Source organism: Notolepis coatsorum (assembly GCF_963971535.1).
Source record: "Notolepis coatsorum genome assembly, chromosome: 17".
Lineage (NCBI taxonomy): Eukaryota > Metazoa > Chordata > Actinopteri > Aulopiformes > Paralepididae > Notolepis > Notolepis coatsorum.
In genome coordinates this window covers 64,739,917-64,855,833 of record NC_140181.1, presented here as the reverse complement: position 1 = coordinate 64,855,833, position 115,917 = coordinate 64,739,917, and the positions used below count along the sequence as shown (strand labels likewise).

The 115,917-nt window shown below is 43.9% G+C and overlaps 5 protein-coding genes across 5 annotated transcripts; 3 read left to right on the top strand and 2 right to left on the bottom strand.

The window, feature by feature from the left end:
* Window positions 1-30,830: 30,830 nt before the first annotated feature.
* On the top strand, window positions 30,831-38,688 carry LOC311243894 (glutathione S-transferase Mu 4-like). Its single transcript, XM_084333273.1, has 8 exons — window positions 30,831-31,167; window positions 31,979-32,054; window positions 32,158-32,222; window positions 32,313-32,394; window positions 35,154-35,251; window positions 35,344-35,439; window positions 36,051-36,161; window positions 38,116-38,688. Exons 1-8 carry the CDS (start codon window positions 31,132-31,134, stop codon window positions 38,209-38,211), a joined length of 660 nt encoding a protein of 219 aa, XP_084189399.1. The 5' UTR covers window positions 30,831-31,131; the 3' UTR covers window positions 38,212-38,688.
* Window positions 38,689-40,271: 1,583 nt separating this feature from the next.
* Window positions 40,272-52,918, bottom strand: eps8l3b (EPS8 signaling adaptor L3b; the record flags this gene model as incomplete). The annotated part of the gene is made up of 14 exons (XM_084333472.1): window positions 40,272-40,316; window positions 40,426-40,558; window positions 40,656-40,741; window positions 41,338-41,415; window positions 41,521-41,617; window positions 42,616-42,807; window positions 43,453-43,598; window positions 43,845-43,919; window positions 49,544-49,693; window positions 51,776-51,934; window positions 52,298-52,362; window positions 52,464-52,579; window positions 52,681-52,710; window positions 52,851-52,918. The coding sequence occupies 14 exons, from the start codon at window positions 52,916-52,918 to the stop codon at window positions 40,272-40,274; spliced, it is 1,440 nt and encodes a 479-aa protein (XP_084189598.1).
* A 1,901-nt stretch (window positions 52,919-54,819) lies between these two features.
* On the bottom strand, window positions 54,820-74,100 carry atp5pb (ATP synthase peripheral stalk-membrane subunit b). Its single transcript, XM_084332602.1, has 7 exons — window positions 73,978-74,100; window positions 73,326-73,362; window positions 68,971-69,116; window positions 61,261-61,424; window positions 59,343-59,468; window positions 56,898-57,077; window positions 54,820-55,086 (listed from the first exon to the last, which is right to left on the bottom strand). Exons 1-7 carry the CDS (start codon window positions 74,003-74,005, stop codon window positions 55,000-55,002), a joined length of 768 nt encoding a protein of 255 aa, XP_084188728.1. The 5' UTR covers window positions 74,006-74,100; the 3' UTR covers window positions 54,820-54,999.
* An 11,053-nt stretch (window positions 74,101-85,153) lies between these two features.
* Window positions 85,154-97,403, top strand: traf3ip3 (TRAF3 interacting protein 3; the record flags this gene model as incomplete). The annotated part of the gene is made up of 13 exons (XM_084333291.1): window positions 85,154-85,579; window positions 86,057-86,210; window positions 86,296-86,416; window positions 86,528-86,555; window positions 86,705-86,734; window positions 87,013-87,108; window positions 87,876-87,947; window positions 90,378-90,521; window positions 91,415-91,552; window positions 91,649-91,784; window positions 93,867-94,000; window positions 96,374-96,490; window positions 96,688-97,403. 13 exons carry the CDS (start codon window positions 85,154-85,156, stop codon window positions 96,886-96,888), a joined length of 1,797 nt encoding a protein of 598 aa, XP_084189417.1. The 3' UTR covers window positions 96,889-97,403.
* Window positions 97,404-99,002: 1,599 nt separating this feature from the next.
* Window positions 99,003-107,268, top strand: dnase1l1l (deoxyribonuclease I-like 1-like). The gene is made up of 9 exons (XM_084332621.1): window positions 99,003-99,128; window positions 99,314-99,476; window positions 102,710-102,798; window positions 103,450-103,536; window positions 103,619-103,740; window positions 103,947-104,059; window positions 104,173-104,330; window positions 106,950-107,046; window positions 107,148-107,268. Exons 2-9 carry the CDS (start codon window positions 99,333-99,335, stop codon window positions 107,226-107,228), a joined length of 891 nt encoding a protein of 296 aa, XP_084188747.1. The 5' UTR covers window positions 99,003-99,128; window positions 99,314-99,332; the 3' UTR covers window positions 107,229-107,268.
* Window positions 107,269-115,917: the final 8,649 nt, after the last annotated feature.

Below are 115,917 nucleotides of genomic sequence, written 5' to 3'. Positions count from 1 at the left end.
CGTAAAGCTGGATCATTAACCTGTTCTGCAACCAAATCAGCCTTCGACATGGACTGGAGTTGCTCAGGCAGAATCAAACCCACATGAACCGATTCAACACCTGTCGCCTGGGTAACACCCGGTGTGTCACCCGCCGCTGTCATGGCACGCGTAACCGCACAGGCTGGATACACAATGACATCAGATGAAGTGTCTAACAAAGTTGGACTAGGTGACTTTTGGGTGACTACATTAGGGAGAGGCCCATCGGCCCACACTCGTACCCCGGCCAGATTGTTACCCAAAATGATGTCCACTCCATCAACAGGCAACTCAGCACGCACACCTATCTGCACATCACCATTCCCCAAACCTGAAACAAGAGAAATGTTATGCACAGGAACAGGGAACACAGACATCCCCATCCCTCGAATCAAGATAACATCCCCTGTGTCAGAATCAATTGAAAAAGGCAACACCGACTCACGCACAAACGAATCGATTGAGCCAGTGTCCCGCAGTATCTTGACCGGCACCCTAACGTCACTGCCCTGTAAAGACACAAAACCATCAGAAAGAAACGCACCATACTCTTCCAGGCACGTCTGTCCTATGGTCTTAGCAGACGGTACCGATGGTGACACCATCCTTTGGGTGAGGGAATTGGCCAGCAGAGCAGGTTTTACTTGCGCTTTAAACCCACCCCTCGAGCCAAGAAGTGGGCACTCATCCTTCCAATGTCCAGAACGTTTACAGTAGTTACATGTTTTGACAGACGCCGGTGGCTGTCTATACCGTGTGTCAGACGCAGGTGGCTGTCTATACCGTGTGTCAGATGCAGGTGGCTGTCTATACCGTGTGTCACAATCACCCCTCCTCTCCGATCCAAACTTTGGACAAGGAGAAAAAGTCTCCCTGCTATGAGCCTTTTCTATAGCTAAACCACCGAAGTTACCCTTGTGAATCAACACATACTCATCTGCCAATGCTGCAGCCTCCCCCGGCATCACCGCACCCTGCTGTGTAATGTAAGTTGCCACATTTACAGGAACAGAGTTTTTAAACTGTTCTAACACCAGCAGATCAGAGAGTTGGTCAAAGGTATCGACACCAGACGCTACACACCAACGGGTAAACTGGGTACTTAAATCCCGTGAAAATTCAAGATGAGACTGTTTGTCCCTCTTCTTCCACGTACGGAACCGCTGTCTGTACGCCTCAGGTACAAGTTCGTACACCTTAAGCACTGCTGATTTCACCCGCACATAAACCTTACAGTCCGTGGGACTCAATGCAGAGTACGCTTCCTGGGCTCTACCAGTGAGAACACACTGTAACATCATACAACTATCCTCACCACTCCAGTGCCTTGCATCTGCCAAACGTTCAAACAATGAAAAAAAAACATCTGGGTCCTTTTCATTAAACTGAGGAAGCAAACGCAGTTCACGTAAAACGTCAAATTTACCCCCCTGAGATGGATCCCCAGTACCATCAGTAACATCAGAACCGAGCCACTTTCCTTCCCCGACCAAATCTAGCTTTCTATTCTGCACCTGAGCTTGCACCTCTACTTTGGCAAGCTCAGTCTTTTGCTTAAGTTCCTCCAAAGCCAACTCCTGTCTGTGCTTACCAAGCTGCACATTTGTATTGACCTCTGCCTGCAGTAGCAGAAGTTCCTTCTGCTGCTCAAAACTGAGAAGCGGTACCCCAGCTGGCTTGAGAACACCTTTCTCCACCAACTCTGCCTTTAAAGTGGCCTTGACTGCCACCTTTGACAGTCTAACAGGTATCTCAATATCATAATTCTCAGCAATCGCTAACAACTGCTCCTTAGTACACTGATCAATCAGTTCTACTGATGGTGACTGCGCAAATTCCTCCACAACAGAGGCCATAATGTACTGTACCAGTGGCTACAAACAAACCAAACCTATGTCGGGACCATGAAGCGTGAACACCAATAATAAGACAGTCTGATCCAATGAACCTCCCCACCCTGACTAACTACAGGTCCTAACTATCTAACTATCTACCTCAAAACCTCAATCTTCGTGCCACTACTTGTAGGGGGTACTGATGCACTAGAACTCTCTGGGCAGAAAAAGTACCTGTTATACAGCCACTCCTCTGAGCCAGAGACGTGCTCCCGAGAGGACAAAAGCGCCTATGCCAGTGCCTGTCTCTGCCTACGTTTTTGCGGCCGCCTAAAAAAGAAAATACCAAGACAAGTCCCCCTATTGGAAACCTGCCCTCTTCGCCTACCCGGGGATTTTTGGTTCCCAAAACACACAGACTGTATTATTAAGGCATCAAACCCCAAAGCCACAACACAAGCAATAACAAATAAACAAACTGTAACCAAAACAAAACAATAAAACAAAATAACAAATCTCTACTACAAGAAATCTGCACAAACAAACTGCTACTCTCTCCCAAATCCCACACAACAAACACCCCCAAGAACAAATCACGTGCTAACTCCCCAACACTGGCATACAAATAATTAGGCTACAAACAAACACTAGCCAACAGGCTACAAATACTAGCTGCAAACCTACAGGTCACAGACACTAGCCAAATTAAGCAGCCTAATTACCTTTCAAAATAGCCCTCCTGTACTCAAGACAGAGCCCAAACAAATTGTCCCCATAGGAACCTAAACACAAATGCCAGCCAAATTACACAATACCAAATGCTAACCAAACTACAAATACCAAATGCTAGCATGAATCCAACCAAAAATGCAACCACACTAGGCCAAATACAAACAAATGCACCAACTCCTACAAAAAGGCCCTACAAACGGACTGAGCCCCCAATTTGTCACAAACAGGTAATTTATGACAAATAGGGAGTCCACACGTGATAACAATTTAACAAAGAATGATTTATTTAAACCTATCTAACCACACAAAAACACAAGCACATGAACACTGGAATGTTTTGTATTAGAATCAGTGGTGAGTGCAGTGTGTGGATGAGTGAGTAGATATGCTGTGGTGTGTGTTTGGTGTAAGTATCAGTGTTACAATATGTTAAAGGATGCAGCTTGGGTGTTGGTACAACCTGTGCCTGGGAGTGGAGAAAGCAGACCGAGAGGGAATTAGACAGAGACACATATATTGAGGTGCAGGCAGCTCTGCTCTGCACAGGTGAGTCTCATACAGTTAACGAGCCACCCACTCTACCATGCTTCCTGGTGAGTCAGACTCTCCATTTCAAGTTCAAGTTCAAGTTCAAGTTCTTTAATAGTTGTCATACAGAAGTACAGAATACTTTCATACAAAATGCTTCTTACTGTTACGCTCCAGAGACTGTGCTAGACAAGATAGTATCAAATAACATAATAACATAATATAGCATGAATTTAGAAGAAGAAAATGAGGTCACAGTGTTCGGTATAGACATATGTACAATGTTCTGAGTTACCATATAATATACAATACACAATACTATGCAGTGTACTAATGTACAGTACTATCTAGTGCAAAGCAGAAATGGGATGAGGTACAATTTTAGGTACAATTTACAATTTACAGTAAGGTGTACGAGTTGTAGTGCAATCCTTCATCCATAAATATAAAGTGTGGGGAGTGGGTGCTACAGTGTGTTTGTTTAAAGTGGGTGTGTGCTATAAGTGTGTGGAGTGGGTGCTACAGTGTGTTTGTTTAAAGTGAGTGTGTGCGTGTGGATGTGTGTGCTATGTGCGTTTGGTGGTTGTTGTTGTGTAGTGTTCATTCATTGTTCGTTTAGCAGCCTGATGGCCTGGGGATAGAAGCTTCTTCTGAGTCTTTCTGTGCTCGCCTTGAGACTCCTGTATCGCTTGCCTGAACGCAGCAGTTCAAAGAGGCAGTTGTTCGGGTGACTGGAGTCTTTAATGATTCTCTTAGCCTTGCCCTTGCAACGCTTGTAGTAAATGTTCTGGAGGGTGGGGAGCCCCCCTCCAATTGTGCGTTCGGCTGAACGTGTCACTCTTTGTAGTCTGCTTTAGTCTTGTGCAGTGCTATTCCCAAACCAGGAGGTGATGTTGCCGGTCAAGATGCTCTCTATTGTACATGAGTAGAAGTTCTTAATAATTCATTTAATTTATATAGCGCTTCTCAATAACCCGAAGTCGCTGACAGTAGTCGGGAGCAGGGGTACAAACAAAGAGGCGAAAGCAAAGAAACAAAACAAAACAACAAAGAAACAAAAACAAAGGAACATGAGACCATGGGGGGAACGGGGGAGACAGCCTGATGGCACAAAAAAAAGACTAGAGACATATCGATCAGGTTGGAGGGGAGGGGGGGGGTTTAGGGGTGGGGGGGGTTGAAGGCAAGGGAGAACAGGTGGGTTTTGAGGCGAGCTTTGAAGGTGGAGAGTGTAGGGGAGTCTCTGATGGACTGGGGGAGGGAGTTCCAGAGTCGGGGTGCAGTGCGAGAGAAGGCCCGATCTCCGAAGTTTTTAAGCTTGGATGTCGGGACAGTGAGGGAGGCAGTGGAGGAGGACCGGAGGGAACGGGTTGGGCGGTAGGGGAGAAGGAGATCAGTCAGGTAGGGGGGGGCCAGGCTGTGGAGGGCTTTGAAGGTGAGGAGTAGTGTTTTAAAGTTAATGCGGTGTTTGATCGGGAGCCAGTGGAGGGAGTGGAGGACAGGAGTGATGTGTTCGCGGGACCGGGTGTTAGCGAGGAGGCGGGCGGCTGAATTTTGGACCATTTGCAGTTTATGGAGGGAGCGGGAGGTGATACCAGTGAGGAGGGAGTTGCAGTAGTCCAGGCGGGAGGAGATGAAGGCGTGAATGAGGGATTCAGCAGCGGGGGGGGAGAGGCAGTGACGGATTTTTGCGATGTTGCGGAGGTGAAAGTAGGATGTTTTGACGATGGAGCGGACGTGGGGGTCAAATGAGAGGGTGGGGTCAAGGAGGACACCAAGGTTGCGGACTAGGGGGGAGGGGGTGATGGTGGAGTCGTTGATGGTGAGTGTGATGGGTCCGGATCTGGTGAGGGTGGTTTTGGTGCCAATGATGAGGAGTTCAGTCTTGTCACTGTTCAGTTTGAGGATCTTAAGGATCTTCTGGCTGACTTGGAACTTCCTTAGGCGCCTGAGGAAGTAGAGGCGTTGTCGTGCCTTCTTCACAACACTGTTAATGTGTGTGGTCCATGTCAAGTCCTCGGATATGTAGGCTCCGAGGTACTTAAAGCTGTTGACTCTCTCAACCGGTGCCCCGTCGATGCTGAGGGGGCTGTAGTCCTTGACCCCCGACCTCCTGAAGTCCACAATCATCTCCTTTGTTTTGCTGACGTTCAGGGAGAGGCTGTTTTCCTGGCACCATCCCGCCAGGACCTTGACCTCTTCCAGGTAGGCCCTCTCGTCGTTGGCAGAGATCAGGCCCACCACCACTGTGTCGTCAGCAAATTTGACGATTGTATTGCTGCTCCGCTGAGCCACACAGTCGTGTGTGTACAGGGAGTAGAGGAGGGGACTCAGAACACAGCCCTGGGGGGCCCCTATGTTGAGGGTGATGGATGAGGAGGTGCAGTTGCCTGCTCTCACCACCTGGGGTCTGCCAGTCAGGAAGTCCAAGACCCACTGGCAGAGGTCATAGCCCAAGCCCAGGTCCCTGAGCTTGGCTATGAGTATGGAGGGGACTATGGTATTGAATGCCGAGCTGTAGTCGATGAATAGCATTCTCACATAGTTCCCCTGCCTCTTGTCCAGGTGTGATGCTGCTGTGTGCAGCACATGGGATATGGCGTCCTCCGTGGACCTGTTGGGGCGGTATGCAAATTGCAGGGGGTCCATGTTGATGGGGAGGGAGGAGCAGATGTAGCCCTTTACTAGCTTCTCGAAGCACTTCATGGCTATGGAGGTGAGAGCTACAGGGCGGTAGTCGTTGAGGCAAGCAGGCTTGGATTTTTTGGGTACAGGGATAATAGTGGACTTCTTCAGGCAGGTGGGGATGACAGCCTGTTCTAAGGACAGGTTAAATATGTCAGTGAATACTGGGGCCAGTTGGTCGGCACAGACTTTTAGGACGCGGCCGGGGATGCCGTCTGGACCTGCTGCCTTCCTGATATTCACTTTTTTAAAGGTCCGCCTCACCTCATGCTCTGTTACCCTGAACACTGCGCCTCCATCAGCAGCCGACCCCCCCCCCCCCCCATTGCCGAGGCTTGTGAGCTGGTGTTGTTATTACCAGCATCAAACCTCGCATAGAAGGTATTGAGGTCATTTGCTAAGGAGATGTCACTGTTCAGTTTGAGGGAGGCGCCTTTGTAGTCTGTCATCGTTTTGAGCCCCTGCCACATAGCTCTAGAGTCAGCTTGTTCAAACTGGAGTTAAATTTTATCCCTGTAGCGTCGTTTGGCCTCTGACACTGTCCTCCTTACGTTGTATCGTGCCACCTTGTGGTCATTCATGTTGCCTGCCTCTAGGCCGTCGTTGTATGCTTTGGTGCGCTCTCTCAGAGCTTCACGGACGGATTTGTCTACCCAGGGTTTTTGATTTGGGTAAACTTTCATTTTGGTAGTGGGGATTGTTTCTTTCACCCTAGTACAAACATAGTCCAGCACTGTCTCCGTGTAGGCATTAATGTTATCTGTGTCGCGGAACACAATCCAGTCTGTGTGGTGAAACACTGACCGGATCGTCTCCTCTGACGTCACATCCCATTTCTGCACCTCTCGCGAGACTACGGGAGTACTTTTAATTCTCTGTCTGTACTTTGGTGAAAGAAAAATGGATGCGTGATCTGACTTACCAAAGCCACTATCAGAATGAGCCTTGTAGCCACCTTTAAATTGCGTGTAACAGTGATCTAGGATGTTACCGCCTCTGGTGTTGCAAGTCACATGCTGATAGAAGTCAGGCAATACCTTTCTCAGATTGGCGCTATTGAAATCTCCCAGAACTAAAATGGCGGCGTTAACATTCGCCACTTGGATTCTATTTACCTCGTCGTGTAGTCTGGAGAGCGCAACCTTGTTGCTGGCTTGCGGTGGAATATACACTCCGACCAGGACGATCGCCGTTAACTCCCTCGGGAGGAAGAAAGGACGACACTTGATGGTTATATATTCCAGTTCTGGGGAGCAGTGGTTGGATAATTCCTTCACGTTAGTTGGGTCGCTCCAATTTTTGTTAAACATGAAGGCAATACCTCCTCCACGTTGTTTACCGGACTCTGCTGATGACCGATCCTTGCGATGGATAAAGAAGTGATCAGCCGGTTGAATTGCGTGGTCTGGGACGTCCGGCGTCAACCACGTCTCGGTGAAGCAGAGGACGTTGCAGTCCCTAACGTCTCTTTGATATTGAATCCTTGCTCGGATGTCATCCAGTTTATTGTCAATTGATTGTACATTGGCTAGCAATATACTGGGCAGTGGTGTACGGTGGCGTCTGGATCTCAGCCTGTTACGGATCCCAGCCCCTTCCCATTTAGCAGGTAGAGTGGGGGTCGTCACACTGTTCACCTGTCCAGCCTGCACATCTGCCTACCATCACTTCACCAGTCTGCGTGCATTCGCTGCCAGATCATAGACTTAGTTCATAATCATTTGTTTGAGAGGCGACTGTGTGTGAAGTCAGGAAATGCTCAGTCTGAATTTACCTGAATTTACACTGTGAGTGGTTCTAGCATTGAGACAGTTACTGAGTATGAATATCTTGGCATCTGGCTTTATGATAAATTTACATTTAAATACCATTAGAAAACCTTGCCAGCAAGCTGTGATAGAAGAGATCAGCTTCCCTTTGATTTGTAGGGAAAGGATCATTGAAGCAAATTTATCAATTGTATGGTAATGTATATAGACACTCTGCTGCTTCCACTCTTTTCTTTTTAAATGTTTCATTTACAAAGCCCTTGTTGGTAAACTATACCATCTTATATCACAATGTTGTTGGATTGTGAAGGAATCCTTGTTTCTCAATGTGTATATAATGGAAATATCTGCATTATAATGTAAATATCTGGTGAATGACAGCATCTACTCATAGCCATCTCAGAGGAGGAGGACAACAGAGATAGAGTGTGTGTTAGCAGCAGACTAATAGCAGAGCCCATGGCTCCGAGGTCGTCGGCAGCTTGTTAACATAAACACTGATAAGCACTGGTGGAGGCAGGTTTGGTCAGAGCTACGGAGAGAGTTTGACATCGATAGAAACTGACGTTTAGTGTGTCAAAGACTAGACTGCTGTTGCCATGGTAGCGTGTCCCTTAGTAACGAGAAGAGGGGGCGGGGCCCTGTTGCTAGGGAAAACACGTTATGAGCCATGAGTTTTCCGGGGTAAGTTAGATTGAGACACGACGCACAGGCGAGCAGACGCGTTGACCAGAGACTTTGAGATCCCTCCTCACCCTTGCTGGGTGGGGGAGGGGAATATGCCACATCATCGCTAGCTTCGGCTAACAGGGGAGGTTTTGGCCGACGACGAGGCCCAGAACCATTGGACTAATAGCATAAGAGATGGTGGAGAAGAATGAATCAAGACTGTTCAAGGACATTACAGAGTTGGTTACATCTGGTACGAGGCTTTGTTTATAGAATAAACAACGTTTTTCCAAGAAAGGTACCACGAATTCTTCTGATTACGGATTGCATTAACGGGGATGACACAGTTGTACAGCCAGTATGAGAAGGTCGACTTCGGAGTAAGAGATAAACACAATGCAGAAACTTCACGAACACAGGTGACGAGGTGATACTGGCTGATTATGACCGATATCTATCAATTGGAAGTTAGGACCCTATCAAACTCTCAAATGACTGGCTTTGTTCTTAAGGTTCCTTGAGTGTGTTCTGAGCTTGGAAAATCTGCCTTTTTCCATTAATGCTGGACACCCTTCAACACACTTTAAAGATCAAAGTTCCAACCTATACACAGTTCAATCTGTAAAGGCCCTCCCATAGTCGAGCAGAATGTACACAGAGCAACTCCGCGGAGGTCCGCGCGGACTCAAAGGGAGTCAAAGCAGACCCACAGCAGAGTGCAAAGTGCGAAGCTCCTATTTTCTGACGCGCGGACGTCCGCTGAGATCAAAAGCTCAAAGAGTCCGCGCGGACCTCCGCGGAGTCTGCTCTGTGTACAGTCTGCTCGACTATGGGAGGGCCTTAACTGTTGAAATCAGAGGTTCTGTGTAGGATTGTTAGTAACTGTCTAACTGTATATATAACTGTTTCCACTAGTAACTGTCTAACTGCATATATAACTGTTTCCACTAGAGGGCGCTCTAGGCGGAGCCACTCAGGAACACCACCAGGTATGAATAGAGATGTCTCCTCCCATTCTTTCTCTTTCCCCCAGCCTCTCAGTGAGAGGAGACCTGTAGAACTGCTGCTCTGCCATGTGAATAAATAAACCACGCCAATTAAGGCTCAAGATAGAAACCATGCCTCTTGACCACATTATTGTCGCCCTATAGTCTCTCTGAGAGAGAGAAATAGAGAGAGAGAGAGAGAGAGAGAGAGAGAGAGAGAGAGAGAGAGAGAGAGAGAGAGAGAGAGAGAGAGAGAGAGAGAGAGAGAGAGAGAGATAATGAGGATTGTTAATTAGGACAAAATTACACTATTGAGTACTTGTTTGAAGTTTCACAATTAAGTGAATTACTGAGAAGATTTGGGGAAATGTGTCCTGACACATTGATGCTAGGCTTAAAAGGGATGCCCCCCAGAGAGAGAGAGAGAGAGAGAGAGAGAGAGAGAGAGAGAGAGAGAGAGAGAGAGAGAGAGAGAGAGAGAGAGAGAGAGAGAGAAAGAGAGAGAAAGAGAGAGAGAAAGAAAGAGGGACAGAAGGCAAACAGAGGCTACATTGTCCGCCGTCTTCATAATAACCCCATTACCAAGCACGCTCTAGTCAGATCTTGACAGTACTCAAATTTAACAAGATAAAAAGCTCTGGTTACATGTTGACTAGAGAGCGAATGCAACGAAAATCTATAGATTCGATTTTCGTTGTTAGCTCACTAGTCGACATGTAGCCTAATCAGATATTTTTATCTTGTTAAATTTGAGTGCTGTCAAGATCTGACCTATCATAAATTTGAGTGCTGTCTAGGTTTACTGTGTTATAGAGGCCTAATAATATATTATTTAGCCACATTTATAATTTTCATACTTGGAAACTGCAGCTTCAGGATGACAAGGGTTTTTGGGTGCAATGTGCCACGTAATGGAAGCAACAGACGCAGGGTATGTGTCACGTAATGGAAGCAACAGATGTGGGTTATGTCTCGAATGAACAGTTAATGAAAACTATAGTTCCCAACAGTCACGAAATACACTCCAAATACAACTCCAAAACTTTCCTGTAAACATGTTGTGACCAGGGGCGGATTTAGGATTGTAGGAGATCCGGGGCTTAGCCCAGATGGGCCCCCCTTTTTATTTTTTTTGTATTTTTTTGTATTTTTTTGGCAGGCAAGGGGTGGTTTGGATGCGGTCCGGCACGACCCCCTCCACGACAGATTTTTTTTTAATTTAATGAACCTGTACGTGCAATTTCCTGCAATATAGAGCCTTCAATCTTGACCAATAAAGCTGCTCTTTTCACTATAAAACTCAGTTAACCATAACGTAGTTATGGTTAGATTTATATATTGGGGGGAGATATATCATATTTTTCATATAATCAAAAAGTGGTGGAGCAAGATCATACCTTTGTTCCCCCAAGTTCAATAGTGGGAGAGCAGAGATGCTCCAAATGCTCTTATGGCCAGGCGTCTATGATTCACTGATACAAAGTAAAATAGTGCAGTGCAATAAAATAGTTAGTAAAATAGAATAAAATAATGCAATAGTGCATTGCAATAAAATAGTTATCATCGTATTTTTTCGGGAGGCCGGTAAGGAGTGCATTACAGTAGTCGAGTTGGCTTGAGATAAAGGCATGGATCAGGTTTTCAGCGTCCTTTTGATTTATAAATGGCCGTACTTTAGCTATGTTTCTAAGGTGGAAGAATTAAGTTTTTGTCAACTTGTTGATTGTGATTTAAAGCTTAGGTCTGAGTCTACCATAACACCAAGACTTAACTCACTCAAATACAGTTAGCAGCTGGATAGACCACAGATGGAAATTAGCTTCTGCTAAATCTGGTGCAAACATATTTTCATGTAACAATGATGAATTGAAAAAAAAAAAAAAAAAAAAAAATTTAAATAGATTCGGGGCTTTTCAGAATACATCCGTGGCTTGAGCCCAGGTAGCCACCCCCTAGCTCCGCCCCTGGTTGTGACCTGTGTATTTACCACGTGGAGAAAAGAAAATATTAGACATTTTTGTTTTCTAAGCAGATATACTCTGACATTTTTTTTGCCAAACCACTGCTAACTGGGCGCAGTGATTTCATCACCTCAAAAGCTCTGTTGCTTTTTGAAAAACGGGGCTTTTGAGGTGATGAAATCACTGCGCCCAGGCAGCAGTGGTTCGGCAAAATATTGTTAGATAGCTAATAGCTAAGCTAGGCTAACGGTGCGGCTGTTCCCTAAGCCTAATGCATGCACAGAGAAGAAAAGGGTATGCATCTGCTCGTTTAACTCCAGAAAGATGGCATTGATTGATTGATTGATTGATTGATTGATTGATTGATTGATTGATTGATTGATTGATTGATTGATTGATTGATTGATTGATTACTACCCACTTTCAAAAACACTCTCAAAGAACACCTACGGGAGACTGCAATTCGAAACTGGCCCATGTAAATGTCCTAACCCAACCCCCTCCAATGTACAATAAATGACCAAGTATGGTTGTCAATATTCCAATGTACAGTTTTGCTTGTACAGTTGTACAGTGTTCCCCCCCCACCCCTCCTGCCCCCCCCACCACCACCTCCAATGTACAGCCCCCACCCACCCCATACCCAACCTCCCCAATGTACAGTTTTTACGTCAAATGTATATACTCTTTTCTGGACTCTTTTTGTATCACAAACAGTACTGTATTTGCAAATCTGGTATGTCATAAATGTATAGATGTAGCAGTACTGTCTATCTGTATGTCATGTATGTCATATATGTCCTGATGAATAAAAAATGGGGGACCCTGATGTAAACAAGACGAAAGTCTTTCTCTGGTCTGCATCCCCTTAACAATTGTGTGTATTGAGCTGTACTGTATTGTACCCATTCTGCAATCTGTTAATAAAGTTTTCAATCAATCAATCAATCAATCAATCAATTGATTGATTTATTGATTGATTGAACACTTTATTAACAGATTGCAGAATGGGTACAATACAGTATGGCTCAATAATAATAATAATAATAATAATAATAATAATAATAATAATAATAATAATAATAATAATAATAATAATAATAATAATAATAATAATGCAGGACCTGTTCAGAGGTCTTTAATTGGCATGCAATTATCCTCAATGTTTAGCGGTTAGCACACGGTTAGCACACACACACACCGGAACATACACGCATGCATTGTCTAAGGGAATGCAGACCAGAGAAAGCCTTTCTTCTTGTTTACACCAGGGTCCCCCATTTTCAATTATATGACATTAATGACATATGCAACATACAGATATTATCATGACATTTCTGACATACTGTACATGACATACAGGTATACAGTACTGTTACATTTGTGACACACAAGATATGCAAATATACAGTACTGTTAAACAGAGATCCTAACAGAAAATATATACATACGAGGGGGAGGAAACTGTACATTAGGAGGGGGGGATTGGACATTTACGGGGGACATACAGATATATATCATGACATTTATGACAATACATGACATACAGGTATCCAGTACTGTTACATTTGTGACATACAAGATATGCAATTATACAGTACTTTAATACAGCGATCGTAACAGATAATATATACATACGAGGGGGAGGAAACTGTACAGTGGGAGGGGGGGGGGGGTTGGACATTTACGGGGGCCAGTTTCGAATTGCAGCCTCCCATATGTGCTCTTTGAGAGCGGTTTTGAAGGTGGGTAGGGATTCACATTTTTTACGGCTGTGGGTAGGGCGTTCCACATTGATGTGGCATAATTGCGGAACGTGTTTAGGCCCTTGTTTGTGCCGAATCTGGGTTGAACATGATTTGCAATTAAGCTAATTTCCCAAAAAGTTGGCGTGTTCCTTTAAGGTTAGGGATAGGTTCAACTGCGGTCAGGTGGCGTAGCGGAGATTGCGTTTGTCACCAACACCGGAGACGCTGGAGCTCACAGCTCCGGCGTTGTCACCAGCTTGGCTGGCCGTTCACACTAATACAATTGGCTGTATTAGAGGGTGGGACAGCTGGTGGGGTGGGTCCGGGTCGTTGTAAACAGCGACTCCTACAGTTCGGTCGGGGCTCCTGCTCAGCGCGGATAGGATCTAAGGGGGGTAGTGTGATCCTTCCACACGTTACACCCTCTCAGTGAGAGTCCGCGCTGCCAGGTGAAAAGAAGCGGTTGATTGGCTAGACGTGTGTCGGAGGAAGCACGTGATAGCCTCCACTCTCCCAGACCGACTGTGGGGGGTAAGTGCGCAGCGACCAGGAAGGGGATTGGGAATTGGCATAACAACTAACATTGGGATGGGAGAAAATCTGAGGAAAAAGGAGGGGGGAAAAGATCAATAATTTTAGGGATAGGTTCAACTTATAGTTGAGTTTAGTCCCTTGTTTGAGCCGAATTTGGGTTTAACATGATTTGTGGAGCTCCCTCTGGTGTTGTGATCGTGGTATTCACTGACCTTTGGGAAGTATTTTGACATGTACATGGGTACCTTGGTCGTGTAGTGTATCTTGTAGACCAGGCCCATTGCAAGTTGCTGTACTCTGTCGTCTACTCTAAGCCATCCTAGGTTGGCAAAGTGGGCAGGGGTGAGGTGGGTTCTAGGAGTAAGGTCAAGCAGTAGTCTGACCAGTTTGTTTTGAGATGTTTGTAATTTTGTTTTTAGCGCCTTTGAGGTGCTTTGGTACCATGAGGTGCAAGCATAGTCGTAGTACCCTTGAATGAGTGCTCTTGCCAGAGTCTTCAGGGTATTCTTGTTTACCAGTGAGGAGATCCGGTACAAGAATCGTGTTCGTTGGTTGACTTTTTTTATTACATTGGATGCCATTTTGTCACAGGAAAGATTTGCCTCTAGGATGGAACCCAGGTAGGTAATATCTTCTTTCCTTGTGACAATATTGTCACCCACTGTAACTGAGAAGCCGTCAGTTTGTTATTTGAACCGAAGAGAATTGTGAGGTTTGGTTCGTTCCCCGCCACACGCTCTCCTGAGGTACGGTGCTGATTGGTGCATTCCCCGCCACACGCTTTTTGAGCGATTGCCACTTTCATCACGCAGCTGTCATAGTTTGTGATTAGCGCCCCAGAGGGCTTTATATACCTGGACCTTCCTTCTATCGTTGTCGGGTCGTTCTGGAATACAACTGCATTTGCCTGCTTTTTCCCCGTTACTGTTCCTGGTCTACTTTCTCTCCAGGACCTTTCTGTGGAGAACCGCTACAACGTTACATGCCAATTCCCCACCGCTATCACCAGGAGGATTCTGCAGAGCCGCAGATGACTCTGCCGAAGGCAGTCTCCCTGTTTGTTTGATAATTGTACTTTACCCTTTTTTTTGGACTCTGTAAATAAATAAACTCTGAACTACCCGTCTGTGCCGTTGCGTTTGAGGTCGGTTACAAACCATAACATTACGACCCGACCATGACGACCTCAGCCGACACAGACAGGGTCAGAACAGCATTGGCGGTCCAGATTGAATTAACCAACGACCACAGCCTACAGCTAGGTGCGGCTGCGGCTGCTGTACAGGAGCTCCGAGACCAGGTCCTGCCTATTCAGGAGTCCCTTGGCTCTCTGGCTAGCCTGCAGACAGCCCAGGGTAATCAGCAGACTAATATTCTCCACCAATTACAAGCGCTGAGTGAAGCCGTTAACACCTTGCTTGTAACCCCACCTACTACAGGAGCCTCGGCCGGAGCATCACCCGCAGCCGTGGCAGGCCCCGCGCCTCCCGATCCCGCACCTCGGGAGCCCCGTCTCTCCGAACCACGGTTGTTCAATGGTAACTTCGAGGATTGTGCCACATTCATCATGCAATGTGAGTTTTTCGTCATCAACCCAGCCGATTCACTTCAAGGGGAGCCCGAGTGGCTTACATGACTAACCTGCTCTCAGGCCGGGCAGCACAGTGGGTTACTGCCTCCTGGGCAATGGGGGCTGATTTCTGTTTTTCCTACCCAGACTTCGTGGCTGAGCTCCGCAGGGTTTTCCACCACCCAGCCCGTGGCCAGGACCCTGGAGCTCGGTTGGGCACCTTCCGGCAGGGCAGTGGCGGGGTCACCGACTACGTGCTGGAGTTCAGACTGGCGGCAACGGAGAGCGGTTGGAACGATCAAGCGCTTCGTCTCACCTTCATGAGGGGGCTCAACGACGCTGTCAGGGACCAGCTCGCGACCCGTGAGGAACCTGAGTCCCTCGAGGACCTATTCAGCCTCGCTATCCGCATCGACGGACGCCTCCGGGAGAGAAGGCGTGAGCGAGCACGACTGGGACCCCCAGACGTACCCCCCGAGTACCACGACCTCGAGGAGGTTTTCAGTGAGTCCCGGGCTCAGGCCCTTCCACCTCACCGGCCTTATGACTGTGCCATCGATCTCCGCTCAGGGGCTTCCCTTCCCGGCAGCCGCCTCTACAGTGCTGACCGTCCTGCCCCCTCCGTGACTGGTGGGGTTTTTCCCTCCCGAGCTGTGACCGAGGAGGAACCCATGCAGCTGGGACGCACCCGCCTTAGCCCGGCTGAACGGGAGTCCAGGCTCAGGTCCGGCCTTTGCCTCTACTGCGGCCGGGATGGACACCGTGTCTCCAATTGCCCTACCCGGCCAAGAAGACCAGGCTCGCCGGGACCCCGGGAGATCCTGGTGAGCCGTTTTTCCTGTTCCCCCACCCGTGCACCACCTAACCGTCTGACGGACGTCACCCTAGCCTGGGCGGACCAGCGGGCGACGGTGGGTGCACTCATTGACTCTGGTGCTGATGGGAGTTTCCTGGACGTTGAGTTTGCCACCCGGGCCAACATTCCACTTGAGGACCTCGAGAGGCCCTTGGAGGTCTTCGCGCTGGATCATCGCCGCCTGGCTGACATCACTCAACGCACCTGTCCAGTCCTTCTCACCATTGCTGGTAACCACGTTGAGAGACTCCAGTTTTTCATCACCAGCTCTCCTCTTGTCCCTGTGGTCCTGGGCAGGCCTTGGCTCGCGCTGCATGAGCCCCACATCGCCTGGTCCTCCGGCACCATCAGGGGGTGGAGCCCCTCCTGTCATGCCCAGTGTCTTCAGGCGGCGTCCAGTCCTTTGCCCCGGGGTTCCCCTTGTGTCCCTGTCTCTAGCCCCCTCTCCGGGCCTCTGTCTCCGTCTCCGGCCTCCCTCGCCAGTTCCCTGTCCCTTTCTCCGGCCCCCCTCACCGGGTCCCTGTCCCCGTCTCCAGCCTCCCTCACCGGTCCTCTGTCCCCGTCTCCGGTCCCCCTCTCCGGGCCTCTGTCTCTGTCCCCCTCTCCAGTGCCCCTGATTGCCGGCTTCCTTCGGTCCCATCCGGGCAGGCCGGGGCCGAGTGGGTCGCCGGGTGGCTCCCGTGGAGGGGGGGGTACTGTGAGGTTTGGTTCGTTCCCCGCCACACGCTCTCCTGAGGTACGGTGCTGATTGGTGCATTCCCCGCCACGCGCTTTTTGAGCGATTGCCACTTTCATCACGCAGCTGTCATAGTTTGTGATTAGCGCCCCAGAGGGCTTTATATACCTGGACCTTCCTTCTATCGTTGTCGGGTCGTTCTGGAATACAACTGCATTTGCCTGCTTTTTCCCCGTTGCTGTTCCTGGTCTACTTTCTCTCCAGGACCTTTCTGTGGAGAACCGCTGTTGAGAACCTTGTTCCCCGTTTGGAGCTGCGCCTCGTTTTTACCCGCTTTACGCGTTGCGCTTGGGTGAGTGGAACCAAACCCCTCTGGATTATTCTGATTGTGTGTTTTAGAAGAGACACTGAAGATTTCGTTACCCCTCTGGATTATTACTGACTCAGCTAAATTGTGTGTTGTGGGGAACACTGAAGACTGTCACTGTCAATTGGTTCTGGACACAGCTAAGGGAGGAGGGAACCACACTGCCTCTGTGTTTCGTTGGACTGTTTCTGATACCTCTCTCTCTCTCCGTTTTCCACCTTGAGTAAAAGCTGGGAGTATCTGCAGAGCCGCTACAACGTTACATGCCAATTCCCCACCGCTATCACCAGGAGGATTCTGCAGAGCCGCAGATGACTCTGCCGAAGGCAGTCTCCCTGTTTGTTTGATAATTGTACTTTACCCTTTTTTTGGACTCTGTAAATAAATACGCCCTAGTATTTGGCTAACTCTGAACTACCTGTCTGTGCCGTTGCGTTTGAGGTCGGTTACAAACCATAACAAGAATGGACTCTGTTTTGCCCATGTGTAATGATAGTTTGTTATCAGCGAGCCATATGCAGATTTTGCCTAGTTCTGAGCTGAGGGTTTTTTCAACCTGTAACTTGTTCTTGTCAGAGACCAGCAGGGCTGAGTTGTCCGCAAACAGGAACAAGTTGCAGTCACAAGCTGACGACATGTCATTTGCATAAATTAGGAACAGTAGCGGACCTAATATGCTTCCTTGTGGAACACCACAGCTCACTGTGAGGGGGGGGGGGATAGGGTACCGTTTACCTCCACCATCTGCTCTCTCCCCTCCAGGTAGGATTGCATCCAGCTCACTGATAGACTATCAAAACCAATTGTTTTTAGCTTGTCAATCAGAATGGTGTGATTGACAGTGTTGAAGGCCTTTTGTAGGTCCAGCATGACCATGCCGCAGTATTTGCCCGCGTCCACCTCTTGTTTGATGTGGTCGTTTAAATAGAGAAGGCATGTGTCAGTGGAGTGGGATGTTCTGAAGCCAGATTGGAATTCGTAGATTAGATTTTTTTCCGCAAGGTATTTTTCGACCTGTTCGTATACAATTTTTTCCATGACTTTCGAGATGGAGGTAAGGATAGAAACAGGGCGGTAGTTGCCAGGGTCTAATTTACTGCCTTTTTGTGCAGGGGTGTTACTCTCGCAATTTTGAAGTCCTTGGGGACGTGTCCCTGTTTTATGGAGAGGTTTATTATTTTGTATTTTATTTTTTTTTATTTTTTTAAACAAACACATAAACAAACATGACAACACACGATAAGATATACAAGCATTAGTTGACAGTGCACATCCAATGAAATCACCATTTAGTTAATTGTCTTATACAGGATATACCCTTAATACCTGTTATCTAAAAACCTACACACATATGCTCTAGCTCGTACCCCCCCCCCCCTCCCGGACCCCCCATTGGATAATCCATCCATTATCCCTCGCTCCTAACCAGACACTACCATTATATGCTAGCTTTTATTTTCTCCACCACTTCTAACCACAATGTCATTTTGGATTCATTGAGACCCAAAATTCTTGCTGTAGATATTTCTTGATAGATCACATCGAGATATGTAATAATCCAGACCTTTCGGCAAATTTTTTCCGGTTGGAACCATCTGATGCTATCAGCTTTTTAGCCACTGTGATACCCGATAAAACCAATCTCTTTAGCTGTGGATGTACTGCACACTCAAAAACATCATTCAGCAGTAATACAGAGGGGTGTACAGGTATATTCCAAGTTAAGAGATTTGATAATTGCTGGGTCACCTCTTTCCAGAATATCTTAACTGGTGGGCAGTCCCAGTACATGTGCATAAATGTCCCCTCGTCCCCATTTGTACATAAGGAGCATTTGGAGTCTTGTATAAGACCCATTTTTTTCAGTCTTATAGGAGTCAAGTATGTCCTGTGAATATAGTTAAGATTGATTTGTTGATGGTCCGGGTTCCTTGATGTGAGTCGAACATTTGCCCAGGCTTCTTGCCAATCAAAATCACTTTCCAGGTCTGGTATATCCCTCCTCCAGACGGAGTCTAGATGGAGGGTTTCATACAAGGACGTTAGTAATTGATGATAAAAATCTGAAACAAAACCTCTCGATGTGTGAGGTTTCGCCTGTTCCCTGGACCTTTAATTCCCTGTCTCCTCACCTCACCAGCCCCCACCTTTGGACTTTCCCTGTCTACTCTCCTCAACAGCCCCCACCCTTGCGATGTTTTACTCTCCTCTGCTCTTCACCAGCCCCCACCCTTGGACTACCTTTCACAGCTGTCATAAGTTATGATTAGCGCCCCAGAGGGCTTTAAATACCGGGATCTCCCCTCCAGTCCTGGTCGGGTCGTTCTGTATGCTTGTTCGGTGTTCTGGACTCTGTATCTTTATCTGTGTTCAGTGTTAGACGACGTGCCAGCCATCACCACCTGTCGCCGTTTGCCTGGAGTGGGACACCGTCTGCGCTCTCTAATCCTCTACGGGAGGTTTTCCAGTGTTCCCACTCCAGACGTCAAGCCGGCGCGCATCGCTTCCTATTCCACGGGAGGATGCGTCTCTTTGCCCCGGTCCCCTGGGACCCCGGTGTTCCGTGCTGCCCGTCTGCAGCATCCGAGGGAGGATCTCCGTGCCAGGCCTGGAGTGGTGTTCCCACTCCAGACGTCAAGCCGGCGCGCTCCCACTCCAGACCAGACGTCAAGCCGGCGCGCTCCCACTCCAGATGTCAAGCCGGCGCGCATCGCTTCCTATTCCACGGGAGGATGCGTCTCTTCGCCCCGGTCCTCTGGGACCCCGGTGTTCTGCGCTGCCCGTCTGCAGCTTCCGAGGAGGATCTCCGTGCCAGGCCTCCGCCGTCGGAACCCTGCCATCCCTGTAAGCAGCTCTGGCCCTCGCCCTGTCCAAGGCCTTAACCCTGTTCTCTGTCCCGGTCTCCAGCCCGCCTCTCCGGGCCTCTGTCCCTGTCCCCCTCTCCAGTGCCCCCTGGTCCTGGTCCTTGACTTTTTGCCCTGGCCCTGTCCCTTAGCCTTAGCCCCTTAGCCTGCTCGCCTCTTAAAGGCACAGTGCCGCATTTTCCCTATATTCTTTGACTCCAGTGTTTTTGTGTTCTCCCTTAAAGGGACAGTGCCGCCTTTTGTTATGTAATGAATAAATGCCCTGTTTTGGCTTACTCTCATACCTGTCTTGTGTTGTGCGATTGGGGTCGGTTACAAACCATAACAGTACGACCCGACCCGTCGACGACCCCAGCCAGCACAGACAGTGTATGTGAGTTTGCCCTTTTTAGTTCCCCTGTTAGCTTCCCTGTTTAGTTTCCCTTGTTAGTTCCCCTGTTGACTCCCCTGTTAGCTTCCCTGTTAGCCTCGTTAGCTCCCCTGTTAGCTACCCTGTTCTCCCCACTGCTAGGACTGCCCCTTCAGCTAGCAAGGTCAGTCTCCCCACTGCTAGGACTGCCCCTTCAGCTAGCAAGGTCAGTTTCCCCACAGCTAGGACTGTCCTTCCAGCTAGCTTGTTCTCTCATGCTGGTCCAGCCCTGTCTGCTAGCCTAGCTCCGGCAGCTAGCGCAGCCTCTATGTTAATGTAGCAGTACAGCTAGCATAGGCCCTGTAGCTAGCAGTGCCCTGGCAGCTACCCTGTCCCTCTGCTAGCCCCACTTTAGGTGTAGCTTCCCCTGCTAGCATGGCCCAATTTTTTTTGTTTGTTGCTTTGTCATGTCCCCTGCCCCACTGTCTGATTTTTTGGGTCGCCCGGTGGCTCCCGTGGAGGGGGGGGTACTGTGAGGTTTCGCCTGTTCCCTGGACCTTTAATTCCCTGTCTCCTCACCTCACCAGCCCCCACCTTTGGACTTTCCCTGTCTACTCTCCTCAACAGCCCCCACCCTTGCGATGTTTTACTCTCCTCTGCTCTTCACCAGCCCCCACCCTTGGACTACCTTTCACAGCTGTCATAAGTTATGATTAGCGCCCCAGAGGGCTTTAAATACCGGGACCTCCCCTCCAGTCCTGGTCGGGTCGTTCTGTATGCTGGTTCGGTGTTCTGGACTCTGTATCTTTATCTGTGTTCAGTGTTCATGGAGTCCTGGACGTTACCATCACCTGCCGCGTCTCCGGCGTGAGACGACGTGCCAGCCATCACCACCTGTCGCCGTTTGCCTGGAGTGGGACACCGTCTGCGCTCTCTAATCCTCTACGGGAGGTTTTCCAGTGTTCCCACTCCAGACGTCAAGCCGGCGTGCATCGCTTCCTATTCCACGGGAGGATGCGTCTCTTTGCCCCGGTCCCCTGGGACCCCGGTGTTCCGCGCTGCCCGTCTGCAGCATCCGAGGGGGGATCTCCGTGCCAGGCCTGGAGTGGTGTTCCCACTCCAGACGTCAAGCCGGCGTGCTCCCACTCCAGACCAGATGTCAAGCCGGCGCGCTCCCACTCCAGACGTCAAGCCGGCGCGCATCGCTTCCTATTCCACGGGAGGATGCGTCTCTTCGCCCCGGTCCTCTGGGACCCCGGTGTTCTGCGCTGCCCGTCTGCAGCTTCCGAGGAGGATCTCCGTGCCAGGCCTCCGCCGTCGGAACCCTGCCATCCCTGTAAGCAGCTCTGGCCCTCGCCCTGTCCAAGGCCTTAACCCTGTTCTCTGTCCCTGTCTCCAGCCCGCCTCTCCGGGCCTCTGTCCCTGTCCCCCTCTCCAGTGCCCCCTGGTCCTGGTCCTTGACTTTTTGCCCTGGCCCTGTCCCTTAGCCTTAGCCCCTTAGCCTGCTCGCCTCTTAAAGGCACAGTGCCGCATTTTCCCTATATTCTTTGACTCCAGTGTTTTTGTGTTCTCCCTTAAAGGGACAGTGCCACCTTTTGTTATGTAATGAATAAATGCCCTGTTTTGGCTTACTCTCATACCCGTCTTGTGTTGTGCGATTGGGGTCGGTTACAAACCATAACACGATGTCTCTCTTTCATAGAAGAATTTGTGGTATCTGTGGTGTTCAATTGGTATCTCTAATGGAACACCTTGAGACTTCAAACATAACAATAACTGTATGTAAAAAAGATGTGTGGACTTGGTGAGATAAAAAAAAATGCGTATTTCTTCATAACTACAAAAACCCTGTTTGTTAAAAACATCCCCTAATGATTGTATGCCTTGCTTTTCCCATATAGGGAATCTTATAGGTCGTTTTCCAATCAAGAGTGCATTGTTATTGAATAAGGGAGTATGATTATGCCATTTATGTGGGTTAGGATATTTATTTTGTGTTTCACGCCATATCCGGATCGCATGAGTAATTATGGGGCCAAATTTCCGTTCGCAATGCTTAATTGATAGTTTAGTGTATGCTATGTCCTTCAGTCTATGTGGGGCTACTATATTTTCTTCTAATTTTCTCCAGGATACTTATGCTTGGGGTTCAAACCATGTTGTCAATGGTCTTAAAGTGTACGCCTTAAAATAGTGGAAAAAATCTGGAAATGCCATACCACCGTCTGCTTTATTTCTCTGTGCGGTGAATCTTTTTATACGTGGTGGTTTGTTATTCCAAATAAATTTGTATGTGGAGGAGTGTAATTTTTTCCAGTAACCCTCTGGAGGGGGTAACGGTAGCATTGAGCTGAAGAAGTTGATTCTAGGTAGTACGTCCATCTTAACTATTGATATCCGTGCCTGTACTGAGTTTTTAAGTTTTGCCCACCTATCAAGGTCGTCTTTGATTTTGTTTTGGATTTTTGTGTAATTGTGCTTCACCGTTTGTCTTATGGTGGGGAATATTTCCACTCCCAAACATCTAAAGTGTTTTACCATAGGTATCTCTTTTGGGAGGGTTATATCTTTTTTTGCAGGGGCGTTAAGTGGAAGGAAAGCCGACTTCGGCCAATTTATCTTAAATCTCGATAAATCTCCGAAGTTCTCAATCAACTTGAGCAGATGAGGCAATGTGGTGTTGGGGTTTTGCATCAACAGTATTACGTCGTCCGCATATAAACTAATTTTATGTTGTGTGCCCTTGATTACGATTGGTTCTATGGATTGGGATTGTCTTATATATTGTGCTAAAGGCGGGCGGCTACGTGGCGTAGTGGGCAAGGCACTCGCCACGAAATGCTGGAGACGCTGGGCTCGTCAGTTCGAGCCCAGCGCTCCACATTTGCTTTCAGTTTAGCTGGTCGTCCGTACTAATACACATTGGCCGTATTAGGGGGTGGGAAACTGATGGGTGGGGATCGGGCGTTGTGGACAGCGACTCCTACAGGTCGGTTGGTGCGCCTGCGCAGTAGAATCAGGAAGTGTCGGGGGCAGCGTGAGCCTCCCACGCGTTACTCCTCGCCACTGAGAGATCGAGCTGCGCAGGTGAAAAGATGCGACTGCTGTTACCTCAAGTACCGGAGGGGACTTGTGCTATGTATGACTTAGTCCACATTGCAGCCGGCTTGTGGGAGGCAAGAAACAGCGTCCGTGACAGGGGAGGGTTGAATTGGATGATAATACGAAATTGGGATGGGAGAAAATATCGAAAATGGGAGAAAAAGTTAATAAAAAAAAAATATTGTGCTAAAGGCTCTAATGATAGATCGAATAGTCCGGGACTAAGAGGGCAACCCTGTCTAGCTGAGCGTGATACCGGAAAGATTCCGGAGGTGATTATACCTGTTGTAATCATGGCCGATGGGTCTTTGTATACTACTTTAATCATATCAATGAAACCTTTACCTAACCCCATCCTCTCTAATACTGCCCATAGATACGACCATTCCAGCCTGTCAAAAGCTTTCATTGCATCCAGGGACAGCATCGCCTTAGGTATGGTGTCGTCCTTGTCGGCATCTAGTACGTGCAGTAATCGTCTTATGTTATCAGTGATCAAGCGGCCTCTTATGAAGCCAGTTTGGTCCGGATGAACTAAAGACGTCATATGCTTTTGTAATCTGATGGCTAATACCTTAGAGTACAGTTTGATATCGGTTCCGAGGAGGCTTAAGGGTCTGTAACTACCGCACTCGGTGGGGTCTTTGTCTTTTGTTTATTATGTGTGTGATGACTGGGGTGATGGCGGCTGCTGAGTCTCTGAGGAATTTGGAGGGGATGTTGTCATGGCCAGTGGCCTTGTTAGGTTGGAGGGCACTCAGTTTTTTGAGTACCTCATCTGTTGTTACCATTTCCAGTTTGAAGTCGTCTTTGTGGACCCCTAGGTTCTTGTAGTATGCTATGTGTTCTACCAGTGGCGGTGGTGTGACCTACTTTTGGGTGGGCGTAGGGGGAGGGGGGGGGTGAAGGGGGGCATGTCACTGGCAGCGGACAGCTACCATTAAGTAGGTACAGTTACAGTACAACTATCACCATTGCCAGCAACACGCACATCCCGAGATCTCTCTCTCTCTCTCTCTCTCTCTCTCTCTCTCTCTCTCTCTCTCTCTCTCTCTCTCTCTCTCTCTCTCTCTCTCTCTCTCTCTCTCTCTCTCTCTCTCTCATCCAATAATAACCACATATGTATATCTTGTCATTTTAAACAAGTTACCATTCATTGTCCGGTTGATTATGCCCCCCCGCTGCGAAATTAGAGAGAGAGAGAGAGAGAGAGAGAGAGAGAGAGAGAGAGAGAGAGAGAGAGAGAGAGAGAGAGAGAGAGAGAGAGAGAGAGATCGCGACTCACTTTAGTTGAAACGCACCACTGTCCAGCAGGCAGAGGGGCTTGATCTTTAAAAAAGTGAATATCAGGAAGGCAGCAGGACCGGACGGCATCCCCGGCCGCGTCCTAAAAGTCTGTGCCGACCAACTGGCCCCGGTATTCACTGACATCTTCAACCTGTCCTTGGAACAGGCTGTCATCCCCACCTGTCTGAAGAAGTCCACCATCATCCCTGTACCCAAAAAATCTACGCCCGCTTGCCTCAACGACTACCGCCCTGTAGCCCTCACCTCCATAGCCATGAAGTGCTTTGAGAAGCTAGTGAAGGGCTACATCTGTTCCTCCCTCCCCATCAACCTGGACCCCCTGCAATTTGCATATCGCCCCAACAGGTCCACGGAGGACGCCATAGCCCATGTGCTGCACACAGCAGCATCACACCTGGACAAGAGGCAGGGGAACTATGTGAGAATGCTGTTCATCGACTACAGCTCAGCATTCAATACCATAGTCCCCTCCAAACTCATAGCCAAGCTCAGGGACCTGGGCTTGAAATATGACCTCTGCCAGTGGGTCTTGGACTTCCTGACGGGCAGACCCCAGGTGGTAAGAGCAGGCAACTGCACCTCCTCATCCATCACGCTCAACATAGGGGCCCCCCAGGGCTGTGTTCTGAGCCCCCTCCTCTACTCCCTGTACACACATGACTGCGTAGCACAGCGGAACAACAACACAATCATCAAATTTGCTGATGACACAGTAGTGGTGGGCCTGATCTCTGCCAACAACGAGAGGGCCTACCTGGAAGAGGTAGAGAATCTGTCACAGTGGTGTCAGGAGAACTGCCTCTCCCTGAACGTCAGCAAAACAAAAGAGATGATTGTGGACTTCAGGAGGTCGGGGGTCAAGGACTACAGCCCCCTCAGCATCGACGGGGCACTGGTTGAGAGAGTGAACAGTTTCAAGTACCTCGGAGCCCACATATCCGAGGATTTGACATGGACCACACACATTGACAGTGTTGTGAAGAAGGCACGACAACGCCTCTACTTCCTCAGGCGCCTAAGGAAGTTCCAAGTCAGTCAGAAGATCCTTAGGAACTTCTACTCATGTACAATAGAGAGCATCCTGACTGGCAACATCACCTCCTGGTTTGGGAATAGCACTGCACAAGACCGTAGCAGACTACAAAGAGTGACACGTTCAGCCGAACGCACAATTGGAGGGGGGCTTCCCACCCTCCAGAACATTTACAACAAGCGGTGCAGGGGGAAGGCTAAGAGAATTATTAAGGACTCGAGCCACCCGAACAACTGCCTCTTTGAACTGCTGCGGTCAGGCAAGCGATACCGGAGTCTTAAGGCGAGCACAGAAAGACTCAGAAGAAGCTTCTATCCCCAGGCCATCAGGCTGCTAAACGAACAATAAACACTATGCAACAACCATCAAATGCACACAGCACACACACCCACACGCACACACTCACTTAAACAAACAACACACTGCAGCACCCACTCTCCACACTTTAGATCACACAAACACACTTTATATTTATTGATAAAGGATTTGCACTACAACTCGTACACCTACTGTAAATTGTACCTAAATTGCACCTCATCCCATTTCTGCCTTGCACTATATAGTATTGTATATTAGTACACTGCATAGTATTGTATATTATATGGTAACTCAGTTACGTCTATTCTGCATCGAACATTGTACATATGTCTATACTGAACACTGTGACCTCATTTTTTTACTTCTAATTTACATGCTATACTATGTTATTTTATTTCATACTTATCTTGTCTTGCACAGTCTCTGGAGCGTAACAGTAAGAAGCATTTTGTATAAAAGTATTCTGTACTTCTGTATGACAACTATTAAAGAAACTTGATAAAGTGTATAAATGTCCATGTCCACTGCATCCAGCCATATAGCTTCTTGTTAGCCAAGTTAGCCACCACAAGTACAACCAGCTAGAAGCTACAGGCAGAAGGGCTTGATAAAGTGTACAGTCCACAACCAGGCGTGTTGTTGTTGTTGACAGAACAAGCCATAATCCACTTATTTTAAATCCACTCAAAAAGAAACTCCAGTAACGTTTACAGACAACCAGGCTTATTGTTGTTGTTGCCATAATCCACTTCTTTTAAATCCACTCAAAAAGAAACCGTCGTTAGCTGCATCCAGCTACCAAAAGCAGATCGCAGTCACGTAAGGGCTACAAAATATCCAGACAGGAAGGACCCAACTGCTTGATTAGATCACTCGAAAACGCGCCCGCCTTCCATCATATTACATCATATTTCAACGCACAGTGCGTTACGCACTGATAGGCGAAATATATTTGCTTGACCTATTTAATTGGCTGCGATGTACAGCGATGAAACCAGTGCACGCCCACTGTGTGCGCTATGCGTCTCGCCCGGCCTGAGAGTAGTTACTCTCTTTCAGACAGTGACTTCCTGTGAATGAAAACAATTATTTATATTTGTATTAACGTTATATTGTGCATTGGAAACACAAACATACTTAAAATGAGTAAATATTATTCATATTCATTATTTAAACATGTTTATTTTATTTCTAGGGCTCTAAAATAAAAAATAAAAATAAAACATTTTCTTCTTCTCCTGCTCTTTTACCAGGGAGGGCGGCGCCCCAGCGGCCTGTACGTTAATGCCAAGCAAGCAGTGCAAAAATGCTTCCGCATTCGTCACCGCACGCTAGTGCGGTAAAGCGCCCTTCTTTTCAGACAAATGCTACCGTGCGTGCACCGGCGGCGGCGTGCTCGCTCAGGTGCGTGCGTGCGCCGGCGTGCTCGCGCGAGGTGCCCGCGCATGCGCATGAGATCCCGCCTTGAGCGGAGCTCAATATATATAAGTCACCGCCCCTTATTCAGTATCTACCAATAGCTCAATTGGCAAGGACACATGGCTGTGGATCCTATGGCTTGTTTGCTGGCGAGTTCGAATCCCATCGAAAATATTTTTTAACGTGATTTTTTTTTAACGTGTATTATTTCGCCGGTTAAGGTTATTTCGCCGGTTAAGGTTAGGCATGGTTAAGGTTAAGGTTAAGGTTAGGCATTGTTTCGGAGTTGGTTAAGGTTAGAACGGTTAAGTTTAGGCGCTGTTAAGGAGCTGGTTAAGGTTAGAGTTTGTCAAAGAGAATGGCAATATAATTTCTATGGTTAAGGTTAGGCATGGTTTCGGAGTTGGTTAAGGTTAGAACGGTTAAGTTTAGGCGTTGTTAAGGAGCTGGTTAAGGTTAGAGTTTGTCAAAGAGAATGGCAATAGACAGCCTATTTCCGCGCGACCTGGGCGCTGGGCGGCGGAAAATGAAAGGCGCAGTACTGCATGCCACTACGGTAAATTTTTGCACTGCTTGCTTGGCATAAAGCTACACGCGCCCCAGCGCCCCTAGTGGAGAAACCGCCAATACTGCCCTGAGTGGGAGGGTAGTTTGTTTCAATAGTATCTAGCTGCAGAACCACAGCACCAGCAGGCTGGGGTCCCGCAGGCTGAGGTCCCACTGGTTTACCAGTGTTGTGGCTACTAAAGAGGTCCTGCATTATTATTATTATTATTATTATTATTATTATTATTATTATTATTATTATTATTATTATTATTATTATTATTATTATTATGTTTGTGAAGAAACTGTTTAAGTAATTGGCTACATCCAGCTTGTCTGTGATGAGCGTGTTGTCCGTCTTTATGTTTATGTTTGAGAATCTGGTTTTAAGTTTTTTACTGCAGCCTAGTTGGTTATTGAGTAATTTCCAACGTTCACATGGTTTGTTTTTGTTTTCCTCGGTTTTGTCATTGATGACATTTTTTTTTGCTGTTTTGATCATGGAGTTTAGGTCATTTCTGTAGTCTGTTTCGTTCCAGTTTGAGTTCAGTCACGTGGGCTTGGAGTTCACTGCTCGTGCTTTTGGTAAGCTTTGACTGACTTTTACGAAACTCAGAGGATTTTTTGTCTCTGGTTTTCATAGCGGTCAGTATTTCAGTGTGCATCCACGGCTCAGCGCGATTTTTTACCCTGGTGGTTCTTAGGGGGGCCATGTTGTTTAGTATTGTTGAAAATTTCATGACTTGCTGCGTGTGATGTAGGGCATGATCTAGTTTGGCCAGGTTGACGACACCTTCATAGTGAGTCATAAACCACTGACACTCCTTTGAAACCCTATAGTGTCCAAAGTTCCAAACTCCGCCAGCTCTCTCCCATGAGCTCAAAATACCGGAAGTGTTACGGTGGTCTACGTCGACTACGGCATAGATAAATTATATCTATGGTCTTCTACGGTACGGTACGGTCAGGTTGGCAAAACCCCAAGTTCGCCATCACACTAACAGTATACTTTACTGTGTATTGTCATGATATATCTTCTGTATGTTGCGTATGTCATTAATGTCATTATGAATTGAAAATGGGGGACCCTGATGTAAACAAGACGAACGTCTTTCTTTGGTCTGCATCCCCACTGTATTGTACCCATTCTGCAATCTGCTAATAAAGTTTTCAATCAATCAATCACACCACGCCCACCTCCACCTTGTTCATTCATTGGCGGTTGAAAACTCGTCTCGTCGTTGGCGGAGAGTACACGGAAGACAGACGTGGACGAGAGCAGCAGCGCGGCTTTTTGACACTGGAGAGAGGGAGTAGCAGGCCATGCCGCGGGTTCGTGGGGGGCGGCTGTTGTTTGGAGAGGAGGACAGAAGTGCGGATTGTTCATGTGGGAGGGTGGATATTGAGAGGTGCGCCGAGTGGCGGCGTCTGCGTCCGTCGGAACAGTGCCGCGAAGACTTGCGTGGGAGTGGTAGTAGTCGGTGGTGGGAGGCGGAGGATGTGGCTGTGAGGGATCAGGCACAGCAGAAACCTATTGATTGGTGGCCCGGCCTGTGAGAGGCTATCCAGGGTATTGGGAGGATCGTGATGGAAGTAAATGGTGTGAGGAGGGCGAGGAAGATAGCGGTAGGGATGAGAATGGCCATGACGACGGGAAGGGGACGGGTGGGGCCGGTATGGAGTGTAGTGGGGAAGAGAGTGGGGGAGAAGGGTGGACGAAGGTGGAGAAGAAGAGTAGGGTAAGTGAGGGGAAGGGGAGTAAGAGGAAGAAAGAGAGGGGAGATAGCTTGAGTGGGTCAGAGGATGAGGGTGGAGGAAAGGGTTTTGGAGGGTTGAATGTAGTGGTGCGTTTTGAGGGGGGAAATGGAGTTGGGGATATAGAGCCGGACCAGCTGTCGAAGCTCATTAAAGCACAGTTAGGTGAGGTAAGGTACGGGAAGGTGTTGAGGGATGGGAACTTGTTTATAGCGTGTGTAAGTGTAGTGCAGGTAGAGAGGGCAAGGGAAATGAAGAGCATTGGGAAAGTGGAGGTCAGTGAAGTAGGGATAGTAGGGGAGAAAAGGGATAGTGGGTGCAAGGGGGTGGTTGGGGGAATTCCAATTAAGGTTAGTATGGATCGGCTGTTAGGGGATTTGAGGAGTGACGAACGCAATGGGAAAGTTAAGAGTGTAGAGAGGATGAAGAGAGGGGCAGAGAAGGAGGAGACAGGGACCATAGTTATTCAGTTTGAGGGTGAGGTTAGTCCGAGGGTGGTGTTTTTAGGGTATTTGGCATATAGGGTTAGGGAGTTTGTGCCAAATCCGTTGAGGTGTTATAGGTGCCAGGAATTTGGTCATGTAGCTAAGTGGTGTAGGAAGGGACAGAGATGTGGTAGGTGTAGTGGGGAGCATAAGTATGGGGAGTGTGAGCTGGGAGTGGAGCCAAAGTGTTGTAGTTGTGGTGGGAAGCATAGTGTAGCGTATTGGGGTTGTGAGGCGATGAAGCGAGAGGTAGTGGTCCAGCAGGTGCGAAGGGAAGGTAGAATTTCATATGCGGAGGCAGCTAGGAAGGTAGGACAGGGACAGCAAGACAAGGGACAGGGGATTAGGGTAGGGCAGTTGGCAGTAGGGATGGTGCAGGGGGGTCAGGGAAAGCAAGGTAGGGGGCAGGGTTTTGGGATAGGGCGTCGGGTGGTAGAGGAAGTTCAGGCGAAGAAAGAGAGGGTGTTTAGGGAGAAGTTAGGTATGGTGGCCTTTGTGGCAGGAGTAGTGAACACGACAGCGGCGGTTAGTAGTAGGACAGAGAGGACTAGGTTGATAGTTTTAGCAGCAGTGGGACACTTGGGTATGGAGGGGTTGACAGTGGAGGATGTTTTGACGGAGTTGAACAGGGTGGCTGGTCAGGTAGCGTTAGGGAAGGGGGGTGTGAGTGAGCGAGTAGGACAGAGTCAGGCCACGGGGGGCGAAGCATGTGTCACGGAGGGGGAGTCAGTCAGGAGGAAGCAGTGTTAGCTGCACGTCATTGGACAATGTGGGGGAGGAAGGATAAGGATTCCAGTAGATGGCGGTAGAGTAGAAGGAGAAGAGAACTTGTGAGCAGATAAATCTGTTAGGCAGCAATACGCCGGAAGGTGTCCAGTCTGCCGGAAAGTACACGAAGAAGAAGAAGAAGAAAACTCGTCTCGTCTCATAATTCTTCATTCAGAATTTCATTCAGAGTTGGTTGTTGCAGTTGTACAAAGTGTTCCCTCTCTTTGGGTCTCAAAAGTGATAGAAGATGACAATGAAACTGGCTTACTGGGATATTCGTGGGGTAAGGACACATAATACAATTCATTATTATGCTTGTGTGCCTGCAGTAGCCGTTGACTTAAGATGTCGCCCAATTTTACCAGAGGGAAATACAAATCTTTGTCTGTCTCATCAGAAAGCGTGTTGATGCTTTGTGATGGAAAGTGTTATTTCTTTAATACATAGCCTACTTTGTACTCGTTTGAAATGAACGCGTCTCGTACTTGTAAAGGGTTACGCAAACCCGTATGCAACTGCAAATCACCGGCTTTGCGTGCACATGTTCATTCATTGATCATTGTTCTGTTCAGACATCTCATGTGGGCATACGGCTAATCATAGGCGGCGGGTGAGCCGAACATTAGGGAGGGAGGCTATATAGTACACTTAATTTTGCACTATATAAATGAGTGGGGCTCACGCATAGCCTAGGTGTGTGTATTGACAAAAAAGAAAAATGCCTGTCTACTCCGGGAAGCTACAAAAATAGGCTTCGCCCCGTAAACCCCGTTAAACTCAACCTTACAATGGATGCATACAGTAGGTATTTTAGTTTATAGTGGTATACGTACATCTATAGAATAATAACATGTGAATACGGTGGGGTGTTTAATAAAATGTTTCCTTTGACCTTTTGTTGGGAATATAGCCTATTTTCTACTAATCGAGTGCATGCTTAATATGATCTGTAGCAAACGATGGCATACAATCTGCCATTACGACAGGCTGAAATGGTAAATGGTGCATTTATATAGCGCCTTTATCCAATGCGCTGAGATAAATGCAATTGAGAGATGCAACCATGGTAATATGTCCTCTTTTAACTCCTGCAGCTTGCCCAGCCCATCCGCCTGCTGCTGGAGTACACTGGCAGTAAATACGAGGACAAGTTCTATGTTTGTGGTGAAGGTATTTCATCTTATTCACTGGTCACATGAACTTCAAGAACAATACAACTGTGCCCCAACAGAAGCCTCCTCTATTCTAACTAGAATATTCTATTCTCACACAGCTCCCAATTATGACAAAGGCTGTTGGTTTGACGAGAAGCCCAAACTTGGGATGGACTTCCCCAACGTAAGAAGGTCTACTATATATTTATTTATTACACTGAGGAGTGGGCCTGCTATCACAATACTAATGGTGCCTCCTTGTGTTTGTCCCCAGCTGCCCTACCTAGAGGATGGAAACAGGAAGATCGCTCAGAGTAACGCCATCCTTAGATACATTGCTCGCAAACACAACCTCTGTAAGTATGTGTGGATAGTGGATACTAAAGCTTCATGTCTATTCTTCCATTGTTAGGTGGATATTGACCCTCAATACAAAATAAAATATTTATAAATTGCAACATTTTTACTTGCAATGAGTCCACCAGTAAGAGAATAAATGTTTTCCAAAAACACCTCCATTTGACCGTTACTGGAGGAGAGTGCATGCCGCCTCCACAGCAGAAGCAGCTTTCCTGGACGTCACAGCAATCCTTGCAAAGAATTTCTGTTGGATTACTGCCCACAGTTGGACAATAAAACTATAATTTCTCCCTTCTGGGGGTTTGGCTTCAGTCTGCCTGGAGGGAGGGGGAGAGCTGAGGTGGGGCATAAGAGTTAGTATGGTACATTTACATTTAGTCATTTAGCTGACTCTTTTGTCCAAAGCGACTTATAAGTTCTGTACAACAGGTCAGTAGGAAGGATACAACTCTTTTCAGCTGAGTAACAATGTTCGTCAAACAGTGTTGAAACTTATTAGCATATAAGACATATTAGCATAGAAGCACCCTGAACTTCCCAAAGGGGATCAATAAAGGAATATCTTACAGTAGGTAGTAATATAGGCAAGGAAGATTATTTAGTGGCAAAGTGCATGATGGTAAAAAATATATATATATATTATTTTTTTGGTTGACTGTTGACGACTGCTGACAGGTCCAGGAAAATCGGGACAGAGGAGAGGCCTATGAGGGCTGTCTCTGTGGAGTGACCAGTCTTAAAGCCTGACTGATTAGGTCTAGGAGGTCATTCTGTAATCGATAATCAGTGAGTTGGTTGGATACAGCACATTCAAGCAGAGAAGAGAGACGGGGCGATAGTTATCTATGACGGTGGAGTTCAGGGTTGTTTTTTTATGAGTGGTGTGACCAGCTTGTTTTAGAGAAGTGGGAACCACCCCGGAGTTGAGAAAGGAGTTGATTGTTGCAGTTAGGAATGGGAGGATGTCTGGCGCAATGGTCTGGAGGAGTGGGGAGCGTATCGGGTCCAGCTGATGGCATGTAGTGGGACAGTTCGGCATTACCAGTGTCAACACTTCAGCATCTGTAATGGGAGAGAAAGATAACATAAAATATTAGGTTCTTTGGAATGGGTGGGGGTTGGGAGAAGCAGCTGCTACTTCCTCTCGGCCGCTGTCTTTCTTCTCTCACTGCATCTGACAGCCATGGACTGGCGTTTGAATGGTGAGCAGGCTTCTTGGCGAGAGGACGGAGCTTGTTGAAGGACGTTGAGAGGGCTGAAAGGAGGGTGGAGGTTGCCCTATCTGGGGGGAGAGCAGAGAAAGTTTCATTCAAAGGTAGAGCGGATATGATGTCTGAGGAGAGGGTGGAGGGGGATAGGGAGTGTAGTTTGCGTCTGAATGAGACGGTTTGAGTTGAAGTGGATGGTTTGGGGTTTAGCATAAGAGTTGGTGAGAAGGATATAAAGATGGTAGTAGCTCCAGTCTGCCTGGAGGGAGAGAGCCGAGGAGAGGGGTAAGAATTAGTAGGGTTGTAGCTCTAGGCTATGGCTCCTCTTCTCTGGGTTCTCCTTAGGCTTGAGCTCCAGGCCTCTTTCTGCTGTCTTTTAGACAGGCAACCAATTCAACAGTGTCCACATCCTCCAATACATTTACATGTAGGGCAAAATAGCCCTCTTCAGTTATCCAAACAATCATCTTCAACCTTCAATAATCTTCAGTCTTCAAATAATACATTTACTCATGAGGGATTGTGGTGAAGTCCAGGAGAGCTGCTTCAGCTGTGGAGATGGCATGCGCTCTCCTCCAGTAACGGTCAACTGCATGCAGCTCACATGTTGCTGCTTCCCCAGTCTGTGAGCGGGTCATTGGGGGACATACTTGCCCTCCCCAGTGGCCTGTGTTGTGGCAAGGCTGATGGGCACTACGCAAAAAATTGTCATTTTTGAGAGCCATAAACTGCAGTGTTTTTCCACTATAGTCCTCTCCCCTGGTTCAAAATGCCTTCAATTGAACACATTTACATTTAGTCATTTAGCTGACGCTTTTATCCAACGCGACTTACAAATTGTGAAAAACAAGTCTGCAGGAGGGGTACATCTCTGGCAGCTAAGGGTCCGTGGCATTGTTCGTCAAATAGTGTTGACCTTGAGTGAGTGCATAGTAGTATAGACATATTATCATGCTGGGTACAGTAGTAGTAAGGTACATAATGGTAAAAGACAGGTTTGTTTTAAAATTTGAAGAGGTATGCTTTTAGTCTACAGTGGAAAATTGGCCGGGTTTCAGCTGTCCTGACTGGTCAGTGTGGTGGGAAGTACGTTCCACCATTGTGGACATGTGCCTTGGGGAATACTGAATACTATTCTTCCTACAGTAGTCTAACCTGTTGTTTTCCCCCAGAAGAGGCGTATTGCCGGTGTGATGAATAATATTATGAGCACATATTATGAGCTTTTGAACCAGGGATTGGAGCCAAACGGAATGTACTTCTGCAGTCTGTTCTTCCATTGTTTAGGTGGACATTTCATGCAACTAAGCAGTGAAAATACATAATTATAATATCAAAATAGTATAATTTCCAAGTAGATTTTAAATCAATTTAAGAGTCTCATCATGATATACAGGTAAGTATTGTTGCCAGTGGTTAGGGCACATGACAAGATTATTTCATTATGTTTCTAATACCAGGAATATACAAAGTTGTACATGGGTTTTAAGAATATTATCACAGTCTACTTTGCCATGAATATCTTCCCTCAATTCATCTGATGACAGGTGGTGAGACTGAGGATGACAAGGTGCGGGTGGATATCACAGAGAATCAGGCGATGGATTTCCGTAACGGCTTTGTGATGTTGTGTTACACCGACTTTGTAAGTGAAGGTCTCTCCACACGTTTTCAGCATTGATTCATATTATTTCTCAAAGCGTAAAAAAAAAAATCCATATTTGTTTTTGGTCTCAGGACAAGATGAAGCCAGGCTACATGGAGAGGCTCCCTGGCACACTGAAGCTGTTCTCTGATTTCTTAGGAGACAGGAAGTGGTTTGCTGGTGACAAGGTACTACACAAGAATACTTGTGTTCTAAATCCAGTCTGAACATTTTTTATTTTTTTTATCCACTTTTTCTCCCATTTTCTATATTTTCTCCCATCCCAATTTCGTAACATCCAATTCAACCCTCCCCTGTCACGAACGCTGTTTCTTGCCTCCCACAAGCCGACTGCAATGTGGACTAAGTCATACATAGCACAAGTCCCCTCCGGTACTTGAGGTAACAGCAGTCGCATCTTTTCACCTGCGCAGCTCGATCTCTCAGTGGCGAGGAGTAACGCGTGGGAGGCTCACGCTGCCCCCGACACTTCCTGATTCTACTGCGCAGGCGCACCAACCGACCTGTAGGAGTCGCTGTCCACAACGCCCGATCCCCACCCATCAGTTTCCCACCCCCTAATACGGCCAATGTGTATTAGTACGGACGACCAGCTAAACTGAAAGCAAATGTGGAGCGCTGGGCTCGAACAGGCAAGCCCAGCGTCTCCAGATATCGTGCCGAGCGCCTTGCCCACTACGCCACGTAGCCGCCCCAGTCTGAACATTTCTTGTCAGTCATTTGAAATGTAATTTGAAAATATCTTTTGATTTCAACGTTATCCTTCTCCTTCTCTCAGATCACCTTTGTGGACTTCATAATGTACGAGCTGCTGGACCAACACAGAATGTTTGAGTCTAAATGCCTGGACGACTACAAAAACCTGAAAGATCTTTTGAGTCGTTTTGAGGTCAGACTCTTCACTTGTCTACTGGAATCGATCCACACAGAACAGCAGGGGAGGAGAGCAGGAAGTAGGGCAGCCAACCTTTTCTGTGTGCCACTCCCAGACGCCTGTACGTTAATGCCAAGCAAGCAGTGCAAAAATGCTTCCGCATTCGTCACCGCACGCTAGTGCGGTAAAGCGCCCTTCTTTTCAGACAAATGCTACCGTGCGTGCACCGGCGGCGGCGTGCTCGCTCAGGTGCGTGCGTGCGCCGGCGTGCTCGCGCGAGGTGCCCGCGCATGCGCATGAGATCCCGCCTTGAGCGGAGCTCAATATATACAAGTCACCGCCCCATATTCAGTATCTACCAATAGCTCAATTGGCAAGGACACATGGCTGTGGATCCTATGGCTTGTTTGCTGGCGAGTTCGAATCCCATCGAAAATATTTTTTAACGTGATTTTTTTTTAACGTGTATTATTTCGCCGGTTAAGGTTATTTCGCCGGTTAAGGTTAGGCATGGTTAAGGTTAAGGTTAAGGTTAGGCATTGTTTCGGAGTTGGTTAAGGTTAGAACGGTTAAGTTTAGGCGCTGTTAAGGAGCTGGTTAAGGTTAGAGTTTGTCAAAGAGAATGGCAATATAATTTCTATGGTTAAGGTTAGGCATGGTTTCGGAGTTGGTTAAGGTTAGAACAGTTAAGTTTAGGCGTTGTTAAGGAGCTGGTTAAGGTTAGAGTTTGTCAAAGAGAATGGCAATAGACAGCCTATTTCCGCGCGACCTGGGCGCTGGGCGGCGGAAAATGAAAGGCGCATTACTGCATGCCACTACGATAAATTTTTGCACTGCTTGCTTGGCATAAAGCTACACGCCTCCCAGACGGCCAGCAAACTGTTTAGACTGTTGGTACATCTAAACATTGATTTTGTGTTTCCATTGGCCAGTCTGCTCATTTACGAATGCGGACACAAGCATGTGGGCTGTCACCACTACCACAAAATGCTAATAAGTAATTTTTAAGTTATAATGGCCACCAAACAACATTGCTGATTTATTTTGCACATAATCTCATACACAACCAAAAACCATTTTGCACACATTCATTTAGTTTTACAGCTATTGAGAGGAAATTAACTTTAATATGGCCACCACTGATGTCATTGGGGACATGGAATCATTGTGTTGTTAATTACAGCACCATGAAATGATGTAGATGAAAAAATAGCAATACCTTGTCTTATAGGGACTGTTACCTTATAATTTCATGGCGCTGTAATTAACATAACACAAGGATTCAATGTCCCTAATGACATCATTGGTGGCCATATTCAAACTAATTTACTCCACGTCAAACTAAATACAATGTCACTGACCCTTAGCTGCCCAAGATGTACCCCTCCTGGTGACATGTTGTTCACAATCTGTAAATTGCTTTGGATAAAAGCGTCTGCTAAATGATTAAATTGTATTTAGAGTTTTTCGACGTGTGTGAGATTATGTGCAAAATAAATCTGTATTGTTTTTTGGTGAAGTCTCACTTGAAGAAAGACATGAAGCATTATTTCCTATCCTAAATAACTAATCCCTAATAGTTTGCCTGTATTCAACAGTGACAGCCAAGTACACTTTTAGTTTCAGCTTAAATGCAACAATGATCTAAAATCCCCCTTACTTTGACAAATCCTTTGCTGAATATCTAAGTGGCGTACAAATGTGCCCTGGCTGCAATGTGTATGTATTGTTGAATGGATGTGAAACTGTGAGACTTGCAGCTCTTTGTGAAACTTGCAGATTTGTGAAAACTATAGGTTTCTTGTATACCAACATTGCTTGGTGAGCGTGCAGCCAGGGGGCAAAATTACTTATAGTTTGTCCAATGTGCACCATGGCTTTCTTTCCCCTGGTTGCGTGCACATCGACCATTGCAGAGAAGACTCATCAATTAAGTGTTTGTAACGGTTATGTGCTTTTGTGAAAACAGGACCTGGAGAAGATCGCTGCCTACATGAAATCTAACCGATTCATGAAGACACCTGTCAATAACAAGATGGCCAAGTGGGGAAACAAGAAAGAGTGAAGAACAATGGATACCGTGCACAGTAGAGGACTAAAGAATAGAAAAACATAACCAACCTGCATTCCTGTTATTTTGTTTCACGAGTGGATTTACATTGAACAAGTAATTTGTTAGTTCTTTGGAGCACATACGTTTGTACTGTTGTGTCTACAGTAGTTGGGTTTATGTTTACTAGTTATGTTTTAGTTAGCGTTTTAGTTAGTGTATCTTGTACCCTTCAATTACAAGGTACAATAACTCAAACGATGAAGTGACAAATAAATATTTTGGATTTAATGTTAAATAGTAAATGATTGTAAAGAAATCCAAATAGCTTGAATTTGAATTGACGCAACCAGTCAAGTCTTTTCCGTGTGACTGAAAGCACTTAATTTCCTTTTTAGGATATTTTGATACATGTTAAGTTGAATGAAAGTATGTTGTTGTATTTACCCCCTATTTCTTCTTTTCTTTATTAAATAAAGAGACCAAACCCTTCTTTAAAAATGCAACGTTTAAGATTTCCTCATTAACCCTTTCACTACCACACTACAAAGGATTAACTCTTTCACTATCGCACTACAAAAGGTTAACCCTTTCACTACAGACGGTGGTGGTAGTGAAAGGGTTAACCTTCTATAGTGTGGTAGTGAAAAGGTTAAGATATCTCCATGAAATGATTATGGCAAGAGTAAGACTCATCAAACAATAGCCCCAATTATCAGCTTTTTAAAATGTTTTATTGCCCTTCGGAATTATTTCTCAATTCCCTGTGAAATCTTTACTGGTAGACTTATAAGTCTCATTCTGCTGCATTTGTACTGTTATAATTCACTTGATATAGATGATAGATATGTTGTCATTTCATTTTATACATATCTGCTGAAGACTACTGCATAGAAAATAATATGGAAAGGCAGAGTTTATTAAAATAATTCTTTCATATTTCATATACACAAGTTGTATAAAGCACAAAACGAACACTAAATGATTACAACCAAGTACCTTTGATGCATTTAAATATTTGCATGACAAATTATTTACATTGATTAAAAGGGCAGTTCACCCAAAATTCTAAAAACATTTCCCCCCTTACCCAGAGTGCTATCTATCCATTCGGATCGTTTTGGTGTCATTCACTAGTTTTGGAGACCGAACTACATGCACTCCCATAATCATTTATGGGGATATACTTTGCTAGAAATGTTTTCGAACATGAAACTGCTCACAACAAGGTCTGTGAATTATCTTGAGTAACTGGGTCATGATTTCTGGAAAGAGACATTGCTTTTGAGTTTTTCAAATGGTGCTTTGAGCGACACCGAATGGCCGAGTGCCATTCAGCCCCATTGTATTAGAGTGACGACAGATATCTCCAAAAGTCCAAAACTAAGCGAATCACACCAAAACAATGTTTTTGATGGTTAGATAGCACTCCGGGTAAGGTGGAATTTTGGGCGAACTGCCCCTTTAACCTACTATCACTGTATCTCTTAGTAAATCCTATTCTTAGTATTCCATCCCAAACATATTGGTCATAAACAACAGGTGATTGTAATAAAATAGCATATCATTAAATGAAAACCATGGCCAATATGTGAAATTGTGCCATATTGTATGGCAAAACACACCATGAGAACACTCTGAATAGCACACGTACATTCACAGAAAGTGCTTTGAGTTGAACACCAAATTAATTGAGATTGTGTGCTGACAGTTATATTCATGCTGAAGTGGCAGTTAGTATTCATGTTTGAAGTGCCAAGTCATCTAACGTGAGCTGACAAACAGGGTGAATGAGTTAGCAAGTTAGTAATTCTGGGAATTACAGAAGCTACTTCATCTGTATCACCTTGTGTTACAAGGTGATAGGAAAGATGAACAGGATTGTTTAGTCGTTCCGGGCCAGTGCTTATGATTTCCACAAATTGCCAAGGACTTGAAACCCATATTTGCCCTACTGTGCTCTCTTCAGGCTGGTTAGCCCGTTCACATTCCAGTGTCTGATGCGGGAAAAGGACTCAAAAGGTTCCCTCTTGCTGAACAGGATTGTTGGCACATGGTGCTGTAATGGGTCATCATTAGTAACGGCCATTGTATGGGCCGTATGCTGGTTCACTGGCGAGCTGGGGAAGAACGGAAGAGAAATACTGACGTTACAATCAGGGTCACTGGCAGTTCAGGTCAGGGAGTAAACATCTCTAAGGTTGCATAAGAGAGGGATGGGTTACTCACGGCGATGGCTGACTTGATGGCCTGAAGCTGAAAGAAGAGCTTCCCTCCTTCCTCTGGACACACTGTTCTCATCTCATCCTTTGTCATCCCCAGTAGCAGCTGTCCGTTCAACACCCCCAGGCTTCGAACCGTTCTGTACAAAGTCAAGGCAGGAGATATGGATTCAGCTCCGTTATGCGCTATATTCAACTGGCCACTGGAAAGTTCTGCCCCTGTGTTATTTAACTTACATTTTTGAGAAACCTTTGTACTCCAGCCAGGCTTTCACACCTGTAGGTGTGGACATCGCGTCCAGGGGTGGCGGGCTCCGCGCTCGCTGCAGTAGGGTTGGGACATGGGAAAAAAAGATAAATCAATCGTGTACAATTCATAGAGGTTCAGATGGGTGACAGCCCACAGACATAAGCAATTATGCTGTGGGAGCATTTTCCTGGCATGGTTTGGGTCCATTTGTCTGTTTAGAGGGAAGGGTCACCACAAATCAATACAAAGTTATTCTGTTTGATCGCCTTCATCCTACGATGAAACATTTATATCCTGATGGGAGTGGTCTCTTCCAGGATGGCAGTGAACCCATCCAAAAGACACAAGGGGTCACCGAATGGTTTGATGGGTGTGAAAATGATGTCAATCATTTGCTGTGGCCTTTGCGGTCACCAGATCTCAACCCAAATTGAACACCTATGAGAGATTTTGGACTAACATGTTAAAACAGTGCTCTCTGGCTCTCTGGTGTTCCATCCCTCCAGGAGAGTTCCAGAGACTTGTGGAATCTGTAAGGCGAATTGAGGCTGTTCTGGCGGCTTGTGGTACCTTACTTAAGACACTTTATGTTTTCTTTTAATTCGATTTGTCACCCGTCACCTGTAGTTCACGACATACCCTGACTCAGCGATCTGTGTCTTAGCTCACCAGAACGTTCTGAGGAACATGGCCTTCCTCCTGGCGCACGTTTCGAACCTTCCACCACTGGCTGGTCTTGTCTACCACCTGTAGAATCAAACAAACACAATGTAGACCAAGGTACACATGCAGTTCTAGATGGATGAACAGATGAATATCAATATCCTTCTTCCTGCTTATGTCTCCTCTCACCTGAACCACATCTCCTTTCAGGACACTCAGCTCCTGGTTGTTCCTCGCCATGAAGTCGTAAATGACTCGCATGTTGTACAGCAGCGGCTCACTGGGCCTGTGACCGACACACAAACACAATGTCATACCAGTGCAAATGGCGTTAGTGTTGGGGAGTAGTTAAATACCTACAGTGTACAGTACTGTAGTTCAATAATTTGTCTTACTGCATTTTGCAGTATTTTAGTGGGAGTTTCGAGGTTTTTCTGTTTTATTTTTATTTTATTTGGTTATAGTTGAGGTAGTTAATTACAACAAATCTGATTCCATTTAAAAAATGTCTTCTCCATCACGGACTGCGAGCATACAAACACGTACACACATACGCACACACCAAACATTCACCATTCCCTTCTGTTATTGTACGTCAAACCCCACCGTCAGTAGCACAACCAAGGGTGCACACCTGGGAGCGCTACATTCATTCATCTTATCATGCATACATTTATATACATTTATAGCATTGATATTAGCAAACAAATAATAAATAAGCTTGGTTCAAACACTGGAACAGGACCATTAAGTATGTTCATGTTGTCAAGTTGAAACCGTAGAGTAGTTTTGCTCTAATTCAACTTCTTTCATTGTGAAGTAGTTTTTTTTTTATTAGGAATATAGTCCCAAACAATCACTTCATGTATACTACAAGCAAGCTGCATACCTTGTTGGTGGTGGAGGGCCATGTGGACTCCTCATCATGGGCTGTAAAAAGGCATACAAGGCTGTCAAAATAAATCCATGATTACTTTATGCAAATAATCAAAACCTATTATTTCCCAGCACTGACATAGCATTCCAGTCCTGGAGACACTGAGTCAATGAATTCAAGCACAGTATGATATTTATAAATGTATGATATTGTTCATGCAGCCTCAGGAACAATTGTGTCTATACTATCTGTATTATTTTGGTTTATTTGTGAGTTTTGTTTATCATATAAACAGCTCGAATCTTCCTGGTGGAATTCCTCAGTCATAACCTTATATAACATTTTAAATTACAGTGAGGTCATTTCATCGCCAGGCAGTGTGGTCATACGTTACCTCTTCAGGTTGCCGTTGCATTTCTCTGGGTTGGTAGTTCTGGCTATCACTCATGTGTCCATTCTGAGGGCCGGGTGCGAAGCGCTGGCTATTGCTCCTGCTCATTGGTCCATTCTGAGAGGGAGGTGGGGCAGGCAGGGGTGGTAGCTGCCAACCATCATAAAAGTCTGGGATGTAGGGCGGGATCATATCACCATCTGGCCATCTGGACCTGACAGATCAATAAACTACTGTGAATTTTGACCTTTAGTAAGTAATTTATTATTATTATTATTATTATTATTATTATTATTATTATTATTATTATTATTATTATTATTATTATTATTATTATTATTATTATTATTATTATTATTATTATTATTATTATTATTATTATTATTCCTTCATTGTATTTCTCTAACAAACTGTTGCCCTCCTCAACACCTATTGCAGGCCTGGTCATCCTTGTTGTGGGCATCATTTAATTGCCCTTCTGAGGTTTCTTCCCTTGTTTCTTTTTTTACTATTAAAGTTTTTGTGGAAGTTCTTCATTGAGGGTTTAGGTCAGGGGGTAATGTTGCATTGTGGGCTTGTGAAGCACATTGAGACATGTAATGATGATTTGGGGCTATACAGATGAACTTCACTTGACCTCAATTCAAATCACTATGCCCTATTTGACCTCTAAAAGCAACCAACGCAGTGAAAATAATCAAAACACTGCATGCATATATCAAGTCAGGGTGAACCTGAGCAAGAGCAGATGCATTAAAAAGTTAAGACTAGAGCACACAGACAGGGGGAAAGGTAACCTGCGTAGTAAACCGAATGATCCTTTCAGAGTAAAGATTGGTGTTGGCCGGCCTACCGGGGAACGCTCCAGCTGTCGCCTAGAGACATCCACACCTGGCCCTCCTCCGGGCCCACCACCTGACCGAGCAGCGCAAGGGCCGACTCCGTCAGCAGAGGGGCGATCACGGACGGGGGCAGGTCTGGGGGATACAGAGGGACCATCTGATGGAGGACGGAGGAATAAAAGAGGAACGTTCGTCATCACCACAGCACAAAGGGGAAATGGAATGACACGCTGGCGAAAAATACCAGCACACTTGATGCAGCAGTGTGCGACCACGAAGTGGAAGAGAACAGAGTTGTGAATCTGAAATCTAGTTTCAGTTACTTGAAAGGATATCAGCAGCAGCCTGGAAAGGAAACTATAGCTTTGATGTTACTGGCGGTATTGCGGAGTGTTGCACTTACTCTGTCGAGAGTCGAGAAAAGGATGTGGACAAAGTCAGCAGCACTGGGATTCATCAGCACCCCGTCCAGTGTCCCCTGTCAACAGCAAAGAAACGATGACCTCAGAGCTTTTCCCGTCACACTCCCTCGAGTTATGGTGCAACAACTATCCCCACAATTCACCCAAACACCAAGATAAGCATGGGTTGGCAAAGAAAAGGAAAAAGCATTACAATGACTTATTGTCTATTTTGTCTAAAATGACTTTTATGTCTATTTTTATTACCTGTTTATTATGTCTATTTTATTATTTAGTATTATTGCACAATCAAAGCGGGCATGGCCACCCGCATTTCACTGTATGCCCTGGTTATGTATGTGACAAATAAACCTCTTGAATCTTGAATCTATTGTCAATACGGCATACCGAATATTTCATATTTATGGTGTTAGATTGGGGGTACATACCAAAAGATTGAATCCATACTTGAATTTCTGTAGACATGAGAAATATTCCTCCCAAGGGGGCATACCGACTGCTGCGTTGGAGACTAGATCAAAAGGTCAAACGGTTATTATGGGGACGAATACACAGATAAACACATAAATCGTCTTTTCCATAAGGACACTCAAGTCCCTGGAACGATAAATCACCATTTTTCTTTGGGCTTTTCCTCTGAAACATCTTCTTGCTCTTGTCTTTTGGTGCAGGCGCGTTCGTGTTCGCAGCAGTGGATATTTGGCCTATGAAGATGTCCAGGTCATTTAGAACATGGTTAAAGATCTCCTGTGAAAGGAAATATAAGTATGGCATTACAGTATGCAAATAAAATTATATTACTTGAACCATGTTGGATGTATGAAGTCTATAGAGAATCCTACCCTTCCTTTTACAGTCCTCTAATTACTAAGTATTTATCTGGTAAATATAGTAAATAATAGTATATTATTGGGTAATTACCACTGGCAAATAAGTAAATGCAGAGAAACTACAACTGAAATAAGAAATAAGAATAAGAAAAACCACCACTATTACCCATCAACTCAACTAAGTACAGTGTATTTGTGATCGGTTTAGGTTGGCAATAACTCAAATATAATTGTGTACTTCCTAGGAAAGTACTAGACAACCAATTCTTAGAAACACCTCATCTATTACCCATCATACAATACACCCATACAATTGTAGTTATCTAAGGTGTATGTTGTTAACAGCCAAAGTTTAATTGTGTACTATCTAGAAATTAAGATGGTACTTTCCAATAAATTATCAGGAACTTGTAGCTGGTACAAGTAAGTTAGTACGTGTAGATTCTAAGTTAGTATTTTGTGTTAGGAAGAAACTACAGTGATGGATTCCCTCATTGTGGGCAGGAGTTCTTCACCACACTAGTTCACGCTCACTCTGCTTCTGGACTTTGAGAATGAAGTTATGCAAAAACGATGGTTGTATTACTATGTAAATAGTATTTCTTTATTACCATTGTTGGTATTGAAAGTGAGACCTCTGTGTTGCTCACCGTTGTGTTTTTGAAATTTTAATGAATTCATGTTGATTGCATGGACAATGGAATATTCTGTTACTAAGGATATGATAATAATATGGTAAGAACATGGTAATACCATGGCAACAAACACGGCTTCCTTTTACAGTACAGACAGCTTACTTACCCAGTAAATTGTCATGTTCTACTTAGTAATGTTGTGGAACAGATAAATGGTACAAGATCCTGATAATTTATTGGAAAGTACTATCTTAATTTCTAGATGGTACACAATTAAACATGGCCTGTTACCAACATAACCTTTGGATAACTACAATTGTAACTTGAATTGATGGGTAATAGAGGAGATGTTTAGAAAAATCGGTTGCCTACTTTCCAAGGAAGTACACAATTATATCTGAGTTATTGCCAACCTAAACCGGTCACAACTACACAGTACTTAGTTTGAGTTGATGGGTAATAGTAGAGGTTTTTCTTAGTATTTCAGCTGTAGTTTCTCTGTATTTACCAGTGGTAATTACACAATACTATAATATAATTAACCATATATTTACCAGGTAAATACAGTGTTGAATGTGGTGCCATTGGCCAGACGTGTCATCTAGTATAATGTCCAGTATAATATCGGAAGCAGCTTCAATGGCAATGAATTGGGGAAAATGGTATATAGATTACACTGAGAGCACCCAGGGGAAGGTTCTGAGTATAGGGAGGTGTAGTGGTTACGTCATTGTTGTTTCCGGCCGGTCCACCTCGCTTGAAATTGCAATGTATTTCCAATGGACACATTTCTAAATCGTCTAGTTTAAAACAAATAAAGCATAAACATTGGCATGGTGTACCTTTCTGTGTGTATTCATCCACAATCTATAGCTCAACATGAAACAATTCGCAATTCATCGTAAAATAATTTACGTATAATTTTATTTCAACCAAAAGTGCTTAAACAATAATGTTAGTGATAGAAGGGAACTCATTTTGTGCAAAAATGGAAAGCTTGCCAATGTTCATGAGGCAGAATTATTACAATAGCTGATAATACATTTTCCCAATGATAAATCCCTATACGGGTGGACCGCACGGGAAACTAAAGTGACGTCAGACTACACCTCCCTATATGGATACATTTTCAGTTTCAAAACTGAAAACTCAAAATAAAACTCATTTTGGGTATAAAAACTAAAACTTTCTGTGGACCAACAAAATCAGTCTCCCATTCAATGTCAATGAGGTTTGACTCTTACTTCTCTGGTTTCTGACTTTGGGAGAGAGTTCACACATATCGATTGAACTTCCCTCGGCCCAGGAAATAACATATCGGAATTCTTGGTGTTCCCCTTTAACACATTCAGAGCCACGCCCCTTTGACCATAATAGGGCTACCATGCCAATAAGGAAGTCAATGGGAGGTCGGGGACATTTGCGAAGGCTTAAACTATAGCTATGGGTCTAAAACACCCCTCGCTTATCAATGACTTGCTTGCAGTCAACATGTATGAAACGGATAGTTTTTTCATTGGTACATTTCTTTTTTATACCGTTTTGAATACGAGTATAGTTTTGGAGAGTTCTAGTAATTCCAGAGCAATTCCGCAATAATAGCTCTTTAGTGGAATACACAAAAAACACGTTGTAATTTTTCTGCTGATTTATTAATCGTTTTCAAATAAACGCTAGATTATCGATAGTATATGTGTACTTATGCACGCTAGAGATGCGGGCTGAAAAATCGATTATCCATGCCGTGCTTAGCGCTAACGTTACGCACACACACACACACACGTTGTGATCGCTGTGAAAAAAACATCTGATTAACCCAAAACTGGTCAAATAGAGTCCTTACCTCACATCAGATGTTCTGCAAAAAGATTAATCCAATTCCTGATCGCCATTCCAAATATTGATCGTGTTTATTGATCCAACGTTATAGTCCAAAAACACATAATCGAAAGCTGCTCCCAGCCTCCCCAGTGAATGTGGTAACAGATACTGCTTGCCAGAGAAGGGAAAACCCCAGACCGGACTTTTTTTCTGATGCACATGCCCACCCAATCCAATCCAATGATGTGCAATACCATCCGGGAGACGATAGGCGGCGGTATTTGCCCTTTTCGAGCTCAGACCCATTCCCAATAATAACGTCAGGCTGGATGGATGAAAAATGAATGGATATTACTAATAAAAGAAATAACGATTAAAAAACAAGTTCTCGTTTTTTCTCTGGCCTTGGCACTCAACGCATGGCGAGTTAAAACTACTAATCTCGTCGTTGGCACTCAATGTGTTAATACGAGCCAACATATGGACATTTTGTAACGGTGCAGGGGCTGGTACTGACCGCGTTCCTCTGTGCCTCTGTGTATTGAGGTTGTGGAGGCTCCTCTTGCCTATTCTGTGATCCGTACATGTCATTATTACCGTTCATGCCCCAATCTTTGGGAGTATAGACTGGTGGGGGAAACATGGTCTCTAATGCACACAAAAATTAAGTAGCATAAAGTGTAAAGAAAGTAAAGTCTATATGCTTTCATTTCAGTTAAACCTAACAGACATGAATGAACTATGTTCTGAAGAGAGTTGTTGCTGATAAGAGTGAGACAGATGCAGCTGGTGAAATATACAAGCTAAGTAAACAGCTGAGGTCATAAATAGATATACATTAATCAAACACTGCTAGTGTGAGATTAGTACTAGTATTCGATTGACTGCTACAATAGACCAGAGTACCTTGAGCGATCATGATTAAGATGATAAACTAGACTGTTGATTCTTTACAGGCTTCCATTGAAATATATATATTTAAAAAATATATATATAATAATAATAATAATAATAATAATAATAATAATAATAATAATAATAATAATAATAATAATAATAATAATAATAATAATAATAATAATAATAATAATAATAATAATAATAATAATAATAATAATAATAATAATAATAATAATAATAATAATAATAATAATAATAATAATAATAATAATAATAATAATAATAATAATAATAATAATAATAATAATATAAAAAATTATCGACACACCTCCGTCACCGGCACCTGATTCTCTGCCATTCCACTTCGCGTTCTGGACTGCCTTGTCCAAATCACCCTTGATCTGATCTGCCTAGAGAAATGGGAATGCCTTTTAATTAAAATTCCATGTAACACAAGTGGTAATAGGTCCATGACAGGCATGTAACACAAGAGGTCCTACTGTATGTTCATGACAGCCATGTAACACCAGTACAAGAGGTCATATGTACATGACATGCATGTAACACCAGTACAAGAGGTCATATGTACATGACAGGCATGTAACACCAGTACAAGAGGTCATATATTCATTGACAGGCATGTAACACCAGTACAAGAGGTCATATATTCATGACAGCCATGTAACACCAGTAAAAGAGGTCATATGTACATGACAGCCATATAACACCAGTACAAGAGGTTATATATTCATGACAGACCAGTACTAGAGGTCATATATTCATGATGACAGCCATGTAACACAAGAGGTCATACTGTATGTTCATGACAGCCATGTAACACAAGAGGTCATACTGTATGTTCATGACAGCCATGTAACACAAGAGGTCATACTGTATGTTCATGACAGCCATGTAACACAAGAGGTCATACTGTATGTTCATGACAGCCATGTAACACAAGAGGTCATACTGTATGTTCATGACAGCCATGTAACACAAGAGGTCATACTGTATGTTCATGACAGCCATGTAACACAAGAGGTCATACTGTATGTTCATGACAGCCATGTAACACAAGAGGTCATACTGTATGTTCATGACAGCCATGTAACACAAGAGGTCATAATGTATGTTCATGACAGCCATGTAACACAAGAGGTCATACTGTATGTTCATGACAGCCATATAACACCAGTACAAGAGGTCATATATTCATGACAGGCATGTAACACCAGTAAAAGAGGTCATATGTTCATGACATATGGGCCTTGAGCCCCTGCCCCTTTGCCTTGCCAGAAAGGGCCCTTCTTAGAAAGCGTTTATTGATGTAATTATTTTGCATTTAGATTTTGGTTGACTATAATCTATCTCCACTTAAAATGGGACTGGATATCCATTAAAAAAGAGGAACCCTGTTTGAAAAAAAAGCACCCTCTTATTGGGCAAGCCCATTTGTAGCTTGACCCTTGTCCACCAAAATGAAAGGTGACTCACCCCGACATCCTCACACTGGAACATGAACACCTGGGGGAGGCGCCTGCTGTGCTCCTGCACAGTGACCGCTAGCATGGAGTTGTAAGCACAGCTGTCCAACACAGCCTGGGTCTCCAGGATGCTACTGAGAGGCAGCGCCTCCAGCTCTGCCTGTTCATGAAGAAAGAACAGGAATAGATTTGTTGGAAAAGTAGAAAAGGTGGCATTCTACTGGTCTTTAAATAAATAAATAAAAACATTCTGGCTACAAACATTGCTGCTGTCAACCGGAAGTCTTGATCAAAGCATGAACAAGGTTATAGAAAATAATGAGTATTCATTGATTATGCTGAAGCCTTCAGATGAAGACCCATATCTGACTTTAATTTTTTAACCATTATTATCTAAAGACTGGATAATGAGTGTTGTGCACATTGGTTATTGAAGACAGTAGAGGTTGTTTCAATAGTGTAGAACAGACAACTGAGGCACATTGGCTGTTGTCAAAATAAATGTCAAAATACTTTCTGCTTTCAGCACTGACTGAGGGAGATGGAGGAGATACCTAACTGATGGGCTCCCATTGTTGTGTGTGTGTGTGTGTGTGTGTGTGTGTGTGTGTGTGTGTGTGTGTGTGTGTGTGTGTGTGTGTGTGTGTGTGTGTGTGTGTGTGTGTGTGTGTGTGTGTGTGTGTGTGTGTGTGTGTGTGTGTGTGTGTGTGTGTGTGTCTGTGTCTGTGTGTGTGTGTCTGTGTCTGTGTGTGTGTGTCTGTGTGTGTGGTCTGTGGGTAGATATGTTGCTATCATTCTGATGTTCTACTATCAAAACTATCAAAATTTACATTTAGTCATTTGCTGACGCTTTTATCCAAAGCTCCTTACAAGTTCTGTACAACAGGTCAGCAGGAAGGGTACAATTCTTTCAGCTAAGTAACAATGTTCATCAAACAACTTGGGTGCTACAATCTTGAGTGTATAGTAGTAAAGACATATTAGTATAGTAGGTAGTAATATAGGCAATGAAGATAATTTAGTAGCAAAGTGCATGATAGTAAAAGACAGTACAAAGGTTAGTTTTCTTGTTTTTTTTTTCATTTCAGATGTTGATTGAAGACGTGTATTTTTAGTCGACGCCCACCCTCTCCCTCAACCCTCACACTCGCCAAATCTTCCCTCTACCACCTCCACAATATTGCATATTCAGCCCTCCCTCTCACGTCCTGCAGCTGAAACACTCATCCAAGACTTCATTTCCTCCCGTCTTGCATTTACATTTACGTTTAAATTTCTCATTTAGCTGAAGCTTTTATCCAAACAAGTTCTGTACTACAAGTCAGCAGGAAGGGTACAACTCCGGCAGCTGAGGGTCAGTAACATTGTTCGTCAAACAGTGTTGAACTTGGGTGCTACAGTCTTGAGTGCATAGTAGTAAATCATTCCTCTATGGTCGGCAGCTCCATCAACAGGCCCCAAACGATCCACAATGCATCCACCTTAACCCACACCAGCTCCTGGCACCACATCACCCCAGTCCTCAACGACTTCCACTGGCTCTCTGTCTCCCACTGCATCAATCAAATCCTGGTTCTCACCTACAAAGCCCTTCGCGAGCTGCCCCCCCTCTTCATCTCTCTGACCTCCTCCCCCCCTACCAGCCTTCACTGTCCCTCAGATCCACCCCCAAGTCCAACCTCTGCAGTTCTGGGAACAGAGCAAAGGGATTAAAGCAAGAGGGGGCACTTTCTATGGATACAGTACAGCCAAAGAGTTCCCACGGCTACCAGATCATTAGAGGAAAATTCAGAAAACTCCACCGTTTTCTACACAGAAGACAACACTGCTTCTTCCTCGTTTGAAGTTCATGCATTACTCAGAGCTTCTAGGTGGCAGTGTACACATAAGAACAGTCAATTTCCCCTACACACATCCTCTGACTCAAATGGTGTGTTCAATGATGAGTTCACACTATGCATCTCTATGGTAACATAGGCATAGCCCTCTCCCGGGCACACACTATACATCTCTATGGGACATAGCCCTCTCACGGGCACACTCTATACATCAACAGGGCAGCCCCCTGTTGAACAGGGCTCTGGGACTGCGCCAAAACATTAGGGACTCAAGAGTCCGCCTCCAGACCTGACTCAAACACCACTGCCTAACACCACGTCTGTGTTACGTCTGTATGTTGTTTGTCTCACTACCCCCGCGCCTATTGTGAATTATAAGTAGTCCACAGAGAATCCCTCCAAACCTTGGTCTCGATGTCGTTGAAAAGCAGGTATCCTCCGTGCGTCTCCAGGATCATGTCCTGAGGCCAGAGGCGGCCTTTGGCGTCCAGCCACTTGAGCTTCACCACTCCATCCTGCAGGCTGCTCACCTCCTGACCGTCCAGCTCGCAGGTGAACAGGTGCTGGAGGGGCAGTGATGGTAAACCAATCAGGAGCGCTCTGCGTCGTTTGGTGCTACAGTCATCTACGTAAACTTCAGTTTAGAGCTTTTATTTTAAGTTTTACGGTATGTTCCGATAGCCTGGCATATACAGTATGTCATATTGTTATTGAAGCTTCACGGTATGTTCGGTTAGCCTGGCATATATATCATATTGTTATTGAAGCTTTACGGTATGTTCCGTTAGCCTGGCATATATATCATGGTTATTGAAGCTTTACGATATGTTCTGTTAGCCTGGCATATATATCATATTGTTATTTGAAGCTTTATGGTATGATCTGTTAGCCTGGCATATATCATATTGTTATTGTATGATCCTTACCTCCACTCTGTAGTGAAAGTTGTCAGACTGTTTGTTCAGTGTTTCTGAGTACTCCTTTCTCTGCACTTAAAAAAACGCAGAACAATCTGTGATTATAAAAAAATATTGTAAAATATGAATTTATAGTATCTGGAGTTTTGTCTTAAGTGTTTACACCTGAACATACTGTATATGGATTTGCTAGTGGGCCTGGATGTGCCGTTTCTCTGGACCGGTGAGCTCCTGCGGTCATCTTGGTGAAAGGCCCTTCTCTGTGGGTTGAGGTCCTCTGGCGAGATACCCCTATACACACAGCGCAAGGCACCATATATGTGACAAATAAAACAAAACATGAACCTTAGCAACCTGGATAAACTATGCCCTCATTATGAGCCACTACACACCTGCAGGCACATTCCATGTCAATAAACCATCTGTGATGAGATGAGTTCAAGGTAACACAAGAGTTCAACACATATCAGAGGTATGACGAGCACACAGACATTATCATGGCAGGGAATGCGTTGTGTGAAATGTTGCAAGAGTTTTCAGTTAGCGCCCACTACCACCACACCCATTATTACCCCCGGCAGTGACAGAGAATCTCTGAATCACACACTTCTGCTCTTTTCCAAATTCCATAATTCCTATTATTCAATTCCTGAAACACCTGAACTGATTCATAGAACTAGTAGACATTTAAAAATAATATATATAAAAATAAATAAAGGGAAGTGTGATTGAGGGATCTGGATCCAGGGGACCAGAGCAGGTAAATACCGATACTCTACCTTGGAGAATAGGAAAAGGGTCCCGTGTTTCCATACATTTTAACTGTGATGTCAGTAATCTGAGAAAAGTAATATGATTGTTAGTTTTGGTATAAGGATGGAAAGTTTAGCATCATAAGATTCACTTAGAAACCACTCCATACAACACTCCTAACAAGGCTTGATTTCATGAGCAGACATATATTTCAACACACCATCACCCAAAATAGAGTAGTTTCTCCCGGCCTTGGGATAAATTAATCTCAAAATGACTTGGCCAATGATTTGAGCAGCAATTTAGAACTGCAAATATAGAATCTGATAAATGTATATATAAGAATAGAACACAAGAGAAAGTCTTCCAAAGAATTCACAGTATTCGATGAGACATCTTGGTCCCAAACAGATGTGATTGTAATTAAATAGCAGGTGATTATCACTAAATATCAACCGGGCCAGTGAGATGTGGCCTTGTGCCATATTGTTTGGCTAAACACATGAGAATACTATGAATAATATAGTTTCTAAATGTCTTGTTTAAGAATAATGCTTCATATGCATTTGGGAAATCAGGCTGTTGACATGAAACATCAGGATAGAATAGATAACATTAATCTAGAATTATTTTCAGAACCATAGCTTCTTCTTGTCCAGTATCACTGCTAATGAGCCATAGTACACATTTCAATTTACATTGAAAGTTTTATCAGACGGATACGTATGAAGGTTAAGATTACATAAGGACATTTCCTCATCAATTACACTGGATTATTCCTATAGCACAACTCTTGTAATTTTTTTGAATCACCATCACATACATTCCTCATTACCTCTCAAACGTTCCCTCTGCAATGTTTTCACTGTTCCGTTGGTTCAAACAAGCATTCCATCAATTCAATGCTGCTCCGGTCAACAGTTCATCGTCCATCCATTTATTACAGCTTGAAAGAAGCAAATATCCCCAGACTTCCTGCTTGGAATCACAGGGATCAAAGTACACAAACTCTACTGGTGTGACAGCGCTGTAGGGTTGGCCCCAGCCGCAGTTTCTTAAAGGGGAACTATCTTATAAATGGCCTTTTTCAGTGTTTAGCATTGTTTCCTAGCTATGTGGACTTATATTAATATGATCTATGTCTCTAATTCTCATATTGGCGCATTCTTCCAATTCTCCTCTCACAATATTCACCCTCACTGAACTGAGTCATCTGAAAATGTGATGATTTGTGATGTCAGAAAGACACCGCTGCATGATAATGTTCAGGCGCCGGCGCCGCGGCGCAGTGGTTTAGGAGCCCAGGCTCAAAACAGCTCGAGATCTTGAGGTAGAATAATGCTGTTTGAGTACTTGATTAGAAATACAAAACAATGAATTAAAAAAAATATATAATTACAGAGGTGTTCTATAAACTCACAGGGATTGTGTAAAAGTGCCCAAATAGTGAAAGAAATAGTAAAATAGTTCCCCTTTAATATGTAATTTAATTATGACTGAAGGCAACAAATCTCTGGGTTAAGTAATTATGAGTCCGAAGGTTAAAGAATGCCTGGCAATACCGCCTCCCAGGAGATCAAAGGTCTTAGGATCATAAGCACATCAAAGTGCTCTTATATAATTATTACGCTTTGGTTCATCTCATACATAATTACAAGTAGGTTGTTGTGAACTCTGCATACACAACACCTCACTATACTAATCCATAGAGGCCAAATGAAGTAAATGAGAACTACCCATCAGCACCTTATGGTTAAAAACAACACAACACTGAAGGGTTAAAGCATAGTCAAACCATTTATTTTACCATCAGCTCACGTGTATATACACACACACTCACAATATTCACAGAGACAGTCTGTAAGAGGAAATAGTTTATTTTGTAAATAAAAATGGATGTCTCGTCAAGAGGACAGCGAGTTGGGGTCTAGGGTCGTCTTCTCTGAAGACTGGACAGTCTAGGCTGTAGCCGTAGCCGTAGCCGTAGCCTTGGCCCTGGCCAGAACCTTCAGGTCTGTGATGCACTTGGCGATGCTCTCCTTCTCCTGGAAGACAAACACAGGAAGAGACCATGAGGTCAGGGGCATGTCACCATGGAAGCCAAGGTGAGGAGGACTGCAATTATGATACAGATACTGTATGACAAAGTAATCTACAACAACCACAAAATAATCATGCTATGGCAATGTCAATTAAAGCTACACAATATAGCTCAAGCTGACAAATAAGTCGAATGCAAGGTAAATAGCGGCACTAATTCAAAGGGAACTTCTACGTTACAATCCAATAACTCCCTCTAGTGGACAATTGAATGTTTGACAATGAATACACCATAATGCGAATGCACATTTGAATTGATATAATAACGCAACATTTAAAATGTATAAATTGACAAACAATGTCAATAGAATAGTTTTTCAATGGACAGCAAATCATTCACAGAGTTACATTGCCGTTGTCCACACAGGTAAGAGAAGCATCAGCTCAGCTGCTGGCTTGTGACCAGGGAGGATCATTTACACAAAGCTGGTCAATTCTGTCTGCGGCTGGTAAGTTGGTCTAGTACTCCCATCAACCACCTTAAGAATTTCTTTGCCATTCTAAAAAAAATCTGTTTGGCAGGTAACAGTGCATGTGGGCTAGAGAATTTAGGTGTGTATTCCCTGCTCTGCTTATGGTGATCTCATAACACACTCTTTTTGGAACTGTACACAGCCAGTTATTAACATGTTATATAGTATAATATCTACATCAGGGTTTCCGTTAGAAAAAATTGTTGCCGGCCTCAGTGTCCGGTAGATTTCAATCTACCGGTCAAATGACAGAAATTCCGGTCAGAGTTTATTGAGCTTAAAAACAATTGATAGGCAAAAGGACAACAAAACAAAAGAATGACATCATCAAGGCATGTAGATTTATAATATTTTTACTTAAAACTAGGCTACTTTTGCGTATAAAATCATTATATTCCAAATAAAATAAGTCCCGAGACTCGTGCTGCTGCCGACTTTAAATCAAATAGGTGTCTGTGGGCAGTCGCCCGACATTAATAACAGTCCGTTATAATCACATTTTTATGAGCTAACGAATTCCGTTATATTCGACATTTGTATTAATTATATCAAGCGAAGAACTGAGAAATTTGGCAGAGAGAGACGGCAACATTATCGTGGGTTTGCGTGACGACTCTCTCCACCTCGCAACGACTTATTTGCAAAGAGTATGGCGCTGCAGAGCAGCTGATTCAGCTGTTATTGGCTCTTTTCTGGGGACCGCACAGCAGCGCCCCCCCACCCAACATTGAATTGAAAATGGCTGAATTGGAGTACTGCTGGAATACTGCATTGTGCTGCTGCTGCAGCAGCAGCAGCAGCTTCACAAAAGTTTGCACACCCAGCACTAAGCTCTCGCTGACAACGTTGTCGTCATTATTAGAAGCAACGAGGAAACAAATGTAATGATCGTTTCGTTCATCGCATAGGCTATTTAATGTTAGCCTATTTTAATACAATTCAAATAATCAAATTGTGCTTAGACTCAGGGAATTATTTTCACCGGACATTAAGACCGGAGAGATTAAATATGTCGGACTTCAACAGATTTTGCCGGTCAAATACCGGTAATTACCGGCTAACGGAAAAACGCTGATCTACATCCTGTTATCTGCACTGCACACTTTTTTTATAACTGTATATAGTCATCTTTATTTTATTCTTTGTTAATTTTATTGTATTTATATTATTGGAAGCTGCTATGGTCGAGGGAGGAACCACAACTAATTTAATTTCACTCCCTTTGCTGTAAGGTACTGAAATACGTGACAATAAAAACAAATCTGAATAAGGCCACGGCCGACCTGCTGGGGGGTGATGCTGGAGACGACGCTGTTCTCCACCCAGTTGACCATGTGGTCCTGCTCCATCTGACGGTGCAGATGCTGCAGGGCGATCTGGTAGTCCATGCGCTTCTTCACCTCGTTGGTCACCGTGTGCAGCCTCTCTCTGTGGTTGGTCTCCAACAGCATGGCCACGTTGTTCTGGGAGGCGGCGAAATGAGACGTTTATGCAACCACACATCATTATGTACAGACCTGCTTTAACAGGCACTTCTGTGACAATCTGCAATTTGACCATTTAACTCCTTCAGAGCCACGCCCCTTTGACCATATTAGGGCTAGCATGCCAATAAGGAAGTCAATGGGAGGACTGGGGAAATTTGCAAACGCTTAAACTATATCTTATATCTTAAAACACCCCTCGCTTATCAATGACTTGCTTGCAGTCAACATGTACGAAACGGATTGTTTTTTCATGGTACATTTCCGTTTTGAAAACGAGTATAGTTTGAGATGTCTAGTAATTCCAGAGAAATTCCACGATAATCGCCCTTTACTGGAATACACGTTGTAATTTTTCGGCTGATTTATGAATAGTTTTCAAATAAACTAAGGCCGGGCCGTATCGCGCGATAAAACAATTGCTGCCGTTAATCTATTCTCAAAATTGGGTCTGGGAGCCAATACAATAGTGTGATGTATTGTCCTTAAATACTTGCCGTAGTTCCCAGCGTGACATTGTGGTACCCGGAAGTGATTGCACAAGTATGAACCCGAGCTGTAGTCGGAATAATAAAGTGTCAAACCAAAGTAGTGGTCCGGTAATCATTGTTATACAGGTGAGGTTAAGAAGTCCTCAGGATATAACACAATTTGGCGACGAGGACGTCTGAATCTGCGCAATGCAAGAAAGAAGAAGTCCGTCGGGACATTCGTTTACCATATTAATGTTAGCTTAGCGAGTTAGCTCACGTTGCCCGGCACTTGGGAAACATCTACAAGAGGAAATCCACTTGACACACTAAAGGAAGGATCGACTGACTGTCGTGAGTGTTTACAACAGAAATGGCTTGGGTTATTGAAAATATTGGACCGTTTGATGACAATGTGGAGCAATGGAACCGTTACACTGAGCGTTTTGATTACTTCATTATAGCTAATGGAATTGAAGAGGACAAAAATGGGGGACCATGATGTAAACAAGACGAAAGTCTCTCTAGTCTGCATCCCCTTAACAATTGTATTGAGCTGTACTGTACCCATTCTGCAATCAGTTAATAAAGTTGTCAATCAATCAAAGTAGTTCCCACATTTCTGACTGTAATGGGGCCCGGGACATTTAATTTGTTGAGAAACCTGCTACAGCCAGCAAAGCCAGGTACAAAAACGTACCAGGAAATAGTAGATATACTGACCCACCATTTTTCACCAAAACCTTTGGTTATTATTGCATAGAGGTTTAGGTTCCACAGATGCAGCCAGGAGGAAGGAGAGTCTGTTACAATGTTTGTTGCAGCTTTAAGAAAATTTGCTGAACATTGTGAATTTAGAGATTCACTAAAAGACACATTGAGAGACAGGCTTGTGTGTGGATTAAGAAATGAAGGTGCACAGAAGAAACTACTGACAGTGATTTGACACTGGAGAGAGCTGTCAATATCAGTGTACCAATGGAAACGGCATCAAAGGAAGCCCAGCAGTTCTGCAAAAAGATTAATCCAATTCCTGATCGCCATTCCAAATATTGATAGCGTTTTATTGATCCAACGTTATAGCACCAAAACACATAATCCACGCTGCTCAGAGTATCCTCCTCAGTCCATCTGTTTTATAACGATACTGCATGCCCGAGAAGGGTAACCCCGGGAGCGGAATTTATTTCAGATGCACAGTCCCACCCAATCCAATGATATGCAATACCATCCGGGAGACGATAGGCGGCGGTATTTGCGCTTTTCGAGCTCAGACCGATTCCCAATGATAACGTCAGGCTGGATGGATGAAAAATGTATGGATATTGCTAATAAAAGAAATAACGATTAAAACCCAAGTTCTCTCAGGTCTTGGCACTCAATGCATGGCGAGTTAAACCAGACTAATCTTGTGGTTGGCACTGAATGGGTTAAAGCTAAATGTGCATTTCTTTCTATTAAGGAATCAAGTTCTGGAGTGTGTACAAAGCAAATGAGACCATCGGCGCACACGCCTTCGCTGCTAGCTTCACATGGTCTGGTGAGACATGCTTAGTCAGCCTTCTCACGATACCAGAAGTATAAGCCTTGAACAAGACGCGATAGTTTCTTACCGTACAGAACGCAGAGGTATTCTTTGCAACAATGGAAAACAAATATGCAGCCACCTTGACCACCCAATACAATACATGGGAAATTGAAAACGCAGCCAGTAACGCTTGTGGCCAGCAGGTGCCAGAAATGTCGCTTTTTAAACAGTGACGAGTTTGTTTACCCTCTTGGCGTCGAAGAGCATCTCTCTTCCCTCTACTCTCCACTGCTCCTTGGTCTCACGCTCAATGGCCTGAACCAGGTGGGTGATGGCCAGGCCCTTCACCTCCTCGGCCTTGGCCACTTTGTCCTGCAAAGACACAGGATCAGATAAGGGCTATAGAGTGGAACAGTTAGTCAAACACAGGGTTCGCTTGAGTATGGTTTTTTTAACGGTGTGGAAGAAATACCATTGCCAACTACAATACAGTCATAATATACAGTAATATTTCACCCCAAAAAAGGTTCCAACAAACGTTTGCCTTAAGGCGAGACACTGCAGGTGAATAGTCAAATATACTTTTTTTGTTGATTGAGATTGTTATATTTTGCTTCCTAAACATGTCTTCTATGAAACTAGTGACAATAAAACGTCAATAACACACATTTAGTTGTTTATTTTACATCATTTTGCCTTATTGCATCCATAAATGTGCACATATTTAATGGGGAAGTGCCTCATTTGCATATATAAACATAAATTTCAGAAAACTTGCAATATATTTTTTTCTTAGTTTATATGTACATAACAAATTGGGAAAGTTTCATAGTGATAGTGATATCTATTCAAATATTTTTTGCCTATTAGGGGGTACTACACTGTTTGTAGCGTGTGTGTAGTTCTGTTCAGTTCAATAACATCATTATTATTATTCAGTTATCAGGCATGTGTTTAGGTTGTCTATTACTAATTGTTTGATTAGGTATTGTGTTTGTAAATATCCGTTTGAAAAAAAAAGTATGGCATTTTACAATACAGAACTTTGAAGGCGTTTTCCCAAAAATGAGTTTTAAGAGTTTTTCCTCATACTCTGAGCCAGAAATCTCCACTTCAGTAGCACTCACATACACCAAACCTTCCAGTTCTATTCATATCTATGTTCTGAAGGTATTTACAGAAGGGTTTGTTGATATCGCATTCATACCCTGATTTATATCACATTTTATTCCTAAAAACATGGCGAAATATGGAATTTTACCATAGTATTTTCTGATTTATCGAGTGATAAAAAGATATATCCAAAATCCCCTCTGTAATAACCTTTGGCTCTAATATGTCAACAAAATGAAACTATAATTTTGAAAATGGCTTTATCCAATGTTCAGATTTCTGTCCTGGAATTATATGCAAATTAGTGCATATTTAAGTAGATCATGCCTCATTTGCATATTTAAACATACAATTTCAGAAAACTTGTAATACAAAAAAGTCTTGTCTTAATATAAGTAATCAACTGGGGAAGTTTCATTGTGATATCTATTAGTTAATTTCTTTACCCTATTCACCTGCAGTGTCTCCCCTTAATACTGTTGCTGAGAGCAAAATACAAAAGAAACACCTATCCACTGTCCGCTGTAAATAGAGCTGGACAATTCTACTTTGTGTCATTTCATAAAGATGGGGAATTACAGAGGTTGCGATGAGAAGGGATATCATTTTGTGGCATAATTCTCATAATTTCTAATAATTTGCCAAATTTAACTTGTGGTCCTTATGGATGTCTTGTAGACTTATAAAACCAATGATTGCTCATTATGAATGCCACCTCAGTGGTTCGTAAGTAATTTGATGATGGAGTAGCCTACTTCTTGAAATACCCACCCAAAAAAACACTATCCCAAGACCCAAAGAACACTATCTGTAGTGGAAACAGCAGTTTATATCCAAGGCCAAACTGTAGTAGCCAAAACTAAAAACAGTTTCCAAGTTAATACTTCTTAATATCCTCAAGGTGATCAAGGTCGGCAGTGGTTAGTTTGAGACGGCCGAGACTCAAAGAATCAGTAAAAGTCAAAGCCCTCCATCCAGCCAATCAATAGAAATAAGCTAAATTTAATGTAAATCCAATGGATAAATTAATACACAAAGAAGTCAATAGCACCTCATTCAGTTTGTCGGCGAAAGCGGCGACATCAGGGCCAAACTTCTTGACACCGTAGATGATGACCGCACCCATGCAACCTGCAATTAAGGTCTCGTGGTTGACGATGTAGATCTCCTTGGAGAGCAGGTAAGTGAGGAGGCCAAAGCCAAGCATGTAGGGACCTAGGAACATAAAAATTTATTAAAATAAGATTCAAACATCTCTGAAACAGCTACAAGAGAGATGCTCACAGGATCAGTACAACAGGCAAATACACATAGGTGGGTACAGGGAACAAAATAAGTACCCGCCAATGGCGGGCAGATTTAAGGTTTGGCGAGTAACAATGAGAGGTCTGCCTGCCACCTGGCGTGTAACAAAATAGTTCATATCGATACTCTTATTTTGAAAAACCGTGGCGGGTCTCATTTCCGCCCCAAGCGCAGCTCCAGTCATAATATCTATGGCTCCGGCAGCTAGCAACGTTCGGCTCATATCGATACTCTTATTTTGAAAAACCCTGTGGCAACTCGACAAGTCATATCCGCCCAGTCAGTGGCGCAGGGTGGTCAAGCAGAGGAGCAGGGCTACACAGCAGTGCGCCTATTTTGCGACCCGAAATAAGTCTATGGTGGTTTTTTTTCTCACAACGGGTCAAATGCATCTAACATGCTTTGCATAGTCGCCATTGCTTTATGCCCACATCGCCCGAAATTAACGTTACGTTAGCGTAAGCTAATCCTGATGCGGCAGAGCCATAGAGAACAGCAGACAGTGTGGACTGGGGAAAGGGAAATGGGGGGGGCATCTCCCTTTCTCTGTGTGTGTGCGTGCGTGCGTTTGGAAAGACGATGAAGTCACTAGTCAGGACAGGAGTATATTATAGTAAACTGAGGATGGACAGATAATGTTGATATTCAAATATAAAAAAGTTTCAAGAGTGGAAGTTTGAAGACGGACTACAATATGATGCGGGGGTGGTGAGTTGAAACAGTGTGCGTGTCCCGACCCCACTTCTATGTTTCAATAAATTATTTGCATTTAAAACTATTAACGCCGACTCATTCCTTCAGTCCACTCAAAATTATGCTAATATTCCTTATGTTGTTTATGATATTAATTGAAAATAGCATAAGAGTGTATTATATAGTAATAATAACACATGGCGATATACTAAAAAGCTATTTATAATTTTTGGCTGGTAAAAAAAAATCTGCCTGGCTGGTAGTTTTTTAAATCTACCAGCCAAATGGCTGGTAAGTCAAAAAGTTAATGTTGTTCCCTGGGTGGGTACAATGTACTTAATATGCCCTTATAGTGAGACATGGGATGTGATGTACCACAACATAAGAGGACCAGCAAAAAAAGTACAGTACATAGACAATGGTGAATAATGTGTAGCACCAGAGCTGTGAGATAGAGCACTCGTCTGGTAATCCGGAGGTTCCCGCTTCTCCCGAGCAGCATGTCGAGGTGTCCTTGAGCAAGACACTAAACTCCTAATTGCTCCCGATGAGCAGGTTGGCTCCTTGCATGGTTGCCTCTGCCATCGGTGTGAGAATGGATAAAAGCGCTATATAAATGCAGCCATTTAACGTTATATAGAACAAGATGCACCATAAGGAGATTGTAGGAGATGGTATGGGTTGTGCATTAAATTTATATTCGTGTTCTTCATTCTACAATTTCATCCCTGACCAAGTACAAAACGCACAAGGTATTCGACTCAAGAATTGAGCAAGTTTGCAAGGTGCACCCAATGTTCCAAAACTGACAGGCGCACACAGAGCACAAGACTGAAGCATAGTCTTCTCAGAGTATAGCAGGGTTTCCGTTAGAAAATATTGGTGCCGGTCTCCGTGTCCTGCATGATTTCAATCTCCCGGACAAATGTGAGAAATTCCGGTCAGTTTATTGAGCTTAAAGGGGAACTATTTTACTATTTCTTTCACTATTTGGGCACTTTTACACAATTCCTGTGAGTTTATGGAACACCTCTGTAATTTTTTATTTTTTTTAATTCATTGTTTTGTATTTCTAATCAAGTCCTCAAAAAAAGCATTTTTCTACCTCAAGATCCTAAGCCGTTTTGAGCCTGGGCTCCAACCACAATGGTAAGTTACTGCCCCGCCTGAACATTATCATGCAGCGGTGTCTTTCTGACATCACAAATCATCACATTTTCAGATGACTCAGTTCAGTGAGGGTGAATATTGTGAGAGGAGAATTGGAAGAATGCGCCAAAATATGATAATTAGAGACATAGATCATATTAATATAAGTCCACATAGCTAGGAAACAATGCTAAACACTGAAAAAGGCCATTTATAAGATAGTTCCCCTTTAAAAACAATTGATAGGCAGGCTATATAAAGAATGACATCCTCAAGGCATGTAGATTTATAATATTTTAACTTAAAACTAGGCTACTTTTGGGCAGCTACGTGGCATAGTGGGCAAGGCGCTCGCCACGAAATGCTGGAGACGCTGGGCTCCTCCCACGCGTTACTCCTCGCCACTGAGAGATCGAGCTGCGCAGGTGAAAAGATGCGACTGCCGTTACCTCAAGTACCGGAGGGGACTTGTGCTATGTATGACTTAGTCCACATTGCAGCCGGCTTGTGGGAGGCAAGAAACAGCGTCCGTGACAGGGGAGGGTTGAATTGGATGATACGAAATTGGGATGGGAGAAAATATAGAAAAAATGGGAGAAAAAGTGGATAAAAAAGAAAACTAGGCTACTTTTGCGTATAGTCATTATATTCCAAATAAAATAAGTCCCTCGAGACTGCGTGCTGCTGCGGACTTGAAATCAAATAGGTGTCTGTGGGCAGTCGGCCCGACATTAACAGCAGTCTGTTATAGGGCGGCTACGTGGCGTAGTGGGCAAGGCGCTCGCCACGAATGCGGAGACGCTGGGATCGCCTGTTCGATCCCAGCGCTCCACATTGCTTTCAGTTTAGCTAGTCGTCCGTACTAATACACATTGGCCGTATTAGGGGGTGGGAAACTGATGGGTGGGGATCGGGCGTTGTGGACAGCGACTCCTACAGGTCGGTTGGTGCGCCTGCGCAGTAGAATCAGGAAGTGTCGGGGGCAGCGTGAGCCTCCCACGCGTTACTCCTCGCCACTGAGAGATCGAGCTGCGCAGGTGAAAAGATGAGACTGCTGTTACCTCAAGTACCGGAGGGGACTTGTGCTATGTATGACTTAGTCCACATTGCAGCCGGCTTGTGGGAGGCAAGAAACAGCGTTCGTGACAGGGGAGGGTTGAATTGGATGATACGAAATTGGGATGGGAGAAAAAGTGGATCAAAAAAAAAAACAGCAGTCTGTTATAATCACATTATGAGCTAACGAATTCCGTTATATTGGACATTTGTATTCATTATATCAAGCGAAGAACTGAGAAATTTGGCAGAGAGAGACGGCAACATTATCGTGGGGTTCACTGAAATCTATCTCCGCCTCCCAACGAAGCGATAAACTAATCCCAATAGTATGCAACTGCAGAGCCGCAGAGCCAGTGGCGCTCTCAGGTCCGGTCGCTTATTGCTTAATAACAGCGGAGCAGTGCTGCCGTTGCTTCCGCGTTTTCCCTGATTGGCTGCGACACGCCCCGCGGCAGGCGCGGCAACCGCAGAGCGGAGCGGCAGAGCTTGCGGCATTATGTAACCGCCCTAATCCGCCATGATTTTCATTCGGCGCTCAGCTCACCTGGCAACGCAGCGGTCCTGCGGTCCGTTGTTGACAAGTTCGAATCCCATCACATTTTTTTTTTTTAACGTGATTTTTTTTTTAACGTGTATTCTTTCGCCGGTTAAGGTTAGGCATGGTTAAGGTTAGGCATTGTTTCGGAGTTGGTTAAGGTTAGAACGGTTAAGTTTAGGCGCTGTTAAGGAGCTGGTTAAGGTTAGAGTTTGTCTTAGAGAATGGCAATATTCTTTCTATGGTTAAGGTTAAGGTTAAGGTTAGGCATGGTTAAGGTTAAGGTTAGGCATTGTTTCGGAGTTGGTTAAGGTTAGAACGGTTAAGTTTAGGCGCTGTTAAGGAGCTTAGAGAATGGCAATAGACAGCCTATTTCCGCACTGCCGCTCTCCCGCGTTGCCGCGGTCACATGGTCAAATTGTCACATTCTTGCACTGCTCCGCTGTTAAAAAGTAACACGCGGTCCGGTCTGGGGACCGCTCAGCAGCGCCACCCAACCAATGGCTGAATTGGAGTATTGCACTGTGCGGGCACAACTGTGAGCTCTGTGGCTCCGCTAATCCAGCATCAAGCTCCCGCCCCGCCATTCTCATCAGCAAACCACAGGTCGCGCTGCAAACTTGCTGTGCGCGTGATATGATATAGGAACACACATCGTTGTCATTATTAGACCTGCTTGGTGAAGCAACAATGAAACAAATGTAACTATTTTAATACAATTCAAATTGTGCTTAGAGGGAATTATTTTCACAGGACATTATGACCGGAGATATTTAAATATGTCGGACTTCAACAGATTTCCCCGGGGGGGGAAAAAATGGTAATTACCCTGGAGTATAGTTGTTCTCATTTTGGCGGATTGCTCCAATTCAGTTGAGACAATATCCCCCCCAAGTGAACTAAGCTATTCTGATTTGACTCGCTATCCTATGGAGCTGATCTGCAGTAACGCCACCTCTATGGTTGTAGCGCAAACATTCGCTCAACAACAGAGCGAGTGGAAATACTGACACTTCCTCAAGCGGGTGACGACAGAGACAGCAGAGAACGAGCGAGAGGGAGAGAGATATAGAGAGGGGGACACGGCGCAGATGGAAAACACGCATTTACACACAACCTCCCGACCGCGCGCAGGGCTGGAGCTTCACCACTCGCATATCACTGTCAAAATATCTTTGACTCCCACGCCCGTATTCCGATCGGTGCAATAATATTCACAGGGGTATATATTGTAATTTGAAACAAGTTACCAATGCATTGTCCCGTGGGATTATGCCCCGTGGCGAAATTAATTCGTATCCCTCAATATCTCTCCGTCTGCCTCTGTCTGACTGTGGGTGACTGTCACTCAAAGCGCTTATGGGCGGAGCCCAGCCCAAAACAGCTTGAAATCTTGAAGTGGAAAAATGCTGCTTTAGAGTACTTGATTAGAAATACAAAACAATGCATTTTCAATGAATTCAAACAATTTTTTTACCCTCCAGAGGGTTACTGGAAAAGATTACACTCCTCCACATACAAATTTATTTGGAATAACAAACCACCACGTATAAAAAGATCCACCGCACAGAGAAATAAAGCAGATGGTGGCATCATGGCATTTCCAGATTTTTCCTATATTTTAAGGCGTACACATTAAGTCCATTGACAACATGGTTTGACTCCCAAGCATTAGCATCCTGGAGAAAAATAGAAGAAAACATAGTAGCCCCACATAGACTGAAGGACATAGCATACACTAAACTACCAATCAAGCACTGTGAACGAAAATGTGGCCCCATAATTACTCATGCGATCCGGATATGGCGTGAATCACAAAAAAAAAATCCTAACCCACAAAAATGGCACAATCATACTCCCTTATTCAATAACAATGCACTCTTAATTGGAAAACGACCTATAAGATTCCCTATATGGGAAGAGCAAGGCATACACTCATTAGGGGATGATTTTAACAAACAGGGTTTTTGTAGTGATAAAGAAATACGCAAAAAATGTAATCTCACCAAGTCCACATGGCTTTTTCACAAACAGTTAGAGCTATGTTTGAAGTCTCACGGTGTTCCATTAGACAGACCAATTGAACACCACAGATAGCACAAATTCTTCTACGCAAGAGAGACATCGAGAGGTTTTGTTTCAGAATTTTATCATCAATTACTAACGTCCTCGTATGAAACCCTCCAACTAGACGATGTCTGGAGGAGGGATATACCAGACCTGGAAAGTGACTTTGATTGGCAAGGAGCCTGGGCAAATGTCCGACTTACATCAAGGAACCCGGATCATCAACAAATCAATCTTAACTATATTCACAGGACATACTTGACTCCTATAAGACTGTGCCGAATGGGGCTTAAACAAGATTCCAAATGCACCCAATGTACAAATGGGGACGAAGGGACATTTATGCACATGTATTGGGACTGCTCACCAGTTAAGGCATTCTGGAAAGATGTGACCCAACAAATATCAAAACTCGTATCTTGGAATATACCTGTACACCCCTCGGTATTACTATTGAATGATGTTTTTGAGTTTGCAGTGAATCCACAGCTAAAGAGATTGGTTTTATCGGGTATCACAGTAGCCAAAAAGCTGATCGCATCACGCTGGTTTCAACCGGAATAAATGTGCCGTAAAGTTTGGTTTCTTACATATCTCGATGTAATTTACCATGAAATATCTACAGCAAGAATTCTGGGTCTCAATGAATCCAAAATGTCAATGTGGTTAGAAGTGGTGGAGAGAATAAAAGCTAGCTTATAATGGTAGTGTCTGGTTAGGTGCGAGGGATAGTGGAGGTACTTCTCAAGGTGGGGTCCGGGAGGGGGGGGGTTCGAGCTGAGCATATGTGTGTAGGTTTTTTAGATAACAGGTATTAGGGGTATATCTTATATAAGACAACTAACTAAAATGTGATCTCATTGGATGTGCCCTGACAATTAATGCTTGTATATCTTATCGTGTGTTGTCATGTTTGTTTATATGTTTGTTTAAAAAATACAAAAAAAAAAAAAAAAAAAAAAAAAATGCATTTTCTCTTTACAGATGTGTTCCATAGACTCACAGGAATTGTGTAAAGTTGCCCAAATAGTGAAAGAATAGCAAGACATGTCCCCTTTAAATATCAAGTCAAGATGATATGCTTCATGCATCGATATGCATTGCTACGCTGTCTGACTGAGGATGAGATATGAAACGCTGTTTGCTCATCATCCAAAAACATTTAAACAGTTCACGAGTAGGGATGCTCGATATTGGCTTTTTTACCGATACCGATATAATCCAACTCTTAATTTCCGATACCGATAACAACCGATATCAACCGATACCGATATATGCAGGCCCCCCCCCATATCTCTTGTTGTGGAATTAACACAACATTATGCATACTTTTGACAATAAATAAAATCAGAATTTGTTCTTACTTGCTTGCCTGGGTAAATAAAGGTTATAGAAATGTAGAAAAAAAAAATTACAAAATTTGAAAACAGATACCGATATTTTCCGATATCACATTTTAATGCCAATATCGGCCGATAATATCCCTACACATTTGGATTGATTGTAAACAAATTTAAAAAATATTAAGAAAAGTGTGTACAGGACACAGTTAGTCGCGTATTTCACTCTGTACGGAATACAGATGAACGGTATTTCAGTTCACCTTAATCTTTACGCACAAAATGAATCGTTTGTTACCCTCATTTGCAACAATGTCGAGTTACATGCCAGTTAAATAAATATTTTAAATTATGATCTTCTGTACACAGGTGGGGGAGGTAGGCTACTTTTCCCTTCCTGCATCATGCCCTCGCTCTACCTAGGTGCCACCACTCACATAAACCAAGAGCCGTATTTCCATATGTGTGAACACATCTGCCACAGAGAATGGCATGGCGTGCTGTGTGCTACACGTGCAAAAGGGCAACTCCAGGCAACGCCCACACCCGATTCTCTGGAGATTGTCCCGAATTTGTGTGAGAAAGAGGCTTCAGTTTGGATGAGTCTACTAACCTGTGACTCCAGTCTTTGGGTACAGGAGCTGGAAGAGCTCATCTGGGAAGATGCCATGGCGGACCTTGCCTCCTTTGTCTGGCAGAGGAGGTAGGGGGGCCAGACTCTGGGAGGATGTGTGGAGAGAACGGGGTGCTTGGACCAGGCTGTGGAGAACAGAAACATAGTAGTTTATGGGGGGGCCAAGCGATCGGCCCACGCGGACCAGCCATGCTTTCCGAACAGGCACTGCACTAGTGTTATTAACCTGTGCTTAACCTGCGATGACATGTAAAAATGGCCACTGTGAAAAGGGCCTAATAATATTACTGTACAAGTAAGGACGCACCAATACTGGACACCAATAGGAGAAATCTGGCATGATTGTCATGAGATTTTCTGTGGCAGTATTTCACACAACATGAATTCTAGGGGTGGGACGATACATCGATCCAGATCGATATATTATCAATAATCAAATAGGATCGATGCAACGTAAAAAGATCTATTCATATTGCGATACTCTTAGTGAAAATCCAGCGAGTCGTATGCGCCCAGTATGAAACGCTGTGTAGCTCTGTACAGCAGAACAGGGCTACAGAGCGCCTATTTTGTGACCCGATATAAGTCTGTGCAGTTTTTTCCCTGCAACGGGTCAAATGCATCTAACATGCTTTGCATCGTTGCCATTCCTTTATGCCCACGTCGCGTGGGCAGACCTAAATTACCGTTACATTAGCTGCTTAAGCTAACTAAGCTAAGCAGCTAACCGTGAGAGAACAGGAGAGGGGACTGGGGAAGGAGGAGGGAGGGCATTCTACCTTTCTGTGTGGGGACTGGGGGAGGGGCATTCTGTGTGTGCGTTTGAAAAGACCTGGGCCCCGTTCCCCGTACCTGGCTAACTGAGTTAGCCGGATAATTTTCAGCATAGCTTGACTTAAGCCAGACCTTTCCATTCCCCGACGCTCGATTGTCTAAATCACTATGACAACAGATCAAAAAGTTTGAACCTGGTCGAGGGCAGGGTTAAGTTCAGTTAGCTGGATGAACTATGGCCACGCCCCCGCAAAGAAATCCCAGCTCCCTTCCTGAAATATTTCTCACAGTCTAGATCCCATTATGCCATTTTTTTTTTTTTTTTTATTATTATCTTTCTTCCCCTCCTTTTTCCCGATTTTTCTCCCATCCCACCCTTTCTAGTTGTTGCGTACTTTCCCCTACTGTTGGTCCGGGAGACCGGAGACTGTCACATGCTTTCCTCCGACGCATGTGCAGCCTGGGGCAGGCCAACCTGGCCGCGCAGGTTCTCACCGGGGAGAGTGTAGCGTGTGGGAGGCCACACTATCTCTCCTCAGTTCCAACCCTCGCTGAGCAGGCGCCCCGACCGAACTGTAGGGGTCGCTGTCCACAACGCCCAGGACCCACCCTTCAGCTTTCCCACCCCCTGATACAGCCAATTGTATCAGTGTGAGAGGCCAGCCAAGCTGATAGCAACACCGGGAGCTGGATTCGAACAGGCGAATCCTAGTGTCTCCCGGTGTTGGTGACGAACGTAATCTCCGTGCGCCACCTGCCCCCGCCCTACCCCCCCCCCCCCCCCTTATGCCATTCAGAATTATGTTTTTGTGCTTAGTTTGAAATGTAAAATAATAGGTCTGCAGACTGCAGTAACGCTGATAATAAATCATATTCAGCCTATGAATTTACTTTGTCCTATATAATGCACGTCATATTTATACGGATACGGCGCTCGCGAGTCGCAACAGTTATTTTAATAACGGACTAAATGGATCATTGCAAATGTGAATCCCGCTGGGATATTTTTAATGAATGAAACCTATCGGGTGTTTGGCTCTGATTAGTTTAATATTCTTCGCTATGTATTTGCTTAACGGAGCACCCGGATGCGTTTCATTCAAGCTGAAGCGTCTATGCGCGGATTGTGGATATGAATTATGAGGAATCTGAATCTGTGGAGTATTTAATTGTATCACTGTGACAGTGTCACACGTTAGTGATATTGTAACTGGGATTAAAATATATGAGGAGATGCGCTGTTTGATGGATTTGATGACGTGACGTGACTTGATAAATTGAATGAGCCTTTTGACGTTTTTGATGAATGAATTCGAGAAAATGCATTTATCTTTTCAAGCACTGTTATCTGATGATGAACATGAGGTGTCACTGGTATAAACCAAATGGTAATCAATTCAATGCATGTATGGATTAGGTCCGAAACAGATTAAAACCCGATTAATAGTGTAACTGCAAGCCTCCCTCCAAGCCTCTCTTTGGAAACCATGCATTTATATAGTACATAATACCTAAGCACATACAGATATCCTCATGATATAATTCGTATCAATTAGATATACTATTTGGGCTTGTTTTTATCATTATTCTGAAAGAGCTGAACTAATTATTTTCACTAGCAAGATCTCATTTGATTATTCATTCCATAAGCCTATACTGCCAGCAGGTTCGTTTAAAGAAATATAATCCGATTGATTGGGGTAATGAGGGATTTAAAATTAGCCTATAGATTATGCATTTAACTTGTTGGCGAGGCTATATTGAGCCGTACTGCATTGTACCCATTCTGCAATCTGTTAATAAAGTTTTAAATCAATCAATGCCGTTAGAAAATCAGGATTTCTGCTATCGACACTTGCTGTCTTTTCAGCTGAGGCGGGCGCGCGCAATGGGACTCTTGATCGACTTAGTTGAACCAGGTACGGGGAATAGGGCCCAGATGAAGTCAGGAGTATTATTATATTGATATTATTTACTGAGGATGGACAGATAATGTTGATATTTAAACATGATCATGCAACATAAAACAATTGTAGGAACAGTTTGGGAGAGGAAGGGGTTTTAGGTTGCGTGTTGTGAGTTCCAAAACATTTTACTTAGTTTAAAGCTCAATATATAAAAATGTGGCACTTTAAAGTGAACAGGAGGTCTATTTGTATTAAAAAAAATAGTTTAAATGTCTAACGCTCAAAAATAAGTCAATTAATATTTCCGTAGCCTTTTTTTTGTTGATCTAAATGTGACTGATTGTGTTAAATGGGCACATAATATCGTCTTGTATCGATCGCAGGCACCTCGAATCGTATCGTATCGTGGCAGACTTTGTGATATCGGCAAATAGCGTATCGGTGTCCAAAGAATCGATATCGTGATGAAACTGGTGATTCCCACCCCTAATGAATTCCAACCATCTTTTAATCTAAAAAATCAGCTTTTAAAACAATCAACTGGTAAAAGTCTGTACATATGGTAGTTTGTCCCAAACATTTTACATCCTGTGACGTTACTTCCCACACCGGTATCAATGTAGAAGCCAAAACCGACATATTAGAAGTTGTATAATTTATGGTGTTGTATTTATGTTTGAACACTAGGGGGCACACCACCTCCATTATAAGAGACCTTGCTAATCAGTGCGATTTATGCACCTGCAAAATTTATTTACGCTTTAAAACCTGCTTTCATTGTTGGAACTACTTATCTAACAAACAACTGTTCTGTTAACCTTCATCATTATTCATCTTTCCTTTTGACAATAAAACCCTGCAAATTACATCAGCTGCAGCTTGGACAGTCAACTATTTCAACATCCACAACTTTGTTAGCGAAGTAGGAAATATCTAAGTGGGTGCATTGTGACGCTTGTCAATACATTTGCGGAGTGACAACTAAGTGGCCACTACAATATTTAAAGGAGTCTTCAGTAAAACTAAAGATTTTATCAGATTCAAATGTATTGTCATACAGCACAGTACAAAGAAAACAAGTTGCCATCTAACCAGAGAGCAAATGTAACAGTAAAGTGCAATAGCAATATACAGGTGATTAAACTGGAGTATATAAAAATGAGTACTCATTTATATGTGAATGTGATTATTTGAAATAATTGTGTCAAATAAGCCTGTAATCGAGTGGTTGCGTCTACACAGTCCTCATCCCACATGGTGGCAATTGATGACCTTGTAGAATTAACCACTAATCTTCTATATGCTTATTGTACGAGATTATGTCTGGTGGTTGAGTCTACACAGTCCTCAATTCCTCATTTCAAATAATCAAAATCTTAGTTAGTGAATCTTTAGGTACACGAGAAGCACCACACCATGTAGACTAAGCGGATTATCTACAATAATGTGTCACTAGGTGTGGTTTGAAAAAAACATACTAAAAAAAAAGGGACACATGTAATTTTACATAACATGTAGGGCTAAATATAAGAACCATTCATTTGAACCTAGATATGCTTCATTTGTGTTGTGGTATACATTATCAACAAATAGCTAAAAGAAAATGGGTAAGCAGCACTGCAGCTTTTATTAAGAAACACATATGGCACATACCAGGCTCCAAGAGAACCGCTGCCTTTCACGGAATGGGCTGAAAGGAGAAAACAGGCCATGGATGAAGACAATTCTTTCAATGACAAGTCAACAGAAGCCCAGGTCAAAGGCGACCATTTAGCTAACTAACGGCTAACTAACATTAGCCATTGGCGCTTTCTATACATTATTTTAAAGAAGCCTGCTGACCATTTGGAATGCTTCAAATGATCAAATATAATTACAACGTTGGTGAAAATAGGCGTAGTTTCTGATTGTACAACATGTCCAGTGCAATAAGTTATAACGGTAAGTTAGCTGTCAGAGAGGTGACACCTGCATTGCATGACTAACATTACGCAGCTAGAAGTGGCAGTTTGCTCAGTTTGCCAACACAGCTGGATGACTAGCAATATAGTAAGTTAGACACATAGCACACAGTATTTGCCGATACTATTCTCTAATCATGTGTGCAACAATCTACAGCCTTCAGGCTGACAGTAACGTTACCCACTAGCTAGCTAGCGTTAGTTAGCACGTCACTCATTCAGTGTGGCCTTCACTTTACCCTTCACATACTCATTCATTTAAAATTCATGTTACTCATTGGTAATTCCGTTATGCCGAAACACACTTGCTTCATTATAATCTCAGAACGTAGACAATTACATACCCGAAACGATAACAAGCCTGGACAGCATGTTTGAAAAATGAAGTGGCAAGTTGTTGCAACGCTGGGCACCCTTGTGTCGGCCTTCCGTGCCCTTCTGCGTGGAGATGGCGGAGAGACCGGAAGTCCGTGTCAAACAACGCGAGATGGGAGTGTTTTATTTCGGTTGATGCTAGATCGGATGCGTGATTACCAAACCAAGCCGCATTTCTCGGAGACGCTCTCTGATTGGCCGACGCCTGTTTCTACACTGGTTAAGCTTAGGCACTCTTCGAAGTTGGTTAAGGTTAGAGTTTGTCTTAGATGGTGATAGAACGCCAGGTAGTTTGCAGGCTGTTTGACGTGGAAATGGGCAAAGACACAGCTCATCACGGATTGGGCAAACGCGTCAGTGGCCAATCAGAGAGCGTCAGTCAGTGCCAATCAGAGAGCGTCTCCGAGAAATGCGGCTTGGTAATCGCGCATTGGGTCATTGGCTGTTTATTTTGTGGTCGTCAGTTTTTGGAAAAGCCAAATCGTCATGATTCTAAACCTAGCCATATCTGTATGAAAGCCCTGTTAATAAGACTACTTTGTTCTGTAATAGCCCTTTAATATGTTGTTGTTGACAGGAAAGGGTAATTGATTTATGCCAGTGTAATCGTTCAGCGTGATGTGCCCAGCTAGTGTTTGCACTCTAGTTTTCTGATAACGTTACTGGCCCTTTAAGAGTTTCTCCTTTCGAATGTCTGCGCAAGCTGTTCAAGTTCAAGTTTCTTTAATAGTTGTCATACAGAAGTACAGAATACTTTTATACAAAATGCTTCTTACTGTTACGCTCCAGAGACTGTGCAAGACAAGATAAGTATGAAATAAAATAACATAGTAAAATTAGAAGTAAAAAAATTAGGTCACAGTGTTCAGTTTAGACATATGTACAATGTTCGATGCAGAATAGACGTAGTTACCATACAATATACAATACTGTGCAGTGTACTAATATACAATACTATATAGTGCAAGGCAGGAATGGGACGAGGTGCAATTTAGGTACAATTCACAGTAGGTGTACGAGTTGTAGTGCAAATCCTTTATCAATAAATATAAAGTGTAAAGTGTGTTTGTGTGATCTAAAGTGTGGAGAGTGGGTGCTGCAGTGTGTTGTTTGTTTGAGTGAGTGTGTGCGTGTGGGTGTGTGTGCTGTGTGCATTTGATGGTTGTTGCATAGTGTTTATTGTTCGTTTAGCAGCCTGATGGCCTGGGGATAGAAGCTTCTTCTGAGTCTTTCTGTGCTCGCCTTAAGACTCCGGTATCGCTTGCCTGACCGCAGCAGTTCAAAGAGGCAGTTGTTCGGGTGGCTCGAGTCCTTAATAATTCTCTTAGCCTTCCCCTTGCACCGCTTGTTGTAAATGTTCTGGAGGGTGGGAAGCCCCCCTCCAATTGTGCGTTCGGCTGAACGTGTCACTCTTTGTAGTCTGCTACGGTCTTGTGCAGTGCTATTCCCAAACCAGGAGGTGATGTTGCCGGTCAGGATGCTCTCTATTGTACTTCTCTGTGCTGCTGCGGCTGCGGCAGTATTAAGATCTGTCCCTTTGAGGAACGTGTGCGTAAATGACACACAACCACACACACCTTTCTGTTCCCAAATACAACCAATAACTGCAGCACGCCTCTGTGTGATTCTTTAATCGGAGTTACAACGCCATAGTGTCCGCCAGCTCTATCAAACGCAACCTGTGGAGGCCCTAGCCCTCCGTTTCATGGTCCTTCGAGCCGGATAGAGCTCCTTCAAGATGCTATGGCAGACCAGGACACCACAGAGACCACCGCTCACCCGCAGAGAGAGCGCCACCTACCAAGCCACCTACGTGACTCCGAAGTGGGATATGAACCTCAACTCAGTGCTCGGATCAGTCAGTGCTCGGATCAGTCAGTACTCGGATCAGTCAGTACTTGGATCAGTCAGTACTCGGATCAGTCAGTACTCGGATCAGTCAGTACTCGGATCAGTCAGTACTCAGATCAGTCAATTCCTAGACCCACCATAAGGTCAGGTGTCGGCTCCCATCGTTCATACCCGGCGAGTGAGGCAAGGGACCCGTCTGAAGGTAGTAGGTTCTCACATCTGTCACTTCCTAGACCCACCATAAGGTCAGGTGTTGGCTCCCATCGTTCATCTGGGAGTGTACACCGACCACATGCTCTCTCACCAGTCCAGGAAGCTATCCTTCAGGAGCACATCCGCCACCTGGAGCTTGAGGAGCTACAGCGCCAGGTGCAGGAAGACCGCAACGCCGACCTGGAGTGCCAACGCTTACAACGCCTACAGCAGGAAGCACAAGATGGACGAGACCTGGAGTGCCAACGCTTACAACGCCTACAGCAGGAAGCACAAGATGCACGAGAAGCTATAGCTACACGCCTCGACAGGCAGAGGCGGCTTAAGAAGAAGGAGCAGGAACTTCAAGTAGCCAAACTGGTCACCTCACTTCTTCAAGAGTCAAAGATGAGGGCTCTTGTGCGTGCAGCAGCATCTGAGCCGACCTATTCACCACCTGGACAACAGCACCACGTAGTGGCACCTGTGCCTCTAGCCCTTCCTACCGTACCACAGTACATGCATCCCCTGCCGGCTAATCCAGCCGCCATCACTCCAGTGATACACCATCCAGCACAGGCGACGCCCCGCTCTGCTGCTCCCCCTGTGTCATGGTACCCAGCTCCCAGCTCCCATGCCTGGTTCAATTGAGCAACCTACAATCCCACACGGGGCTCCTGTAGCTACACACAGTACCCAGAGTCCTACCTATGGTGCGACCATCCCTAGTACTCAGCCTAGTACTCAACTCAGTACTCAACCCAGTACTCAACCCAGTACTCAACTCAGTACCCAACCTAGTACTCAACTCAGTACCCAACCTAGTACTCAACTCAGTACCCAACCTAGTACTCAACTCAGTACCCAACCTAGTACTCAACTCAGTACCCAACCTAGTACTCAACTCAGTACCCAACCCAGTACTCAACTCAGTACCCAACCTAGTACTCAACTCAGTACCCAACCTAGTACTCAACTCAGTACCCAACCTAGTACTCAACTCAGTACCCAACCTAGTACTCAACTCAGTACTCAACCCAGTACTCAACCCAGTACTCAACTCAGTACCCAACCTAGTACTCAACTCAGTACCCAACCTAGTACTCAACTCAGTACCCAACCTAGTACTCAACTCAGTACCCAACCCAGTACTCAACTCAGTACCCAACCTAGTACTCAACTCAGTACCCAACCTAGTACTCAACTCAGTACCCAACCTAGTACTCAACTCAGTACCCAACCTAGTACTCAACTCAGTACCCAACCTAGTACTCAACCCAGTACTCAACTCAGTACTCAACTCAGTACCCAACCTAGTACTCAACTCAGTACCCAACCTAGTACTCAACCCAGTACTCAACTCAGTACTCAACCCAGTACTCAACCCAGTACTCAACTCAGTACCCAACCTAGTACTCAACTCAGTACCCAACCTAGTACTCAACTCAGTACCCAACCTAGTACTCAACTCAGTACCCAACCTAGTACTCAACCCAGTACTCAACTCAGTACTCAACTCAGTACCCAACCTAGTACTCAACTCAGTACCCAACCTAGTACTCAACCCAGTACTCAACTCAGTACTCAACCCAGTACTCAACCCAGTACTCAACTCAGTACCCAACCTAGTACTCAACTCAGTACCCAACCTAGTACTCAACTCAGTACCCAACCTAGTACTCAACTCAGTACCCAACCTAGTACTCAACTCAGTACCCAACCTAGTACTCAACCTAGTACTCAACCTAGTACTCAACTCAGTACCCAACCCAGTACTCAACTCAGTACCCAACCTAGTACTCAACTCAGTACCCAACCTAGTACTCAACTCAGTACCCAACCTAGTACTCAACTCAGTACCCAACCTAGTACTCAACTCAGTACCCAACCTAGTACTCAACTCAGTACCCAACCTAGTACTCAACCTAGTACTCAACCTAGTACTCAACTCAGTAGCCAACCCAGTACTCAACTCAGTACCCAACCTAGTACTCAACTCAGTACCCAACCTAGTACTCAACTCAGTACCCAACCTAGTACTCAACTCAGTACCCAACCTAGTACTCAACCCAGTACTCAACCTAGTACTCAACTCAGTACCCAACCCAGTACTCAACTCAGTACCCAACCTAGTACTCAACTCAGTACCCAACCTAGTACTCAACTCAGTACCCAACCTAGTACTCAACTCAGTACCCAACCTAGTACTCAACTCAGTACTCAACCCAGTACTCAACCCAGTACTCAACTCAGTACCCAACCTAGTACTCAACTCAGTACCCAACCTAGTACTCAACGCAGTACCCAACCCAGTACTCAACTCAGTACCCAACCTAGTACTCAACTCAGTACCCAACCTAGTACTCAACTCAGTACCCAACCTAGTACTCAACTCAGTACCCAACCTAGTACTCAACTCAGTACTCAACCCAGTACTCAACCCAGTACTCAACTCAGTACCCAACCTAGTACTCAACTCAGTACCCAACCTAGTACTCAACTCAGTACCCAACCTAGTACTCAACTCAGTACCCAACCCAGTACTCAACTCAGTACCCAACCCAGTACTCAACTCAGTACCCAACCTAGTACTCAACTCAGTACCCAACCTAGTACTCAACTCAGTACCCAACCTAGTACTCAACTCAGTACCCAACCTAGTACTCAACCCAGTACTCAACTCAGTACTCAACTCAGTACCCAACCTAGTACTCAACTCAGTACCCAACCTAGTACTCAACCCAGTACTCAACTCAGTACTCAACCCAGTACTCAACCCAGTACTCAACTCAGTACCCAACCTAGTACTCAACTCAGTACCCAACCTAGTACTCAACTCAGTACCCAACCTAGTACTCAACTCAGTACCCAACCTAGTACTCAACTCAGTACCCAACCTAGTACTCAACCCAGTACTCAACTCAGTACTCAACTCAGTACCCAACCTAGTACTCAACTCAGTACCCAACCTAGTACTCAACCCAGTACTCAACTCAGTACTCAACCCAGTACTCAACCCAGTACTCAACTCAGTACCCAACCTAGTACTCAACTCAGTACCCAACCTAGTACTCAACTCAGTACCCAACCTAGTACTCAACCTAGTACTCAACCTAGTACTCAGCCTAGTACTCAACCTAGTACTCAACCTAGTACCCAACCTAGTACTCAACCTAGTATTCAACCTAGTACCCAACCTAGTACTCAACCTAGTACTCAGCCTAGTACTCAACCTAGTACTCAACCTAGTACTCAACCTAGTACTCAGCCTAGTACTCAACCTAGCACCCAGCCTAGTACTCAACCTAGTACTCAGCCTAGTACTCAACCTAGTACTCAACCTAGTACCCAACCTAGTACTCAACCTAGTACTCAGCCTAGTACTCAACCTAGTACTCAACCTAGTACTCAACCTAGTACTCAGCCTAGTACTCAACCTAGCACCCAGCCTAGTACTCAGCCTAGTACTCAACCTAGTACTCAACCTAGTACTCAACCCAGTACTCAACCCAGTACTCAACCTAGTTCTCAACCCAGTACCCAACCTAGTACTCAACCCAGTACTCGACTAACTCAACCTAGGACCTCTCCCTGTCCTCCGCTCCCTGCCGTTGAAGACCTCTCTTCATGGAAAGATCTCGTCCAAGCAACAGTCAGGTCCCTTCACGGTGCGGCTGATGCCCAGACCACTGATCAGCCTTATGAAGCAGCCGACTTCCTCAACGCTGAGAAGGTCCTCCTTAAACGAACCCAGCTGGACTCATTCCCAGAGGAGATCAAGGCCCTCAAGTCTGACCGACCTCTTCCCCCAGACAGTCGTTTGGGCTCTCTATCTCCAGAGTATGACAAGGCTACCTGTCTCCTCAGAGTAGGCGGTAGGCCGCACAGGGCCGAGAACTTGGAGATGGATGACATTCACCCAATCGTCTTGGATCCACATCACCCCCTGACAAAGCTGATCATCCAAGATTATGATCAAACTCTTCTCCACCCCGGGCCTGAGAGGGTATTCGTAGATCTTCAATCCCGATTCTGGGTTCTACATGGAAGAGAAGCAATCCGCAAGCATCAGCACACCTGCCGAGAACGTCATCTGCGGCGAGCAAAGCCCGACATGCCTAAAATGGCCGACCTTCCGCCCTGTCGCCTGCGTCTCTACAAGCCCCCATTCTATTCCACCAGAGTAGACTGTTTTGGGCCAAGATAGGGCCCCGGAGAGGCAGAAGTGGAGGAAGGACGGCAAGAAACAGTCGCTCGGCCAGGTGGCCCTCATCGTTGACCCGCGGCTTCCTCGGGCACTCTGGCCCGTTGGGAAGGTCACTCAGACGTACCCTGGAACTGACGGGCGCATCCGCACCGCAGCTGTCCAGGTGAAGGACAGAACATACCTGCGCCCTGTGCCCCGGCCGGTGCAGCTCCCGAGTCTCCCGGATACAGAGGACCCCTGAGACTTTCCTGTTTAGTTCAAAAGGTCTAAGGTCGCTTTCACACAGGGGCTGTTTGGTCCGGACTTTCGGACCAGAATTCGATAGTCCGGTTTTTCGGGTCTGTGTGAATGCGCGTCGAACTCGGTTCGCGGACCAAACAGTCGAACTCTGGTCCGCCTGAAAACGTAGGTCTCGGTTCGGCTTCATCGAACCAAACGCGAACCAAATATAGGAAGTGATTATTATTACCACTGCTCGCAGCACTCACTGCAAAACAAGCACACTGCATCTAATCTCTCCATCTATCTATCTATATATCTGTGCATCTTGGGAAGAAGGAAGAAAAAACGCGGCTTATTATTATTACAGAGGCGCGCGGCTTATTATATTATTAATAAAACAGCTACTTGTGGGCACTCATAAAAACACCGTGGTCTACAAGTTGTTTAGCGAGAGGATGGTGGTAATGTGCTTCAATAGAACAATGGATCAATGCCATGCCAAAACTCGGCTCCGCTGATCTGGAGGACTCGCAGTCCACACAGACACACACACACGCGCGCGCGCGCACAAACGGGATCGCAGCCACACACACATTTCCACTGTCCAATAGACAAGCGCCCTTTTCGACCGCGTGACATTGTTCAGAAGGTCTCGGTCCGCCTGACAGATATCTGTGTGAAAGCAGGCGAACCAAATGAAGAATGCAACAATGTTGCAACTTCACCCCCAGAACCGCACCGAGTCCACCAAAACTATATGTGAAAGCGACCTAAGTAGACTTTTGGGTGCGGCTGTATGAAAGCCCTGTTAATAAGACTACTTTGTTCTGTAATAGCCCTTTAATATGTTGTTGTTGACAGGAAAGGGTAATTGATTTATGCCAGTGTAATCGTTCAGCGTGATGTGCCCAGCTAGTGTTTGCACTCTAGTTTTCTGATAACGTTACTGGCCCTTTAAGAGTTTCTCCTTTCGAACGTCTGCGCAAGCTGTTCTCTGTGCTGCTGTTTGATGGTGCGGCTGCGGCATTATTAAGATCTGTCCCTTTGACGAATGTGTGTGTAAATGACACACAACCACACACACCTTTCTGTTCCCAAATACAACCAATAACTGCAGCACGCCTCTGTGTGATTCTTTAATCGGAGTTACAACGCCATAGTGTCCGCCAGCTCTATCAAACGCAACCCGTGGAGGCCCTAGACCTCCGTTTTAATATCCATAACCCTGACTGTAACCACTCCCACTACGTAAACATTTTAAATAAATGTTTTATTCTGGGCCGTCCGATCTAGCATGTACCATTTAATTTGGGGGTTGTTAGCCAGAAGGGTGTCCACTAGATGGCAGTGCTTGCAAATATACATTCATAGTCATGTCAGTGAATTTAAAACCAAAATTACTCATGTTGAGACTGAATAATAATTTAAGGTAATATATCTGTCTATATGACTTTTGTGGAAAAAGTAGCCTGATTCTCAGTTGCCAGTTATATGTTGACATGCTATAATGGCCGGGACAGATATGCCTAAATAATTGCGAGAAATTGATAAATGCATTCAGATATTCAAGGCTTGTCACCTGTCAGTATGTGCTCAATTGACAATCAGGTAGACATACAGCACAATGGCATACCGTCTGCTTCAAGTATAACACACACACACATACACACACATCACCACAGAAAAACATACAACACAAAGAGATTCTACAAATTTGGCCTACTACTCACTGGAGCAAGCTTTATTGTCTTTCTTGAATCAAAATTGTTACCCCATTTTAATGAGAAACTGCTGCAAGTCTCCATGTAACACCTAACAACTTTAACTTCCTCTCCCAAATGATTCATTATATCCCCAACAACAGAGGGAACAGAGGAGGAACAGAGGCATTCTAAACCCATCATCCAAACTTAAAAACGTTGGTGATCGGGCCTTCTCACGCACTGCACCCCGACTCTGGAACTCCCTCCCTCAGTCCATCAGAGACTCCCCCACACTCTCCTTCAAATCCGCCTCAAAACCCACCTGTTCTCCCTAGCCTTCAAGTGGTTACCAATGGTTACAGGGAGCCATACTGGAAGAAAGAGAACTACACAAACATTCCATGCAAGGCCACTATTGGCAGGAGCTGTCTGTAATCTTAGGGTCCACCCGTGTATGGCATCAGTTTAATGCTTGTGGCTGTTGAGATAGAGGAACATATGACGCTGCACCTCCCCTCACTTCCTGTAAAACGTGCTAGATAGAAACAGCTTCATGAGAAACACAGTGAACTATATATTAGAAGAGAAAGCGTGCGGATGAACCTTTCAACCACCCAACAGGACCTTTCCCCAAATGAATGAAATGGCTTAGCAGGCAAGTGCAACTACTACTTCATATCTTACTGCCTAATCTTGCACACTTTTCCCCCTAGCCGCCATAAGACTAAGTCTGTTCTGTCTCTACGAGTGTCTTTGTCCTGCCGATGCTCCATCCTATATAGGCGTTTGTCTTGTGTATTGTCTTCATTGTGGTGTTCAGAAATGTCCCATTGCGTGATCAGTAAAAATGCTACTGTTACTACTGTTACTACTACTACTACTACTACTACTACTACTACTACTACTACTACTACTACTACTACTACTACTACTACTACTACTACTACTACTACTACTACTACTACTACTACTACTACTACTACTACTACTACTACCACTACTACTACTACTATCACTACTACTACTATCACTACTACTACTACTACTACTACTACTACTACTACTACTACTACTACTACTACTACTACTACTACTACTACTACTACTACTACTACTACTACTGAATGAATGAAAACTTTATTTAACAGATTGCAGAATGGGTACAATACAGTACGGCTCAATACATACAATTGTTAAGGGGATGTAGACCTGAGAAAGACGTTTGTCTTGTTTCCATCAGGGTCCCCCATTTTCAATTCATATAGACATTTATGACATACACAACATACATGACATTTATGGCATAGGGACATATAGGTATTTAGTACTGATACATTTGTGACATAAGCGGTATTCAAATATACAGTACTGTTACCCCTAGATCCTGACAGAGTATATACATATGATGGGGAGGGGGGACTGTACATTAGGAGGGGGTGGGTGGGTGGGAGGGAAATATACATACGGCGGGGAGGGAATATATACATGCGGTGGGGAGGAGACTGTCTATTAGGAGGTGGTGGGGGTTTTGGGCATTTACGGTGGCCAGTTTCGAATTGCAGCCTCCCGTAGGTGCTCTTTAAGAGCGGTTTTGAATGTGGGCAGGGATTCACATTCCTTTACAGCTTTGGGTAGGGCGTTCCACATTGTTGTGGCATAATTGCGAAACGTGTTTAGTCCCTTGTTTGAGCCGAATCTGGGTTTAACATGATTTGTTGAGCTTCCTCTGGTGTAGTGGTTGTGGTATTCACTGACCTTTGGGAAGTATTTTGACATGTACATGGGCACCCCGGTCGTATAGTGTATCTTGTAGACCAGGCCCATTGCAAGTTGCTGTACTCTGTCGTCTACTCTAAGCCATCCTAGGTTGTCAAAGTGGGCAGGGGTGAGGTGGGTTCTGGGGTTCAGGTCAAGTAGTAGTCTGACCAGTTTGTTTTGTGATGTTTGTAATTTTGTTTTAAGCGCCTTTGAGGTGCTTTGGTACCATGAGGTGCACGCATAGTCATAGTACCCTTGAATGAGTGCTCCTGCCAGAGTCTTCAGGGTATTCTTGTTTACCAGAGAGGAGATCCGGTACAAGAATCTAGTTCGTTGGTTGACTTTTTTTATTACATTGGATGCCATTTTGTCACAGGAAAGATTTGCCTCTAGGATGGAACCCACTACTACTACTACTACTACTACTACTACTACTACTACTACTACTACTACTACTACTACTACTACTACTACTACTACTACTACTACTACTACTACTACTACTACTACTACTACTACTACTACTACTACTACTACTACTACTACTACTACTACTACTACTACTACTACTACTACTACTACTACTACTACTACTACTACTACTACTACTACTACTACTACTACTACTACTACTACTACTACTACTACTACTACTACTACTACTACTATTACTACTACAACTTTCACTACTACTACTACTACTAATGCTGTTACTACATTATATCTATCATGTGTTAACACAGCAATTGACACTGCTACACACCGTTCTGAGCATCTTAGTTAAAACCCTTAGCTTTGTTGTAATAGGCTTTAACCATTGATATTCACTCTACACATGTTGTCGGAGCCCAGGCCCAACCCTCTACAGGGTCAGCTGATGTCAAACACTCGCAGTGTTACAGTGTTTACACACATTTCTGCCACTTATTCTTTTAATGAACATTTAGGAGACATAAGCAATTAAGTCATTACACCTGTGGCATGTTTCACCTCCATGGCTTAATGAGCCCACATTCTGTACCTGTGAAACTTGTGAACCACAGTTTCAACCATGTTATTTCAATTTAGTCCAGCATGATATGTTTCCAACTAAATTGTTTGCATACTGTATGTTCAATTTTGATTGATGACTGTGACTGTGTTCTGGGAAATTACCATTGTAGGACTGAGGCACAGCAACAGCACAGCAGCCAGGAGAGGACCCACTGCATCATGGATAACCTGGATGACAGGGAGACACAGTGCTCCCCAGTGAAAGACTTTGATGAAATACTGGAGAGAAGAGCAGAGAAACGGGAATGCCTTAGAGGACGCAACAACGTGACCTCATGCCGGAGCCCTACGAGACAAGTAGACGACAAATGGATGAAGTATGAACTACAGCGAAAGAGGCAACTGGAGTTTCTGAAGAGGCGATCAGTGAGCCCAGATCCATGTCTTTTAACGCCCGTGAAGGCAAGAGACTGTTGTCCAAAAAGAAAACCCACAGTAAAGACATTTTCAAGGACATCTCATTGTCTGGTGACCTCAGAGACATTGCATGCCAATACCCAAAAGACCCCTACCTCTAATGGACGCCCATTGGTCATGTTGACCCCAAGCCCCAAGCAAGACGATGACCTAAGCACCAGTACCTGGGTAAAAACAAAAGAAGAAACTTTTCAACTTTAACATTCTTTTGAAATGACAAGTGTGTGCAATATGACCTTGTTCTACTGTTGCAGTTGTTGTAAGTTGTGCAGGATGAGAACACCTGCAAAATGCCTCAAATGTAATGTTAAATGTTATTAGTATCCACCTGTGATCATCCTGGGATTCCACAGTTGTAGCATATCTCTCTGGGTCTAAAAAATTATACAACATACTATTAGGTACATTTTGATGATATTTAAATATGAAGAGTGATTTTTATTAAACAAAGTGTTTATTACAACCATATAATACCTAAGAAACGTATTTACTCATTCTAAATGATATGTACAGACAAATGTTCTGGCCTGCCACTCTCCACACTTGTTACGTGTTCAGCCTTCGCCCCTCCCCTTCAACAACCTTTAGCACCCCTGCTCTAAGGAATAATATCATAGTTATCCTCTCCTCTCTCCTTTCCACCAGGCTTCATTGTGGTCCAAGCCTGTAGCACTGGTAAGCCAAGAGAAAAGCTTCACAAGAGAGCAAGCGGCAGCTCCATCTGTCTCCATACACGGGATGAAGAAACCAGACCAGCAGAGAGTAAAAGTTTCCAAAAAGACAGCCAAAAGTATGAATGGTAATTCTTTAGCTGTTGCAGAGAATGTTTGACTGCATAACGCTATTCGATCCATACCGACTATGTGCTATTTTCTCTTTTGAAGGCCCAAAGGCAAGCATCAGTACGTTCCTTCTAAATCAAAAGAATCTCCAACTTGAAAGATTCTCACGCCAAACTGAAAAAATCCTTCAGAAGATTACAAGAGAGGCCGGCGTGCAGACAGGGTGAGTCCAACTCCACTGTCAAATCTCAGATTATATCAGAACTTCAGAAGACTTTGTGATCTGTTCTATGTAGTCTGTTGGACTACGTTGAAATATGTTTCTTATTTACAGGCCCGGCTTTGCCATCGTCAGGGAATCTGTAAGTTTCTATAATTTAGTTTGACTCGTGTTATTTATCTATATGAGGTGTTGATGAGGGTGAACTATGCTTATTAGCGAGTGTCAGTAGAGATCAGAATGAAGACAAAACGTGTCGGTCTTAACTCGTCTCTCATCTCTCCCTAACAGGATGTTCAAGGGCTAGCTGACTGCTTGCAGGTAAATCAAACAGCCTATAAGTGCATTTTGAGCCGTGTTCTATCTGTTAAAGCTACCATCAGCACTGATCTGAGTACAGATTGCTGTCTGCCATGATATCCTTGGGGCCAAAGATGTCATTGTTCTTTACCAAATTTCAACTTTTGCATAAAATGACACATCATTTTGATAAAACGCAAGTTGGTTTTAACTGTCAAATTGAAACCTTGATAAATGATGAGTGAACTTAAAATCCATCAAAAACCCTTTTCTCCTCTGTTGTGTCCTGCTCCCGTCAGGAGGCTCTGTGGAGAGAGGAGGCAGTGCAGAAGAAGCTGTCTGTCCTTCAGGAGAGCGCTGCCATCCTGCTGTGCTCCTTTAAAACACTGTGGACAGTAAGACCCTCCTACATCCACTACTCGTTGGCTATTCCTCTAAAGCAAATTTCTTATCTGTAGTTACACACATTCACAAACAAGACAGACAGACACATGCGTGTGCACGTACACACATGCACACACACACACACACGCACACACACGCACTACATTAAATAAATTGTATTCACTGTAGCTGAATAACCTGCTCTGTATATCGACTCGTTGGCGGATTGCAAAACAGTCCATCACAGTCAGGCAGTTATCATATGTCTCTTTTGAGGCCTGTGGTTAGGCACTTCCTGCTCCTCTCTCTACTGAATAGGAAGAGTGCAAGCCATCACACAGGAAGGGTGTGTCAGTCAGTAGATGTTGTAGGTAGTAGCCCACTTCATAAGTGCTCTACGACTCTCTGTGAGGCTCTTTGGGTCTATTTTAGTTACTCTGACCGTGCTGAACGTTAGCGAGAAAGATGTGAAAATGTTTCCCTTCCTGCAGGAAATTACATTTGCACTGTAGATTAGAATATCTTGATTTGAGGGTTAATATTAATATATCTTCTTGTGAAAAGTATATTTTCCATTCAGGTATGTTACTATGTGTTAACTTCTATGCTATAAGTCACACTTTACCCGTTGTGTATGACATCACAGTCCTATTTTGGACTGTGACTCGTTCCTTCTGCAAGTTCCCTTTGTGCCACAGTTGGTGCAGGTGGTGGAGGCACAGAACGTATCCGTTTCAGTGTGACAGACAGCCGTTTCCTCTCTAACCCGACCACACAGAGCCGCTGCAGCGAGGACCTGCTGAGAAACAAGATCAAGGGTCTGGAGGCACAGCTGCAAGTCTCCCTGCAGGTAAGAATAGCAGCACTCATCAGCTATTGGCCGCTCGGTGCGTTAGAATAGCAGCACTCATCAGCTATTGGCCACTCGGTTAGGCTGGTAAAATATGCCTCCTAAAGTGTGTAAACGGAAGTACAGGAAGTACCGGCTACAGGCTTTCCGGTTTCGACAAAACAATTATAGAAACGTGTGAAGTGCACAATATTTCCTCGTTTAAGCCACTGCAACGGCTTTGCCTGAAGAATTTACTACATGACCGGGACGTTCTAGCTTGTTTGCCGATAGGATTCGGGGAAAGTTTGGTCCGTTCGGAGGCAGCTTCCAGGGGAAGTACATACACCGGAAATTCTACTCCATACACACTTTCGGCAGTAATTCTTTACCAGGCTTTATCTCACGGAGGAGATAAAACTGGGAATGAGGTTACCACTCGGTGCTTAAGAATAGCAGCACTCCGGGCGGTTGGGTGGCACAGTGGACATTGCGCTCGTCACCAACGCAAGAGACACCGAGTTCGACTCCGGCTGTCGGCGTTGCCTCCGGCTTGGGCCAGCCGTCATATTAACTCAATTGGCAGAGTTAGTGGGTGGAAGTCGATGGGTGGTAATCTGGACGTTGTGGACAGCGACTCCTACAGGTCGGTTGGGGGACGCCTGCACAGCAGAGACAGGAAATGGCAGGGGTAGTGTGAGCCTCCCACACATTACACCTCGCCAATGAGAGTCCGCGCTGGCAGGTGAAAAGATGTGACAGGCTGCCTCCTCGTGTATCGGTGGGAACACGTGATGCAAGGCTTCTATCCTCCCTACAACCGACCAGTGGGTGGCATATGCGAGCAACGTTCAAGACAGGGGAGGGGAGAATTGGCACAGGGAATTGGGATGGGAGAAAAATAGAAAAAGAGGAGCACTCATCAGCTATTGGCCGCTCGGTGCGTGCGGTTGATTCAAAGGTTCTCTCTATGCCTTTTTGGTTTGTTTTATCTTTCTTCAGCGGGTTGACAGCAGTTGTCACAGGAGCAACATGTTTTTTTTATTTTATTTTTTTTAACCCTTGAGGCACCTTAGTCGCAGAACTGGTCAAATGGGTTAGGGTTTTCTTCATGTGTGTTTGTGGATAGCGTTGGCTAGATTTTATGTATATGCCAAAAAAGTAGCTCACATCTTGGACTCACATTACAATAATCCATGTTTGTTTTTTTAAAACAATCACTATTAACTCATTGAGCGCCACAAGTCTTCTGGGAAATTATGACTAGATGGTCGCTGCTTTAATCAATGGGAGGACGGGGAGATTTGCGAGTGCTTAAAATATATCTTAAATTATGGCTATGGGTCTAATACACCCGTCGCTTTTCAATGAGTTGCTTGCAGTCAACATGTACAAAACGGATCGTTTTTTCATCTGTACATTTCGGTTTTATACCGTTTTGAATACGAGTATAGTTTTGGTGATTTCTAGTAATTCCAGAGAAAGACGCGATAATAGCCCTTTAGTGGAATACACAAAACACGTTGTCATTTTTCGGCTGATTTATGAATAGTTTTCAAATAAACGCTAGATTATCGATAGTATATGTGTCCTCAGGCTGAAAAATCGCTTATCCGTGCATTGGTCGGTGCCAACGGCACGCACACACACACACACACACACACACACACACACACACACACACACACGCTCCGATGGCGGTGAAAGGAACATCTGATTAACCCAAGATTCATAACATAAATTCCTTACCTCACATCTGATGTCCTGCAAAAAGATTAATCCAATTCCTGATCGCCATTCCAAATATTGATCGCGTTTATTGATCCAACGTTATATATCCAAAACACATAATCCACGCTGCTCCCAGTCTCCCCAGTCAATGTGGTATAACGATACTGCATGCCCGAGAAGGAAAACCTGGACCGGATTTTCTTTTGATGCACATCCCCAGCCAATCCAATCCAATGATGTACAATACCATCCGGGAGACGATAGGCGGCGGTATTTGCCCTTTTGCGAGCTCAGACCCATTCCCAACGATAACATCAGGTTGGATGGATGAAAATGAATGGATATCGCTAATAAAATAAATAACGATTAAAACCCGACTATCGTCGTGATTGGCGCTCAAGCATCGGCGAGTTAACCTGACTATCATCGTGACTGGCGTCCCATGAGTTAAGCGCGTGAACAACAAGTGTCACACCTTTCACCCTAGTCGCAGAACTGGACAGGTTAGGGTTAGGGGGTTAGGGTTAGAGTTAGGGTAACCCTAGACTTTCCATGCTTTTCTTGTTTGCACCGACTTCCAAAATCAGTCATGTACTATATAATATTCACAATTCAGTGCTATGAAGATTGAGAGCGGTTCTGCAATGTTTGCATTGGTTTACAACCCCATAATAATTTCTAGGTTTACCCAGGCCATGTTTCTTGCCCCTCTTCCTCCAGAAGTTCCCCATGAAGGATGGAGTGAAGAAGCTGGTGCTCCAGATGGAGAAGCAGAAGGTGGTGTATGAGGAGCTGGCCTTGGCTGCCATACAGAAGGCCACGGAGGAGAAGGCAGAGGCCCTCGGCAAGACAGAAATTCTCCAGGTGGGGCCCACTGTTGGGTAATATCCTGAGTCTCAGTGCACAGTAAGAGCTAGGCTATGCTGTCACTAGTGGAAGTGATGATAAGAAGAACACTCAACATCAACATGATCATCATTCATCTCATCACAAAGTTTCCTTCTTTCTTTCTTTTACTGTATATTTACATATTCAGTGTAAACAGTTCAAAGAGGTCAATAGAATTAGATCAATTAAACAATATAACATTAAACTAATTCTGTGGGACTGTCCCTGACTAAAGAAATTAAGTAATTGATCAATCAGGTATTTGAATAGTCTTATTTAATTGACAAATGTGTACAATTGCTTTTTCCACATTGTTGTCCTGTGAATTAATTCAGTCATGTATTGCACAATGGATCCACTCTACGTCGCCCTCATTTGCCTGTTCTATTCTCCATCCATCTATCATCCATAGCAACACTATATTATCACTGACATTCAGTTGGGGGATCCCCTTTGAACAGCCCATCTGAAGTTTCTCTCCTCCACGTTGCCTGTGGTGCTTTTTTGTTGTTGTTATTGCTAGGTTTTTAGTGAGTCATTCCTTATCTTCATTGGGGAAAGTCTGGGAGTGTTGCATATTTAGATTTTATGGTGTTTTTTGTTTTTGATATATTGTGATGTTTCTTCTTGACTTGTACAGCCCATGGGGGCAATTCCATGTGATCTCGGGCTATACAAATACATTTGATTTGATTTGATTTATGTAAAACGAGCTCTTTGCACCTAGCGTTAATCAAAGCACAAGTCTGTGATTATTGTTGTGATGCCAGAGATGAGCAAATCATCATCATCAAAGGGGGAGCCACAGAGCACTGTTGAACCCAGTGAAACTTCCAATGTCGGCATACACTCCCTATGTGTCCCACCAGGAGACGCTGCAGGCAGTCAAGGCAGAGGCGTTGAGGTGGCAGGGACTGTGTGAGGAGCTGAGACTGACCTCCGGTCGGCTGAAGGAGAATCAAGCGCTCTGCACTGGACAGCTGCAGCAGCTGCACAGCCAACTGGAGGTGCCATAATACAGTATGCTGTGGTCAGTGGGGTTGTTTAATCTGAAAGGTCGCCAGAACGTGATACGAAGCCATGTGTTTTTCTTTCCTGTACAGCTGTCCAGGGAGCAGGAGGCGGAGCTGAGGGAGGCGTTGGGGTCACTGCAGCAGGAGAAGGAGGAGCTACTTTACAACATCAACCTGCTAGAGGAGAACGGAGAGACTCTGAGAGACGAGATCCACAGCCTTAGAGGTCAGACTGAGAGCCTATGGAGTAAAGCCTTAGAGGTCAGACTGAGAGCCTATGCAGTAAAGCCTTAGAGGTCAGACTGAGAGCCTATGGAGTAAAGCCTTAGAGGTCAGACTGAGAGCCTATGCAGTAAAGCCTTAGAGGTCAGACTGAGAGCCTATGGAGTAAAGCCTTAGAGGTCAGACTGAGAGCCTATGGAGTAAAGCCTTAGGCCTTGTCCAGACGACGACGATTTTGGGTGTATCCGCCAAAGTATTTTCCACCACTACATCTGGGATCCAGGAGATGGCGCCACAGGAGACGATCTTCCACGCCGGCAATGGGTTCTGCTGAACCGTTTAAGATCTGGGGTTGGTCGCTTTAAAGCATCCTTAAAGAAGTGGGGCCTGGCAGACAGCGCTGCATGTGAGTGTGGAGACCCTGAGCAGACTGTTGACCACATCCTGACCATCTGCCCCCTATACAAACCACCCTCGGAAGCCAGCCTCTTTGATGTGGGACCAGAGTTAAGGGCATGGCTACAAGATACAGAGTTGGACCTCTGACGTTACACGAAAAAAAAGTCCAGACGGAACCGCGTTCTGGGAGCCTGAATACGCTATTTTCTGAGAATGGGTCCCAGAGTGAACAAATCTGAAGACACAATAAATCAATCAATCAATGCCACCCTTGCTTTCCCGTCTTTACAAGCCAGTACGCATCTTTCCTGAACCGATGACGCGATAGGGTGGGGCTAGTCGAAAGGACTGGACACAGGGACAAGTTAAATATCAATCAATTAATATAATACAACAGGTAGTTCGAGCTGCGCTGTCGTGCCTACGACCGCACCATATTATATACGGCTTTGACGCGCTCTCTCTCTCCTGCCGATTAAAATCAGCAGCTCTTCCTCCTCGATTGCCTGTAGCTGCATTTGCACGGTGTCTCTCTCCTCTCCTTTGGAAACTAGCGTTAGCTCAAAAGCACAGAACCAGACGACACAAGTTGTTCCGCTAGCGAAAACAACAATAGCACTTCTGGCCGGGGGGTTTCAAAACAAAAGAGCGACGTCTAAAACAGGAAAGACGTTTATTTTGTACATTTGTCACAGCAATACAGCGTTTCAGTGGTTTTGTTTGGACGCATATATTTCTTGAGACGATTTCGTGTTTACGGAAAACTTTTTTGAAATGAAAACGAAAAAGATCGCTTCCGTCTTCGTCTGGACAAGGCCTTAGAGGTCAGAGTGAGAGCCTATGGAGTACAGTTGTCTTTAAGCTTTTGTAATTACTCTGCTAATGCCAGAGGTGGGACCAAGTCATGCAAGTCTGAAGTCTTTACACTCAAGTCCCAAGTTGATGTCAACACGTTGATGATGACTAATGGGGATCCTAATAAACATAAACATAAAGTCAAGACTGGCTATTCCCAAGTTAGGTCCCAAATCAAGACAGGCGAGTCTCAAGCAAGTCACAAGTCTGAATTCGAGATTTGAGGATTTCGAGTCCTAAACAAGTCCTAATGGGTTCTTTACAAATGCAATGGCTTTACAAACTTTAAAGTCAACAGAGTAATAGTTAATAGTATATTAAATGTAGATGATTCTGTACTGACAACTTGCGTCTCTGCTTGTGCTACTTGAGTGGCAGCTGATGGATTGGTCCAAAGTGGAACTGTAATCAGGGAAAACAAGTTGATTTGCTTTACACTAAGCATACTGTTTTTACCTTTTGGGCATGGGGAGAGTATCAAGTCTTTCAAGTCATGAGGCTCAAGTCTGAGTGAAGTCACGAGTCATTGGTGTTAAAGTCAAAGTTGAGTTGCAAGTATTTTTTTTTTAGTCAAGTCTAAAGTCATCAACTTTGTGACTCGAGTCCAAGTCATGTGACTCTGGCTAATGGTCAACGAGGACGCTAATCCCTAGTCAATATTCCAAGACAAGTCTATAAAAGCCTCAGTCTAAATCCTAGTTAATAGCCTGTGAAATTTAGTTCATAATCGCATCAGTGCTCCTCAGTGCCATACAGACGTTATGACCTATACATCATGGTAGAGTGTGGTGTGAGAGAGTAAGGTGTCCCCACTTGTCCTTGTCTCCCGTAGATGACAGTTCTGAGAGGGAGGACCTCGTGGTGCAGCGTGAGGAGCCAGAGAAGAACCAGGCTGTGAGGAGAGACTCCCAGCTGGAGGAGCAGCTCTCTCAGACTCAGGACAGACTGCAGCTGAAGGAGAGAGAGGTGATGAGGGGAGATCTCCGCTCACTCACTCTGCCTTGATTAATAAAGGGGTAGTTCTGATTTTTTTGGAAGCCTGGCTTTATTTCCTACTTCCACAATCCATGTTGTTCCTCATATTAATGGGTTAAGCTCCTATCTGTACAAGCTGACCGAAGCTAACTTAAATCTATTCTGTGTGCACTGTGGAGTAGATTTCAGTTAGTTTCAGTCAACTTGTACAGACAGGAGCTTGACCCCACTGACTTTGCATTATTATGTGGCTAACTAGGCGGAGCTAGTATGAGGAACAGCATGGATTGCGCTGAGAAAGGACTCTACCAATCAACACCATCATTGGTATGTAGTAAATAGGGCAAAAATGTACTATCCCTTTAAGTGACAAGAACAGAAAACACTGGACTCCTACGTGTGTGGAGCCAAAATTGATTCACCAACACCAGTCCCCTCACAGCCATGGATGATGGTATACAAATGGGTGCATTTATATATATATAAATATAATATTTATAATATATATAATTCATAATAATTCATAATATATATAATGTATATTATTTATACAACACCTTTATCCAAAGCGCTTTACAACTCATGTCTCACAACGCATGCCTCACATTCACCTGTTCACTCACACATTCACATGCCGAATGCGGCAGCAACCATTAAAAAAGGAGCAGTTAGGGGTTATGTGTCTTGCTCAAGGACTCCCGGGAGGAGCCGGAATCGACCTGGGAACCTACCGATTACCAGACCACCTCCATCTCCTGTGCCACTGTCACCCCTATACAATGACATAGAAGCATCATTCCATAATACCTTTGAGCATTAATGATGGTCTTATTGATACAGGTTATGATTTGTAGATAAAAAGCAATGTCTCTGTGTCTGTTTCAACCCACCATAGCCACAGAGATGGAGGCATTTTACTAAATGTGTGTCAAACTCATGTCAAGATGTTCCAATCCGTCAGCCCCATCAACAGGTCTGCCAGGTGGTCTTTATTTTTGGCACAGGGCTGTCCTTTTGTTTACAGGTGGATTTTGGGTGTTTGATATTATCCATGCAAAGCATCCATAATTAAAGTGGAGATAGAAATTATGTAATATAGCAGTAGGGTGAATTAGCACTCGCGCATTTGTGTCTTTGTTTATGCATGTGTGTGTTTCAAGTTTGTTCAAGTTTGTTTAATAGTTGTCATAGTAAAATACAGAATACTTTTCCATGAAATGCTTTTTTCTGTATGAGCTCCTGGGATTGTGCTAGATAAAAATAGATAAAAAGTATAAAATAGAAAAAGTCAAAAGTACGTAAACAAAAAGTGTTCAGTCAATATACATACAATACAATACACAGTAAAAAAAAGAGTAACAGTGAGGTACAATGCAGAAATGGGATGAGGTACAACTTAGGGTAAGGTGCAATGAGGTATGGATTGTAGTGCAATCTCGTTGCTAATAAATATAAAGTGTGTTAAAGTGTCTAAAGTGGGGCACCCAAGTGGCGACCCATGTAACACGCTGTGTTGCGAAGCGGCCGGCCCGGGTTCGATTCCCGGACCCGGTGTCCTTTGCCGAATGTCTTCCCCCCGCTCTGTCTCCCGTTTTTCCTCTGTCTCTCTCTCTACCGGACTGCCCGGTAGTACAAACAAATAAAAATCTACCAAAAACATAATAAAAAAAAAAGTGTCTAGAGTGGGTGTTACGGTGAGTGTTTATTTAAAGTGTGTGCGTGTGGATGTGTGTGCTGCTGTGAGTGTAGATGATGGGTTGTTAGTACATAGTGTCATTGTCATTGAGCATCCTGATGGCCTGGGGATAGAAGCTCCTTCTGAGTCTCTCTGTACTGGCCATGAGACTCCGGTATCGCTTGCCTGACCGCAGCAGTTCAAAGAGGCAGTTGGTTGGGTGACTAGAGTCTTTGATTATTCTCTTAGCCTTGCCCCTGCAACGCTTGTTGTAAATGTCCTGGAGAGTGGGAAGCCCACCTCCAATTGTGCGTTCGGCTGAACGGGCCACTCTCTGTAGTCTGCTACGCTCTTGTGCAGTGCTATTTCCAAACCAGGAGGTGATGTTACCAGTCAGGATGCTCTCTATTGTGCATGAGTAGAAGTTCTTGAGGATCTTCTGACTCACTTTGAACTTCCTTAGGCGCCTAAGGAAGTAGAGGTGTTGCCGTGCATTTTTCACTACACTGTCAATGTGTGTGGTCCATGTCAAGTCCTCGGATATGTGGGCTCTGAGGTACTTAAAACTGTTCACCCTCTCGTGTGTCTATGTATGTGTGTGTAATGATGTAATATAGCAGTAGGGTGAATGAGCACTCACGCATTAGTGTGCATGCATGTGTGTGTCTTTGTCTGTGTGTGCTGTACAGTGTGAGGAGCTGCAGACGGAGCTGGAGACCATGGAGCAGGAGTGTCAGTCCAGTCAGACCCGGCTGACGCAGTGCAGGGAAGAGCTCCGACAGCTGAGCCACCGTCGCCACAGCAGGGTGAGCTGTGTGTGTGTGGTATTCTTTTAACACGGAAACCTGAGAACCATGTCTACTATAATACCCTCTATTATAACTTGTTTCTATTATACTCCCTACCTCCTTATCTTCTTCCTCAGTGCCGGCCACATCAGAGCAGCACAGAAACCTAACTATGCAACAATGATCATTGTTGTTCTTCTTTTCTCTCTGTATAGAGGCCGTGTGGCTCCTGGTGGAGGCTGTGCGTGTTCCTGCTTCTACTCCTGGCCGCAGTCGGGGTCGCCGTGTTGTGGCTGTGGCATCCCCCTTTCAGGGAGCAAGTGGAGGCCTTGTGCTTGGATATCGAGGCACGCGTTGAAGATTATCTATTATGCATGGCTTCTTCTCTACACTCGGGGTGTTTTAGACCCACATGAAAGCAGCACTGCCCAGGGATTTTTTAACGTAGTTGTTACTGTGAAAGGAAGAGATTGTTTCAGGGCTGTGTTAAGTTATTGGTTTGTTTGTTATTTTAAAGTGAGTATGTGCTGAGTATGTGTATTAGAAATGTAACTCAAGTGAACTGAAGCATAAACCATGTACTATATAAATATGTTTTTTTTTTACATGCATACTGTGTGCTGCACAAGTTGTACCAAAGCAACACATCCAGAAGTTCAACGTTATGTTCGCCAGTCGCCAGATACCTCTGTTTGGAATGAGACAAATAGAAACCTGCAAAAATAAATTGTAATCTTGCATTATGAAAGTTGTTTGACGATCACATTTTGAGAAATGTCTCAATTGCTATTAACAACAGAAGGTAAAGGCATACGATTGAATGAAACAGTACATTTGAGGGAAGTATAAGGTATGAAACGTATGTTTTGGTTGGGCTGTCATGATTTCCCAAAACTGGTTTTAGGACCAGAGTGGAAATAAGTCAAATGACTTTCTGTGCCATACTTGTACTTTTTATTTACATTGCATGTATATTTTTAAATATTTGAATAAAAATGCAATAAAAAAATTAAAGGGGTGTTTAGGGGTTTACAGTTCTAGAGTCAGGAGATGTGTTACACATAATCATTAATGTTCATATGTTAAAGAGCAGTCAGTTCAAAATATTAAAGAAGCAGTCAGTTCAAAACGTTACAGAAGCAGTCAGTTAAAATGATAAAGATGCAGTCAGTTCAGATGTTAAAGAAGCAGTCAGTTCAAATGTTAAAGATGCAGTCAGTTCAAATGTTTTTTTTTTTATCCACTTTTTCTCCCATTTTCTATATTTTCTCCCATCCCAATTTCGTATCATCCAATTCAACCCTCCCCTGTCACGGACGCTGTTTCTTGCCTCCCACAAGCCGGCTGCAATGTGGACTAAGTCATACATAGCACAAGTCCCCTCCGGTACTTGAGGTAACAGCAGTCGCATCTTTTCACCTGCGCAGCTCGATCTCTCAGTGGCGAGGAGTAATGCGTGGGAGGCTCACGCTGCCCCCGACACTTGCTGATTCTACTGCGCAGGCGCACCAACCGACCTGTAGGAGTCGCTGTCCACAACGCCCGATCCCCACCCTTCAGTTTCCCTCCCCGTAATACGGCCAATGTGTATTACTGTGGACGACCAGCTAAACTGAAAGCAAATGTGGAGCGCTGGGCTCGAACTGACGAGCCCAGCGTCTCCAGCATTTCGTGGCGAGTACCTTGCCCACTACGCCACGTAGCCGCCCCAGTCAGTTCAAATGTTAAAGAAGCAGTCAGTTCAAATGTTAAAGAAGCAGTCAGTTCAAATGTTAAAGAATCAGTCAGTTTAAAACATTAAAGAAGCAGTCAGTTCAAATGTTACAGAAGCAGTCAGTTCAAAACGTTAAAGAAGCAGTCAGTTCAAAATGTTACAGAAGGTCAGTTCAAATGTAAAAAAAGCAGTCAGTTCAAATGTTAAAGAAGCAGTCAGTTCAAAATGTTACAGAAGCAGTCAGTTCAAATGTTAAAGAAGCAGTCAGTTCAGATGTTAAAGAAGCAGTCAGTTCAAATGTTAAAGAAGCAGTCAGTTCAAATGTTAAAGAAGCAGTCAGTTCAAAATGTTACAGAAGCAGTCAGTTCAAATGTTAAAGAAGCAGTCAGTTCAAATGTTAAAGAAGCAGTCAGTTCAAAACGTTAAAGAAGCAGTCAGTTCAAAATGTTCAAAAAGCAGTCAGTTCAAATGTTAAAGAAGCAGTCAGTTCAAATGTTAAAGAAGCAGTCAGTTCAAATGTTACAGAAGCAGTCAGTTCAAATGTTAAAAAAGGTTATTAACTAACAACATTTAGGCAAGACTGGCAATCATTATTGCTATATGAGAACAACTTCTTTGTCCCCAAATACCTAATATACAGCTACATTACTTATGGATAAATAGGCTTAGCAAAGATTTGGAGACAAAAGTTGGAGACAATACACAGCTGAACTTTCTGAACGGGACGGAGGCCATTGTTCTTTCAGTTCAGTGGTTTTTAACCATTCCAGATAAAGCTCCATTCTCAGTGAACAGACTGACACAGCATATCCAGCGCACAGATCCCTGCCCTCTGTCTTTCACCAACGTTTACCTGTATGTTCCCCAAATAGACCACAAGCCATTCAAGAGATGTATCTTCTATGGCCTGCAGTAAATATCCCTGGGAACCAAGCGTTGAAGGTAAGAGACGACCGATTGATAAATGTGAGGCTGGACCTTCTTTTTTTGTCATAGTAGATTTAACATACTGTAAGTCACTAATGCCATGTAACAACTGCGCGTACGAATGTCTCCACATGTTATGTAATATTTATATCACATGATCGATAACAGGATGTTGACAAACTCTTCTTGGTCGTTTACAGAGACATTTTGTACTACAAGATGAGGCCTCCAGTTCTCCTGCTGTGTCTGGTGGGGCTATGTCTTTGGAACATTGCACTCTCGCTGAAGATCTGCGCTTTTAACATCCAGAGCTTTGGAGAAGCAAAGGCCAGCAACAAGAAGGTTATGGGGATTCTGCTCAAGGTATAGTACAGTAAGTTATAGTACAGTAAGCTATAGTACAGCATGACAGTAAGCTATAGTACAGTAAGCTATAGTACAGCATGACAGTAAGGTATAGTACAGCGTGACAGTAAGGTATAGTACAGTAAGGTATAGTACAGCATGACAGTAAGGTATAGTACAGCATGACAGTAAGGTATAGTACAGAGTGACAGTAAAGTATATTACAGTAAGGTATAGTACAGCGTGACAGTAAGGTATAGTACAGAGTGACAGTAAAGTATATTACAGCATGACAGTAAGCTATAGTACAGTGTGACAGTAAGGTATAGTACAGCATGACAGTAAGGTATAGTACAGCGTGACAGTAAGGTATAGTACAGCGTGACAGTAAGGTATAGTACAGCGTGACAGTAAGGTATAGTACAGCATGACAGTAAGGTATAGTACAGCGTGACAGTAAGGTATAGTACAGCGTGACAGTAAGGTATAGTACAGCGTGACAGTAAGGTATAGTACAGCGTGACAGTAAGGTATAGTACAGCGTGACAGTAAGGTATAGCACAGCGTGACAGTAAGGTATAGTGCAGTAAGCTATAGTACAGTAAGCTATAGTACAGTAAGGTATAGTACAGCGTGACAGTAAGGTATAGTGCAGTAAGCTATAGTACAGTAAGCTATAGTACAGTAAGGTATAGTACAGCATGCCAGTAAGGTATAGTACAGCGTGACAGTAAGGTATAGTGCAGTAAGCTATAGTACAGTAAGCTATAGTACAGTAAGGTATAGTACAGCATGACAGTAAGGTATAGTGCAGTAAGCTATAGTACAGTAAGCTATAGTACAGTAAGGTATAGTACAGCGTGACAGTAAGGTATAGTGCAGTAAGCTATAGTACAGTAAGCTATAGTACAGTAAGGTATAGTACAGCATGCCAGTAATGTATAGTACAGTATGACAGTAAGGTATAGTACAGTATGTATAGTACAGCATGACAGTAAGCTATTATACAGCATGACAGTAAGGTATAGTACAGTATGACAGTAGGCTATAGTACAGTATGTATAGTTCAGTAAGGTATAGTACAGTATGACAGTAAGGTATAGTACAGCGTGACAGTAAGGTATAGTGCAGTAAGCTATAGTACAGTAAGCTATAGTACAGTAAGGTATAGTACAGTAAGGTATAGTACAGCATGCCAGTAAGGTATAGTGCAGTAAGCTATAGTACAGTAAGCTATAGTACAGTAAGGTATAGTACAGCGTGACAGTAAGGTATAGTGCAGTAAGCTATAGTACAGTAAGGTATAGTACAGCATGCCAGTAATGTATAGTACAGTATGACAGTAAGGTATAGTACAGTATGTATAGTACAGCATGACAGTAAGCTAGTACAGTGGTTCCCAAAGTCGGGGTCGCGACCCAAAGGTGGGCCGCGAGCAGCCACGGGAGGGGCGCGAGATGGTTTCCAAAAATAAAAGAAATAAAAGAAAACGTTTTTTTTTTTGTCAGGCCACTGAACTTAGAAGCAGGCCAGGACAGTGTTTCTAGTTGTATTCTAAAATTCTATTCTATTGTATTCTAAAATGTGACTATATGGTTTTATATTAACTTAATAAATAAACAAAAACGAAAAATCTACTTATTTCAACGAACATTTCAAACTAAATAACAGATTATGCACATAAAACGCTGAAAACAACCGAAGCAACAATAGTATTTTAATGAGGCTATTATTATTATCATTATTATTTTGCAACAAGTTATCCCTCTCATAAATAGCACATATAAATGAATAACTAACATGAACTAACTTAATAGGATTGAAGTGATATTTGGCTTAAAAAATCGGTCGCCTGGCAAAAAAAAAGAAAAAAAAAGCCTGACGATGTGCATTGGGCCGCGGCTCTCTGACGCCTTATTTTCTGGGTCCCGGCCTGAAAAGTTTGGGAACCCCTGAGCTAGTATACAGCATGACAGTAAGGTATAGTACAGTATGACAGTAGGCTATAGTACAGTATGTATAGTTCAGTAAGGTATAGTACAGAATGACAGTATGGTATAGTACAGTATATAGTTCAGTAAGGTATAGTACAGTATGACAGTACGGTATAGCACAGTATGTATAGTTCAGTACGGTATAATACAGTATGACAGTAAAGTATAGCACAGTATGTATAGTTCAGTATGGTATAATACAGTATGACAGTAAAGTATAGCACAGTATGTATAGTTCAGTAAGGTATAGTACAGTATGTATAGTTCAGTACGGTATAATACAGTATGACAGTAAGGTATAGTACAGTATATAGTTCAGTAAGGTATAGTACAGTATGACAGTAAGGTATCGTACAGTATGTATAGTTCAGTAAGGTATAGTACAGTATGACAGTAAGGTATCATACAGTATGTATAGTTCAGTACGGTATAATACAGTATGACAGTAAGGTATAGTACAGTATATAGTTCAGTAAGGTATAGTACAGTATGACAGTAAGGTATCGTACAGTATGTATAGTTCAGTAAGGTATATTACAGTATGTACAGTTCAGTAAGGTATAGTACAGTGTGACAGTAAGCTATAGTATAGTATCACAGGAAGGTATAGTACAGTATGACAGTAAGGTATAGTACAGTATGGGTACAGTATGTATAGTACAGTATGTATACTATACTAAACTATACATAACTTATAATGACGTCCACACAAGTAGGAGACTGTTGACAAGGTCCTTTTATTGGTTTATAAAGCCCTAAATGGTAAGGCCCCTGCTTACCTAGCAGACCTCCTCACCCCCTATACCAACGCCAGGACCCTCAGATCGGCTGATAAGGGTCTCCTAACCACCCGTAGGTCTAACTTCAAGTCTAGGGGGGGGGACGTGCTTTTGCGGTCGCAGCCCCTGACCTCTGGAACAGCATCCCCATGTCCATTAAATCTGCCCCCTCCATTGAGTCTTTTAAATCAAAACTCAAAACCCACCTATATCGCCTGGCCTTCCCTGACTCACTCTGACTCTTGCCGTACTTGTTGACGTGTTGTTCTGTTTTTCCTTTGTCTATCCGTTGATTTTATTTAATTTTTCAGTTTATTTTATACTTTTCTTTGTACTTAGCTTAGCTATGTGAAGCACTTTGGTTGACAAGCGTCATGTTTAAACGTGCTATATAAATAAATTTGATTGATTGATTGATTGATTGATTGATTGATTGATTGATTGATTGATTGATAAGTCTTGCGTTTCATTCCCTTAGATCCTTGTTCGGTGTGATCTATGTCTGATCCAAGAGGTCCGAGACTCCAAGGGAGCAGCCATACCCACTCTGGTGACAGATCTCAACAGGTACAAGCTGAGGGGGCTTTTTTGAGGACAGTATTCAAACATCTGCCACTGTATGAACTGACTTTCATTAAATCACAGTGTATATTTAACTCTGCAAGAGACCATTGAACACAAAATCTATTGTGTATATTTGGATCCAAGGTTTCTCATTCTTGCAGAGCCAAATATACTTTTCCTTGATGCCTCTAAATCTTGGAATGTCCTCCAACTCTCTCTGAAGTTGGAGGTTCTCCCTTCCCTTGGTATGTTTAAACGTATGATTTAAGACCATTGTGTAACTGCTTTAGCTGATTTTTTAAATAATTTTAAAACGTTTTTTTATTTTGACTCTGTTGGGTTTAATTTTCTGTGAATATTGCTTTTATTATGTACTGTTTACATTTGTACAATCGTAATTTCTGTAAATGAGGGAAACCTCAAAAGCTTACGATTTTAAATAAAGGTTGAAATGAAATGAAAATACACTGCTATAGTTACGGAGAGAGCAGGCAAATGTGTGTTGGATCCTCTCTTGATTGATTGATTGATTGAAATTTGTATTAACAGATTTCAGAATGGGTACAATACAGTACGGCTCTCATATAGGATAGAGAATAGATTTCCATTCACAATAATAAATAATAAAAAGCCATTTGATCTTGTTATCACCAGGTTTGACAAATCCAACTCGTATTCCTACGTGGAGAGCGAGAGGTTAGGAAGGAGTTCATACAAAGAACAATATGTCTACATTTACAGGTAACTCGCATACAATGTGACCATATTAGTGGAAACAAAGTCAATATTTCTTTATTCATTTCATATTTTCCTTTTGTTGCAGGAGTAACTTGCTGCAGGTCAAAGAGCATTATCAGTATCCTAAACTAGAGGGGAAGGGAACCAATGAAACAGATGTTTTCTCCAGAGAGCCATTCATTGTCCGGTTTCACTCCCCTACTACCTGTGAGAACAAAACTAGAAATGTTTCAGTATTAGGAAAAAGGTGACACTTCATGACACCTCATCATTCATAGTATTGAATGATAGGAATAGGATATTTCACTGCTCAAATGTTTGAGAGAATCAAGTATTTTATGAAATTACAAAAGAACATTTATTATTGTATTATTGAGAGACATCCTAATCCTATGAATGTTATCTTTTTTTAGTGGTGAAGGATTTTGTCCTGATTGGCCAGCACACCTGTCCAAAAACAGCCATGAAGGAGATTGATGAACTCTATGCTGTCTTCAAAGGAATCTATAAGAACTTAAAGACTGATGTGAGTTGAACCGCCAAAATGTAATATTTTATGTCCACAGCTCAACCTCACATGGGTTAACTTAACTCCACATATGATGAAAGTGAAACTGTCACTTCCTGTCCTCTGTGTAGAATGTGCTGATCTTAGGGGACCTCAATGCTGGCTGCAGCTACGTCACCATCAAGGGCTGGAGAGCTGTCCGCTTGAGGAGTGACCCCAAGTTCCGCTGGCTTATTGGAGATGAGCAGGATACTACAGTCCGACAGAAAACACACTGTGCTTATGACAGGTGAGAGATGCTGTGTGACAAAATATCATCTTTATAAGACCAACTAAATATAACTAGAGATGTTCTAGCTACAATGCTACTATTCTTACCTCGAAAGTCATGGAAAAAATAGTCTACGAACAGGTCGAAAAGTACCTCACGGAGAAAAAAGCAAATCTACGAATTCCAATCTGGCTTCAGAACATCCCACTCCACTGACACATGCCTTCTCTAGTTGAACGACCACATCAAACAAGAGGTGGACGCGGGCAAATACTGTGGCATGGTCATGCTGGACCTCCAAAAGGCTTTCAACACTGTCAATCACTCCATTCTGATTGACAAGATAAAAGCAATTGGTTTTGATAGTTCATCAGTGAGCTGGATGCAATCCTACCTGGAGGGGAGAGAACAGATGGAGGAGGTAAACGGTACACTACCCCCCCCCCCCCCCCTCCCAGTGAGCTGTGGTGTTCCACAAGGAAGCATACTAGGACCGTTATTGTTCCTAATTTATGCAAATGACATGTCATTAGCTTGTGACTGCAATTTGTTCCTGTTTGTGGACGACTCAGCCCTGCTGGTCTCTGACAGGGACAAGTTGCAGGTTGAAAAAGCCCTCAGCTCTGAACTCGGCAGAATCTGCACCTGGCTCGCTGATAACAAACTATCATTACACCTGGGTAAAACAGAGTCCATTCTCTTTGGATCAAATAACAAACTCAGCAAGGCCAACGGCTTCTCTGTTACAGTGGGTGACAATATTGTCACAAGGAAAGATTAAATCAAATTACATACCTGGGTTCCATCCTAGAGGCAAATATTTCCTGTGACAAAATGGCAATCAATGTAATCAAAAAAGTCAACCAACGAACAAGATTCTTGTACCGGATCTCCTCTCTGGTAAACAAGAATACCCTGAAGACTCTAACAGGAGCACTCATTCAAGGGTACTACGACTATGCGTGCACCTCATGGTACCAAAGCACCTCAAAGGCACTAAAAACAAGATTACAAACATCACAAAACAAACTGGTCAGGCTACTGCTTGACCTTACTCCGAAAACCCACCTCAGCCCTGCCCATTTTGACAACCTAGGATGGCTTAGAGTAGACGACAGAGTACAGCAACTTGCAATGAGCCTGGTCTACAAGATACACTACACCACTAAGATACCCATGTATATGTCAAAATACTTCCCAAAGGTCAGTGAATACCACGACCACAACACTAGAGGGAGTTCCACAAATCATGTTCAACCCAGATTCGGCTCAAACAAGGGACTAAACATGTTTTGCAATTATGCCACAACAATGTGGAATGCCCTACCCACAGCCGTAAAATAATATGAATCCCTACCCACCTTAAAAACTGCTCTCAAAGAGCACCTACGGGAGGCTGCAATTCGAAACTGGCCCCAGTAAATGTCCAACCCCCCCCCCCCCCCCCCCCCACCCAACCCCCTCCAATGTACAGTTTCTCCCCCCTCAAATGTATATATTCTCTTTTAGAAACTCTGTCTCTTAAAGGAAAACTCCAACATTTTTGGAAATTAGCTTATTTAACATCTTCCCTGGAGTTAGACAAGAAGATACATACCTTTTTTGTCTCTGTGTGTGCATTTAGCTTTGGGAACAGTCGCTCCGTTAGCGTAGCTTAGCTTCATCACTGGAAGTGGGGGAGGACAATAGCCTGACGTTCCCTTACAGTGTATACAGTCACCAAATACACTCCAAATACAACTCCAAAATGTTCATGTAAACATGTTGTGACCTGTGTATTTACCACGTGGAGAAATAAAAAATTATTGAATTAGACAATTACGTTTTCTAAGCAAATATACTCTGAACAATATTTTGCCTAAGCACTCGTCTCTGTGCGCAGCCAGTGATTTCTACGTGAAGCCGTGTTTGTGGACATTCTCATTAATTCAAAGGATCCGAACCGATTGAAGTTTATGGATACCATGACTTAAAATCCTCTTACCTTGACGATTAAAAGCCTCCCCAATTTAGAAAACAGTAATCCAATGGCTGGTATTGATAATATAATACTAACTACTGCACGTAGCTAACCGGAGCTAACACAGAACCGGACGGTCAGTAAAGCAAATATAATGACTTCCTTTCTGGGGGGTTTCAAAATAAAAGAGCGACGTCTATAGCAGCGGAAAACGTTTATTTTGTACATTATCTAACGTTAACACGAACCTAAACTAACGTTACAACTAACCTAAAGTACTGTATATTTGTATGTCGTGTATGTCATAAATGTTATGATGAATTGAAAATGGGGGACCCTGATGTAAACAAGACGAAAGTCTTTCTCTGGTCTGCATTCCCTTAACAATTGTGTGTATTGAGCCATACTGTATTGTACGCATTCTGCAATCTGTTAATAAAGTTTTCAATCAATCAATCAATCACTACAATAATACAGTGTAGACTTCAATAATTACTTGGTATTCACAATGGAGATAACTAGTGTGTTTCTGATAACTTGTACATGGATTGTTATAACTGGTAATTTACTGCATGCATAATGTCAGCAGCATGAATGGTTATAGTATAACAGCATGTACATATGCCAGGCATACAGTATGTTTTCATATATTTACATATATATTTATCCTACAACAGGATTGTTGTCCACGGACGTGAGATTATCTCTGGGATAGTTCCAGGTTCAGCACAGCCCTTCAACTTTAAAGAGCAGTTCCATCTGACTGAGGAGGAGGTAAACATTTCAAAATTGTACTGTAGGATACTTGATTATATATATATACTTGTCCCTTTTTTTTGAGTAATATTAATTTTATTAATTTGATTGTCTTTCAGGCTCTGGGGGTGAGTGATCACTTCCCAGTAGAAGTCGACCTGAAACCCAACCATCGCTACCTCCTCCGCCATGAACTGTAGATTATTATGATTGTTCAGAATTTACACTATTAATTTGTCAACACTGCAGTCATCATCTCTGTTGTCTCAAAGACCAATAAATAGCAGTTGTTTCAACATAAAGGAAGTAGGTGTTTGAGTGTGTCTATGAGTGCTGAGCTCTGTGGTGTGCATTTGAAAGTAAAAAACCGCATCAAAGCTGACATTATTTCAAGATACTGCTGAAGGTGTGAGGTTTTGTCCGCTGCTCACCTACTCTCTCTGTTCCTTTAAGCCTACTGTTAAGGAATTCCCTTCTCACTCACCTCACTAGCCCCCACCCTCGCGTTCGTTACTCTCGTTTGCTCTCAGCGGCCACACCTTGGACTACCTGTCATTGTGTGTTTGATTGGTCTTGTGCCGAACACACACTTTTAGTTTCAAGTATCAATTACCTTCACGCACCTGTGGTGCATTCTAATTAGTTCCCCTGTGGGCTTTAAGTACCTGGCTCTTCCCCTCTGTCCCTCGTCGGGTCGTGCCGTAACATGCCGTATCAGATTCTCTATCACCAAGACTCCTTCGGGAGGTCCTCTGTCTGTCTATGCTGTTTTCATCTCCGGCGTGAGATGTGCTCCAGCCTTCGCCTCCTGTCGCCGTTGCCTGAGGGAGATACTGGACTGCGCTCCCTAGTCTTCCACGGGAGGTATCCCAGTGATCCACTTCAGACCTCCGCGCAGCAGGCGTCCTGACGCACATCCAGACCTCCGCGCAGCAGACGCCCAGACGACCATCCAGACCTCCACGCAGCAGATGCGCTCTTCACTCCAGGCGCGCATCCAGACCTCCACGCAGCAGATGCGCTCTTCACTCCAGGCGCGCATCCAGACCTCCACGCAGCAGATGCGCTCTTCACTCCGGGCGCGCATCCAGACCTCCGAGCCTGGCGCGCTCTTCCGCGCAGACGCACTCCAGATGCGTCCCCCGTACCGGCGCGCATTCCGCGCAGACGCGCTCTCCACTCCAGACCTCCGCGCAGCAAATGCGCCCTCCGGCGCGTACTCAAAGCAGTCGCGCACCACTCTGACCTCCGCTTGGACAACCGGTTCCCCGTGGCGACGCGCTCGCCCCGTTCTGTTCCAACGCTCTTTACGCACAGCGCCTGGGTGAGTTTTTATGACTGTCTGTTATCCTATTCCGTTTTTTCGTGTGTTTATTTAACACTGAAGATTTCCTGCTTTTTATCAGACAGTCACTCACCCAGCGCTTAGCCCTTTTTGGATTGTTTTCATTGGGATAATATTTTGGCCTTACATCGCCTCACTGTGTGTTTTCACACCGAAGATATTTATCACGTGGTTTTGTGTTTGGGACGTTGACTCACTGTGTGTTTACACACCGAAGATATTCATCACGTGGATTTGTGTTTGGGACGTTTACTCACAGTGTGTATATACACCGAAGATTCTCTCACTTGGATAACTCTGTTTTTGGTTACAAGTCACCTCTCCTGTCACCTGCTCTGTTCCAACTGCACTGAGTTAACCCACTCCCTCTCTCCCTCTCGGTTCCGTTTACCCACCTCGGAGATCTGCCGAGAGAAGTCTGCAGAGCGGCTCTGATGTTCCCACCTGCTTCCCCAGACTACCATCCCGGGAGAGGCTGCAGAGCAGCAACTTCATTAATGCTTTTTCCTAGGCCTTACCCTGTTTTCTCTGTCCCAGTATGCAGCTCCAGCCCTCGCCCTGTTCCAAGGCCTTACCCTGTTTTTCCCTAGTCCTCCTAGTCCTCCCTATCTAGTCCTCCCAGTCCTCCCTGTCCCCAGCCCGCCTCCGCGGGCCTCTGTCCCTGTCTCCCCTCTCTAGTCCTCCTAGTCCTCCCTGTCCAGTTCCTCCTAGTTCCTCCCTGTTCCTGCCTTGTCCCTTGCCCCGGCCCTGTTTCCTTTAGCCTTCCCTTAGCCTTCCCCTTAGCCAGCTCGCCTCTTAAAGGCACTGTACCTTCCCTTCTTGTTATCCAGTATTTGTGTTCTCCCTTAAAGGGACAGTGCCGTTTTTCTTTCTCTTTCAATAAATGCCCGTTCTTGGCTTACTCTCATACCAGTCTTGTGTTGTGCGATTGGGGTCGGTTACAAACCATAACAGAAGGTATGTTACTACAGCAACTTTAAAAAACTAAACATTTTCATGTTTACATTTTCACGTAAATAATTACCTTTAGCCTATAGGCCTATATAAATAAAATGTCCTAGGTTTTTCAAACTGTTTCTGGTGAACTTTCACATGAATTTCATGCATCTATTTTTTTTTAATTATATTTTTTCCCCTCTTTTTCCGATTTTTCTCCCATCCCACTGTTAGTCGTTATGCCAATTCCCAACCCCCTTCCTGGTTGTTGCGCACCCCCCCCCTACTGTTGGTCCGGGAGGCCGGAGACTGTCACATGCTTTCCTCCGACACATGTGCAGCCAGCCGGCAGCCAGCCTGGCAGCGCAGATTCTCACCGGGAGAGTGTAACGTGTGGAAGGTCACACTACCTTTCTCCAGATCCTACCCTCGCTGTGCAGGCGTCCCGACCGAACTGTAGGGGTCGCTGTCCACAACGCCCAGGACCCACCCACGGCTTCCCTCCCCCTAACTCAGCCAAACGAGTTAGTATAGCGATCAGCCCAAGCCAAGGCAATGCTGACTCTCCGGGAGTCGAGACCGCAGCCTCTTGCATTGGTGACGAGCACAATCTCCGCTACGCCACCTGACCGCCCATGCAGGTGCATCTATTTTCTTAATAACAGGAAGCTACTTGAAGGCTGAAGCGACAACAAATTAGTCTTTTCTCTCTTCCTCTCTAGCAAACATAACTTAAGAGGTATCTCCGATGATACTTCTGCATAGTTTCTTTGCATGCATGTTGATCATTAGATAACTCAACAAATCACATATGTGATATAAAAGTATCACTTTACCCGATACATTTCACTGACAGAAACAATGGAACAAAGCTTTGCTGATCTATTGACTGATGTATTTTCAGGTAAGAACAATTCCTGTATATAATAATTATGTAAAGCTAAAATCCTTTCACTGCAAGATGATTGCACATGGATTTTGTTAGTGTTTACTATGTTACTGTCTTTACTAAAGTAACTCAAATTGCCAATGACATTGTTACAGAAACAGCTCTGCCATCTTTCCATGATGGAGAGTTGGACTTTGAGACTTTACATTTTGATGAAAAGACCAAGCAGGCAGAGACAAGCAGCTCTCTTAGAAACCTACCAGTACCAACAGAGGAGGAGGAGGTTAAGCAACAGGAAATGACTGGTGGAACAAGAGCTTTGTTTAGTTCAATGGAAACTAATTGTAAAAACCAGACTGAATACGATGCACACAATACTGACGAGGGTGAGGGAGATTACAGAAGCACAACAAGGGACTTAGTCGTTAGCGTGGACAAACCACCACAGGATGTGAGTTCAGATCAGGACCCTGAACAGGAACGCTCTGACTCCAGAGAAGAAGAAGAAGAAGGAGAAGGAGAAGGAGAAGAAATGGAAAAAGAAGGAGAAGAAATGGAAAAAGGAGAAGAAGAAAAGGAAGAAGAAGAAGACAGAGATGGCGAAAGAGGAGATGAAAATACAGGAGCAGGGGACCAGCCAGAGGCCAGGACCGTCGCTGAAGGATGGCCTCAGGTTAGAAAGGAGCAGCAAGGTGAGAGCGAGAGTCATGAGGACGTGGCCTACTTTGGGAGAGGACTTGAAAGCGGCATGGGGGAGATCAGACGAAGTGGCGTAAATGAAGAAGAGCGACAGAGGGAAGAAGAAAGCCTCAAGGTTTCATGTGGCTTGGAGCGTGAGGGCATGGCAATGGAGACAGATGAAGGGAAAGAAGTGACTTTACTCGCCCAGAGGTTCCCCCAGGAGGTTGAATATCCCGATGTAGATGTAGCTGTAGAGGCCCCCCTTGAAGAATATCAGGTAGATAAAACAAAGGATTTCTCAGGGGATGACCACCAAGGAGCAGGAGAAAGCTTTGCAGATTACCCCACAGACCTCTCGCCATGTGAACACAGTGGAGTTGGAGAAAAATATGAAAATAGTGATAACAAATTCAACATAGATTGGCTCAAACTCAAGAGAGAACGCCTACCACCACAGAGATGTGACAGAGATTGTGTCACTGGAGGGTGTCGTGGACCCTGCTGAGATACAAGAGCAGGATCTGGATACAGGATGGACGGGTGTAGATGTAGATGCTGCTGATGTGAAGATCATGGGTCTGGGTTTGGCAACTGGAGAAGTAGATGATAACATCAGTATCATGTTTTAAACTGGATTATACCACGGTATTATTTAAGTAAAGACGTGGTACCACGGCGATACATGGTTTTGACCATGGCAGTACCATGGTAAATTATTTAGCAACACTATACAATGTTAACACAGTACCATGGTAAAACTGAAATGACCATAAAACTACCATATTTTTTTGTAAGAGGGAGAAGGGGTTTCATGGAATAACGCTGAGGAAACGGATATCAATATGTTCAATGTGCTTTATCTGTATGCATTTTACAATTAGTGAAAAGGTTACAGATAACTTATTTGATGTTGTTTTTTTAGGGAGGAAGATAAAGGTTACGTTTTGCACAGATCCACTGTCTCAAGTCATTCATTATGAGTGATATGTAAGTGGAATTTCTACTATAAAGCCAAACTGAATTGATCTACTGCCTTCACTCTGCCATCATCTACAACTGCCTTACACTGTAATCATAACTACCCACCTGAAACTATAGTATATCCATATAGCTCTGTATGATAGCCATGTACAATACTGTGTACTGTATATATATTTATCCACATCTGCCTGAATATACCTGCATATATTCTTGTTTACATACATGTATATATATATCTATATCTGTATATAGGCCTATCTCTTACCTACTGTTACTAGTTATCAGGGGTGTAAAAAGTACCCAGAAATTATACTTAAGTGAAAGTATGGGTACCGTCTCAAAATCTGACTCAAGTAAAAGTCAAAGTATCTGGCTAAAAACACACTTGAGTAAAAGTAAAAAAGTCCTACTTTTAAATGTACTTAAGTACTAAAAAGTAAAAGTAATTTTTTTTTAAAGGGATAGACCAGGGGTCTCAAACTCATTCCATCGTGGGCCAAGTTTTCATTTAAACTACATTGCACCAGGTGAGTTAGTTGAAGAGGTGAGCCAATTAGTGAACTCATCAGCTCGTGTTTAGGCAAGGCTGGAATGAAACCAAGCATACACTTCTGCAATAGACAATGCTGAAATGAAAGAACAGAGGACACTTTTTTTTGCATTAAAATCATTTAATGCACTTCTCCATTGAAGGTAAACTAACATGGACGGCATTCACATCACAGCATGAATAATATCACAATATTAAAAACAGAATAATAATAATAACTTTATTTGTATAGCACTTTTGCTTAAAGAATGGTGTATCCTGAATAATATCACAATATAAACCACAGCATACTGGATTATCCTGAATAATATCACAATATTAAAGGCAGAATACTGGAGTACCCTGAATAATATCACAATATTAAATACAGAATACTGGAGTACCCTGAATAATATCACAATATTAAAGACAGAATACTGGAGTACACTGAATAATATCACAATATTAAAGACAGAATACTGGAGTACCCTGCATAATATCACAATATTAAAGACAGAATACTGGAGTACCCTGAATAATATCACAATATTAACCACAGCATAATGCGGATCTGACTGTCTATTATTCTGATAACAGGTGTTTAATCAAAGATCCCTGCTTTCTAGTCTTGCACAAGGACCAATCAGCATGGGTATGGGTCATTTTCCATTGATGGGGATTTGATTGGCTGTTTACCTGCGGCCGCAGGATTAATAACGTTAACGTTAGTTCGGCCAGATAAACAATTAAAATATACTAATTAAAATGGTTGGACCTGTGAGATTTGTACTTTGTACTTTGTAGGTCTGCATTTTAAATGTAAGGAGTAAAAAGTATGTTTTCTTTCTCTGAAATGTAATGGAGTAAAAGTACAAAGTATACAAACCTAATAATACTAGAGTAAAGTACAAATCCCCCAAAACAGTACTTAAGTATTGTAACAAAGTACAATTGCTAAAGTACTTTACACCCCTGCTAGTTATACCACTATGGCTTACTACCTATAGTGTATTGGTAGTAATACTGTAACACTGTACATACATCTGATTAGCATATTCAGTAGCACTAATTTATATGCCATTTGTTACTGTTACATTTGCACCAACTTATGTTTGTTGTACATTTTAAGAAAAAAAAGGGGGGGAAAGAAAAAAAATTTATTACAATTATATTGACAAACAGCTATATATATTAGCTATTTTTCAGCAGTGATATGGATTTGTTTGACAGCTCCACAGATGGAGAGGAAGTCCTGGGGAATCAAGTGAGAATGTGGTCATCTAAATGTACACAAACACAATAAACTGTTCATATAGACTAGTAAGATCTTATTTTTTTTTACCTTGACATTTCGACAGTGAAATCTACCTCCTTCATCAGAAGCACCAACTTCTTCTGCTCTGCTTGTGATGAATAGGTGGATTTCACCACCGAAAAACCTCATGGTAAAGATTTGTTTGTATTGGTCTATACTATAGTATGAACGGTTTATAGTGTTTTAAGTTAAGACAAGATTGATTTTTCCCAGTTGGGCCTATACACAAATGCATGCGTAGACACTAGACACATGCACAATACCAGTCCTGGTCAGGAGACGAGGGAGCCTGACGGCTGACACCTAGGAAATAAAGCAGGCTGACACCCTGGCAATAAACACCATCCCTTGCTCCCAACACAACCAATCAACAGATAGTGTGACACATCTCAGCAAAGCACAGTTCCAAACTAAGCCTAAGGTGTGTCCTTTACATACAAATCAGTTTGCTTTTCCATTTTTCATCCAATAAATGGCAGTTACCCACCATTAATCATACCTTTCTCTCATTGCTGTTTTAGTGTTTTGGCATACTAAAGTTCATCCTGAAGATGGGCCTGGTGATATTGCTGGGACTACTATTCCTAATTTATGCAAATGACATGTCGTCAGCTTGTGACTGCAACTTTCCTGTTCCTGTTTGCGGACGACTCAGCCCTGCTGGTCTCTGACAAGAACAAGTTACAGGTTGAAAAAGCCCTCAGCTCGGAATTAGGGAGAATCTGCATATGGCTCGCCGACAACAAACTATCATTACACATGGGCAAAACAGAGTCCATTCTCTTCGGTTCAAATAACAAACTCAGCAAGACCGACGGCTTCTCGGTTACAGTGGGTGACAATATTATCACAAGGAAAGATGAAATTACCTACCTGGGTTCCATCCTAGAGGCTAATCTTTCCTGTGACAAAATGGCATCCAATGTAATAAAAAAAAGTCAACCAACGAACGCGATTCTTGTACCGGATCTCCTCTCTGGTAAACAAGAATACCCTGAAGACTCTAGCAGGAGCACTCAATCAAGGGTACTACGACTATGCTTGCACCTCATGGTACCAAAGCACCTCAAAGGCACTAAAAAACAAATTACAAACATCTCAAAACAAGCTAGTCAGACTACTACTTGACCTGACTCCTAGAACCCACCTCACCCCTGCCCACTTTGACAACCTAGGATGGCTTAGAGTAGACGACAGAGTACAGCAACTTGCAATGGGCCTGGTCTACAAGATACACTACGTGACCAAGGTACCCATGTACATGTCAAAATACTTCCCAAAGGTCAGTGAATACCACGATCACAACACCAGAGGGAGCTCCACAAATCATGTAAAACCCAGATTCGGCTCAAACAAGGGACTAAACACGTTTCGCAATTATGCCACATCAATGTGGAACGCCCTACCTAAAGCTGTAAAGGAATGTGAATCACTACCCACTTTCAAAAACACTCTCAAAAAACACCTACGTGAGACTGCAATTCGAAACTGGCCCCTACAAATGTCCTAACCTAGTTGTACAGTAAATGACCAAGTAAGGCTTTGTCAATATTCCAATGTACAGTGTAAAATGTGTGTGTGTCCCCTACCCAACCCCCCCCCCCCCCCCCCCAACCTCCAATGTACAGCCCTCACCCAACCCACCCAACCCCACCCAACCAACCTCCTCCAATGTACAGTTTCTACGCCAAATGTATATTATACACTCCTTTTCTGGACACTTTTGTATCACAAACAGTACTGTATTTGCAAATCTGATATGTCATAAATGTATAGATGTAGCAGTACTGTCTATCTGTATGTCATGTATGTCATATATGTTATGATGAATTGAAAATGGGGGACCCTGATGTGAATGAATGAATGAATGAAAACTTTATTTAACAGATTGCAGAATGGGTACAATACAGTACGGCTCAATACATACAATTGTTAAGGGGATGCAGACCTGAGAAAGACGTTTGTCTTGTTTCCATCAGGGTCCCCCATTTTCAATTCATATAGACATATATGACATACATGACATACAGATAGTCAGTACTGCTACATCTATACATTTATGACATACCAGATTTGCAAATACAGTACTGTTTGTGATACAGAAGGAGTCAAGAAAAGGGAGTATATACATTTGACGTAGAAACTGTACATTGGAGGAGGTTGGGTGGGGGGGGTTGGGTACATTGGGATATTGACAACCATACTGGGTAATT

What these genes read in the sequence shown, in the direction of transcription:
- LOC311243894 (XM_084333273.1), top strand. Translation starts at nt 31,132, where the DNA reads ATGACAATGAAACTGGCTTACTGGGATATTCGTGGG. An exon ending in AGTGGTTTGCTGGTGACAAG is followed by an intron (nt 35,440 to 36,050) that starts GTACTACACAAG and finishes TCCTTCTCTCAG; the next exon opens with ATCACCTTTGTGGACTTCAT. An exon ending in ATCTTTTGAGTCGTTTTGAG is followed by an intron (nt 36,162 to 38,115) that starts GTCAGACTCTTC and finishes TTGTGAAAACAG; the next exon opens with GACCTGGAGAAGATCGCTGC.
- atp5pb (XM_084332602.1), bottom strand. Translation starts at nt 74,005, where the DNA reads ATGCTGTCCAGGCTTGTTATCGTTTCGG. An exon ending in AGCGGTTCTCTTGGAGCCTG is followed by an intron (nt 69,117 to 73,325) that starts GTATGTGCCATA and finishes TGTTCTCCACAG; the next exon opens with CCTGGTCCAAGCACCCCGTT. An exon ending in TGCTCTTCGACGCCAAGAGG is followed by an intron (nt 57,078 to 59,342) that starts GTAAACAAACTC and finishes GCCGCCTCCCAG; the next exon opens with AACAACGTGGCCATGCTGTT.
- dnase1l1l (XM_084332621.1), top strand. Translation starts at nt 99,333, where the DNA reads ATGAGGCCTCCAGTTCTCCTGCTGTGTCTGGTGGGGCTATGTCTTTGG. An exon ending in TTATGGGGATTCTGCTCAAG is followed by an intron (nt 99,477 to 102,709) that starts GTATAGTACAGT and finishes TCATTCCCTTAG; the next exon opens with ATCCTTGTTCGGTGTGATCT. An exon ending in GTTTCACTCCCCTACTACCT is followed by an intron (nt 103,741 to 103,946) that starts GTGAGAACAAAA and finishes ATCTTTTTTTAG; the next exon opens with TGGTGAAGGATTTTGTCCTG.